This window comes from Bactrocera tryoni, chromosome 3 (genome assembly GCF_016617805.1).
Source record: "Bactrocera tryoni isolate S06 chromosome 3, CSIRO_BtryS06_freeze2, whole genome shotgun sequence".
Taxonomy (NCBI): Eukaryota; Metazoa; Arthropoda; class Insecta; order Diptera; family Tephritidae; genus Bactrocera; species Bactrocera tryoni.
Window position 1 is genome coordinate 59,858,863 of NC_052501.1, and position 144,179 is coordinate 60,003,041.

At 38.0% G+C, this 144,179-nt stretch overlaps 1 protein-coding gene across 18 annotated transcripts; it reads left to right on the forward strand.

The window, feature by feature from the left end:
• The first annotated feature begins 28,738 nt into the window (after positions 1-28,738).
• Positions 28,739-106,835, forward strand: LOC120770889 (ryanodine receptor). 18 transcript variants are annotated; one of them, XM_040098534.1, is made up of 33 exons: positions 28,739-28,828; positions 38,804-39,004; positions 51,633-51,836; positions 61,659-61,736; positions 61,837-62,025; positions 62,089-62,288; positions 62,366-62,540; positions 62,605-62,954; positions 64,400-64,524; positions 73,225-73,789; positions 73,864-74,301; positions 74,423-74,842; positions 76,059-76,662; positions 78,203-78,302; positions 82,528-82,732; positions 82,795-83,557; positions 83,642-84,019; positions 84,107-84,888; positions 87,857-88,054; positions 88,127-88,242; positions 88,296-90,568; positions 90,834-91,313; positions 92,398-92,535; positions 92,698-92,984; positions 93,233-95,330; positions 95,593-95,705; positions 96,520-96,862; positions 96,965-97,003; positions 97,080-97,380; positions 102,767-102,901; positions 102,961-103,380; positions 103,566-103,767; positions 103,841-106,835. In XM_040098534.1, the coding sequence occupies exons 2-33, from the start codon at positions 38,951-38,953 to the stop codon at positions 106,533-106,535; spliced, it is 15,468 nt and encodes a 5,155-aa protein (XP_039954468.1). In that variant the 5' UTR covers positions 28,739-28,828; positions 38,804-38,950; the 3' UTR covers positions 106,536-106,835. The 18 variants fall into 18 exon arrangements, with proteins under 18 accessions (XP_039954468.1, XP_039954472.1, XP_039954474.1 ...); XM_040098538.1 differs by having other exon boundaries at positions 87,902-88,054; XM_040098540.1 differs by lacking the exon at positions 95,593-95,705 and adding an exon at positions 95,999-96,108 and having other exon boundaries at positions 87,902-88,054; positions 92,710-92,984.
• Positions 106,836-144,179: the final 37,344 nt, after the last annotated feature.

Consider the following 144,179-nt stretch of genomic DNA (forward strand, 5'->3'; position numbering starts at 1 on the left):
ATAAAAAGATAAATATCTACCTTTAGATACTTTTTCATATGGTACAGCTTCTTCCATATGATTGAGGTCAAGATATTCGTCCATCACATTATCGTATGCCGATGTAAGCTCACTTTTCTTTATCAGGCTTTTTTCCAGGCTTAGAAATTGCTGGACTGCTGATATTCTAGAGTGGCCTAGAGCTATGGTTTCAGGGAAAGTTGGTTTGAATGGTAATCGCACAACATAACGACCATGTTCGTTTCTTGTTGTTGTGGATTTGTAATAGGCTTCGCATGCCTGGTCTTCTGAAAGCTGGGTAATTTGGGGTAATTCTTCTATTTCCCAGAATTTTTTAAGTTGATTGTTTAAAAACTCGTTTGAGATATTTTCCACTTGTGTGGTGAAAGAATTGATTTTGTCAGGGACTTGGCCACTTACATATAAATCCCGAGATTTGGAAATTTGAATGTTTTATTGGCAATTTGAGCCGATTTTGAGCTTTTGATGATATAAAGGATCTTTGAGATCCTTGATCTATTAGTGCTCTTAGTTTGAATAAATCACCCTTATGTGCTATGGTGATGACCGCAGTGGGTAATAGAATTTTGCTTTCATTTTCTGAATGAAGCGCTTGAATTTTTGCTGCTTTAGAGCAACAAGGTTGTTCTTCCCTTTTTTCGGGATTTGAGATTTCGGGATTATCACTTTTGGTTGTAGTGACTAACCCGTTGGTTTTATGAAATTGATTTTGCTTCATATTTTGAAAGTTCGTAATGTGAAGCAGTGAGTGATGTCTTCGTTGACAGTACACACAATTAAATTTGCTTTCACAGTCTTTTGTCCCGTGAGAATTGGACAGACAGTTGATGCAAAGTTTATGTTGTCTGACAAGATTGTTCCTGTCAGAAACGGAAAGTTTTTTTAAATTTCTCGCAAGATCTTATGTTATGACCTCCTTTACAAATTTCACATACTGGCTGCCATTTATTAGTTTGGTTTAATACGAAAGTGTGACTTTTATTAACGTGTCTATTGTATTGCATATTATTGCTGGCTTGAGGTTTGAACAAGTTTTTACTTGAGTCATTTTGATGACTTTTTAGATTTATATTTTTGTTGTCAATTCGCTCAGCTATCTCGTATTGAGCAGTGAGGAATGCTTAAATTTGCTCCCATGTGGGCATTTTTTTCCTTTCCACAAGAGATTGTTCCCATCGTAGTAACGCAGCATCAGGGAGTGTTTCTGCACAAATAGTTACTATGATGGGGTCCCACGATTCTGTGGAGATATTTTGTGTTTTTAACACAATGTGCAATTAGTCACTGTCGAGTATAAATTTTGAAATTCCTGGCTGGTTTCTTTTTGAATTTTTGGTAGATGTAATAATGTTTTTATTGGGTTTTCTATCATAACCCTTCCATTTTCGTATCTTTCGACTAGTGCTTGCCAAGCCAGCTTAAAATTTTCGTCATTTAAAGCGAATCGCTTGACGATACTGCCTGATTCCCCTTTTGTTTTGTACCTTAGATGGTATAACTTTTGCGCTTGTGAGAGTTTAGGATGGTTTATATAAACGGCAGTGAACATGTCCCGGAAGGACGGCCATTAAAAACTTCAGTATCACAAGCTGGTACTTTTAGATACATGCCTTTATCTAGGTCTTCTTTTTGTGTTGTAACTACTCTGGGAGGGGGAGTAGTGGCTCTACTTGGCCTTACTAAACTTATTTGTTCAGTTATCATTCCCTTTGTCAATTCGTACTGATCGCGGCAGTTATCACACTTGGCTGTCGCCGAAGCTTTTGTGTTTTCTGGAATGTTTCCTTTTTTTTCACTATAACATATATATGTGTTTGTTCACTTTTACCTTGTCATAGTATGTTCACTTAAGGGTTTTGTTTTATTTTCTTTTATGAATTTTGTACTTCCAACACTGCACTTGCGCACTTGCACCAGGAAGTTATTAGAATTTTTGCTTTATTTTTTGCTTAGGTGCCTTTCTGAAAGGCTCGAAGGACCATTTAGTAACGGGTGCCAATGGTATACTTACTTTCTATAGTATACCTATGAGTTGGAAACTGATTTCACTGATTTTCGGACGTTATAAAATATTTATTTCACTGTAGTATCACAATAGAATCTTATTTTATTCTTATTTATTGTATGTATCGAAATTCCAATGTTGGACACTGTTGGCGAACTCGATACTTCACGGTACTTTTCGAGTTGATAAAAAGAAAGAAATTGCGATGATGGTTGCGGTTAAATAAAAATTAAGAAAACTGAATATCACGGACGACTGTCTTGCCTTACGGATGAAACGGATTAGAGAGAATCCCGGTCGGAGCCATCCCTTTTGATGGTTTGGGTGGTGAATATTAGCTGAAATTACGAGTCGTCTCGTTAATAATCGTATGGTTGTTGTGTTGTAGTGTTGTAGTAATGATCGGTATTTGATGCGTGTGTGTGTATTGGGGTATGCTGTGAGCTGTTGTGTGATGAGGTGTTGTGACGTGACGTGATATGTGGTGATGTGATGTGGGATGCTGCAGAACGCTCATAGCTCATGTGAACAGCTTATGCTTTTCGTTCGGCTGGGTTGATTCTGCCCGTCCTTTTTCCGAAAGGTACTAAGGGGCCGAGTACGAAATGTTATTTAGGTTTCGTCCGCGAGTATAAAAAATATTATTATTTTTTTCTTCACGGTCACTGCTCGGGCGCCAATTAACGAGACGGAGGTTTATTTATTTATTAATTTTATTAGGTCGGCACTATGTGCCTATTTTATTATCTTAAAATTATTTATGTTTTTTTTTTAACGGCACTATGTGCCTGTCGAGTCTAGTAACTTACAAAGACAAACTACACTTAACTTTAAAGTTTATAATCTAACCTATGCTTGAGCCGGCCTACGTGCCCAAAGATGCTTGGTCAGCTAAAAGGGTTTGCGCGTGTAGCGCTCACCTGCAGCTATTTGGTTTTGGGGGAGAAGACATGGTTGCGCGTGTTTCGCTCACTTAAGAATTTAGCGTATGCGCTTTTAGCGCAGTTGCACTTTTGGTTGTAATAGAACTCCAAAGTATGCAAACGGTTTGTATGTTTCTAGCATATAATGTGGGAATGGAATTTATGTAGTAGTTCATAAAATATTGTGTTAACTTATACGGTCGCATTATAAATACGTACATACATACACACGCAGAAACGCAAATGGTAAATTTATACCCCGGGTACAACTTGAACAAAATAAAAATTTGATTTTCAATTAAATCGTCAACAATTTAATACTGATCGCAGCATCTGTACGTTTTTAAACGGCGAAAACTTTATTATAATAATATAATTGAAAATTTGTACAATCGTGTATCGTCACATATGTAAATACGCATATTACTTCAAAGTCCACATTGGCATATATTCCGCAATACCCCTTGGTTTTTGATTAACAAAAAGAAGCAGGATTGCGTATACAATATATTCAAAGACCACATTGGCACATATCCCACAATACCCCTTGGTTTTTGGTCAACAAAAACAAGCAGGATTGTGTAAAACATAATAAAGCGTAATACATATGTACATACATGCATATGTACAAAGTGCAGTGATCTCTAAAAGGAGCTCTCATTTGCACATAACAAAATAAAAGATAAGTACATAAATATACACGCACATATAATAATATATACAACAAAAAAATTATTTGTTTTTGCGGTTAATAACAAATAATTAAATAAAATTAAATCGAAATTAAAATTGAATACTAGTAAAGTACATAATTTGAAACAAAAATAAAACAACTCTTATTTACTTTAAAAGAGTTGTCGGTTATACAAAATCGCGATTATACGCGGCTATTAAAAGCGTTTTGGTTTACTAATTTAATTAAAAACGCTTATTTACGTAAAAGAGTTCTCGTCTGAACATACATACATACATATGTGTATACGAAATCTGTGGTGAAATTAAATTCAATAATTTCAGTATAAAAAAAATATCTGTTTTATCGATTTTCTTTGAAACTCTTACTTACAAAAGAGTCTTCCATTCGAAATATTACATCGACACACTTGTACATATACACAATCTGTGTTGAAATTCTTTAATAATTTCAGCATATAATTTATTTATATGGAGGATGGAGTCATGTGTAGAAGTTCACGCAAGTGAGGAAAGTTCTCTGATCGCCATTCACTTGGGAGTGGCCAGAAACGATTCTTTTACACATGGCTCAAGCAGCACACTACTTCCGGTCTTTGACCAAGTATCCTCTAGGTAGCCTAAGAACATCCGTTCGAAGGTGAGCTAATGTGAGAAGGCGAAACATTCCCTACATAGGGTTGTGCGCTGGGCTTGGGACCCGCCACGTAAAAACCAGTACCAATGAAAAAGAAAAAACAGTCTCGGATGAGAGACCCCCCCCCCGATGACGACCATGGCAAACGAAATAAGGACTACGAATTGAGGGCATGCACAATGTCCGGTCCCTTAATTGGGAAGGTGCCGCTGCCCAGCTGGTTGATGTCCTCGTTAGAGTGAAGGCTGACATCACCGCCGTCCAAGAAATGCGATGGACGGGACCAGGACTGATACGAGTAGGTCCTTGTGGAATTTACTACAGTGGCCATATAAAGGAGCGCAAGTTTGGTGTGGGATTCGTGGTGGGAGAGAGACTCCGTCGCCGAGTACTGTCATTCACTCCGGTGAATGAACGTCTAGCCACAATCCGCATCAAAGCGAGGTTCTTCAACATACCGCTAATTTGCGCCCACGCCCCGACGGAAAGGACGATATGACGAGATGCCTTCTATGAGCGCTTGGAGCACACCTATGAGATGTCAAAATCGTGCTTGGCGACTTTAACGCCAAGGTGGGCAAAGAAGGTATCTTTGGCACGACGGTCGATATAATCAGCCTCCACCAGGAAACATCCCCAAATGGGTTGAGGCTGATCAAATTCACCAGGGGCCGAAATATGGTTATCTGTAGTACTAGATTCCAGCATAAGAAGATTCATCAAGCTACCTGGCTGTCTCCGGATCGAAAAACTACCAACCAGATCGATCATGTTGTGATAGACGGAAGACACGTCTCCAGTGTTTTAGATGTGCGTGCGCTCCGAGGTCCTAACATCGACTCGGACCACTATCTTGTTGCGGCTAAGATTCGCACTCGCCTCTTTGCAGCAAAAAACGCACGCCAACAAACACAAGGAAGGTTCGACGTCGAGAAGCTGCAATCACAACAGACTGTCGAACGATTTTCTACTCGGCGTGCACTCCTGCTCTCTGAGAGCACTAGTCAACAACTCGGTATAAGGGAACTGTGGGACGGCATTTCAAATTCCTTACGTACAGCTGCAACCGAAACCATTGGTTTTCGGAAAGTGCAAAAGAACAGCTGGTACGACGAAGAGTGCCGTGTCGCAGCGGAGAGAAAACAGGCTGCCTACCTACGCCACGTTACGATCGACCACTACACGTGCGGGATGGGATAGATACCGAGAGTTGAAGAGGGAAGCGAGACGCAGATGCGACAGAAGAAGAAAGAGGCCGAAATGCGTGAGTACGAAGAGCTTGATAAGCTGGCCGACAGGGGTAATGCTCGAAAATTCTACGAAAAATGCGGCGGCTTACAGAAGGTTTCAAGACCGGAGCATACTCTTGTAGAACCCCAAAGGTGATCTAGTCACTGATGCCCAGAGCATAGTTAAATTATGGAGGAACACTTCTCCAGCCTGCTGAATGGCAGTGAACGCACAACACCAGGAGAAGGAGAACCCGATTCCCCAATCGATGACGATGGAGCAGACGTTCCATTACCCGACCATGAAGAAGTTCGAATAGCAATTGCCCGCCTCAAGAACAACAAAGCGGCAGGGGCCGACGGACTACCGGCCGAGCTATTCAAACACGGCGGCGAAGAACTAATAGGGAGCATGCATCAGCTTCTTTGTAAAATATGGTCGGACGAGCATGCCCAACGATTGGAATTTAAGTGTGCTATGCCCAATCCATAAAAAGGAGACCCCACAATCTGCGCCAACTACCGTGGGATTAGCCTCCTCAACATCGCATATAAGGTTCTATCGAGCGTATTGTGTGAAAGATTAAAGCCCATCGTCAACAAACTGATTGGACCTTATCAGTGTGGCTTCAGACCTGGAAAATCAACAACCGACCAGATATTCACCATGCGCCAAATCTTGGAAAAGACCCGTGAAAGGAGAATCGACACACACCACCTCTTCGTCGATTTCAAAGCTGCTTTCGACAGCACGAAAAAGGAGCTGCCTTTATGCCGCGATGTCTGAATTTGGTATCCCCGCAAAACTAATACGGCTGGGAAGCTGGATCGGGAAGGACCTCTCCGAGCCGTTCGATACCAAACGAGGTTTAAGACAAGGCCCTATCGTGCGACTTCTTCAACCTGCTCCTGGAGAAAATAGTTCGAGCTGCAGAACTAAACAGAGAAGGTACCATCTTCTATAAGAGTGTACAGCTGCTGGCGTATGCCGACGATATTGATATCATCGGCCTCAACACCCGCGCCGTTAGTTCTGCTTTCTCTAGGCTGGACAAGGAAGCAATGCAAATGGGTCTGGTAGAGAACGAGGGCAAAACGAAATATCTCCTGTCATCAAACAAACAGTCGTCGCACTCGCGACTTGGCTCTCACGTCACTGTTGACAGTCATAACTTTGAAGTTGTAGATAATTTCGTCTATTTAGGAACCAGCATTAACACCACTAATAATGTCAGCCTGGAAATCCAACGCAGGATTGCTCTTGCCAACAGGTGCTACTTCGGACTGAGTAGGCAATTGAAAAGTAAAGTCTTCTCTCGACGAACAAAAGCTAAACTCTATAAGTCGCTCATAATTCCCGTCCTGCTATATGGTGCAGAGGCTTGGGCGATGACAGCAACCGATGAGTCGACGTTACGAGTTTTCGAGAGAAAAATTCTGCGAAAGATTTATGGTCCTTTGCGCATAGGCCACGGCGAATATCGCATCCGATGGAACGATGAGCTGTACGAGATATATGACGACATTGACATAGTTCAGCGAATTAAAGACAGCGGCTACGCTGGCTAGGTCATGTTGTCCGGATGGATGAAAACACTCCAGCTCTGAAAGTATTCGACGCAGTACCCGCCGGGGGAAGCAGAGGAAGAGGAAGACCTCCACTCCGTTGGAAAGACCAAGTGGAGAAGGACCTGGCTTCGCTTGGAATATCCAATTGGCGCCACGCAGCGAAAAGAAGAAACGACTGGCGCGCTGTTGTTAACTCGGCTATAATCGCGTAAGCGGTGTCTACGCCAATTAAGAAGAAGAAGAAATATTAGATATGTATATTGTATATATATATGTTTGTTTTCGTCATACATACATACATACTTGAGCTTTGGTTTCCATTTCATCATTTTCTCACTTTTATCAAATATTTCTTTTATACATACTTAAATCCAGGCACATTATATCGGTATAAACTTTAACGCCTAAATATTTTTGAATTGTGGTGTTTATAAAATGTGTGAAATAATATCACTTATCACCGAAGCAAATTTTATAAGGCATCAGTATCAACTTATTAGAAGCTTCGTTCGCAAAAAACTTGATATTAACCTTTTATCCTGCTTTGATAACATTTTAAATGAAAAAACAGATATCCTGAGCAATTAAAGGTCTCAGAATCAGATGTTGAAGTTGAGATAAAGAAATTATTGGACACACTGTGCCACGAATGTAATTAATGAACCCAATGGGTCCTCCATTACCTATTATTAATAGGAAAATGTGGCTTTTTTGTCAGTTTTTCTGGGCAGAGCGAAATTTGAAAATAATATTTTGCAAGACAATAACGTATTTGTAACGACATATGTCCCTCTACAACTAATAATATAATCGCTAAATGATGATGAGCACAAACAAATTTGGAAAAACTCTAGACCTTCGTCCATCCGCTACTGCCGTTTTGTTTGAATTCAAACTTCAAAATATTCCTGGTATTTCTTCCTTCGTCAGTTCCCAAATTTTAATTCACGCTCCCGATGTTATTCAATATGCACCAGTTTCATTGGGAGAGCTCTCAGAAAAATCTGCTGAGTCAAGTAATAAGGACGTTAACATGTATCGACTTCATCAAACACGAAAGAACTAATGGGTCGCTACAAATCAGCACTTGTTAAACCGATTGCTTTTGATCTCAAATTCTTTTATGACCAGTCAAAGAAAATTATCATGCAAAAGTAAATCAATTTTATTAAAATCAATATTTGATTTAGCTGAATGATATTCAAAAAATTCCTTTTTTCACACAGAACAAATGGTTTTTTCGGCAAAATCAATTTATTTTATTCAAAATAGTCTCCTTCTGCTTCAATACAGTATTTGGCACGGTCCAAAAGCATGTCGAACAAGTGTTTTAGCTCGTTGGCCGGTATGGTCATCAGTATGCCGGTGCAAGCCTTTTGAATGGTCTCTGCTTCTGCATAACGCTTTCCTTTCACGGGAAAATGCATTTTTACGAAAAGGAAGAAGTCGTACGGTGCTATATCAGGTGAATACGTGCAACAAACGCCAACATTCATCTTCGCAATATTCGGGCCGAACACGTCGAATACGTCGCACCAAATGCTTCAAAACTCCAAGGTAGAATACCGCATTAACGTTTTGGCTGGGTGGAACAAATTCTTTGTGGACAATACCCTTCGAATCATAAAAACAAATCAGCATTGTCTTCACTTTTGACTTCTCCATGTGCGATTTTTTGGGTTTCGGCTCGTCCGGTGTCTTTCATACAACACTCTCCCATTTCGTTTCGGGATAATATTGGAAACACCACGTTTCGTCACCAGACACAATATCGCAAACGAAGTTTTTGTATTTTTTGACCTCTTTAAAGACACCATTCGAATGTTGGATTCTGAGCAATTTTTGGTCGTCAGTCGATTTGTGCGGAACAAACCGTGCACACACCTCTCGTAAGCCCAAATGTTCGATCAAAATGCGATAAATCGATGTTTTGGAAATCTTCAATTCCATTTCCATGAATTTCAATGATTTCGGTTGATTTTTGATGAATTCACGCACAGTTTCGATGGAATTTCCGGTGATCATGGATTTTGATTGGCCCATATGTTCACGACCATTTTGAAAATCATCACCATAAACTTGTTTCATCAATTGAAACATTTCGGTAAATGTACCAATTTTAAAAGAAAATCAAATGTTGGCGCTTCGTTCGAAACTCATTTTTGCACCGATAACACAACTGACACTTAATACGCAATAACTTCACTTCCAATCCATGAAATGTCATGAAATTCTCACAATCGATAAAGATGGCGGATGGAAATAGTGTATAACGTTTCAAGCAGCTCACGACTTCCGGTCTTTGACCAAGTATCCTCTCGGTAGCCTAAGAACATCCGTTTGAAGGCGAGCTAAAGTGAGAAGGCGAACATCCCCTACATAGGGTTGTGCGCTAGGCTAGGGACCCGCCACATAAAAAAAACACCCCCAATGAAAAGAAGCAACAAGTCTCGGATGAGTGACACCCCCCCCCCCCCCCCCCCCCGGCATGCACTTGGAATGTCCGATCCCTTAATTGGGAAGGTGCCGCTGCCCAGCTGGTTGACGTCCTCGTCAGAGTGAAGGCTGACATCACCGCCGCCAGCGATGAACGGAACAAGGACTGAAGCGAGTAGGTCCTTGTGGAATTTACTACAGTGGCCATATAAAGTAGCGCAAGTTTGGTGTGGGATTCGTGGTGGGAGAGAGACTCCGTCGCCGAGTACTGTCATTCACTCCGGTGAATGAACGTCTAGCCACAATCCGCATCAAAGCGAGGTTCTTCAACATACCGCTAATTTGCGCCCACGCCCCGACGGAAAGGACGATATGACGAGATGCCTTCTATGAGCGCTTGGAGCACACCTATGAGATGTCAAAATCGTGCTTGGCGACTTTAACGCCAAGGTGGGCAAAGAAGGTATCTTTGGCACGACGGTCGATATAATCAGCCTCCACCAGGAAACATCCCCAAATGGGTTGAGGCTGATCAAATTCACCAGGGGCCGAAATATGGTTATCTGTAGTACTAGATTCCAGCATAAGAAGATTCATCAAGCTACCTGGCTGTCTCCGGATCGAAAAACTACCAACCAGATCGATCATGTTGTGATAGATGGAAGACACGTCTCCAGTGTTTTAGATGTGCGTGCGCTCCGAGGTCCTAACATCGACTCGGACCACTATCTTGTTGCAGCTAAGATTCGCACTCGCCTCTGTGCAGCAAAAAACGCACGCCAACAAACACAAGGAAGTTTCGACGTCGAGAAGCTGCAATCACAACAGACAGCCGAACGATTTTCTACTCGGCTTGCACTCCTGCTCTCTGAGAGCACTAGTCAACAACTCGGTATAAGGGAACTGTGGGACGGCATTTCAAATTCCTTACGTACAGCTGCAACCGAAACCATTGGTTTTCGGAAAGAGCAAAAGAACAGCTGGTACGACGAAGAGTGCCGTGTCGCAGCGGAGAAAAAACAGGCTGCCTACCTCGCCACGTTACGATCGACCACTACACGTGCGGGATGGGATAGATACCGAGAGTTGAAGAGAAGCGAGACGCATTTGCAGACAGAAGAAAAGAGAGGCCGAAATGCGTGAGTACGAAGAGCTTGATAAGCTGGCCGACAGGGGTAATGCTCGAAAATTCTACGAAAAAATGCGGCGGCTTACAGAAGGTTTCAAGACCGGAGCATACTCTTGTAGAACCCCAAAGGTGATCTAGTCACTGATGCCCAGAGCATAGTTAAATTATGGAGGAACACTTCTCCAGCCTGCTGAATGGCAGTGAACGCACAACACCAGGAGAAGGAGAACCCGATTCCCCAATCGATGACGATGGAGCAGACGTTCCATTACCCGACCATGAAGAAGTTCGAATAGCAATTGCCCGCCTCAAGAACAACAAAGCGGCAGGGGCCGACGGACTACCGGCCGAGCTATTCAAACACGGCGAAGAACTAATAGGGAGCATGCATCAGCTTCTTTGTAAAATATGGTCGGACGAGCATGCCCAACGATTGGAATTTAAGTGTGCTATGAGCCCAATCCATAAAAAAAGAGACCCCACAATCTGCGCCAACTACCGTGGGATTAGCCTCCTCAACATCGCATATAAGGTTCTATCGAGCGTATTGTGTGAAAGATTAAAGCCCATCGTCAACAAACTGATTGGACCTTATCAGTGTGGCTTCAGACCTGGAAAATCAACAACCGACCAGATATTCACCATGCGCCAAATCTTGGAAAAGACCCGTGAAAGGAGAATCGACACACACCACCTCTTCGTCGATTTCAAAGCTGCTTTCGACAGCACGAAAAGGAGCTGCCTTTATGCCGCGATGTCTGAATTTGGTATCCCCGCAAAACTAATACGGCTGGGAAGCTGGATCGGGAAGGACCTCTCCGAGCCGTTCGATACCAAACGAGGTTTAAGACAAGGCCCTATCGTGCGACTTCTTCAACCTGCTCCTGGAAAAATAGTTCGAGCTGCAGAACTAAACAGAGAAGGTACTATCTTCTATAAGAGTGTACAGCTGCTGGCGTATGCCGACGAAATTGATATCATCGGCCTCAACACCCGCACCGTTAGTTCTGCTTTCTCTAGGCTGGACAAGGAAGCAATGCAAATGGGTCTGGTAGAGAACGAGGGCAAAACGAAATATCTCCTGTCATCAAACAAACAGTCGTCGCACTCGCGACTTGGCTCTCACGTCACTGTTGACAGTCATAACTTTGAAGTTGTAGATAATTTCGTCTATCTTGGAACCACCATTAACACCACTAATAATGTCAGCCTGGAAATCCAACGCAGGATTGCTCTTTTATAGCCAACAGGTGCTACTTCGGACTGAGTAGGCAATTGAAAAGTAAAATCCTCTCTCGACGAACAAAAACCAAACTCTATAAGTCGCTCATAATTCCCGTCCTGCTATATGGTGCAGAGGCTTGGGCGATGACAGCAACCGATGAGTCGACGTTACGAGTTTTCGAGAGAAAAATTCTGCGAAAGATTTATGGTCCTTTGCGCATTGGCCACGGCAAATATCGCATCCGATGGAACGATGAGCTGTACGAGATATATGACGACATTGACATAGTTCAGCGAATTAAAAGACAGCGGCTACGCTGGCTAGGTCATGTTGTCCGGATGGATGAAAACACTCCAGCTCTGAAAGTATTCCACGCAGTACCCGCCGGGGGAAGCAGAGGAAGAGGAAGACCTCCACTCCGTTGGAAGGACCAAGTGGAGAAGGACCTGACTTCGCTTGGAATATCCAATTGGCGCCACGTGGCGAAAAAAAAGAAACGACTGGCGCGCTGTTGTTAGCTCGGCTATAATCGCGTAAGCGGTGTCTACACCAATTAAGAAGAAGAAGAAGAAGTGATTATTAAAATGCCGGTATACGGCCTTAATTGTTTTTTGTTGTATTAACAATCGTACCTAGTATATACAGACAAATGCTACCAAAAATTTTATTCTATTTAATTATGAAAACACTTCAAAGCTAAATCTAAAGAAACACATTTCCTTTTGCTGGGTCAGAAAACTTTTTTCGTTTCAACCGGATTTCTCGTGCAGCAGTTTCGAAGAGTCTGGAATCCTTCTCATTAAAATGCTGTCCAAGCCTCAGTTTGTGAGACTTCGTAATTTTGGATATTTCATTTACCACTAAATGCACGACTAGATCACGGCATAAGTCAGCGGATCTAATGTACCAAGGAGCAATAACTGCAAGTATAATCCTTAGTACCTTACATTGAAAGTGCTAAATGCTGTCAATACACTCCATAGTTTGGCTCCGATTGTATATTAACAACTAGTTTGAATTGCGAGAGTGGATCTCCCACCAATTATGTGGTAAAGTATAGTAAAATAAACACCCGCTTCTATCTGTTGCAAGATTAAGTATACATGCTCTTGTTTAATGCGGAACTGTCAAGTTTTTTAGTAGGAATCAATTATTTGCTTGAAAATTCATGTGCGTTGAACTTACCCGTGTAGAATATAACCGAGTAGAAATGAAGCATAAACATAGTATGAGATTCATTGGTACCTCACATACCGTCACCAACCATATGGTTATAATATACATATTATGTCGGAAGTTCGAAAATATTTATATTATGTATAAGGGGGCTAAGGGATGTATTAACCCGATTCAACTCTTTTTTAACATACAAAATGATACTATCAGAAAAGGATTCTCTCTGAATTTCACACACTGACTGATATTTTATTCGGTACCTAGGAGCTTGAACAGCTTTAATTGGATTTGAACAATTTTTGGCCATGCCACTTATGGCCAACTTATGGATATTATTTGTTCCAATTTGTATCCCGTTATATTTATTACTTCTTGATTTGTACACTGGAAAATGAAAAGATCAAATGAAATTTAAAATTTGGTTTTAAGGAAAGTAGGCGTGGTCCCTTTACTTAGGAATGTGAGAAGAATGTGACATACCAAATTTGCTTGAAATTGAAATTGGTGAGGCGGGTCCTGAGATACGCGATTACACCTAAAAGTGAACAGTGTCACACCACTGCGTTTCGAACTCTGCCTTACAATTATGCCAAGGAACATGTGGATGATGGAGCCATGTGTAGCAGTTCTCACAAGTGAAACAAGTTCTTTGAACGCCATTAACTTGGGAGGGGTCAGAAAAGATACTTTTGCATATAGTTCAAACAGCTCACGACTTTCGGTCTTAGAACAAGTGTCTTCTGGGTATCCCAAAAAACATCAGTTTGAAGACGAGCTAAAGTGAGAAGGCGAAACATTTCTCCTCAGGGTTGTGTGCTGGGTTTGGGATCTGTTAACTAAAAAACATCCCCAATGAAAAGAATAAAACGACCTCGGATAAGAGACTCCCTTTGGTTATGACTACTGCAAACGTACTAAAGATTACGGTTTGAGAGAAATAGAGAAGTGTAAAGGTGTATAGCAAGAAGCAAGAAGTAAGAAGTACATGAAATAAATTGTAAGAAGGCAAATTCTCAATGCAGAATAGTTGTGAAAAAAAAAGTTGCAAGTTGAAACGTGAAGAAGAAAGAAGAACATAAAATAAGATGTAAGAGTTCAGACACTGAATGTAAAAGAAATATGTAGTATGCAATATTGAATGGAATAGAAACATAAAGAATAATGAAAGTGCATTATTAAAGAAGGTTGATATAAGAAGTTGATATTAAAGTAGTCGAAAGGAAGATAAGAGTAAGAAGTGGCAAACTAACTATTCGTCGAAATACAAATAAATTCTTAGATTCAGTCAAACTGAAAGAAAAGAAACAATTGAAGAACATAAACAGTGAGAATAATATCTACGCTATAGATAATGCAGTAAAAAGACAGAAATATAGAAAATAATAAACACTTCATTTATTAAATTCAAACTACGAGTAATATAAGTGATCGCCAGCAGTATTTTAAACTATATACGTATTTATGTATACGCATGCACATATTCTAAGCAACTTTTGATAAACTTTTTTTTTTTACTTTATAAGCATCTGTATTTTTATACCTGTTACAACAAGGTCTAAATATTAGTTGGTAGGATGGACTTAAACACTTTAATGACTTTGACAGTTAATGGACTGAAAGACAAGTTGAGAGAAATTGGTATTTCGACTACTGGACAAAAACGAGAACTTCAGGACAGGCTACTGCAGCACTATGGCTTGTCGCGAAATGTGCCAAGCGATGATGAGTTGAGTCGGTCGGTATACGATGACGTTCAAGAATGCAACATTCTACAGTCTTCCCAGTCCTTTGTGCGGCGACAGCTATTTACTCTTAAAGATTTAGGTGATTGTGTTAGTTCATTTACTGGTGAAGGGTCGGTAGATATTCGGTTTTGGGTAAATGAATTCGAGTTGAATGCAGATATAGTAAAGTGGAACGATTTGCAAAGATTTGTTTATGGCAAGCAGCTTCTACGTGGAGCAGCCAAGCTTTTCGTTAGAAGTCAAAGCAATGTAAGCAATGGGTTAAACTTAAAAAAAGCGTTAATTACTGAATTCGGTGCTAAGCTTTGTTCGTCAGATGTTCATAAGCTGTTGAAAAATAGGCTTAAACACTCGAATGAAACGTTACGTGAATATTTATATAGCCTAATGGAAATAGGCAAACAAATTAATCTAGACGAGGCCAGTGTCATTGATTATTTTTTTGAGGGGATTCTGGATTCACGATTTAATAAGTCTTTATTGTATCAAGCAAAGAATACAAACGATTAAAAAGAGCAGATAAAAGTGTATGAAAGGATACGAAAATCTAATGCAGGGTTAGGTAAAGTCGGCACAAATGAATCTAGGAAAGAGAGTAACTTATCAATGGTAAAGCCAAAAGAGGAATCGGTTAGAAGGTGTTTTAAGTGTGGAGATAAAACGCATATAGCTGCGCAATGTCCACAGAAGCAGTTCAAATGCTTTAAGTGCAACGAATTGGGCCATCGCTCTTTCGAATGCAAGAGTAAAGATAAAAAAACGAATGACCCAAAGAAAGAACCGAGCACGATCAACATGTTGAGGGACGATATTTTTCAACCATTTATAAATAGCGTTCGGGATGACTTACATTTTAAGACGGTCATGGTTAACGATTTTAGATTTGAGGCACTTATTGATTCAGGATGTTCACTAAATTTGATTCGATACGATACGTTATTATTAAGTGGGGCCGGAAATAAGTTTACTAATGACCGAAGGAAGCTTGTGCTAATGTCATTGACAGCTTTGAAACTTTGCCATAGACAGCTTTGAAACTTTGATGCATGTACATAGATGAACTATCGCTAACTGTCACCTTTCATATAGTCAAAGAAAATGATATTCAATTCGCAGGGAAGATAGGAAAGGCTATTCTGAAGGATGTTGATATCGTTTTAACAGCAGAGGAAGTTGTTTTTAAAAATAAAAGTTTATCTTATAAGCCGGAGGTTAACAATAATCAAACGCAACCAGTTGAGGTAGATTCCAAAGTCAAAGCAGTTACACTAGAAAAGTGGATACAAGAGTTCGATGTCATGAGCTTGAACGAATTAGAGGAAATAAAGACAATAGATGTGAAGCATTAAGAGAAGAGTAAGAATGTAGCAAATTTAGTAAACAGATACACAACGACAGGTAAATGTGTATCACCCGTAAAAATGGAAATTGTGTTGTCAGATGAAGTAGATGTTTACCAGCGGCCTAGGCGAATGTCTTTTGAAGATCGTTGCTTTGTTGATAAGCAAATTGAGGAATGGCTAAGAGACGGGATAATACAAATTAGCAACTCCAACTTTGCTTCGCCTATTGTTGTTGCTCCAAAGAAAGATGGAGGAAAGCGCTTATGTTGTGACTACAGGCAACTGAATAAGAAGATAATAAGGGATAATTTTCCAATGGTCGTAATGGACGATATCTTAGATAGACTGCAAGGGGGTCGAGTTTTCACGACATTGGATTTGTCTAATGTAGTTTTCAGATTAGGAGAAGAACAACCTGCAGCTTTTAAGCAACTTAAAGCTCAGTTACAGAAAGCGCCAGTATTACGGCTATTTTCCCAGAACGCGTATACGGAAGTCCATAATGATGCCAGTAAGTATGGGTATGGAGGTATGTTATTGCAGAGGGATCCAACTGACCAACAACTGCATCCGGTGCAATATATGAGCCGGAAAACGAAGCCGGTGGAGGAAAATTACCCAGCGTACGAGCTAGAGGTTTTAGCTTTCATCGAGGCCCTGAAAAAATGGAGGATATACTTATTAGGACTAAAATTTAAGATCATTACTGATTGCAACGCGTTCACAATGACCCTAAGGAGAAACGATATACCCCCAAAAAATGCGAGATGGGCGTTGTTTCTCCAAGATTTCAATTACGAAATCGAGCACCGGGCAGGGACTAGAATGGCACATGTTGACGCGCTGAGTAGGGTGTATTGTTTGATGTTAGAAGACTCATTAAAGTATCAACTTAAGCAGGCACAACTCAAAGACGAATGGACAAAAGCAGTTCGCAGAATTTGAGAAAAAGACGAGTTTGAGGACTTTTATGTTAAATATGACATCCTTTTTAAGAATCCTGAGAAGGAGTTGATAGTAGTACCAGTTCTTATGGAGGATGAAATCATTAGAATGGCGCACAGACAGGGACATTTTTCGATAAGAAAAACCCAGGATATTTTAGAAAAGATGTTTTTTATTCCTCAAGCCAATGCTAAAGTAGGCAAGATAGTACGAAGTTGCATCGAATGTATCGTTAACGAATCCAAGAGTGGGAAAAAAGAGGGATTTCTAAATACGATAAATAAAGAAGGCAAACCTTTAGGAACCTATCACATTGACCACGTTGGACCACTGGAGACGACCGGCAAGTCGGCAAGAATACAGGAACAGAAGCAGTAGTAGAGAGGCTAAAGAAGCAGGCAGCTATATTCGGTAACCCAAAGCGCATCATTTCTGATATGGGGACTACGTTTACCTCGAATTTGTTCAAAGAATACTGCCAGGAGGAGAAAATTCAGCATTTGCTTATAACCACAGGAGTGCCGCGGGGAAATGGGCAAGTAGAAAGGATGCACAAGGTAGTGGTTCCCATGTTATCAAAGTTGTGCACAGAGACACCTACAAATTGGTACAAACACATAGATCGCGTACAACAGTTTATAAACAACACACCTCCGCGAAGTACAAAGCAGTCACCATTCAAGATATTAACTGGACTTGACATGCGTATGGCCAATATACCAGAGCTACAAGAACTCTTAGATGATGAAGCAGTAGGTGAGTTGAACGAAGATCGCGAATTAGTAAGGAAGCAAGCTATGGAAAATATTTCGCAAATTCAGCAGGAGAATCGCAGGTCGTACAATCTGCGGCGTAAAAAGGAAACGGGTTATGAACCGAACGATCTAGTGGCGATTAAAAGAACGCAATCCGGGAGTGGACTAAAATTAAAACCGAAATTCTTGGGTCCATATAGAGTTGTGAAGAAATTCAACCATGGGCGGTATGAGGTCGTAAAAGTAGGAGACCATGAAGGGCCGGGAAAGACATCTACAGTGGCAGAATATATGAAACGATGGACCAACTCATTCGGGGGCGAATGAGATCAGGACGGCCGAATGTAGTGCTGGTTGTAGGGTGACGAACAGCTGACGAAGACAATGTACTCACCTTAAACTTGACGAGAAAACAATGACTTAACGAAACACGAGAAACGACGGCTCGGACATTTTTGAAAGAAAAGACGAACGGGCAGTACGAGTTACACCTCAGCGAAAAGAAGACCTAAAACCTTAAGATTGTAAAAAAGTTACTTTTAAACTATTTTAACTACTTAATTCTAAATAAATCATTTTATCAAACCTAACACTGGTTTTATTACTGGAAAAGGGGCTGACCAGGTGAGAATTCCTACATACATATATGCACATTATACAAATCTAATAGTTGGACACGTATGTATATATGTACATACGTACACATATATTGACGTAAAAGAAAAAGGGATAGAGAGATTCGTGATAGCGTCTATGATCGCTTCACTTGAACATTAAGGTGCGATTTTTTTAATAATTGGCAAAAAGCAAACGTGTATATACTTACGTTATATACATGCATATATTGACATAAATAAAAGGGATCAAACGATTTGCGGTAGCGTTTATATTATCTCTTATACAATAAACATTAAGGTGCGATTTTTTAATAATTTGCAAAGGCAAAAAAAAAATTTTGCAATTTGGTCAGTGTGTTTTCACACAGGTTTCAACTTTTTGTTTGCAGAAACCACTGTGCTCATTACGAATATTATCGGTTAGGCTTTCGTATAATTGGAAATCGATATTTTTTATTTCGTTTTCGTAATTGATTCCTATTATATCTGTTGCCAACCTATAGTATATCGTTCTCTTTTGAAAATTTAATTTTGACAATCAAAAATGAGCAAGCCAAAGCCAACTATCGCCAACCTCTCTCCATTAAGGAGTTGATCGGCTTAAAATCTTTAAAGCGTCAAAGGACGGTGGTGAAAAGTAGCATTTAACGTATAAAGACGGGTCTTCTGGAAAAAACCATGTCGTTAGATCCAATTAAGTTGGAATGTCGTCTCGACATATTAAACTCACACAGTGAAAAGTTGATGAAGTGTCAATCTAAAATTGAAGAGATTGATAAGGACGACATGGCCCGAGGGAAGTTAGAGGACATAATTGTAGAAACAAAATCTATAATTAAAACAATTTTAGCAAAAAGTAGAACGTCTATTGCGGACACATTTTTCGTGACCTCTCACAGCTCAAGGCTCCCAAAAATGAATTTGCCGAAATTCAAGGGAGAATATTCAGAATTTAAAAATTTTATGAGTTTGTTTGAGAGTTTGGTCCACAATGATCCAAATATCCCAGATATTGAAAAATTTAACCATCTGGTTAATTGTCTATCTGGAGAGGCTCTGGGTACGGTAAAATCGTTTCAAATGTCGGATGAAAATTATCCGAAGGCGTTGGCAAGCCTCAAAAAAGTTTACGATAATGAATGTTTGATATTTTTCAATACAATTTCGAAACATTTTGAGTTGGCAACTATCCAAAAACCATCGGCACCCTCATTGCGAGCGATGATCGATGAAGTGTCGGCTGTGTATGATTCATTGCTATCGCTGGGCGATGACAAACAAATTAAAAAGTAGACTCTGCCACCCGATCAAAGTGGAAAGAACAGCTGGATTACGACAAGCTACCATATTTCCTTTGCTGCTGAAGTTCATCTGCAACCAACAACAACTACACATGCCTGATCGGGTAATGTTGGCAACAGCAGTTATTCTGGTGAGGACCAGCTGTGGAGAGTACCTACCTGCAAGAGCCTTACTGGACTCAGGATCACAAGTTAATTTTATGACAGAGGATTTGGCCCAAAAACTGAGGATTCGTCGTCAAAACAGGACCTTAAATATTATAGGAATTGGAAATTCCAGTACGAAGGTCGGAGCCAAATTAAGCGCGTTTATTAAGTCGCGGGTTAATAATTATGAATTTTCGGCGGAATTCTGGATTATGCGATGTATTTCGGCTAATCATCCAGACCATACCATTAATGTTAATGGTTGGAAAAATCTGTACAATATTGAATTGGCGGATCCAGAACTCCACACATCTCAAAAGATTGACATCTTATTGAGTGCAGAAACCTTTTTCGATCTGTTAGCGGTCGGCCAAATTAAAATTGGCCCTAATCAATCAACGCTACAGAAAACTCTTTTGGGATGGATCGTGTCTGGCAAATATGTCAGCAGTCTTAGTCCTCCTCCCGAAGCAACTAGCACATTATGCCAAACTGAAGACGAATTAACGTCTATAGATTCCGTAGTCCAAAAATTCTGGGCTCTGGAAGAACTTCCTTCAGAAATAAATGCCAACAAATTCACACCAGAACAAAAAGAGTGTGAACAATTTTTCGTTAACACAACTGACGTATTGCCTTCAGGACGGCTTCAAGTTACAATGCCCTTTAAGACTGACCGTAAGTTACTCGGTCACTCCTATAAAACCGCAGTTCGGCGGTTTCAGGCCCTGGAGAGGAGAACATTGAAAGATCCAGAACTTCGTAGAATGTATCTGGACTTCATGAATGAATATAAAGCACTGGGTCACATGAGCCCAACAAACAATAAGATCCCGAGGGAGCCACAATACTTCATTCCGCATCAATGCGTTTTAAGGCCCGAGAGTACAACAACCAAATTACGTGTTGTATTTGATGCCTCGAGTCGATCTTCAACTCAAATAGCGTTGAATGAACTTTTGATGGTAGGTCCAACCATTCAAGAAGAGTTATACTCAACTCTTCTTCGTTTTTATAAGTATGCACTAACAGCGGACATTACTAAAATGTACCGTCAAATAATTATGCATGAAGAAGACAGAAATTGTCAGCTTATTGTGTGGAGAGATCATCCTTCTTAGCAAATTCAAATTTTTCGTCTTAACACCGTAACATACGGCACTGCGCCTGCTCCATTTCTCGCAACACGGTGTTTGCAAATGCTCAGTGATGCCAATACAATGAAATATCCACTCGGTTCATTGGCCATTAAAAGACGCTTTTATGTTGACGATTTATTAACAGGATCCGAAAATTTCGAGTCTCTAGATCTTTTGAGAAGTGAGGTAATTAAAATATTAAACTCGGCCGGATTCACCTTAACGAAATGGATTTCGAACCACCCTAAATTTTTCGACAGTAATTGCACTGAAAAGTAATTAAGCTTCAATGACAAAAATTCCACTAAAACGTTGAGAATCCATTGGTTGCCGAAAGAGGATTTGTTTCGAATTGTTTTAGATGACAATTTTAATGATCTGCGAGCCACTAAACGAAACATTTTATCAGTTTCAGCTCGCCTTTTCGATCCTCTTGGATTATTAGCCCCACTAGTTACCAAAGCAAAAATCTTATTGCAAGAGCTTTGGATTCAAAAACTAGATTGGGATGAGTCGATTCCATTGCGCCTCGACACTAGCTGGCAGAATTTCAAAGCCAACCTTATGCAACTTTCAACAATTAGCATTCCTCGTTACGTAAACGTAGAGTCGAGTGCCATCTGCCAAATACATGGCTTCAATAAGAACGTATGGATGCTGCATATATGTATATACGAAGCCAAACTGCTAGTGGTATTACATGTATGCTGCTTACTGTAAAGTCTAGAGTGGCTCCGCTGAAGACCAAATCTCTTCCGCGTCTTGAGCTCTCGGCAGCACATCTTCTTTCAAAATTATGGTCAAAAGTTGCGCCTATGTTGAATCGACATTTCGAAAAAATTACATTTTGGACAGACTCCGAAATTGTTTTGCATTGGATAAAAACACATCCTTCCTCATTGCAAACCTTCGTCGCAAATAGAGTGTCCGAAATCCAAGAGTTGACTGACAAAGTGCATTGGCGGCATGTGCTAACAAAACAAAATCCTGCGGATCAAGTGTCTCGGGGTTGTAACGTGGACGAATTAAATAATTCGATATGGTTTGGCGGTCCACAGTTCCTCCTAGAAGACCCTGCATTATGGCCAATTAACACCCACTTCCAGCTCTCACCAGAAGACGAAGCATTAGAGAAGAAGAAAAATGCATTTACATTAATTTCGACCACTGAGAAAAATTCAATATTGGACCTCATTGAAAAATTCTCTTCTCATAGAAAATTGCTTCGTGTGGTCGCATATTTACTACGATGGATCAGACGACCAAAAGTGCCTACGGAGGGTAGGGATCTGACATCTAACGAATTACACTTGAGTTTTTTGAAAATTGTTCAGGTGATTCAACATTCGGAATTTGCAAATGAAATCCAAAAACTGACTAAGGGCACCACGCTACCGGCAAACTTGCAAAAACTAAATCCGTTCTTGCATGAGTACTCGGATATGTCGCTATCATTCAAATTAATCCGAGTAGGAGGTCGCCTCTTAAATGCACCTCTCCCATACAATGCCAAATTTCCACTATTACTTCATAAAAATTCGCACTTCGTTACGACTTACTTACGGTTCCTGCACTTTCGAAATCACCATGCTGGAGCAAAAGCGCTGGTTGCGCTTCTTCGAGAACGCATATGGCTGATTAATGCAAGAGAAGCATGCAGTAGAACCGTAAGAAACTGCACACACTGCTTTCATTACAAGCCGGAGCTTCAAACCCAAATTATGGGAAACTTGCCATCAGAAAGACTTCGAGCGCTACGACCCTTCCTTATATGTGGCGCAGATTTTTGTGGTCCAATATATTCAACGTTAAAAATACGTGGTCGACCACCCGTGAAAACTTATATTGCAGTTTTTGTGTGCTTTACTTCCAAAGCAGTACACTTAGAATTGGTTTCTGACTTATCAACGAATACATTTATTTTTGCCCTAAAAAGGTTCATTGGTCGCCGAGGGATTCCGCAGAAAATATACAGCGACAATGCAACCAACTTCGTCGGCGCCGACCGCAAGCTGCGCGAGCTGAAAGAGGCATTTCTAGCTCAGTCAACGGAAGTGAAGGGATTCGCCGCATAAGAAGGATTCTTCACCTTTATACCACCCAGGGCACCGCACTTCGGCGGATTATGGGAGGCGCGGTGAAATCCGCTAAACACCTGGTAGTTCGCGCACTCGGCAACGCTCTTCTTACCGCAGAATAGCTGTCAACTAGCCGAAGTAGAAGCCATTCTCAACTCGCGTCCACTAGCACCGTTGAGCCAGGACAACAACGATGTTAAAGTTTATTTTATATAAAGTACTCACCCTAATAATACTGTTTTATATACTCACCATACTATAATGTAACGAAATGAATTCTACTTACCCCTTTTTTATAAAAACATACTTACGCGTCCCGTTAGTTTAAGCCGTTAGGTTAAGATTTAGGCTAAGTCATAAAATTCCTGAAATAAAGAATTCAATTGTGTAAGAAGAACATTCGCGAGCGGTCGTTTATTTAATACTTTTCGGTACAGGCAATTTTTCACGCATTCCCAGTTAAATAAGTTGTCTCAAAAAGGCTTGAGGTTTTTCAAAAGGTATCTATTGTATTTAACCTTAAATTCTTCCAAAGTTTAAATGAAAAACCCACCATCATCATCATGTTTTATTATTTAAATATATTTATTTTTACTTTTTCACTTCTGCACAACATGTCTGTTCTAAGTCTTTTTAAAGAATGAATTTAACTAACTGAACTAGAGAAGAGTAAACCATAAAACTGCTGATCCTCCCACTTGCTCTCTGCTCTCTCAGCTCTTTTTCTAAATTGTCACTGTAGCTTATGCATGTATGCATGAAGCAAACCGATTTCACATTTCTTAGAAAGAGATCGTGGTTTTCTTCAACAGTATCTTTGGCAGAACGGTTGGTAAATTCAGCATACATGATGAAACATCCCCAAATGAGTTGAGGCTGATCGACTTCGACGGTGCCCGAAATATGGTTAGAACTAGATTCCACCACAGGAAATCAAGCTACCTGGCTGTCTCTGGATCAAAAAACCCATGCATCAGCTTCTTTGTATAACATGGTTGGTCGAAAGCATGCCCGACGTTTGGAACTTATGTGTGCTCTGCCCGCATATAAGGTTCTATGAGGCGTACTATGTGAAAGGAAGAATCTCACCGTCAACAAACCGTGGCTTCAGGCCTGGAAAATCAAAATCGTCGATTTCAAAGCTGTTGTTGACAGCAGGAAGAGGAAGTGCCTTTATACTGCTGTGCTGAATTTTGTGTCCCCAAAAAACTAATACAGTTGTGTAAACTCGTCTTCTTGGAATAGAATTAGCGTTAACGACAACGCAGCCTCAAAATCTAACTCTTGCCAACAGGTGCTACTTCGGATTGAGTAGAGAATTGCGAAGTAAAGTCCTCGATCGACGAAAAATTACCAAATTCTAGAAGTTTCTCATCATCTCCGTCCTGCTATATGGTGCAGAGACCTTTCTCTCGAATATTATATAGACGGTGACAACATGTGAAGGGTCAGCGTTACGAATTTTCGAAAGAAAAGCCTGCGGAAGATTTATGGTCCTTTGCGCTGTACGAGATATATGACGACATTGACATAGTTCAGCGAATTAAAAGACAGTGGCTACACTGGCTAGGTCATGTCGTCCGAATAGATGAAAACACTCCAGCTACATACGTACAACCGTTAGGTGAACCAAATTATACTCTGTTGGAACATGTTGCAAGAGTATAAAACTAAAAAGCGCACTTTTAAAGGAGTTCAAACTAAAAAGTGAAAAGTAGTTCTTAATACAAACTTACTTACCTACATCGACAATGTTTCTTTTCAAACATAAAACTATGAAAGTTATTACAAGTTACAAAAATTAGACAATAGACATACTACTGTGATTAAATTGAAAGGTGAATTCTGTCCATTTTATCTCCTTCAAAATAATACCCTCCCGCTGCAATACACTTATGTCAACGAATTTTCCAGTCATCATAGCACTTGGAAAAAACCTCCATCGTTATGAACATCCATAATTCGAACTCTTGAAATGGCAATAGAAGTCAAATTTCATACAATTCTTCTTCCATAACTCAAAGTCTCTGAAACTGGAAGTTTATTTCAGATTATGGTGATTCGAGTTAGGAAAGTTCAACTGTATATACATTGCTTGGGTTCCGATCCTCTGACTGACGGTTTTCACCTTAAGGTATTTCCCTCGCTTTGATTCTTGCAAGTTGCAAGAGTATAAAATGTTAGGTTGCACCCGAACTTAGCCCTTCCTTACTTGTTTTTATTAACATAAACAGCTTCTTGAGAATTATGGAGAATTCAGTTATGTATTATAATTGCAAAACATAATAAATATCTATAAAGTGAAACCTCTACTTGCAGACACCTCCAATAAGCGGTCCCCTCTCTTTACTGGACAAAATATCAGGAACCAAGTTTTACGTTAGGTTTTCAAAACAAATTCCACTTTAACAAACGCACATTCTCATGCCTGGACACTGTTTCACTAGTTTTTATTTTCGTTACCTTTCATAAAGTACAAGAATTACTTAACGAAAGTTTTAAGAAAAAAATAAAAAAACCTCTTACAAGAGGACGCGAAACTCTTATTTGTGGACAACAAAGATCAATAATTGAAGTAAAGGTAGAAACTAAACCGATCAACCGAAATCTATGTAAAAGTAATTCTTACATACACACCATACACACACCAAGTTTATTTTTTTATGACCGCAACTTAACGATGGATGAAGATTTTCTCATAATGAGGTTTAGGCTTTGATACAGTTTTGAATAAAATTGACATTATTACTGACGAAAATTTTACTAAGAATTATTTCGAAAAAAACTATTAAGTGGGGTTGCGGACGATTTCTTTAGATACCTCAATTTAGCATGTGTAATTAAGCCATTCAGTCATTAGTAGATATTCTGCTTTCGTCGATAATTTTTGCAGCTGAGGTCTTATACTCAAGTCAAACGCTGCAAACTCATTATGTTCACTCTACATGATATTCATTAGCGTAGTGTTATTTTGGCTTTCAGATTTTCGACGCTGTCTGCCACTTGCCACTTATGTTCTGGCAACACTATTTACCAGACTGAATTTTTATATAACGATTTAGAGAAAGGAAATTTAAAAATACCTGCAGCAACTGAAATTGTTGCTGGTAAAGGAAGCAAAGTTCCATATTTTATATCGGAAATAACGCATTTCGATTAGACACAAATAATGGATCTTTACTAGCAAGCTAATACAATAGAGTCGACTGTTGATGAGTCATAACATATTGAATCTTTGTGCTAATCTTCCAAACGCACAGTCTACGAACATTCTTGGAGAGCATATCCGGTAATTAAAAATTACTTGCTGTGCAGTCAGTTTCAACGTTCTCAAATGCGTTCGGCACTTTGCTGAGTCACTGCCAGCAATGTAAATTTTCAGTTGGGAAAATTTGAGAGTTCTACATATTCCAGAGTTTAAAATAATCAATGATTTATGTACATTATAAAAACCTTATAGTTTTTATTTTTATTATTGTATGTCTCTTTCATTTTATAATTCATATTATATAAGAATATAATATATGTATAAGTAGGTTGCCTTTTATATTTCGGGATTATAAAACAATTTGTTTTTGTTGATCAAAAATTAATTTATTGTAAATTGTATATTGTTCCCCATAATTGTATACCATACATCCATATTGGCTTTTTCTAGAGTGTTTGTGGCATTTACTGGGGATTTGCTTTGACATAAAATAGCGGTGTCATCTGCGAATGATGAGGGTACTTTGCGCTGCTTTGAGGAACTACAGCCATAATTGGATACTCCTCTGAGATAAATTCCTTAATTTTAACTGTAAATCTCGTGTTTCATATCATACGAATAACTGACGAAAGCTGTTGAGCAAAGTCATTTTAATTTTATGTATGAGTCCATCATAATATACTTTATCAAATGCTTGGGCTACGTCGGAGCATTACTCTTTGATCTCATTGGTGATTCGATGGACTAGTATAATAGTACCATGTTTATCGAGAAAATCGAATTGATAATTATGAATAGTTTCATATTCGTGGAGAAAAGAAGATAATTTGGATAGCAATACTTTTTCAAACTTGGAGAGAACGGGCAACAAACTAATTATGTGAATGTGAGAGGTATTACCAAATATAGAAAAAATTTCAATTTCGGGAAAAATCACACGATGTCATATCTGCTGAATACGGTGGTTGATCGATAGTATGCATTGCATTTTTGCCTTTAACTTCGGTCACAATCGTGACTCGATGCGATGGCACATTAGTTATTGTAAAATTTATGAATTGTTCTTCCACAATTCCGGCCGTTTTCGGCGGATGTTCTCACCCCCATGTCTCAATATGGCCAAATAGAACTCCATATTGACCATCAGTAATGCTCTCCATGAATGTGGGATCGGAATTCGATCAACCATGTCCAAAGAGACCTATTACGCTATTCTTTTTGAAAAAAAATCAGCTTTATCGGGACGAGTCGAGCAAGAACGCATTTCATACCCAAAATATCCACCAACACCATTCGAAAGGACTTGCAAAAGATGTCGAACTCTCCTGCCATCTCTCTAACACTTGCTTGACGATTTTTCTCAGGTCGAAGGTCGTACAGAACGAGGTATGTCTTCAAAGATTTCTCGGCCGTTTTTGAAGGACTTGTACCACTCGTAGACTTGTGTTTTGATAAATTTGTATCTATCACTATAAGCCTTTTCCAACAACAATACAAATACAATAGAAATACAAAATTTTAGACAAATTCTTTGTTCGATATTTTTATCCATTGTAAAAATCCCAACGCACTACTGGGGTGTACCAACTTAAGCAGCTGATGTAAAGAAACTGGTTGACAAATCGCGCTCATATTTAGCAAAGTAATTAAGGGCAGTCCTACCAATTTAGCAAAATAAATTGTTTTGAAAAATCATTTCACAATATACTTAAAAAAAATTGCTTGAAAATATGTTTTCAAATATACCTCAGCAATATCAAAATGCAATTCGCCCGGACCTTTTCTACATTCAATATACCGTATATATAGTAAAGACATACACTGTCTTTAAACCGTTTAGGTTTGTCAAAATTTCTGATACTTAAATCATCCTACTAAAATTAATTCCGATCCTCTGGTTGACGTTTTTACATCAACTCATTTTAGCCTCTTCAGTTGAGTTTTATGGCATGTTTAAGGATGGATTTAATATATTTTTCGTTGAAGCAAAGTGAAATATAGTAATAAAACTAAGTGAGCCTATAAACTTCAATATAAGCCAATAATATACAAAATTTTATTGTAATCCATTCACGATTTCATCTAAAATTAAACATTTCGCAATAATCATGTCTATTCTAAAGCCAAATTTTGCTGGTATTTTCTTGATAGCAAGCAAGACGAGCGGTATTATAAAAGTATTGTCAAAGCAATTGAACTGGCTGGCATTATTGTATAGCTCGCCATTATTTCATATAAGAGAACATTACAAGAGAGTAGGACATTTTCCTATTTTGCTAAATTTATTTACTCTTTTACTGCAGTCGCCTGAGCGTTGTGAATTTCCAATTTTTAAGGTGCTTGAGAGAGTTGTTTTTTTCTTCATTATATGTAGTTTGTGGCGTTTTTCTGATTTCATGAAATTTTTCGTTTCATCGTTGTGCTGCTGCTCCTATTTTCAGTCTGAAGAGAATTATCGACACGACAAGTGGTGAATTATAATCCCGTTCGACTGTGGTGAAGTGTTGGTAGGGCAGAAAATAATTAGTTTTTACAATATATTTTGTAAAAAATTTCGTTAAATCAAAAGTTTAAATATATATAAATAAACGTGTTGTCACAAAATAAACCTAATAAAGTAAAATAAGTTGATATCACAAGAATTTTGATTTGATATTTATTAAAAAGTGTATTGAAATTGTGTTAACCGTATTCAAATTTTAAATTCAGTGAAAAACTTCCCAGGCAGCAACTGCAAAGTATTTTTAGCCTAGACGGAAGTCGGTTTGCTATTGTGAAAGCGTGCTCTTAAAAGTTCGGGCAAGTTCGGCAATCTTTATTGACGCTAATTTTAACTGCACGAATTCTACACATTTGCCTACAAAATAAATACATACAAACCCACCTACAAACATTTGTGCATATGTATGTATTTCAACATACATCTGCATATGTATTCTATTATAAAGATTGATGAGAATAGGCATTCTTGTATATGTATACCAAAAAATCCATTAAAAAATTCGCAAAACAAGAAATTAGTGTTTTGAAGTATAGCTACAGACATATAACCTGTTAAACTAATAATTATTACAAATTAGAAGATTCTGAACCAATAAATTTATTGTAAATTGGGATAACAGTGAAGTGTAAATATTGTTACATATATAAATGTATACATATAATCCATTTAGTAAAAAATACAAAAATAACCATGTGGTATTCTAAAACAGTATATGTATTACTACATCCGTTGTAATGCCGGCAGTTTGTGTATGATGTACTCTTACAAATAAAAAATAAAGACATTATAAATGATGCAGATATGTATTTAACTAGTTACAAAGAGTTGGGATATATGCAATTAAAATTATCCATACTAAAAGATGAAAAGTGTTTTCGTATTATCGAAAATTATTGTGACCACTGCTCAGAGGGGATATAGTGTTATTTTTATATTTACCTAGTATGATTAAGAGGTGTATTCAAAAACTAACGGGAATTTTTGTTTTTTGAAAAAAAAAATTGTTCATTCGTTTACTTTAATGATGTTGCCTTCAAAATAGTCCCTTTTCGATATTATATACTTATGCCAGTGGTTCTTCTAATCGTCGAAACACTTTTTAAACTCGTTTGTTGGGATCCAAACAATCGCCAACTTCATAAAAGCACTTCTAAAATTAGAGGCTGCTACAGACAAAGAAGCTGAAAATTTTATGACACTTTAAGACCATGTATATCAACATAATTAGGCATTTCATATAGTCTCATAAAGTTATAAGTTATAACGAGTCGAAAACATAGCGTTAAGAATTTCGTAAACTGTTTAAAGTAATGTTTATGTAATCCAGCAAAAATTTTTTTAAACAAGTGTAAAAATTTATGATTTTTGCATTGTGACAAGTTGTGAGTACCCCAAATAAAAAAGTTTTACAATTGAACTCCTCGAAGTCACGAAATTTTAATTTTAAAATTCCCATTATATTTTGTACACACCTCTACATGGCATATATCAAAATGGTATTCCACCCTAATAGTTATTTAGGGTAAATTTCAGAAAATATTGACCCTGTTTCGGGTTTTAAATTGGAGTGGACTGATTTTGGGGGACTTAGAGATAATCCAGATTTAGAATGTTTGTGTAAAACTGGGTTTTGGGTGATTTGTATCTAAAGTTCATAAATTTAATAATTTTAGATGTGCGGTTCTATATAAAGTGTTACTGTTCTACTGTGCATTTTTCATATATTAACACTTTATTAAATTGTTTCTACATATTTATTAGGTACATATTATTGCAAATATAGTTTTAATATAATATTTAACCTTTTATTCATTTCTATTAATTCACACAATAAAAAAAGTTCGCATACTAACAAAAAATCGGGCTTACCATATGTACATTTTTGGCAAAAGAACCAAAAGAAATAGAGAAAATAAATTACAGTAGTGACAAAAAAAAGAGGACACCTTAGAAATGTGTGATTATTTGATTTTATTTAAAAATGTTGACTTATATAAAAAAATTTTCATGAAACTTGATGTATATTAGTATTCGAAAGAAAAATAAATAATTTAGTTCAAAATAAATATTTCCATTTTTTATTAGAAGCCGAAACAAAATATTTCCCATATTTAAATTTTTACTATGATACTTATAAAAAATGTTCTCAAAACCAAACTGCGATGCAATAAAACTCGATTTTTTTTAATTAGTAATAACAATAGAGACATAAAAATGTCTTGATTTAATATTTCGTGTCGCCTTTTTGTTTTTTATCACGGTTTTTAGTCGTTCGGGCATGGAATCAACTAACGACTGTAAAATTTGTGCCGGTATACCGTTATATCAATTGGCGGTATACCGTTATATCAGATGTCTTCAATTATTCGGTCAAGTTCTAACAAAGTCCTTGGTCTCTTGCCAAAGATTTTTTATGGGGTTTATATCAGGACTGTTCCCAGGCCAGTCGAGTGATAAAATACCCAATTCTGCTAAATACTTTTCTATCTGAAAAAATTAAAATGTGTATTAACCATGAATTTGTAAAAATGAAATGTTAATAAGGTTATGTAACATAAAAAAATGTGACTTACTGATTTGGCTTGATGCCATGGCGCAGAATCATCCTGAAAAATTATGTTGTCCATATAGGAAAAGTGCTCTTGAATTGAAGGGACCAGGTTTTCCTGTAAGATCTGTTGGTATTTAATGGCGTTAATATTTCCATCAATCAAAGCCAAATATCCAGCAACATGATAGGAAAAACGCCCCCATATCATCCGACTCCCCCCTGTCTGACAGTACGTTTCCCACACTCATTACTGAAACGTTCACCAACTCTTCTGCGAACGTACGACATTCAGTCTGAGCCGAAGATGTTAATTTTAGACTCATCTCAAAATATGACTTTTCTCCAATCTTCCTTGGTCCAGGTTTTATGCAGTTTCACCCATTCGAGGCGTTTTTGTCGCATTTTTACTCTCAATAGTGGTTTTTTGGCAGGTCGACAGGCAGTTTGTCCGGCTCCTTGGAGGCGCCGTCGTACTGTTCGCGGACTGATTTCGGTTCCATTTAATTCCTGAACTTCGTTTCTGATGTCTTTAATTGTTTTAAATCTTTTCTGAATGTTAATCTGCTTAATATGGTGGTCATCCTTGGTAGTAGTCTTCTTCGGGCGTCTGGAACCCGTTTTGCGTTTTAAAGACTTAGTCTTCGCATATTTCTGAAGGAAAGCACCGACAGTTGTTTTGCTAAAGTTTATTTTACCACTAATTTTACGTACACTCAAGTTTTGCACTCGCAAAGCCAAAATTGTGGTATTATGAACCTTAGTCAGTTTTAGACTTTTTCCACAATTCATTTTATTTACAGCCATCTCTATACTCAGAAATATAAATAAAAGCGTCTTGAATAATAAAGTTTGATTTGTTAACACTATATCGATTTAAAGTCACTACAACTAAGGGTTCCGCTTTTTTTGTCCGCTACAGTATAATCCCATTTGCAAGAAACATAAATTTTGTTACAAGTTTTTCCATATAACTGGTTTTTATTGAGGTTGCTATTTCCTAGCAGTTATTTGTAACGATTTAAGCGATCGAGATAGATATAACGTTTCATACATACATCCGAACGATAAGAACAAACAGTCTGTCTGTGAATGCCGTAATAGTGCTTAATGTCACACGATCTGACTTCTGCTTTATTCGGGCATGACATATAATGAACGTATGTATGTAGATCTAATTCTGCCTTCGGCGATTAACTTAGAATATGTAAGAGTGATAAGGTTCAATCAGTTTGTTGACGGCAGGTTTAATCTTTCACACAATATTGCTCGATAGGACCTTATATGCGATATTGAGGAGGCTTTTCCCACTCGTTGGGCATGCTTTCGTCCGACCATATTCTACAAAGAAGCTGATACATGCTCCTTATCTGTTCATCGCCGACGTGTTTGAATAACTACGCCGGTAATCAACCGCCCCCGCCGTTTTGTTTTTCTTTGGGCGGGTAATTGCCATTCGAATTTCTTCATGGTCCATGGTCTTCCACAACTTCAATATGCTCAGGGTATTAGTCACTTGATCATCTCTTGGGGTTCGACAAATGTAAGTTGCGAGCTTGAAACCTTCTGTCAGTCGCCGCATTTTTTCATATAATTTTCGAGCATTACCTCTATCTGACAGTTTGTCAAGCTCTACGTACTCACGCATTTCGATCTCTCTTTTTGTGTGTCTACAAAATTCCTCTCTCTCAAGTCTCAGTTGTACGTACGGAGCTGAAAGCCGTTCCAAAGGTATCTTTTATTGAGTTGAACATGAGTGCTCTTAGAGAGCAGAAGGGAAAATCGATCGGCTGTCTGTTGTGATTGCAGCTTTTTGACGTTTAATCTTCCTTTTGTTTGTTGACGTGCGTGTTTTGCTGCACAGCCAGATAGTTTCATGAATTTTCTTATGCTGGAATCTAGTGCTACAGATAACCATATTTCGAGCCCTGGCGAAGTTGATCAGCCTCAACCCATGTGGGGATGCTTCATTCTGCAGTCTTAGGCCGGTATTCCGTATAGTAATAGTAGTATACTGTATAGTAATATACTGTATCTGCCAGAATAGCAAAATGCGACTCCTGACTAACAGAGTCACTAAATTACGATTGTGACAATTAGAGACATGAGACAATCGTGACAAGCAGAATACCGGCATTAATTTACCGACCGGTGTGACAAAGATACTTTCTTTGCTCACCTTGGCGTAAAAGTTGCGAAGCATGATTTTGACTTGGTAGTGGGGGCACCACTCATAGGTGCGCTCCAAACGCTCATAGAAGACATCTTTGGTAACATCTTCTATCGGGGCGTGGGCGCTAATCAGCAATATGTTGAAGAACTTCGCTTTGATGCGGATTGTGGCTAGACGTTCATCCAGGGGAGTGAATGCCAGTATTTAGCGACGAAATCTTTCTCCCTCGGACCTACTCATCTCAGTCCTTGCCCTGCATTTCTTGGCCGGTAGTGATGTCATCATTTACTCTAACGAGGGCATCAACTAGCTGGGAAATGGCATCTTCCCAAATAAGGGGCCGGAAATTCTAGGGTCATGCTCTTAAATCGTAATCCTGAATACGTCTGCAGTGGTCGTAATCAAAAGGGGGTTACTCATCCGAGGGTGTATTCTTCTTTTCATTTCTATAGTTTTTTACGTGGCGGGTCCCAAACCAAGTGCGCCACCCACTCCTAAGTGAATGTCAATCAGAGAACTTTCCTCACTTGCGTAGCGTCCTGACGGTGAGCATTACCAAAAGCTCCGTCGGGATCGGGAGGCACCTCTCTGAGCCGTCCGATACCAAACGAGGTTTCAGACAAGGCAACTCCCTATCGTGCGATTATTCGAACTGCAGAGCTTAATCGATCAGGAACAATCTTCTATAAGAGTGTACAGCTGCTAAATTGCGCCGCTGATATTGATATCGTTGCGCCGTTAGTTCTGCTTACTCCAGTCTGAATAAAGAAGCGTATACTTTGTTTACATTCCTATCATCAAACAAACATTCGTCGCTCTCGCGATTTGGCTCCCAGGTCACTGTTCACAGTCTTAACTTATTAAAACCAACAACAGACTGAGTAAGCAATTGAGAAAAAAGTCCACTCTCGATGAACAAAAACAAAACTCTATAAGTCACCTATTATTCCCATCCTGCTATATGAGGCATGGACGATGACAAAATCTGATGAGTCGACGTTACACCGAAACGTGAAGAAAGACCTGGCTTCGCTAGGAATTTTCAATTGGTGCTACATTGCGAAAGGAAGAAACGACTGGCGCGCTGATATTAACTTGGCTATAACCGCGAGTAAAGAAGGTAAAGAAGGAGACGAAATTGTGAAACTATAATTCTAGGAATTAATTTTGAAGTGTTCATATGATGTGATTATTAAAATTTAGATTTGCTTTGCTAATTTGTGCAAATTTTCAGTTTTTTACTTTTTCGCTTTTTTCGAGAGGAAATAATCTATCTTAGCGATTTCTTCTTCTTATAGCTAGTAGTGGCTAATAGTGCCGGGTTTTCCAATAGGGATGATATGATTTCTAAGTGTTATGGTATTTAATATGTCATGGTCTGAAATTATTTTTTCGTTGTATTCAGTAATATCTACAATTTCATCATGGAAAGATATACGCACCAACAAGGTTTAGTTTAGATTAGATAAGTAAATGAGGATTGTACCGCGACCTAGGGTCTATTGTGCCCTCTCCTAACTCGCAACGTCTCAACGAGCTCCAATACAATGCTAGGTGCTATTGAGGCGATGCTATCCCTATTTGGAAACATGGATCCAAGGGCCTTAATCCTGCGCCTACAGACTGCTGTGCAGTCCATCAGCAGGTATTGTGGCGTTTTAAACTCCAATTCGCAGAACCGGCAATTTGCACAAGAAGCTAGGCCCATGTTAAATAAGTGCACCTTGAGCTTGCAATGGCCAGTGTAAAAGGCGACAAGTAGTCTGGGTTTTTTCGTTGGGAAATTGATTACATATTTAAAGCTTTTGAGGTTGTAACCATCTTAGCATGGCGCATGCCTGCGAGTTGTTGCCAATGCCTCTCCCTACACACTGTTTCATCATTATGGAGCAGCACCTTTATGATGTGGGGACCAACCGCTATGAAGGGTACATGTTGTTGGATGCTGCAGAGCGGGCAAGCTCATCAGCCAGTTCATTCCCGATTATACCTTTGTGACCTGGCACCCAAATAAGGTGCACTTGGTTACGTTCTGATAGACTATTCAGTCGTTCTATACACTCTTGCACTAATAGCGTTTTTATCTCGTATGCAGAGATCGCTTTGAATTTGGTAATGCTATCCGTAGGGAGAAGAGCCAGTAGTGTGACGCCATTTAGCTCGTTTATACGTTGGAAAGAGATTACCTTACCTTTGCCCAACCCTTCTGCTGTAATTTCGAGCAGAGTGTGTTTGGCGACTTGACCGATTACTAGGTGTAGCGAATTGAGCAAGACTTCAAGTGCCGCGTCGGACATGCAGTCACGGGGGTGCCTTTGCAGCTTATTATTTGAAGTCCTACCATTGTCTGCGAGGCTTTCGGAGCCAAAGCCACTGCTCCATAAGTGATAATTGGTCGCACTATCATGGTGTACAACCATCTGATAATCCTTGGGTTGATGTTTAGTCCAACGCTTCAGAACCAACCCTTGGCCAGGCCTAGTCCCCTTCGTAAGATATCGCAAAAAGTATCCCCAAATTTTCCCCTGCGGATTCCATTGTTAGTTAGCAACACCAGTAGTTCCTCCACTACGAGACTCCACAGCAGGAGGGATAGCACTCCTCCCAACGGATATAATCTTGTACTTCTGAGACGAATACTGGTTTCTCCTAATCAGATATTCTGGTGCGCAGTACGGCTTCTATCCATCTGCGCACCGGTGCCCTTGCCACGCTCTTGTGAGATGTGTCAAATACACCTTCAATGTCTCGAAAGGCGCATAAAATTACCTCCCCAGTTTCCAGCGAACTCTGTATCTCGGAGGATAGCTGGTACAGAGCAGTGTTGGTCGATCTGCCTGCTCTGTAAGCATGCTGATTCGCATGCAGGGGTGACGTTATCAGGATTTAGCCAGTAAGTAGCCCTTCCTTCTCACTTTCGGTATAAAGATCACTTTTGCTATCCTCCATGGTTTAGGGATATACACCAGCGCCAGGCTATCTCTTATCAGCTAAACAAGGTAAGGTAGTTGACCCTGTTTTCCTTGTTGCAGAAGTGCTTGAAAGATGCCGTCCGCCCCCGGGGACTTGAATTTAGATAACGAGGTCGTAGCCCATCTGACTGAGTCCGCAGTAAACAGTTTCCGTGCGACTATCCAATCTAGGCGAGACGGCTTATGTTCGATGACAGGTAGAAACTGGTCCTCCTCTATTGTCTCTGGGAAATGCGCACGTAAGAGTGCCGTGGCTCTCTCCTCTGCGCTGTTCGTATAAGTACCGTCACATTTTTTAATCGTTAAAGCTGAGAGCCCGAATCTCAAGATCCTGTAATCTGGCAGCGAAGGTTCTGACAACATCTTCAACTGTGAGACCTTCCCCGACATGAGTTAGTCACTCAGGGTGATGTCTAGCACTTCCTCCTGTTACTAGTCGAATGCACATTCTCAATACTTATTATTACTAACAATAAATTCAAGGAGAGACTCACCTCGTGCATTAAAGTCCGTACTACCCCCATTCAGTGTGGTGCAATCTCGCATTATACCCCAGGACCAAGGCAGTATGTTCTTCCTGCAGTAATCTACCAGGCCCTGCACAGCCTTTAGAAGCGTAGTATGCGTGTCTCCTGGAAAATAGGCCGCTGCCATGACGAAGTCCGCACCTTCGTTGTCCCTGACCTGCACAGCGGCCAGGCCCAGTGTTAGGAATTCTGAAATACAAAAGTAATCAATATTTCTCCTAACTACTATACATGCTAGGGGTCTCCCACTGCAGGGATCCCAGATTACGTTATTGCAGTCCAAGTTGAGGCCCCTGACCTCTCCTCTGTGGACCCATGGCTCCTGTATTGCAGGTTCACCTGGACAACCTCTATACCTGCGAGCACTATAGGGTCGGTTCAATGAGGAACTGGTTCTCATCTACACCGTCCCTTGCATTGCCATTCAGGTCCTGAATTCCCTCTAGAAGCTAATTTTAAAATGACAACGACTTTTTTTTAAATCTTCTACTCCGAGGAGGCTCACTTTGTCCCTGTCGATTCTGGTGCGAAGAAAATCCACAAATAATTCATAAACACCCATTACATTCACTAAAATTGAGAGTTTGATATCGTTTTTGGTCTGGAATCATCGATCCCTACTTCTTTCGAAATTAAGCTGGTGACACCGTTAGTGTCAATGGAGAGCGGCATAGATCGATGATAACAAACTTTTTATGGCCGCAATTGGAAGAAGTAGACCTTGACAAGGACTGATTCTAATAAGAAATTAGTTCTATTGATTGTATGTCACATTACATAATTTCCTTAACAATATGTATTTCCTTAACAACTAGTGTGTGCTTGTTTTAATCATATCACTCTTCTTGGAAAGCCTTGGAGCTAAATCGCGATAAGAACAAACGACTGTGTAAGCGTTGTCTACTCCATAAAACTGAAATAATATGATATATTATAAATGAAGCTACTGTTATGTACCTAATTTGCTTGAAATTGGTCTAAATTTGGAGGCGCCATGCCAATGTAGAATTTATTACCGATTTAGATTTTGATTTTTGTAAGAGTTTTCACACTTTTAATAGTTTTCTATGAAACGTAGTATGGGAGTAAGAGTAGTTATTATCCTATTTTATAAAAAGGGGGGTATCTTATTTTACAAATTCTATTTTCATTATTCATTATTATTTTTCGTTAATTTATATAGCTTTAGAATTTTATGAGATATATGCATTAAATCTTAATTTGATGATATTTGTTTTTTGCATTTAAGGTGAAGATATTTATATATTTTCGATATTTCAAACAACCACTAGGTGAAGAAAAGTACTCTTAGTTATTTTCAACGGTTTATGTACACAAGAAACAATGCGAAATAAAGCCATATACATATAGAAAAGAAAACAATCATAGTTGTAATATTGTCAAATTATCGTCATTAAGTATAGATACCACGGAAATCCGATATTAGTGTATAAATTCATCGTCCCATAAAATTAATATCTAGAAACTATATATATCATATCATATAGTAACTATGTATATACTCTAAATTTATATGAACAAGTCTTTTCACAAATTGAGCGATAACAGGAATATGTCCACCATAAAATTTTTGTTCATCTACGTAATATCATCAAAATAAGAACTAAAACGATCATTACATGGTTTTTATATTTTTTATTGTATGAGGGGACAAATTGCAAAAGTTTTTTATGTGCAACACGTTTATACAATTTTCAGATAAAAGGGTTTCTAATAAAGCATTTATTATTCTTTACAGCTTTCAATTTTGAAATAGCGCCTCTACGCTTAACTTCAAGCATTCTGAGATTTTCTCAAAAAAACATTAGAGGCTAACATAAATAACATCATTATCGAAAGGTGCACTGCATTTCATGGTGAATAGTAATTTTGACCGAGCACCACAATGGCTGAAGCCGAAGGAGGTTCCGAGCAGGATGATGTTTCATTTCTGCGAACGGTAAGAATACGAAAAATTAAAAACAATGAGGAAATATTCCTAAAAACTTTACGTATAAAAACATAGTATGTTAAACATAATCCAGCATAAAATTTTAATTTTATGTTTTATTAATATTATTATTTTCGAATTTAATTTAATTCAGTGCTTACCGATGCTCATATTCTTGATTAACCTATCTCTAGCTAATACTGTTTTATCACACTGGTGCACGGGACATATTATATAGTTAATCCAGTTACTAAATTTTTTATATTATTAATAGGAACTATTTTGTGTGATGGTTTTTGTTATTGAACACAGTTCGTTATTATAACACATGTATTAGCTTAAAATATTTTTACATATATAATATGTATTTTCATTTCTATAAGAAACAACAATGAATGAAACGCTGACAGTAACCTAGACTGTTAACTTTTCACGTACAGCATTTTTTCAGTTGTTTCGCCCGCTCCCATATGCCACAAATGATGCTAATTTCTTCTAGTAAACTTAAAACTAAAACTTAAAGTCTTTTCTTTCTAAAAAACATATATAAGCACTGAAAACATATCTTTAATGCTAACTTGATCTTTACCTTTAAGGGCTATACTATTTTGCTTGTAACAAAACGGCGATTCTTTGTAACGAATTTGTAAATAAGTTTAGATGAACTCCCAGCGTGCATTTCCTTTCTTACTTTCGCTTCGGTGTTCTTAGTTTTTGCTACTCATATTATAATCCAGTTGAGAGCATACATATATCAGGTTTTTCTTTTTTTTACAAATCAAAAAATAGAACTCAAAAGACAAAAAAAAAACATTAAAGCTTACACCGTTTATTCGATAAAAACACTTACTAATAAGTTCCTGCAGTGCGATCGCGGGCAAGCATAAAGAACAACATAAAACATGATGACGATGAAGATCATGGTTAAGTCGGTTGATAAGTACAGTAAAAGCTCCTTATTCGCGCTTCCTTTATTCGCGTTTTCACTATTCGCGGATTAAAAAAATGGGACCCAATTTCTATATTCGCGACTAAACATTTTCGCGGATCTATTAAGTACATACATAATAATAAAATTATTCCAATAGGTATCCAACCCAATATTCTTGTCAAATGGACTAATAAAAAAGTAAAATAGATCTTATTACAAGTTAGCCTAAAGTAATGTTGTTAAATGATATCGCCGAGGACTTTGATAGAAGCCGCCTTCGCCGCGATCGGTTGAATGAAAGCAACCTTATACCTAATAAATAAAGTACACTTGTGCTCACATAATTAAGCCACTGCATAGCAAAACTACGTTTCAGAAAATAAATTCACCGAATTATCTGTTCATTTGTATAACGGTACGCAAAAAAGTTCCGTTATATGTTGGGAAGTTGCTAAGATCATATTCAGAGAAATAAGTATCGTGGTTGGCGAAAAAATTAAAATAAATTTTTAAATGTTGTTGTTCCGTTTATAGTAAAAGCCGCTTTGCGTGTTTTATTGTTTTGTCTTTCACATTAGTTACAAAAATTGTGATCGAGTAACACGTCTCTACTGCACTCTTCCTAGTTCATAATGTCAACTAAAAAAAATGAAAAACGAGTTTCAACACAGAAAAAAACTTTTTTTTTTTTTTTTTTAAATTGAAAAAGGTAATTTAATTACAATTACAATTTATATATGTATATAGCACTAGCGGTTAAGCCATCAGACCCAGAAAAAAACTGTGTTACCGCTTAAAGTGAAAATAGAAATGCTTGATCGCTTACGCCTTGTAGAGTCATTTGCATCCATATCCAGTGTTCCCAACTTAGGGGTTTTCCCCCCAGATTTAGGGGGTAAATAAGTGAGATGGGATTTTTTTAGGGGTTTAAAATTTTTAGGGGTATTTTCAGGGATTTTTTGACTCTTCAATTAAAAACATGTGACGCAATTAAACTTACTTTTTCAAAGTAATCATGCTGAACCTTTCAAATTGTTTGAGGATTTGTTTTTGTTATAAAAAAATTTGCTTAAACGACTTGTTGTTCCTTCCCAATTGGAAAAATTGGTGGACTCTGAACTGGTAGAATATAATTTCCAGGAACATCTGATGCATACAGCTTCAATGTATTTTGGTTTTGACTTTCATACCATATCTCAAGAACTTGAGGAAAAGGATCTGTTGGATGTCAGGGAACGATGCAAGACCTTTTTATGTTCTCTGGCCAAGCAGAATCAGAAAAGGCTTCCGGATAATTTATCATTGTTGAAAACTGTTGCTGATTTGCACCCAAGAGTTGCTATATCTGAAGTCAAACCCGATATAAAACCAATATTAAATTACATTCAGCGAACTCATATAAGTATGTACATATATGGTAAAAAAATGACATCGAGTCTGAGTGGCACCAATTAAGCAATAAAATATGGACAAATACCTCTTCTTCAGCTGGTTTTTATTTTGAAGTGTATAATCACTGTGACGCAGCTGGCTGTAAACGTTTTGAAAATATCTCAAAATTCGGATTAGCATTTGCCACTGTTCCAATTTCAAACGCTAGTGTAGAACGTGCATTCTCCGTCTATATGTAATGTCATAAAAAATAAGTTGCGGAGTAGACTATCCATTAAAATGTTGCAAAGCATCTTGATGGTCCGATTTACATTAAATCGAAATGGTGGATCGTGTACAATATTTAATCCATCCAATAAAATGTTAATATGTACTATTTCAAAAAATGTGAATCTTCAGATGAAGAAGAAATACATATTTCATATATTAAATAATTTACAATAAAAAGACTTTTGAAACATATTACAACATATTATTTCTACATCATTATGTATTTATATTTACAGTAGACGCTCTATAAAGTTACGTTTTTAAAAGTTTCCTTCCCCTCAAATTAGTGTAGTAGGAAATGCATATTATCATTGGCTATTGGTTACAAATCTCTTAACCAAACCTCTAAAAGTCCGTTTTTAAAAGTTACGCTACTCCCGAAAGCGTAACTTTATAGAGCGTCTACTGTAAATATTTTTTAGGGGGACAACTTAATAATTAAGGCGATTTTAGGGGTTTTTGACTCAAATTTAGGGATAAATATTTTTGAGAGTTGGTAACACTGTCCATATCACGCTCATTTACTGTCAACGAATCAACTGTACGATCGATAAAAAAATCCGAAGATAAAATAACGTCGTCTGTAGCTTCAACTTCAATGTCAGCTAAAATTGTTCATGATCCAGCAATAGAAAAAATGGAAGTGGCGTTGTCATTATGAATCGAAGACCGCAACCAAAAAAGGGTGCCCCTGAGTGGTTCAATGGTCCGGGAGAAGGCAATGCGTCTTTACGCTCATTTTAAAGAACCTTATGGTAGTTTTAGTGGTGAATGTACAGATGGAGGATTTCAAGCATCAAAAGGTTGGTTCGATAAATTTAAGGTGAGACAATCATTGCATAACATCAAAATCGTTGGAGAAGCAGCACCTGCAGACACTGCTGCAGCCGGACGATATCCAGAAGAATTTGCAAACCTAGTAGCTGATGGAGGATACAAACCTGAGCAAGTATTTAATGCAGACGAAACTGCCCTATTTTGGAAGAGAATGCCAAACAAAACATTAATTTCTAAAAGCGAAAAGTCTGCTCCTGGATTTAAGGCAGAAAAGGATAGAGTTACACTGCTCCTATGTTCTAATGCATCTGGAGAATGTGTCATTAAGCCACTGATGCTTTACAGATAGTTTAATCCTCGGGCTTTAAAAAATCAAAACAAAGACAACCTGCCAGTGTTTTGGCGTGCTAATAAAAAAGCGTGGGTTAAAAGCGCTATTTTTTGTGACTGGTTCCGGAATTGTTTTGTTTCTGAAGTTGAAACTTATTTAAAAAACAGAATTTAGACTCTAAAGCGCTCCTAGTTTTGGACAATGCACCAGGTCATCCTCGCGAACTTTAAACTATGCATCCAAATATAAAAGTGACATTTTTACCTCCCAACACGACGGCTTTGCTTCAACCTAGTGCTCTATTACATTAGACGAACTTTCAAAATCATATTGGATAATATGGAATATAATCCTGATATGAATGTTATGGAATGCTGGAAGAAATTTGACATAGCAAAATGCATCGTAAACATAAAAGAATCCATGGAAGAACTGAAGCCACACACATTGAAGTCATGCTGGAAAAAACTCTGGCCTGCTCTGACTGCAGAAAACGACGAAGAATCTGTGCAAGCTCAAATTTTGACGGCAAACATAGCCGAAATCGCGAATGGAATAGGACGAGAATAGATAGAATCAAGTGACATTCAGAAATTGCTTGAATCGCAAGATGAAGATTTGACTGAAACCGACTTGGAGGAAATGTTAAATTCACAACCTATTGCAGAAGTGGCTTCAACAAGCACTGGAAACGTGACATTCAATTTGTAAAATCTTAGTGAAGGTTTAAGAATGGCAAATGAGCTCTGCGATTTCCTTATGAATATTGATCCGTCCATGGAACGAAGTCTAATTTTTAAGAGACAAATTGCTAATGCGACTGCTGTGTATCAGTCTGAATTGAAGGAGCTTTTGAAAACTGCTAAGCAAGAAAAAATTACAAAATTATTCAAACCATTGCCTAAGCCTTAAGATAATTAATTAAAATGATCAAAAACTTCAATTAAATAATTTTTTTATATACCTATTTGTTTTTTTTGTCACCTAGGAACATATCCCCTATAATCCCATATAAATTACCATCCCGTATTCACGGTTTCTGTATTCGCGGCATATTTATGGAACATATACCCCTCGAATAAAGAACTTTTACTGTATAGAGAACTAATGAAAATGATGAGAAACTATAATACATATTAAGTTTCATATTTTTTTACCAATCCAAGACAGAGCTTTTCGTGTTGTAATCAAAAATCTTCATCGTACTTTGCCACTGAAAACAATTAAAGCCGATTTTGGACATGATGTTCGAGGTGTCAATAACATAAAAAGTCGCATTACTAAGGAACTACTTGTATTAAACAATTTTTCATTGATCTTAAGCCAGATAATAGTAATGCGCATATTTACAATTTAAAATATATTGGGAACGCTGCTGTTAATATAAAACCAGGGGAAAAGGTAAGCGATATCATCCAACGTTTCCGTAAAGAGTTCGGCCGCAGAAAATCATAACTGTCAAGATGATGCATTGTCCAGAATAGAAAAATTTCTAGAAAAAGGAGTTAAACAAATAAGTAATTTACATAATAATGTTTCTTGTAAATAAACTATGTTTGTACTTAGATATTCGTATAACCACATGGAATGCTAATGGGCTTTCCAATCACAATAATGAAATAAATGTGTTCCCTAAATCGAAAAACATGGGTATAATGTTAATTTCTGAGTCGCATTTTACCAAAAAATCATATAGATATACATGGTCTGTCGCAAAAGAAACAGGACTGTTAAAAAAAAAACAAAAAATTAATATTTTTCAAAAGTTATATTTTTCTATTCAAAGAAGTTTCCTTGTGCTTCCATACAGCGTTTAGCCAGGTCAATTAGAATTTAAAATGAGTGTTTAAGATCATTTTTCGGAATGCTCTTGAGAATATCGGTCGTCGCCTTTTAGATAGCTGAAATGTATTATCGTGTAGCAGGCGCCAGGACTCTGCCGCACGGTATTGTGGTCGAGCACGACGAATGCGTGACAAAAGACGCTTCATAACACCAAGGTAAAACACAGCATTAATCGTTTGGCCAGGTGGGACGAACTCTCGGTGTACAATACCCTCGGAATCGTAAAAATCAGCATTGCCTTTGTTTTTGACTTCTGAAGACGACCGACTTCTGATCGTCACAGAGGTCCTCACGACCTTCTTGGAATCTCTTAAACCACTCATGCACATTACTACGGGATAGGCACTGATCACCATAATCTTTTTTCATCATTTGAAATGTTTCAGTTAACGTTTTCCCAAGTTTAAAACAAAATTTTATATTTGCTCTTTGTTCAAAATGCATTTTACGACCGATGACCAAAAGCTGCTGTCACTTTTTGATCGATAACATCGATTTTAGTTATCCAATTGTCTTAAAATTGAATCTTGAATTGTCTGAAAAATTGAATCGAAATGTCAACAAGAGATCAAACTTTTTATTTCATATATCCACCTATAGGTGGCGCCAGCAGAAACAGTTATATTTAAAAAGTTCTGTTTCTTTTGCCACAGACCTTGTGTACATATGTACATAAAAAGAATATGAATTTATAAATGCTAACCACCTGTCTGTCAGTAACTGGCAGAAAACGCTTAAATTCAGAAAACTAGATAACGTAAATTAGGAAATATACAAGCCCCCGCTATTCAAATTAAATGTATGCATATCGATGTATTGTAAAATTGATATTTGTGCAAACATTGTTATTGATGGTACAGTTATTTCTAATTCCCTTATTATTTCTTTGACTATGCACGCTTTCTTACTTAGGCTTTGTGGTGCTTTTCCATGTGTGTACATATATACTGTATTTCTTTTCTGCTTTCAATCTGTAGTCCCGTTATGATTTCAAAGTAAATAAAGTCACGCATTCAATAGAAAATTTATATTTGTGCAATATTGATCATTTTGGGTAGGATCTCTCCGTAAGAAATGATTTAGATAGTAACATTTTGATTTTTTAATTCAATTAAATTTAAATTTGTTGCAGTTTGCTGGCAATACTTTTATTTTTTTATGATTTTTCGCGAAAATGCCTATTTCCGCCGAATTAAGTCCTAAGGAGAAGACTCAGATTGAGACAATGTCTGAGAGTGGTGCAAAAGTTGGTGAAATAGCGAAACAACTCCATCGTCACTGAAACACAATTACTAATTATTTAAAAAACCTGCAAAAATGCGCCCAAAATAATCGGAAGGGTGCGATTCCAAAAGTCAGTGCGCGACTAAGCATCATATCTGAGCCTTAGCTGCGACTAAAACTTTGAGTTGCGGGTAGATAAAGGCACAATTGAAATTGCCAATAACTAGGCAAAGGGTACAACAGATTTGCCGATAGGCGTTGTATTTGAAATATGATGCCAAAGTTCGGGTTCCAAAACTTCTACTCCGGCATAAGAAGGTCCGTCTTGCATTTTTCGAAAAATATAAGTTTTAGGAAAATGAGTTTAAAAAAGTGATCTTCAGTGATGAGAATGTGGATGGTCCAGATGGAAATCAGAAATATTGGCGTGAACCAAGGCATCCCCGGCAGACTTGCTATAGGCGTAACCATGGTGGTGGATCTTTCATGGTATGGGCAGCTTCTAGCTCAGTAGGAAAGTCTCCGATTTGCTTTGTATCTGCCCGGATTGTATTATTGTAATTGTATTATGTAAACTTATATGTATCATTTGCGGAAGTGTTTCATGGCGAAGACTGGATATTTCAACAAAATAAGTCATTTCTCGAGTCGAAAAGTATCCCGTTATTGGATTGGCCAGCTCTAAGTCCGGACCTGAATCCAATTGAGGATCTTTGCGGCATTATTTCCTCAAAAGAAGAGAGATTAAGAAAATAAAAAAAGTTGCCTGCATTTGATAAATTTGATGGACTTACTGTTTGACAACTACCTCACAATTGTATCAGACCGCCCACTTATATCTACAACTAGAGGACCCGTCTACGCTTCACTGTGGCTGATATATAGATAATACTACTACTAAATACCATATATATGATTTCTATTAGTTGGATTATAACTATTAGTTAATGAGATACAGCATTTTTGTGAAGCAACTTATGTTAGTTTACAACAAAGTGGATCACAAAGCATTTCGTTTGTTAATAAAGCACTGCGTTTTGGGGGGAAATACGGAATTTGGCCTCAGGGAGACTGGCGAAATGAGCACCGAGGACAATGGTGCTCTAAAGAGGCCAAAGCTCTGTGCAAAGTGGAAGCCTCGCAAGTTCATAATCCAACAAAAGCAACGAATAACTGATTCCGAGAAGTGTTTGAGTGCTTTTTAATCGTAATAAAACCGAATTTTTGCGTCGGTGTGTGACAATAGAAACATAGTTCCAGCATTTCCCACTGGAGTCCAATCGACAGTCATTTTATCGGACTGCACATGATGAGCCGGTCCTCATACTCAACGACTGATTGCTGAGCCAGTATTAATATACATATTTCACTGCATATTTGGTTGCAGTTCTTTTCTACTATTCCAAATAATTAGCAATTGTATTATTTTCGAGGAAGAATCTTTTTAAAATTGTACGCATATGTACATATATTCAAATAATTCCTACATATGTACATCAATTTTGAACAAATGCTTATTATTTGAAATATAATTTTTGTATTTATGAGTTGTATTAAATTTTGACATAAAGAGATAAAAGGTATCCTATGCCCTTACTCTGGTTCTAAGCTAACTCCCTACCAATTTTCAGCCAAATCGGTTCAGCCGTTCTTGAGTTATAAATGGTGTAACTAACAACAACTTTTTTTATATACATATGTGGCGGCCGACAGCACTCATTTGCCATCCCTGTCAAACAACGAGTCTCGCTCACCAGCCATTAAGCAAAATGACAGTTCAACAAGTCGGCCATTACGAAATCGAAGAAAGCAAACACTACAACCACGCAAAGATGACTCATTCCTTTTTACCTCAACCTTCTAAGCAACCAGACGTGCAACCAGACGTGCAGCGCTCCACCGTATTTTGTTCGTATTTTCTGGGAAACAGCTGTTAAAAATAAACAACTCGTTTCGTCAGTTTCTCGTTATCTCATTAATTGTTCGCCTTTGTGTTGTTTTTGGTCGGAATATTATTATACATAGTTCATCGTGTAAGTTGCTAGTGTGGAACATTTAAAAAAGTAACACTGAAGAAGTGACGTTTACTCTAATACCGCGCAGCTGCTGTTGTCTTGTTTTCATTCGTTTCTCTTTCCGGATGTTCTGTTATCACATTTGTGTAAGTGTTTCTGTTGATTATCGTCTTCGCATTTCGCATGAAATGAAACATGAGTGTTGATGAGGAGTTCAGTGCCGTATACCCACAATATTTCCATGAAAAGGATGATGAAAACAATGAAGAGAGCGATTATGATGAAGACGAAGTATGTATCTCTCAGGCAGAAGATGATACCGAACAAACTTTTGTTAAGATTGACCTGTCTGTTGTTGAAGTAAAGGAGGAGGAGCTGGTAACAAAATTTCTGTCAAAAGATTGTTGTAATAATAGATGTCATACACTGATACCACGGGAAATGATCGAGAGTACGCGGAACAATTGTTTAGAGATGTCGAAAAATGAACTTGATTTAGTGATACTAAGTCACATCGAAGGTGGAATTATGAGTAACGAAAAGCTAGAAAGTGTATACGCAAAGCTTGCTGGGCGGAAGAAATATGGACAGAGACAGGATACAGAAGTTATGAGGCATCGAAGAAACGGAAGGCAAAAACTAGTGAAGATGTTCTCAAACCAGACGAGGAACCAGGTCCATCTTCCTCAGGATCAACACGTAAAAAGATCTCAAGGAAAACGACAACAAAGAAAAATACATAAACTACTCAGCATTATTATTTTTGGCCCATAATACGTTTTTCTAGTGTATAATCATGTCTTTATAGCTTATAATTCAATGTATTTTGTTCATTACAAAAAAATTATATTATTTTGTATTTTTACTCTTCTTTCTCTACATTTTTAGGGAACTTTCAAACAAGTTATGACTTTTTGGATTCTATCACGTGAAAAAGCATCTCATCTTCCATCCGAATCAACTAAAAAGTGAAAATTGATTTTTTGACACCTAAGCCCCCTTTCCGTAGACTAGGTCACATATATAGATTTAAGTTTTTTTTTATTGTTTTTATTATTGTTATTGTTTTTTTTTTGTTTGAAGAAATGAAATATTCAAATGATTCTTACAAACATGAATTTTGAACAAATGCTTATTATTTGAAATATAATTTTTATATTTTTGAGTTGTATTAAACTTTGTCATAAAGAGATAAAAGGTATCCTATGTCCATACCCTAGTTCTAAGCTACCTCCCCACCAATTTTCAGCCTAATCGATTCAGCCGTTCTTGAGTTATAAATGGTGTAACTAACAACATCTTTCTTTTATACTATATATGTATATAGATTCTATTCTTCAACTCGCCACTACCCAAGTCAATGGAAATATGCTAAGATAATTATTAGTTAGCTTACTGGCGACATTCCCTAAAGTTTTAGAGAACGTTTCCTGTTTAGATGATCGAAATATATTACCCGAATGTCAGTTTAGGTTTAGAAGGGGACACGGAACACCTGGGCAGGGCCATCGAATTGTTAAAATTATCACGAGTGCTTTCAAATGCAAGCACTACTGTGCAGGGGTTTTTTAGATGTTAAACAAGCATTCGATAAAGTATGTCATCCAGGTTTACTTAATAGAAAAATGACTTCCAGCGCCTTACTATCTACTGATGAAGTCATTTTTAAGTAACCGTGAATATTATATCCAAGAAAAATTAGCATTTTCTGAGTTGTATTCATTGACATAGAAGATTAGAACCGAAAATGTCCTTCCGTAGAGCCATTTTACTACAATATCTGAAAGTGAAACTATCAAATACCTAAGATTTTATTTGGACAGAAGACTCACTTGGAAGACGCAAATATAGAGAAAATGAGGCAAACTTAAAACTAACAAGTAAGGAAGGGCTAAGTTCGGCTGTCACCGAACATTTTATACTCTCCCATGATAAAGTGATAATCGAGATTTCAGTATCCGTCATTTACATATTTTTCAAATACCGTATTTGTGTAAAGTTTTATTCCGCTATCATCATTGGTTCCTAATGTATATATTATACAGAGAAGGTATCAGATGGAATTCAAAATAACGTTATATGGGAAGAAGGCGTGGTTGTGAACCGATTTAACCCATATTTCGTACATGTCATCAGGGTGTTAAGAAAATATTATGTACCGAATTTCATTGCTATCGGTCTATTAGTTCCTGAGATATGGTTTTGGTCCATAAGTGGGCGACGCCACGCCCATTTTCAATTTCAAAAAAAAGCCTGGGTGCAGCTTCCTTCTGCCATTTCTTCCGTAAAATTTAGTGTTTCTGACGTTTTTTGTTAGTCGGTTAACGCACTTTTAGTGATTTCTAACATAACCTTTGTATGGGAGGTGGGCGTGGTTATTATCCGATTTCTTTTATTTTTGAACTGCATATGGAAATGCCTGAAGGAAACGACTCTAAAGAGTTTGGTTGACGGATTTCATACTCCTTAAATGTACAGCCTACACTGAAATCCTCCAAAATTATCAATCTATGACTTCAAGCATCATTGTAAGAGTTCTTTGGTATGTAAGCAACTTCGAAATCCTTGAAAACTTTTCCTCCTCGACGAACAAAGACCAATTATTAAGAAGAAGAAGTTATATACTAGGATAAGGTTACGTTCAATTATATTGTTGTCAACTCGAATCATTGTATCGGCATATAATGAATAAACACAATAATAATAATTCACACAGCCGAGATAACCTGATAAAAATGATGCGTTTTTCCTGTTTGAAAAACGTATGGAAAATGTTAAGGAAAAATTTCAAAAATATTTTCTTGTCTAAATACATTTATCTGTGTATGTATTGGTGAAAATTAAGAGATTGTTATTTTAGATTTGCACAATGAATCCAATGTTAAAAGCCAATACTCGCATTGCCTTAACTATTGGAGTAATTGGAGTACAAAGTTTACAGCACAGCAAAGTCCTGCAATATTTACTCCAATAACTCCAAAGGTCGTAGAGTTGACATAATATGATATAATAATATAACTTATTTAATAATATAACTTATTTATACATGAGTATGACAGCGTGATGAATGTTAATAAGTCGGTTAAACCCCACCTTCGCACGTGGCTGTTCATTGAACAGTTACCTCCGCAACGCCCCAATATCAAATAATGCCTATTTGATTCTAGCGAAGACTCAGTTTTCGTTGTTGCTTACATTAAACAGATGTTTCCCCAAAATTTTATAAGAAATAAGTTTGACAACTGATGATACAACTGGGGTTACGTTTTAACTTAATAATCAACGGGAAATTACTGCTGTCGGTATTGTGATTTGATTTCAAACACGGTCTGAGTTGGATTATATTGTGACACATCGATTAGCAGAAATTTTCGCAAACAGCGAGGAGAAGGACTGCGTAGAATATCCCTACACGAAAATGAACAAGAGTAGCAAATACAACGATCGCCTCACTTCATCATGACTAAATGAGAACACCAATTTCTTCCTTGTTAATATTCGGAGGGAGAACGGCAAGAATTTAGTAATAGCCAATAATAAAGAAAAACCATTCTACAGAATTCTTCATTGTCATCGGAAAATCCTTCCGTGCAAGATGTTGAGTAGAAATTCAATTCATTCAATTCCGTTTATGAGAACTTATTGTGACATGTGTAAAACATCTACTCAATGTACCCCTAAGCGAAGTATGTAGCATCACGCTATCAATAAAATTTAGTGCAAATATTACATTTGAGCGTTAATTTTACCTGATAAGTCTTTATTTTATTTAAGTATTCATTTTATAATTATTTATTATTTTTCTCTTATAATTTATTAATAATTGTATATTAAAACACGTATCATTTTCAGGAAGATATGGTTTGTCTCTCATGTACCGCAACTGGTGAACGCGTCTGTTTAGCAGCTGAAGGATTTGGTAATCGCCATTGTTTTTTGGAAAATATAGCGGACAAAAATATTCCGCCAGACCTATCCCAATGCGTTTTCGTAATTGAGCAGGCACTATCAGTTCGAGCATTGCAAGAATTAGTAACTGCGTCTGGATCAGAAACTGTGAGTTTTGAAAACTTATTACATTATAACGCGTCTACCAATAAGGATGACATATTTTGATAAATTTGATTTATTTTGTCAGTATGTTCAGTATGGTTTGCCATTTCATCATGCCACGTTTTTCAATTTGATATAATGCTTGAAAATTGTTCAAGATTATCGCGCAAAGTACGATCTTCTAAGATGAGGCCAATTTTTGGCTTCGTCAAAAACAAAAATGTCTCTATTGAGGTTATAACACGATGTTCTTTCCGGAATTTCATGAAATTGACGCGGACGATTTCTATTTCCAACAAGGCGATGCGCCGCCTCATGTTTCACATCTAAACATAGACACATTGCGTACAATGCTTGACACCTCGCTAATGTCGAGAAATGACCCAGTCGAATGTCCGGCAAGATCATGCAATTTTACAAATATATTCATATGTAATAATCGCAAGCGCATAATATTAATATCATAAGTAAGGTCGTGTTTAGTTCAGGTGTAATCTCACATTTTATACTCTCGCAATTCACAAAAAGGGAAATATTTTCAGGTGCTGCAAAACTTTATATTAAAAACAACTAAGGAAGGGCTAAGTTCGGAGCCAACCGAAAGGGAAATTCCTTAGGAGGTAAATAGTCCACTAGAGGATCGGAATCCAAGCAATTTTATATATGCATATACTATATATAACTCATACACTGGCCGACATGAAAATGTTCGAAAATGCTGATATTAGTTATATGGGAGCTAGGTCCAATTTTAGCCCAATTTTATTTATTCTAGGCACAAAGATACACTGTTATGCAAAAACAAGTTCTTTAATATTCATTGAGATAACTAAAATATTGGCCGATACATGCAGTAAAATTCTTGAAAAAAAGTTACTATCGACAGGAAAGGATTCTCTCTGAATTTCAATTGTATATCCCATATATTGACTCATACTTTCGGTGAAAAATCAACTATAGATACTGGGGTCTACATATTCGGTACCTAGGGGCTTGAGGATGGAGCCATGTAGAAGTTCACACATGCGAGGAAAGTAATCTGAACGCCGTTCACTTGGGAGTGGCGAGCAACGATCCTTTCACAGAGGGTTCAAGCAGCTCACGACTTCCGGTCTTAAACCAAGTATCCTCTGGGTAGCCCAAAAAACATCCGTGTGAAGGCAAGCAAAAGTGAGAAGGGTTGTGCACTGGGTTTGAGACCCGCTACGTAAAAAACACTACCAATAAAAAGAAGAAAACAGCCACGAATGAGAGACCCCCTTTCTGACTACGACCAGTGAAGACGTATTAAGGATTACGATTTAAGAGCATGACCTTAGAATATCCGGTCCCTTAAGTGGGGAGGTTCTACTGCCCAGCTAGTTGATGCCCTCATTAGAATAAATGATGACATCACCGCCGTCCAAGATATACGTCCATATAAAGGAGCGCAAATTCGGTGTTGGAGCGAGATTCCGTCGCTGAGTACCCCGGTGGATGAACGTCTAGTCACAATCCGCATCAAAGCGAAGTTATTTAACATATCGAGCATACTCTTGTCAGAACCGCCAGAGGTGATCTAGAGGCTGATGCTCAAAGCATACAAAAATTATAGAGGAACACTTCTCCAGCAAGCTGAATGGCAGTGAAGGCATAACATCAGGAGATGGTGAACCCGATTCTCTAATCATGTCTTCATGGTCTTCGAATGGTAATTACCCGTCTAAAGAACAATAAAGCGGTGGGGGCGGTGGATTACCGGCCGATTTATTCGAACATTGCGGCGAAGAGCTTATAAGGTGCATACATCAGTTTCTTTGTGGAATATGGTTGGACGAAAGCATGCTCGAAGTTTCGAATTTAAGTGTGCTCTGCTCACAATCTGCACCAACTATCGTTGGGTGAACCTTTTCAACATCGCATATAAGATTATATAGAGCGTATTGTGGGAAAGATTGGAGTCCATCGTCAACAGACTGATTGAACCACCTGGAAAATCAACAACTGACTAGCTATTCACTATGCTCAAATCTTGGAAAAAATCGTGAAAAGAGAATCGACACACACCAGCTCTTCGTCGATCTTAAAGCTGCTTTTGACAGTACGAAAAAGAGCTGCTTTTATATCTGAATTTGGTATCTCCGCAAAACTAATACGGTTGTGTAAACCGAGGTTGCGCCGTTCGATACCAAACGTAGTTTTATACAAGGTTACTCCCCATCGTGGCACTTCTTTAATTTAGTGCTGAAGAAAATAATTCCAGCTGCAGAGTTTAATCGAACAGATACAATCTTTTATAAAAGTGTACTGATATCATTGGCCTCAACATTCGCGCCATTATTTCTGACTGGATAGGGAAGTGAAGCAAATGGGTCTGGCAATGAACGAGGGCAAGACGAAATATCTCCTGCCATCGAACAAACAGTCGTAGTGACTTGGCTCTAAGGTCACTGTTGACATTCATAACTTCGAAGTCATAGATAATTTCGTCTATCTGGGAACCAGTATTAACACCAACAACAATGTCAACCTCGAAATCCAACGCCTCCTTCCTCTCTCCCTCCCTTGGTACGGTTTTACCCCACAATATGAATTACTTCTTAATTTGTGTACTGGAAAGTGAAAGAACCAAATGGAATCTAAAATTGTGCTATTTGGGAAGTAAGAAAAAAAATTTCGCACTTAATGTCAATAAAATATGGCATATATTGACCGACATAATCGCTGGAAAACAAAATGAATGGAAATCCCTAAATCCCCTATATATGAGCTAGGATTGCATTAACTTTTGACAAAACTTAAATATATTAGACACCGACATAACCGAAAATCCGATGCAATAAAAAAAGTTGTTTATAGTATACGTGATATAAACTAATGTATATCCAGTATATATGTTCAGTAAATTTTCTTAAGGTATCTTACATGTTAACCGTTATATACGATACAGATCCAAAGGGAAGTTTGATATTGGGTAAATAGGGGGCTACGGGTAGTATTACCCGATTTTATCCAATTTTGACATTATGACATAGCAATATCAAAATCATTATGTCATATCATTAGATTAATAAGATAACTCACAGATTGATCAAACTAGAATTTACCATTTTTACCCACTTTAGGTACCAGAACACAAATTTGCAAGGAAAAAACGATCTCTAAAAAATAGAATTTAAAATTTTGTTATATGGAAAGTAGACGTGGTTGTATTACGATTTCGTCCATCCCTTCCATCCTAATTGTGAAATGCTTCTGACGTATTTATTTTTTTAGTCAGTTATCGCACTTTAAACTGATTTCAATAAACCTATATAAAGGGTGTGGTTATAATGAGATTACATACATTTTAATACAGTCAAAGTTTTGTTCTGAGGAAATTAAGTTAAAATGATTTGTGAGATATTTACCTCAAACTTATTTTGGGGCAGAGCCAGGCCTATTTAGTACCAACCTCCATTGGATGGAAGGAACACATGTATGATGTATCTGTATGTATGTAGGAAGTTTCATCAAGAAATCTCAAGTTGTCGCTAGAACGGACAGACAGTCACTCGAATTTCAACTCGGCTTGTCATTCTGATCTTTTATTTATACAATATTCCACATTAATTTCGATTATTTTTTGGTGATGCAAACATCCGTTAGGTGAACAAAACTATTATAACGTTAAAGATTCGTGATACCCGGAGCTAGAAAACTAAAAACTCAAAACAGAAGTTATCATTGTACTAAAACATAATTCATAAACTAATTGAGACTGATGTTTCAGGGGCACGGTATTATTCAAAACTACGTAAGCGAAGCAGTTCTTTATAAATTAATCTAACGAATTTCAATGCTAATGTTTTCGAACTTGTGGTGATGTGAAGAAATTAAAATCACTTGAGGGAACATTCCTGCAGATGCTATTTAAAACCATATCAAGAATACTACATATAACTATGTGACAACACCCAACTTCCGTAAAATAAAAAAAATGTTACTATTACCGTTACGTACGTTACTTTCTTTCATTTTCACATAAAATAACATTACTTTAAAATGGCTGCTTCAACGCAGTTTGTTAGCTTTAATAGAAAATAAAATATATGTATGATCCAAGCAATATAAAATTTAACTTTTGTTTTAAGATCAATAAGTCATTTACTTTAAAATAAAATATTAAACATAAATATTTAATTATTTTACCTTTTTCTTCCTTTTTATGTTCGGTATGCATGTGCACTTTCCTCAATAACTTCATCTGGTGATAAAATAATGCTAATAAAAATTTCTTCCCAATACAACTACTTCAATGGTGCAGGTCATGGTAAAATTTTATATAAATTGGAAATATTCTAAAATTTAACCAAGTATTTAGCATTTTAAGTGGATTTTTTAAACAAAAATTTTATTGGTTGAAAGTATTCAAATCATAGGTTATTTTAAATTAAAAGTCAGCATTCTGAGAAATATAGTACTTAGTATATGTGACAGCATGAATTGCGTTTATATTAACCTTAATCAGAAGATTACCAATATTTATTTACAGTGTCAAATGTCCATGTACTTATATGTACATGTATATATCCAAATTTCCCGCATGTTTCAGAAATAATGTTGCAAATAGTCTTCGAAGTAAATCGAAAACATGAGTGGCACTCTATCGTACTATTTTCCATGTCGGCAGCTCATATCGACAGAAATCAACGTTTTTTTCCGTTCAAATGAGTTTCTTACTCTCTTTCATTAAAATATTATTTAAATAATTCAAAATCACAACCAAATGTTGTAAATTATAGAAATATATATGCAAGTATATTCAATGCATAGGTCTAAAAAAATGTTTGCTTGGAGTCGATAGTGTTATGTCATAGTTTGGTTAAATAACTATTATAGCTTACAATATGTCATACGAAGTGGTTAAAATTTTAAAATGCAGCACTCGCAGTTTCTATTGTTACTGATGACGCTCTTCGTCCTAAAGATGTTTTCAGAAATTTCTGTGGGGTATTAATAAACTTTGAGCACAAACTGTATACTTGTACAATGGATTCAAATCTTGATTTCCAGATGGCCAGCCTTCTGCATTTATGAAACCAGTAATATTGTTCTCCATCGAAGGGATTATTGGTTAACTGCTTTACGACTCTTTTTAAAACATCCCGCTTGTTAAGTTTTACCCCAGTTTTAACCTCATTTTCACAAAAGTCTTGATATTGATTTCCAGAACGACCACTTCTCTTTCTGTCATCAATGATTAATAGTGCGGAACCCAAGCAATTTCAAAATTTAAAGTTTTTTGCTCATAAGTATCCATTGCACTTTTTCTGCGAATTGTCCTCGCTATAAAAATTGTAAACTTTGTAACAAAATATATGACAAGACAACTGTAATTAGTGAGGCGATGATCTAGAAATTAAATAAAAAAACTTAATTACTTAAAAACACCATCGAATCAAGAATGATTTGCCAAAATTACGAAGAGTTAGTTTAAAAAGTGAAGACAGTTTTTGATGAAGTATTACGATTATTCTAAAATGAAAGGATCTAACCTTTAAAAAAAATTTTAATTAAATTAGTATATGCATGTAGCAGTAAAAAAGAAAGAATCAAGAATTTATCACGGTACTTAATGTATTATAATGCATACCTTTTAGCGGTATTAAATTATTGTAGGTCTGTGTTGTATTATATCATAATTTTGGTTTGGTTTCAGATATAAAGTCAATTTTCATTTAAGGAGGCAAATAAGTGCATGTACGTATTTATATGAGTATGCTAGGAGATCAAGGACAACATTATATTAATGATTTGTTCCATCTACTTAGACTAATAAAGAGACTACTTTAAGAATAAAAGTTATTTATTTTTTTATTGGACTAATAGCTGACAACGCAGCCGTTGTCCTGCGTGAAATTATGTGTTTTGAAATGAAAACAAAGTTGAATTTAACATTTCATTTCTTTTTTTCAATGTTACGCAGCTTGATAAACAACATTTTTTGGTTTTTGTTCCGGTGTACAAAAAATATGGTTTTCCAACTAGTAACCACGCCACGTATATCTGGCCGTGTGAAAAACATAGCATTTCCAAATTTATGCCACACACAATGCAACTATCCTTGTGTCCTGTAGATTGTCACGTTCTAACTGAAATGGTAAATCGTTAGAACTCAAAGGAATTCGTAGAATCAAGCATTCTGCCACATTGTATTCGATAGCTGCGTCACAATCAATGGGTTTCATTACACAGTTTCGGCGCATGAAAATTGCGAAACATAATGACGACAGATCCAAGTTTGAGACGCAAATGATGCGGAGGCATACCAAGCCTCTCCAAAGAATTTAGAAATTTCACTCGATAATTCACGGTTAATAAACGGCAGATGGAATTGATATCAAACCACCGGAAGTATCAACCGGAATTGACCCATTTCCAATTCTTAGCGAATAGGATATAAAATGTCTTCGGCAATGTCATTTTTGTTGGTATCCCATAATTGACGCGGGTTTGAAGGTTGATATATCAAAATGATCATCGCGAAAAGTGTGCGACCTTCATTTGCATTCGAAGTAGCTATTGCATCGTATATCGTTTGATTCCAGCAATTATCATGTTCCAGCAATTGTAATTGCTGGCTTGCTTCTCCAAAACTTGCACACTCCGTACCATTCACAGTACGCAATGACTCAAATGAAGTTGAACCGTGTCAATTAATCAATAGCCATCGAAGGTAGAAGCAATCGTTGTTTTTTCGGGTGGATTGTGTTAATTCGTCCTAATGCATTAGTTGAGAACATACCTGGATGTCCATCTACTGGTTGGCCTTGCTTTCTGTGTAACTATTTGTTCGACGATGCATTCCATGTATAATATCAGTACAGTTCCGAATAGAGCAATGTTCCTGCAAACGGATCACTGACGAAAGTTGAGAAAAAACTCGTCAATGTTAATTTTGTTGCTGGCGGTGTTTCCACTGGCTGTACTGTATTCTCTGGGTTGAAATACAGTCTTTGGACATTCTCCAAATTAACTGCGAGACGCACAACATCCGAAAAACGTTCATAAATTGCAAAAGTAAATATCCTACAAAGCGCTTTATTACAGTTCACGTATCGACCGTATCGTTCAAGACCAATACCGCCATGTTGCTTCCTTTGGTGACGTACTTACAAACGTATTTTATCGATTTCACAAAACTGCAATACTCAATATTGATATGAGTTTTGAATGTGAACTCTTCTAAATTGAATGCTGAATGTTCTGCCAATATCGTCTGGTGGGCGACGCCGATGGAGTGGATATCCATCATTTCCAGTTTGTGTTTCCGAAAGAAAAGCGCGTGGATAGTGTTTCGCGCATTTATTGTCAGACATACAAACCGAAATGGTAAATTAACCATATTGGTTTTCATCACTTCGTATAATACTGGACCTTTCTCTGCATCAGGAATTTCCGCAGAAATGATTTCATCAATTTGATCTGGTGGAACCACCATCCAAAGAAGAATATGTGCGCGCGGCACACCTCACTTTTGCCACTTAACAGAGTACATCTAGCAAATACGTTGCTTCACGATAAAGTCCGTCAAACATCGCAACTGTTGTTTGAAAAGTCGTGCTGTGACATCGTGACGATCGCTTGCTGATTGACTGCGATCCATAATTCCTCACGTATGTATGTCATCGCATACTGGGAGTACTCGGTCATGTGCCTTGGGCTGCCAATGTACAAGTATGATGATGCCAAAAAGAACGCCGACCGATAGTAGAGCGACCTCTTTGTGACATCGTAACAAATTTCAGTCTGTATGTGATCACTTTGTGTGAAACATACATACAGTTTTCACTGAATAATTTTCAATATTTTTTTTTTTTTTTGAATAGCTGGGATAAAGAAAGCAAACGACAAATTTGAACGATTCAAATAATTAAAAACCAAAACAAAAACAATTGAAAAAAAAAATTTATGAAAAAAAGTTACTTTTTGGAATTTTCCAATTTTCCTACTTTTCCTCACGATAAGCATACGGTTTTTTGGCAATATTACGATTCTTTTGGCGCCGCAATTTGATGGTACGGATGGATGGAGGAGGTCCTCAGGATTAAAAAATTTATACACATATACCCTCCTAAGACTCATAGTTTTCGAGATATTTCTATTTAAAGTTCAAAAATTTGTAAAAGTAATGCTCGTTACTTGGCTATGTTTAACCCACTTTTCACACATTTTTCAATTAATATATGTATATTTAATTACACTGTACACATTCAAATATATCCAAAATTTACCCTAATTGTGTATTTTTTAAGAAAATAAATATACTTATAAACTATTTCGCAAGTTCAAACTTTCAAGAGTTTACATATGTTTACATTTATAACAAATAGCAGTGTTGCCATACTTTGTCTCCTGATAAAATAATCAAAAATTTATTTAACATTTTAACGATTTACGAACTTAAATTGTATTTAGCCTTGACGATGCCGAAGGCCCCAGTGCAGAAAGTAGTTCGACACAAAGGAACTATGAACACCCCAGTGTTGGACCGATGACCGTCAGTACAGAAAGTAGTTCGACACAAGAGAACTATGAACACCCCAGTGTTGGACCGACTTTATTTATCAAATAACATAAGATACAAAACCCATTTGTACTGCTTTCTCTATATATGTTAAACAGAAAATTTTTTAATAATTTTTTCAAAACACAATATGCGGCAACTCTGTTGTTTGTCATGTCATGTAAATAAAAATGAAATGAGAGTGAATTGCATACAAAATTGTGGAACTTTAAATACAAATATCTCGTAAACTATAAGTCTCAGAAGGGTATATGTGTATGCATTTTTTAATCCAGAGATCATCCTCTTTCAGATTATACCCTCAAATCGCGGCGCCAAAAGAGTCCTAATCGTGCAGGTTTTTTTTTATTTCTAAACCTTCCCCGATCCAGCTTGAAAGTTTTTTCCACTTTCAAATAGAAATAACGATAAATTATAATTCTTTTATGTCGTCCACCATCTTTTTTCATTGCTTTGACCTCCATTCCTGTGCCTACTATGGAGTTACTCAAATATTGTTACGCCAACGTTTTATTTTTAAAATTACGCAATTTGAGATCTCTGTTTTACTGATAACACATAATTGTCATATACCATATACAACAAAGTATACTATACAAAGTTTTCGACGGCATAGAGCTGGACAGAAATTGTGTGTTTAATTCAAAGGGCTTCAATAGTGAAATGTTTCTCTCTGACTCTCTAAGTAAGAAGTAAACTCCTAATAAGAAACCGTATACTTGAAATAAATTAAGCTGTATTAATATCTGATTATTTCCCAATGCCACATAAGTAACAAGTAATCGTAGCATGTTGTTAATCCAATTTTTGACAGTGAGGCAGTGTCTTCAAACTTTTACTTACATATGTATTTTAATTTAATAGTTGTAATTTAGTTTGGCATTTAACAGTAATTCTATTTAGCAAAACAATCTAAAAATATAAAACATTTATGAAAAAATAGTTGCATGAAATGTAAATAGTCGGTGTTAATTGGTGAAACTCATACTTTTTATCTCCACGTCATTCGTCATATGTTATGTCATAGCCTTGTAGATGCATCCATCTTATAAAAGTGAAAAGTGCGTCCGATTATTTTTGATTATATAAGTATCCTTATTCTATTTTCTTCAATTCAATTATTACGAAATTTATATATATACATACATAAATATGTGTTTAAGAAATTAATCATATGTATCATTTGCATACAATTTTAGCATTGTGTACTATTGCTTGATTCGTAATTTATAGCCTTTTTATACATGAATGCACGCACTTGCCTTGCTTACTTCCAGGGAAAAGGAACTGGTTCTGGTCACAGGACATTGCTTTATGGTAATGCTATACTTTTGCGGCATCACAATAGTGATATGGTAAGAATACTGCACGTAATGGTATATCAGCATTGTTAAATTTTAAAAAGTAGCAATAAAACAGTTAGTTTTAAATATTAATTTCTTTAATTTTCGGTAGTACCTAGCATGCCTTTCCACTTCTTCCTCAAACGATAAGCTGTCTTTTGACGTTGGATTGCAAGAACATAGCCAAGGTGAGGCTTGCTGGTGGACAGTACATCCTGCAAGTAAACAAAGGTCTGAAGGCGAGAAAGTACGAGTGGGTGATGATCTAATTTTAGTTTCTGTAGCCACCGAACGATATTTGGTATATACCTAACTTCAAACAAACCCTTTACTATTTAATACTATTATATTTTCTAATCAATAGCACACCACTAAAGAAAACGAACAGTCAATTGTTAACGCCAGTTTTCATGTAACACACTGGTCGGTTCAACCTTATGGTACTGGTATATCACGAGTTAAATATGTTGGATATGTTTTTGGCGGTGATGTTTTACGATTTTTTCATGGCGGTGATGAATGTTTAACTATACCAAGTACATGGGGTCGTGAAGCAGGCCAAAAGTAATTTCTAAATGTTATATTTTGTTAACTCTTTTATAAATATGCGTACTGTTTTCCAACAATACTTTTTACCTCAGCATTGTTGTGTATGAGGGTGGCTCAGTAATGTCGCAAGCTCGTTCGTTATGGCGTCTCGAATTGGCACGCACTAAATGGACCGGTGGCTTTATTAACTGGTACCATCCAATGCGCATACGTCATATTACCACTGGACGATATCTTGGTGTGAACGAAAATAACGAATTAGTTTTGGTAGCTAGCTAAGCCTTACGCTATGCTTTCGTTGATATATAAATTGTATTTTTTTATTGAATAGGTGAAAAAAGAGGAAGCATCTATTGCATCAACGACTTTCTGCTTAAGACAGGAAAAAGACGACGAGAAAAAAGTACTGGAGGACAAAGATCTAGAAGTTATCGGTGTACCTATCATTAAGTATGGTGATACCACTGTTATTGTGCAACACTGTGAGTCCAGCCTATGGCTCAGCTACAAAAGCTATGAAACTAAGAAAAAGGGTGTCGGCAAAGTGGAAGAAAAACAAGCAATTCTCCATGAAGAGGGAAAAATGGATGATTGTTTAGATTTTTCACGATCTCAAGAAGAGGAATCCAAAACTGCGCGGGTTATTCGAAAATGCAGTAGTCTTTTTACACAATTCATCAAGTAACTATAGTAGTGCATTTTATAATCATTAAGTGTTTAATTGTGGAAAACAAAATTAATATCGTGGTATTAACTTTACAGTTTAACTCAAAACTGATTCTACTTAATTTTTATCATGTTTTGATTTGATTTTTATACTTTCGCATGTTGTTCAACAAATAATAATAGCATTGCTCACCTAACCGCAGTAAAATTAATCGAAATAGATACAGTGTTATATACATATGTGTATTAATACGTCTGTCCGTGGAAACGATAATTTTAATAATTATGTAAATTTTAAAACTAATTTCGCAAGTTATGTCTCTAATTTTCTTCAAATTCCAGCATTTGTTTGCAATATTACCTACTTATCAATAGCTGCCTTCGATTCGCCATTTCCCTGCTCACTTCTGCTCTATTGTCAAAAAAATTACTTATAAAATCAGCAACAAGTTTACGAGTTGAATTAGTAATATTTGTATGTGTAAAACATAAGACATAAATTAATTAAAGTAATTTATAGAAAACAGAAATAACGTTTTTTAACGCTATACAAAATTTTCCTTACTAAGAATTTTAAAACTACTGTGCATGCAACAGAAAATAAGTTTAGTTTGTAACATACAAGGCTTGTCCAGAAAGTAATAGGACTGATTTTCTTCCGCCGCGACTGTACTTCGAAGCGTACGCGCAACGACTGGATTCGGTAGAGCGCGATCCTAGCTAGCGAACCAGCGGCTGGTTAGTCCTCTCCGAGCACCTAGAGAGGCAGGACAAACATTTTCGCGCAACGTGTTTCAGTGAGTTGTGCAAAGGCATCGTTCACCATGAATTTGTTCCTCCTTGGCATACCGTCAACGCCATGTTTTACGTGGAAGTCCTCAAGAGACTCAAAAGAAGGGTTGATCGGGTCCGACAAGACATCGCAGCCGATTGGAAGTTGCACCACGACAACGCCCCTGCTCATACCGCCTTTCTTGTTAACCGCTACCTAAACAAGGCTGCATCACAACGCTCCCGCAGCCGCCTACAGCCCAGATGTGGCCCCCGGACTTTTTTGTTTCCTTTCCTGAAAAGGCCGATGAAAGGGGATCCAAGCAGCATGCACCTCGGCTCTCAATGCTATTCCGGAGAATACCTTCCGTTGCGCTTTCAATGCTTGGCGCTGGCAGCGCTGCATCCAAGCAGAAAGAGCCTATTTTAAAAGTTTTTAAAGAATAGTATTGATTGATTCAATACATTTTTTTAAATCGACTAAGTCTTATTACTTTCGGGACAAACCCCATTGATTTGAGCTTCTCATATAGTTTGCTCAATTCCCTTTGCGAATCGAAGCCGTCTAATACTGCATAAGTTGGAACAACTTTCTTGCATTCATTAAGTGCATATCATTCGGAGTTTAAAAGTAGATCCGGCTAAAATATATGTCAAAAATTTAAATATTAACTTTTTAATAATTATAGTGCTTTGGAAACACTACAATCTAATCGACGACATTCAATATTCTTTCAAAAAGTAAACTTAAACGAAATGGTCATGTGCCTTGAGGATTTAATCAATTACTTTTCGCAGCCTGAAGATGACATGGGTAAGTAATATCAATGAAATCATTATTTTTATGCAACAGAAAATAAATACATATGTACGTATATATGTATGTATCACGCATTTATTGCCACCTCATATATTAATGACAGATACAATGCCCCACAAAAGTATTCAGAAAATTAATTTCAAGATAGAAATTGCCTGCAATTCTTACAAAAGTTTTATGCCCGGTTTCACAGTCCATGCTCAAGTTGTACCCAAATAAAATCTGAGCTAAGCATTGTTGCAGACCGAGTAGTCGTTTGCGTTTCACAGTCAATGCTTAATTTCTATAAAATTTTATTATGATATATGGCTACGTTATGTGCAACATATGTTTTACAAATGTCATCCAAAAAATATGTTTGAAATATTTAAATTATAACGGGCAATACATAACTTTCCAGTTATATCGAAAATGGAAGAAAACAACAAAAGAACCCCGAATTTCAGCGCTAGCCAGTTGGAGCAGCAATTGGAACTGGTGAAAATCCTTATCCGATTCCATATTTTTTCACACAAAATAATTTCTTATTTCTTATTATTCTTCTTTTGACAAATAAATGAAAATTCAAAACAAAAATCAGCTGTTACTTAAGCACTGCTTAAGTCTCCCATTTTCAGTACTTAAGGATAACTTAAGTAGGGACTGTGAAACCGGGCATTATTATTACTAAAATAAGTTATTTAATTACTGTATTGTAGTTTTTTTAAACCCAAAAAAATAAGTTTTTATACGTGCCATTTCAACAATTTATTTAACTAATATACACTCAATAAATAAGCATAAAAAATTAATTTTGTATTCGTCTTGAATGTAGTATTTATTTATAAAAAAAAAAAAAACTTACCGATTAATTAATTTCAACATTTCAAAAAATTCGCGAAATCAGTGATTTTTCGGTGGGTTACACTGAGACGATCCCTTAACGTAACGGAGACAAAATAATCGGATTCTACAAAATTTGTTAACATAAATTGCTAATAGCTAAGAATGCCGATGCGATGTCAAGTTCATACTTAAAGTAGTTCAAATTCATATTTTTGTTAAAAATAAGTTTAGTTTCTGATTTTTAGTCAGAGTTAAAAATTTATTTGATAGTTTGAATAAACTTCCAAAATAAAATTTTGCAAAGCAAAAATCTTTTTACAAACACAAAGGTTTGTCCACCACATTGGTTTGACTTAATTTAATAGCTCTCTGATAACAAATGTTATATGTATCAACCTCTATGTATCATTACTAAGAATTGGTTACACTTCGAGACGTCTATGTAACTACGCTGATGTTATACACCTCATTTTTCCCCATTATAATTAAATGAAATTATGGAAAAAAACTCACTTATTTCATCCACACTCCCCACAATTTTATTTTCTTTATTCATTTTCGTGTTGTCGGAAAAAAACGCAGTCGACTAAAGCAATTTGGATAATAAAAATGTAAGCAGCTTTGGAAATCAAAAAAGTCACTTTTTTTAATGCACAACATTTGTCCAATCCGCAAATTGCCCTCAAACTGGGAAGATCTGAAATGGTTGTTCGAAATGTCTTTATGTGACCAACCGAGTGCAAATTTTAAGAGAAACCGGAGACATAAAATAGCAAAAAACGAGCAAGCGTCCAAGTTTATCGAAGATACATAAAGAGCAGATATCGGCAGTTGCATAAAAGTATATGCACTGACATTAAATCTTGATTCTTGATGGTTTGAGCTTCTCTTGACAGAATACTTTCAAAAGGCTAATTATGAAACCACTCATATTCTATTTAAAACCACTTTTAATAATGAAATAAAGTACATTTTAATAAATAATTAAAATAATAACATAAATTTAAGAACCTACTGGATTGATTTTAAGCAAACGTAGGTGAATGTAACCTTACATCCCTACATTGCAGTGGGAAATCAGACAAAAATCACAGCTGCAAGGCAATTTTAAATGCCATTTTATGCTTTCATCACCAACCTATATGTTGTTATAAAACTTTTCGAGAATAATTCCTTGGAGTAGTGCCGGACGAAATCTATTCAAGCCTCAAGATTCCAAATGTTTGGACAGCAGTTTCTATTTCGAAACTTTTAACCAAAGTATCGTTCAGACTGTCAGATATGTAAATTATTCAAATGTATTGTTCAATTTTAAAATTATTTTATTTGCCGTCATCTCGGCTTAGTTGTCAAGCATAAAGTGCCACTTAAAATTATTCCTAACTTAGCTCAAGCCACCAACCCGCATCGCGTTGTGGCTCCTCTGCTGACGTTTTGCTGACCTTGCGCCTCGTGCATGGTGTTTGTTTACTTTGATGTCTGGCCAATGTTCTCACGCAAAATGTGCTGACTTAGCGACATGTGCAGAGTGGTAGGCTCTTATTACGACGGGAATTAGGGTGTGTCGTTTCCTCGCGATAACTCCTCCCCTTCTAAATGGGGAACGTCCTCGGTCCTCAAAGAAGCGGTTTTAATTGCAGCTTCAACGGATTTGGCTATGATAATCTCTCTCTTGGTCCTCCTTATCCTGAGAAGGACGTAAACAGTGAATGCCATGATTAATAAGACACCAAAGGCTGAGAAACCTGTAACGTGGCCATAATGGATTGATCTCTGCAGGTGATTGATCCTTTGAACATTCTCTAGATTCACATGGTGAAGGTAAGAAGCGCTTAATATTTCTGTGTGCTGCGTCAAGTTGATTGTAGAAGCCCATGGAGTTTCAGGTTTTAGAGGCAATGTAGAATTCTCGTTATAAAAAGTCGTACCATTAATCTTTACGTTGTTTTTGAAGACCACGAGGTATGTTCCGTTGACCGTAATAGGGACCTCATTATTTTCCTTGATGACAGCCAATTGGTCATTGATGACAACAAGGCCGTCACTTATCGGTGAAATTGGTGTGAGGTTGTTAAATGTTGTACTGCAATGAGCGGTGTTGCGAGTCAGTAGTTGCAGAGCGCATGATGTAGTCGGAGATGGTAAGCAAAACGTTGGTGTTGTGTCGCTGCAGTTCTTTACGGCCACGGTATGGTTATAACACTTGGCTAAGATGGATTCTTCAAGGTGCAGGATTTGGTGGCCATGAGCTACCGGTAAAATAGTAATTTTCTTACATCTAAACATAGGAATCGGATATCTTATTAAAAAGTAAATTATGTTATTATACTGTAATATCTTAATTCTAGCCACTGCCATAACATCGGCCACGGTAAGGTCAGTGAAGTGCTCGTCTCCTGTTATGAAATTTATTTCGTTACTGTCTAAGAGAATGGGACTTAAGACCCCAATTTTGGCGAAAGTGACAGCTGTTATAATGTTATTTAATTCTGTAATAATTGCTCTGTTTCTAGCCAGAAGTATGTCATAAAGGTGACCGGTGTTTATTTAAAAACATATATGAAACTTTTTTGTTAATTGTTTATCATTAGAAACACCTAGGTTCTAGATTAAGTTTAACGAAGGTTGTCTTTATGGACCCTTCTCCCTTTTATTAAAACTGTTGTACCCAAGTCTTTTTCCACCTCTTCCTCAGTATAAAGAGGCGTAAGCTTATTGCCTAGTCTCCTGTTATTTTTAACAAGTACTTTTTCTCCAACAGGGAACTCCCTATCCTGCCTGTTCTTATTATGAGTTGTTAGTTCTCTTTCCTGTGCGTTTCTTAAGCGGCATGGTATTTGGTTGTCATCTCTAATTGAACGAAATACGGTAAGGGGCTTTATCCCCGTTACTGTGTGAATGGACCTGTTATACTCAATCGTAGCTAAAGGGACAATTTCCTCAACATCATCAAGATTTTTGTCAAGTTTAAGGCATCGTGCTATTTCCATTAGTGTGCTATGGAATCGCTCCACCTGACCATTTGATGTACTATGTAGTGGTGGAGCATTCGCAATGTCGATATTGAAGTGATTCTTTAATGTAGCTTTGATGCTGTGTGAATTCAGCGACTTCTCATTGTCGCAATAAACTATTCGAGTACCGAAAAACATGTTGAGTAACTGAAGGAGCTGTGGTTTGACATCTACTATCGTTCTTGATTTCAACGACTGTACTATCGCAAATTTTGAAAACTTGTTGATGCACGTCAAGAAGAACTTGGACCCGGTAGAAAATATGTCAATGTGAAGAATTTCTCCACAATATGTTGGTATGGGCGTTTGAGCGATAAGCTGTTTCTTTGGGTGCCGATCATACTTCGCCCGCGAGCAAGTTCGACAATTTCCCACAAATTGTTTAACTTTTTTCTCCATTTTTGGAAAGAAATAATCCTCTAGAATTTGTTTTGTGTTCTCCTGCGCTGCTCGATGCGCTCTGTTATGTTCAGCAGCGATAATTTCCTGCTGCTCATTTGGATTCGTAATGTCGTTAACGAATTTCTCCGTATGTCTGAATTTAACTGTTGGAAACATTTCGACCAGTTCGTGCTGAAACTGTGCAAGTGCATGCAGATCGCAGTGTATTGCGTTTACTGCTGTTGTGTTTACGGCCTCCTGTAAAAGTTCTAATAAATCCTTTTTTTCTCGGTAAGAAATGATATGCCTTGTCTTTTTCCAAAAATTATAAAAGTTTTTCTTTGAGATTCTGTACCTACCTCCACAATAATCTGGTTGCGGAAGCAATTTACCGGTTTTTCCGATCTTTCAATTGTATGGGTTGATGATTCCTCGCTATGAATTGTCTCGATGCTCGTGTTATCTAAAGCATTTATATGTTGCCTAGATAGAGCGTCTGCCACCACATTTTCCTTTCCTGGTTTGTAGATTAGCTTTGCGTTGCATTCGTCTATGAAGGCTTTCCATCTTTTAATTTTCGAATTAGGATTCCTATCCGAAACCGCAAAGGTCAGCGGCTGGTGGTCAGTATAAACATTAAGTTTTGTTACGCCGTACAGGTAGTTTCTAAGAGCTTTCAATGCCCATACAATAGCTAACAATTCCCTTTCATTGGTAGCGTAATGCTCCTCGCTCCCGGACAGAGTGCGAGAAATCATGGTAATCGGTTTGCCCTCCTGAGAGAGGACGGCGCCTATAGCATGAGCCGACGCGTCAGTAGTTAGATCGAATGGTTTGTTAAAATCTGGGTACGTCAGGGTTACATCCTCTGACGCTAAAATTTCTTTAATTGTTTCGAAGGTCTTTTTCTGTTCATCCGTCAAATCAATTCTGATTTTTTTTGATTGGGACGCAGTAACTCGACCGTATTCGCCTCTCATGATGCTCGACAATGGTTTTGATATTCTAGCGAAATCCCTTATAAAACATCTATAATAACCCGCTAGACCTAGGAATGATCTGAGTCCCCTTAGAGTGGTGGGCTCAGGGAAACTTCGTATTGTGTCGACTTTGTCTGGACACGTTTTTATTCCTCCTTGTGAAACTAAGAACCCCAGGTATTCGACCTCAGTCCTAAAAAATTTGGAATTTTCAACCGATACTCTCATGTTAGCCCTAAATAATTCATTTAAAATTGATTCTATATCTTTCAGATGCAGCTGTTTGTTTTCCGAAAAAATAATAGCATCGTCTACATAGACAAAACAGCTTTTCCCAATATGCTCTCTTAATACGTCGTCTATGGCGCGTTGAAAGATGCTCGGCGCGTTTTTTAATCCAAAAGGTAACCGGCAAAATTCATACTTGCCATTCTTGACAGAGAAAGCTGTTTTTTCCCTATCACGCTCCAATAGTTTAATCTGATGGAAACCAGATTTTAAGTCCAAAGTGGTGAAGTATTTACTACCACCCAAATTGGAAAGAATTCCTGTTATGTCGGGAATTGGGTATTTATCACCGATAGTTTTTTCATTGAGCTTCCGAAAGTCAATAACTAATCTCTGCTTCGCCTGTCCGTTTTCGTCTACCCCCTTTTTCTTTACCACCCATATAGGGTTGTTAAACGGTGATCTGGATGGCCGGATAACTCCATTTGCTAACAAGTCCTTAATTTCTTTGTCCACGAAATCCGCTACACTCAGTGGGTACGGGTATAATCTTGAGTAAACTGGTGTTTCGTCCTCCGTTCGAATTGTTGCTATCACCTTTGTATTGTACGGTAATGCCTCATTGGGGTCAGCAAAAACCCCATTCATCCTTTTGATCATCCTAAAAAAATCTTCCCTAACTTCTGTTGGTACTAGATTTGTTTGAAGCCTAAGATGGCTTACGTCATGACTGGAAATGAAGAAGATTTCCTCCTCACCAAAATCATGATTTATTGTGTTCGATTTAAGGTCAATGTTCGCATGGACCCTGTTTAGTATGTCGAGCCCAATCACGCCATCAAATGATATTAAGTCCGGTAAGATGAAAAATTCTGCCACTACACCAAATATTTTTATGTAGCATTTTTCCATGATAGAAGTAACCCCGTGAATAGATTTTACAGAGAATGTGTCCCTGAAATGTTGTGTCCTTAAAGCCGGTGTTGGTTTCATATAACTCCTCGATAAGGAGTTTCACTTCTTTCCCACCTAGGGACTTTGAAATCCAGGGTAGGAGGGACCTTCCCCTAAAAAATTAAGTTGATCTAAACTTACGTCATCCGCCGCTTGTTCGGCTTCTGCACCGTACAATGATTCACTCTGTGGCTCAACTTCCTCCTCCAGATGATTAACACGTTGGATCTTTGGTCCTGTGTAACGTCCAGAATTTGCTGGACGTTTTTGTTGATACCCCTGTTGCATTCTATTACTGTTTCCTTGATAGGCACCTCGGTCTCTGTCAAACGATTGGTGTTTAAATTTCGATGAGGATGGATCAACGTCCATTTGTTCCGCTCTGACTAGTCTGTCGCTGTCACGTCCGTTATTTACCCTTTGATTTTCCGTAAAATGAGGTGCATGTCCGGGTTTGTACTGCCTATTACTATAGTAGTGTGGGCTCTTATGAGCTGAGGGTGGATCATAAGTGTTTGTCCTATGGTTGTTCTGGCTTGAAATTATATTATTATTTTTTTTAATGTGGTTGCCCTCGACGTTCCTGGCAGCAAAATTGGCCGCGAACGCATACCGCTCATGGTTTGAGTCTACCTCCTGTGCTAAAGCAAGAGCAGACGGAAGGTCAGACGGCCGTGAAGCGAAAAGAATGTCGCATAAGGGCTTCCTTAAGCCGGAAATGAAAACTCTTAGGGCATCTGTCCTATATTTCTCGTTTATAATTTCTGCCACGCTACTCTCGTAAGACATTATAGTCTTATTAGCTAGTAACGTTAGCTTCTTTTCTACCTCATCGTAGAATTCCAGACAGGACCTAGAACCCTGTCTTAAGGTACATAATTCCTGCTCTATAAGATATACGGGACGTTTGTCCGCGTACGTAAAGTCTAAACGTGCTATAATGGCATTAAAATTAAGCACAGTACTAAACGATGAGAGGACCGCATCGGCAGCCCCTCTTATTTTGTTCCTCAAAATGGTAACTGCTTGGTAGTGTCGTTCACTGCCATCGTACCTTTTGAACAGTTCATAAGCGTTATGCGCCGCCTCGCGCCATGACACATACATATGTGCCTATGTGACCATGAAATTCGGGAAGTGATTTGATCGCATCAAGCGTTATGTCACATGTCACTAGTGGATTTACAGATACCTTTAAATATTTTTCTACCTTTGGCCTGCTGCCCGTCACTTGGTTTTGGATTGCTAATAACTTCCTATCGAACTCCAACCTTTGTGCTGCCAAAGCACTTCTAACTTCCGCCTTAATTAACTCGCTTATTTGTTCTGTGTTCATATTTGCTTTCTGACTTCCTAACTTTAAATTTCTAAAAAGGTCTTCCAGACCTTCACTCATTAATTTTTGTTCTGTCACTTTCCTTTATTTTATTCACAATTATTGTTATATTTATTCCAGGAAACGAGCATCTCACTTACCCTTCCATTGGATTTGAATAGATTAAAATTAGGTTCAGGTTCTTCCGGTTAGTTGATCGGGCCAAAGGTTGTCTCTTCTTAAAGTCCACGTTGAGTCCAAGTAGTTGATTGTTGTTGATTTTAAGTGAGCCAGCTATCGTAGTCACACGAGTCGAGTTAAGAACTTTATATTTTTCTATTAAACTTTTCACTCGCGTGCCCCACGTTGGGCGCCAATTATTCAAATGTATTGTTCAATTTTAAAATTATTTTATTTGCCGTCATCTCGGCTTAGTTGTCAAGCATAAAGTGCCACTTAAAATTATTCCTAACTTAGCTCAAGCCACCAACCCGCATCGCGTTGTGGCTCCTCTGCTGACGTTTTGCTGACCTTGCGCCTCGTGCATGGTGTTTGTTTACTTTGATGTCTGGCCAATGTTCTCACGCAAAATGTGCTGACTTAGCGACATGTGCAGAGTGGTAGGCTCTTATTACGACGGGAATTAGGGTGTGTCGTTTCCTCGCGATAACTTGTATATTATTGAATTTGGAATCTTGTAAGTTGCGAGGGTATAAAATGTTCGGTTACATCTGAGTGTTAGCCCATCGTTAATCCATCCATTTCAAAGTTCGTGAAAGCATTTTCCCGTCTGTAATCCTTGCGAGTTGCAGGAATATAAAATGATCGTGTACACCCGAACTTAGCCATTCCTAACTTTTTTAATATAAAGTTTTCAACACCAGTGACCCCTTAGCCCTTCTCCGCTTGTTTCTTATTTAAGTTAAAATTATATCATTTAAATTTCAAAACTCTATAAAAATACATATGTATGTATATTTATTATTTAAAATTTCAGAACACGAAGAGAAGCAAAATCGGTTTCGAGCACTTCGAAATCGGCAGGATCTCTTTCAGGAAGAAGGCGTTCTAAATCTAATATTAGAAGCTATTGATAAAATTAATGTAATCACTTCACAAGGATTTTTGGCCAGTTTTTTGGCGGGTGATGAGACTGGTCAAAGTTGGGACCTAATATCGACATATCTTTATCAACTATTGGCAGCAATAATTAAAGGAAATCATACTAATTGTGCGCAATTTGCCAACAGTAACCGCCTAAATTGGCTATTTTCACGATTAGGTTCACAAGCATCTAGTGAAGGATCCGGCATGTTGGATGTGTTGCACTGTGTTCTTATTGACTCTCCAGAAGCACTGAACATGATGCGCGATGAACATATTAAAGTAATAATTTCCTTACTTGAAAAACATGGGCGAGATCCCAAAGTTCTTGACGTACTATGTTCACTGTGCGTAGGCAATGGAGTGGCGGTTAGATCATCCCAAAATAATATATGCGATTTTCTGTTGCCTGGAAAAAATTTATTATTGCAAACGCAGCTTGTGGATCACGTAGCCAGGTGATTTTTCTTAAATTTTTATTCGTATTCAGACTAACTAATATCTGAAAAAATCCATTTTCCACTTTTTCTAGCATACGTCCGAATATATTTGTTGGTCAAGTAGATGGATCTGCGATGTACCAAAAGTGGTACTTCGAAGTCACTATGGATCATATTGAACAAACTACTCACATGATGCCGCATTTGAGAATTGGATGGGCTAATACCTCTGGCTATGTTCCTTACCCAGGTGGTGGTAAAAAGTGGGGAGGAAACGGTGTAGGTGATGATCTTTATTCCTTCGGTTTTGACGGCGCCCATTTATGGACGGGTGGTCGTCGAACTTTGGTTGTTAACGACTTACCCCAGGAACCATATATTCGAAAAGGAGATGTTATTGGCGTTACTATAGATCTTTCAATACCTATTATTACATTTTCTTTTAACGGTAGCAAGGTTCGCGGTTGCTTCAAGGATTTTAATTTGGATGGGATGTTCTTCCCTGTAATGAGTTGTTCTTCAAAGTTGAGGTTAGTCCTAACAAAAGTCACATAGTATACTCATGTTAATACCCATATTTTCCATTCAATAACAAGTAATACGTATATATGTATGTACATATAAACTGTTCTATTTTATACTGAATTTTAGTTGCCGCTTTCTTTTTGGTGGAGACCACGGCCGTTTAAAATTTACCCCACCTCTGGGATTCTCCCCATTAGTTCAGTGTTTGATGCCACATCAAAATCTAAGCTTGGATCCTTGTTTTTACTTTGGAAACTTAAATAAAAATGTTTTAGCCGGACCGTGGCTAATCGAAGATGACACTGCATTTGTACCTAACCCTGTTGACACTTCTGGTGTCGCACTTCCTTCCTCTGTGGATCACATAAAGGAAAAACTAGCAGAAAACATCCATGAAATGTGGGCACTGAACAAAATAGAAGCAGGCTGGTCTTGGGGAGAGCACAGAGATGACTACCAACGAATACATCCATGTCTTACTCATTTTGAAAAACTACCTTTACCAGAGCGTCGGTACGATAGTCAATTGGCGGTGCAAACACTTAAGTAAGAAGTCTATATATATATATATATAAATAACTTAGTAAATATTAAATTAAACTTAACTAACGAATGTTGAATTGTGAAAAAAAATTAAAAATTATAATCCAATGGGAGACTGACCGCTAGTTAGACTTAGCAGCACCGAAAGTGGTAAAATAAAAGATATTTTATTGTAAATATCGTCTCATCCCCCATAGTGGTGAAACAAAGAAACAAGTTCCAGATGTTTTTCAATCCATCCGTCTATCTGGCATCCGATTAATGAGTAAAAATTTGAATATCTGCTGACCCAATACTGTATACTGTCAGATAACGTCTCTTAAAATACATTATATCTTGATAAAAGCGTTCTGTTTGTTCTTCCTCATAAGCTCTCAAATGCACTCTAAATTTATTTAAATGAGAATGCAACATGCAACCTACTACTTCAAATATGAATCCGGCTTTTATTTTTGCCACTGAAAGCTTTGGAAAAATATTCTTAAAATATTTGATAGATGATTTCCTGGTTCCCTCCAAATTATCGGCATTGGTACAGCCAAATTTTTGTCTTGATTTTTAACAGGTAGATTAAGAGAGAGAAAATAATAATCTTGAAATTTTTACTTAAATCATACTTTAAAACTCGTTAATCCTCTGTAATGTGCAAACAAATACTATGGCAACTTCCAGTGAAAATCAAAAATGATCAAATCGCTATAACTGCTTCAAAAGCAAATGTTTTCAGTTTGTAATTGTCAGATCATATATAATCAGAATATATTAGGTAAGACCCATGCTCAAAACAAACAATATTTTTTGTTGATCTGCGGTATCTTTTTACCAAAAGTAGTAGTTAGTCTTTCTAATTAATGTGTTGTGGTGGTAAAAATGGACAAAACCGGTTTTGTATCCCCTGAACTTTGTAATACCTTATATCTTCGTAAAATTAAGGTAAAATGTAGTAATAAACTACTAACAATTTTGTCGAACAAAATTATGTCTTCCCCCTTTAGTATTGTATATTTCAACATATTCGGTAGCTTCCAAACTTAATCCTTTCAAACTTTTTGAATATTGAAACATGTGTTCATAAAGTTATTTGAAAAGTATTCAAGCAACAACGAAAACGACTAAGACCCATTTGTAAATAGGATGTTTGTTGAAAACTGAATAGTATATTAAGTAATGTATATTATGCTTCCCTAGAACTTTTGTTTAGTAATTTCTTCTTTCATAGGACCATAATAGCTCTTGGATATTATATTACTATGGATAAGCCGCCTGCCCGTATTCGTCCCATCCGATTACCAAATGAAATTTTTATGCAGGCTAATGGCTACAAACCTGCTCCCTTAGATCTCAGTGCAGTCACACTTTCTCCAAAATTGGAGGAATTAGTAGACCAGTTGGCTGAAAATACACATAATTTATGGGCTCGCGAGAGAATCCAACAAGGTTGGACTTATGGACTCAATGAAGACTCCGAAAATCACCGCAGCCCACACTTGGTGCCTTACTCAAAAGTAGATGAAGCCATTAAAAAAGCAAATCGTGATACCGCTTCTGAAACAGTACGTACTCTCTTGGTTTATGGATATATGTTAGATCCACCAACAGGTGAAGGCAATGAGGGATTATTAGCTGAGGCGCAACGATTAAAATTTGCTGCTTTTCGCACTTATCGCGTCGAACGGAATTATGCCGTCACATCTGGAAAATGGTACTTCGAGTTTGAGGTTCTTACAGCAGGTCCAATGCGTGTAGGATGGGCTAGAGCAGACTGTCATCCAGGGACCATGTTGGGCAGCGACGACTCCAGTTGGGCTTTTGACGGACATAACGTGAGTTTTAGTGGAAATAGAAATCTCATTCCTGGACCAACCAAAATTATAGACACATATGTATATTTATGAATATTAAGAAGCATATACATCAGGGACATATACAAAATCTTATGTTTTATTAATTAAAAATTAATTGAAATTTGTGAACATTTGTATACAGTAGGATCCCGATTATGAGGATCAAATAAAACCAGGGGTATTCCGTATAATCGAAAATCCGGATAATCGATTTCAAAGCAAATCAAACAATATTTAAATTATAATAAAGTTTTATTATATAATAAGCTTTACAAGTGTAGTTTAGATAATATGTACGATATATAAAAACCGAGCAATAACGACAAACAATGTATTACATAATGCCTATGTAATTTAAAATTTTGGTTGGAAATAACTTGTTATTGGTCTTTGATGTAAAGAATCACATCGTTTCATTGCGGCCAAGTCCCTGATGCGTTTCAATTGTAACAACTGTATGGGATCCGATACATCCTGTCTTTCAAACCACTTAAACGCAATATAAAGAGCTTCAAAAGTACTTGATATACATCCCCAGTTTCAGTCTCTTCTTCATCTTCTCTCTCGTTATTGTTCAAATCCTCAATGATTTCTTCATCAGTTAATATTTGGAATCCAGGGTCTTCATTATCGCAGTTCAGCCATTCCTTAATATTTTCTTCATCGCACCCTTCACTAATGCTAAGAATTTTCATTGTCTCTGTCATTTCTTTAAAATCGTCATGCGCCGTCAAAACATTTTTAAATTGACAATTAGAACCGAGACGAAGGAGTGCGGATAATCGGATATTCGGATAATCGATGTTCGGATAATCGGGATTCTACTGTATATGCATTATTAATTATTTAATATACATGTTTTATGAAATATAAAACTTGGGACGATATGTTCTTATATTCAACAAAATTTAATAATAGTTTAAACGACTTGACTTACTCAAAATTTACTGACTATTTTCAATTCGTGTAAGGTAAATATGCTCGTAAAACTACCTTTGCAGAATTTTTAATTTAATATTATCTTGGCTTTGATTTACTTTGACACTAACTAACCTATTGAATTAGTTGGTCATATTTTGGAAACCTCAATTCAATACAATTTTAAATGTAAATCGCTTTTAAAAGAGTCGTACCACCGCCACTGATCTCAAGTTTTTTTGTGTTGAAGGCATATTTTTTTGGCAATAAATAAGTAGTTCTTAAAGATTATTTGAATTTGTTTATATATGAAGTGCTTTTTCGCCGACGAGTGGCCTTCCCTAATGTAAAGTAATATAAAATAAATTGTAAAGAGAGGAAGTATAACAGTTTTGGAAACTTTCACCGGTATCTGTGTATTTGTATAATATTTAGTAGTACTAAAAAAATGTGTTAAAAAATCTGACAAGGTATGTGAAATACATATATTTATTACTTTTATATTCATTATGCTATTATTAACTATATATATGCACATGTATCATAAACATATATATGTGTGTATACATGTTTATGTATGTACGCATGTAAAAACTTATAGGTGACAAAGATGCACGGCGGATCAGTGGAACACTTTGGTGTTCGGTATGAGGAAGGCGACGTTATTGGTTGTTTTATCGATGCCTTGGAGAGGACCATCAGTAAGGATTTTAAACAAGTTGCCAATAAATTCAGAATAAGCGTTTTTCATTCCGCTGTTTTGTTCATTAATTACAACTACCATACAATATATTCAAATGAGCGGTATACAATATTTAGAGCGAATACTTTCCTCGTATAAAGCTTCAATTCAATGGTGTCAGAAATCAGTTGAACGAATGTCCAAATATTTCATTAGTTTATTAATATTCTTATTTACCTAATACGCTTTTATTCTACTAATTTATATAAGTATTTCTATTAACTTTAACTTAATTAGGAAGAAAAAATTGCTGGTGGCACCTGTGAATCTTTTGGTAAACAATGCGGGCATGGCGATATTGTCGGCGTGTTCTTAGATCTCGCCGACCACACAATCAGTAAGAAACTACATTTTTTGTGTCCATGACCTTGCTTTTTGATATCTACTAAACATCATTATACCCAATTGATCAGATGAATAAATCCTAATATTCATACCTTTGCCTACACAAAAGCTGTTTTATGAAGTAATAACTTGTTTCTGGAAAATGCATTCCACTCCTTACTACTTAGCAATAAGCAGAACCATTTGACACTGCTTTATCAGTGTACAAATGTTATATCATAGAATCGCAAGTAACATAATCAAATACTAGGTAAGGGCATTATTATATAAATAAAGAAAAGAAGGTTATACTAAAAAAAATACATATTGGAAAGTACAACTGATGAGTCTTCTGAGTAAAAGTTAACAAAGTTTTATGCGATTGTTAATATGCTAGAAAGTAGTAATGCTTTTAGCACAACGATATTTGTCCCATAAAGTATATATAAAATGTATGAAACCCACAAATTAATGAATATTTTGCAATGCACATGTTATAAAACTATTGTGTTTTCAAAAAGGGCCTTTTTTATAGTGCATATTTAGTGTTTCAAGCTTTTCATAATTTAAGTACGGTTACATATATAGTACATACCCAGTGGCGAATCCAGAGACTATTCTTGGGGGGGGGAATTGAATTTATCCTTCGATTTGGGTTTCAAACTTATTATTGCGAGAGAAATACAGTACAAATTATGAAACAAAAATTATCAATTCCAATTTTTAGGTAAACAAAGTGGTTATAATCGAAAAGTCAACCATATGCATGCATTACATAGTGGCTCATTTTATTAAAAATTCAAACAGAAAAATCCTTTTACATTGCGTGTTTCATAACGCAAAACGATGACTGCCAAGTTTTGCGAATCTTTCGATGACTTCTTCGGCGGTGATTTCGATGTCATGATGCGTATGAAGCAACGCTAATCCAACTAGTCTTTCTTGAAGCATGGTCGTCCTAAGTCATGTTTTGATGCGGCGAAGATAAGAGAAAGAACGTTCAGAGCTCGAGTTTGTTACGGGAAGTGTACAGAATAGTCGGAGATAGGTGTGTATTGTTGGGAATATGTCGACATCACATTTTCTTAATGTTTCCAGTGCAGAAGTTGGAATTTCGCTGCCTTCAATTTTTTGTTGCTGCTGCCAGTGACATTGCCAGTAGCTTAATTCACCTTTGAATTTCAATTTTTGTACGTGTTTTTCATTATCCAGAAGACTCCCGAATCTTTCTATCAAGCATCCGATTAGACCATCGATTTCGTTTTCTTTTAAAAGACTTGCTTTTTCTGGGAGCAACACACTCAATTGGTAACCATCCAAAACTTCTTGTGTAAAACTAGCTTCCAAATCTTCTTTGATGGTATCCAGCAGAGTTATATAGACAGAGACCCTGTAGCAATCTTCGCAAGTTCTCAAGTCGTAATTTTCGCGTTTCGTTTATCGACCACATGTTCTCGGTTTCGCTTCGTCAATATCGAGTTTTCCCGCCATTTGCTTGGCTTCTGAATAAATCAATCGGAATATTTCATCAACTTTTTCCCTCTTTTTTTTCAACGTGGCAAGCAACATCCCAATCATTTTTAATGCCTTCGCCAAATCATTGTTTCCTTTTGAAGAACTACGCTGAGCGAATGGGTGAGCGATAGAATGTCGCTGAGACAGAGAAGCCCGACGATAAATTCGAACTTGCAAATGAGAATTGTTGCTTTGCCTGCTGTTTCTCTGTTCTTCCACTCACTGATTTTTGACAGAGCTTCGATGATCAACGGCAACTTCGCAACAAATTGAAGGACAGCATGGTGTCTCTCTACCCATCTTGTTTCACACAACTGGACAATTTTTTCACCAAGTATCTTTGCTAATACAGTCACACGTTTTGGAAATGAGTTCTTTAAGAATTTGTCGTCTTCTCGTATGGCACTGGCAACGTTTTCGATTAATCGTACTTTCACTGACTTTGAAATACTGTTGTTGAGTTTGTGCGAGAAACACGGAGTCATGACAGCATTTTTTGCTTCATTCCGAATTTCGTTGACTTCTCCGATATCTGACAGCATGACCACAATTCATCAGTCCCTATCGAAGTGCATTCCTCCATTCGGAGATTCATTTTCTTCATTGTCTGTCAAACCGGTTTAACAGCTTAGCGAAGGTATATCATATTTGAGATCTACATTTCAAAGTCGCCCGTGGCGTAGTGGTTAAGCTGGCAGGTCACTTCCCCAGCCTAGGGTTCGAACCCGGCCGAATATTTTTTTTTTTACAAAATGTAAATAAAAATCGGGAACATTTCCCGACAGAGCCGGGAAAATTTCCGTGCCTGATTTCCAGGCGTTTCCGGACCAGCTGTTATCGTTGGGAATCGCCGGGTTCCGAAGACGAGGGCAAGTTAAAACTCGGGTTCTATACGCAAAATTGGTTACTACTAATGTTGAATAAACAAACCTAACCTCAATTTTTATGTACACACTCGTTTGAATGTCAGTGAAATTTCACCACGCACAAAAATGAACAGTAAAATCGAAACAACATCGATACTTACCCTAATAATTCCGGTACGAGTTCTATCGGAATGTAATATTGTTACCAATTACGAGGAAACTCATCATAAATTTGTGGAAGTTACTTATAACTTCAAAATTATGATAATACTTCGCCTCCCGTCTTTACTTAATATACTAGTAAACCACCTTTATCTTTGGCTATCCTGGTATTAAAATGAAAAGGATCATATTAAAGAGGGGGTCATATCAATGGTCCAAATATATGTTCCTTATATGGCGACACAACGCAAAGAATTAAACACATTGTTGAATAAATACAACATAAGGACTGCCTTACCAAAGAAACTTAAAGAATTGACTTTCAATTCATAATCTTTAGTTATTCACTCGTCATAAAAGTAATTGAAAGTATAGACGTGCTCGTATTATATTCTACCCCAAAGAGAAAATCGAAAAACCTTTAAAATGTGAGATTTCTTTTTGTGGTAGAATTATCGCTTACATCTTCGATTTAAACTCAATCAATTATAGAAATTAAAAACACAAAGACTAAAATAGAAAGTAAAAACCAGTTAGAAAACAATTATATTAAAGTTCTACTCTAGAGGAATAAAAATTGAACAATGTGTAATGCAGCGCACTTTATATTTATGTCAAATTTTAAAAATTTGATTTTAATATTTCATGAATTGAAGCTAAACATTTACAGTTACACTAAACTATCACAAAAACCTGTATTTAGATACTTATGTATAAGTATTTGACTACTAAACATACTAATTTAAGTTTTACCGCATGCTGCTTATAGGTAATTAGATGAACGAAAAAAATCGCTGCTTTTTGAAATGAAATATTCGTATTAATAATAAGATATTTATATACACCAACTGAACTATGCACCAACGAAACAATTTTTCACTGTTTACAAATTTGTTGTATGAATTTAAAGAGTACTTTAAGTGGAGGAAATTGAAACTCTCTATCAACTACATAATTTTTTGTCAAAAAATTGGCGCATTCACCTCTTATTTTCTCCACTAAAGAACACTTACAATAAAAGGCTATCTCTGAGCCCTATATGTTGGGGAATGTGTTTTAGGTGAGTTGAATTAAGGATGCTCGTGCTCGACTGGTGCTAAACATGTACAACAAACCGCTCATGCATTTGACCAACTAACTTTCGTAAATATATTAATAGCACAATTGTTTTATTTTGCTCTTTTAATATTAATTATTGTGGATCGCAATATTATTTTGCATTTGTATGCAGTAAAAATGTTTTGCGTTTTAATCTTTGCAATTATTAATATCAATAATTTTAATAGGATTAATAATGCGCATAATTGTCGTACACAGGTTTTTCACTTAACGGAGAACTTCTTATGGACGCTTTAGGTGGTGAAACAACTTTTGCAGAGGTGTCTGCAGAAGGAGTAGGATTTGTACCTGCTTGCACCCTGGGTGTGGGACAAAAAGCACGTTTAATATATGGGCAAGATGTGGACTCGCTGAAGTTTTTTACTACATGTGGCCTACAGGAGGGCTATGAGCCGTTTTGCGTGTATGTTTGAAGTTTATTTTAATTATTTTTCCAGTTTGCACTTCATGTTCAAATTAATTTAGTAATATGCGTCGCCCAGTAACTCATTGGTACACCAAAGATCAACCAATTTTCGAAAACACTGAAGAAATGCCTGACTGTCGAATAGATGTTACACGTATCCCAGGAGGGGCAGACACCCCACCACATTTGAAAATATCTCATAATACGTTTGAAACAATGGAAAAGGCAAATTGGGAATTTTTACGACTTTCTCTGCCTGTTACTTGCATGAGTCAATTTATAACTGAGTTAGAAAAGACTCGTCGATGGGAAGAAATTAAAATACGGCAGTATCAATTACAACGCGAAGCTCAAGATTTAGCTATTCAACAACAACAACAAGCTGCTGCTAACGTAGATCATATGTTGAAAGGTGGCTTCACCATGAGCGATATTAAAGGTCTTCATCAAAATTTTGATGACGCGGTGGAATCAGAAGAACAATTGGCACGCAGTCCCGCAAGACCACCTCGTCGAAGTTCCTTGACACGTAATATAACTTTCGAGTCAGACGTGGCGACCGACATGCGAGGATCTACTGCGTTTGATATGGTAAACGGTATTAATGGATTGAATGGAATTGATGAAGGAATTGATGATAAGAAAAAACGTGGTCGAAGCCCTTTTAAATTTTTCTCCAAGAAATCGCGGGACCAAAGTAGAGATAAAACAGGTAGCACATTCCAAGAAACATCACTCGAACGTAGAAATACTGTTGCACATGGTCGCAATGTTGTAAATGCTCAATTATCCACAAAAACACCAACTCTTCGCTTGAATAATGTATGTAATTTCAGCTTTTAAATAAAACGGATATTTTAACTAACATAATGTCTTCAAAACATACGTATATTGACACATTTACAGGCCGATATACCGATTTCTCCAATTCAACAAGGCCCTAAGCAGCTGACCTCTACTACTTTGGGGCAACCAACTATAGAATCATCTGGCAACGAATTATTTGACACTGAGTGTTTGAAGTTAATAAATGAATACTTTTACGGTGTTCGGATATTTCCTGGACAAGATCCAACACATGTCTATGTCGGTTGGGTTACAACACAATATCATCTTCACAGTAAGGAGTTTAACAAATCAAAAGTACGATGTGGTTCCGTTGTTATTGAAGACGAATATGAAGTTATTATAGATCGTATTGATAGACAGAGTTGCTACGTTGTAAGAGCTGATGAACTTTTTAATGAAGTAACGCAAGATTCTTCCGGAAAAGGCGCCTCTCAGGTAAGAATGCGATATAATTTTTGTACTATACCACATAATATGTGAATATTAACAATGCAAAAATATAATGAAACACTACAACTGTAGGGAATGTTTATTGGATGTTTTGTGGACACCTCGACGGGTATTATTCGTTTCACTTGTGAGGGGAAAGAGACTGCTCACCGCTGGATGATGGAACCAGACACAAAGCTTTTTCCAGCAATATTTGTGGAAGCAACGAGTAAAGAAATTTTACAGATTGAATTGGGGCGTACATCTACAACTTTACCTCTTTCTGCTGCTGTTCTCCCTACAAGCGATAAGCATATTAATCCTCAGTCTCCTCCTCGCCTTAAGGTACAGTGTCTCCGGCCTCATCAATGGGCACGTGTTCCAAACACTGCTCTGCAAGTGCACGCTCTCAAACTTTCCGATATAAGAGGTTGGTCTATGTTATGCGAAGATCCAGTATCAATGCTTGCCCTTCACATACCCGAAGAAGATCGCTGCATTGACATTTTGGAGTTAATAGAAATGGACAAATTATTATCATTTCATGCTCATACCCTTACATTATATGCTGCACTTTGTTACCAGTCAAACTATCGCGCTGCTCATGCTCTTTGTCAGCACGTTGACCAAAAACAGCTTCTGTACGCAATAAGGTCGGAATACATGAGCGGACCTCTTCGACAAGGATTTTATGACCTGTTAATTGCACTTCACTTGGAGTCACATGCCACTACAATGGAAGTATGTAAGAATGAATACATAATTCCACTTGGCACTGAGCTAAAAGAATTATACAGCGATGATGAAATGTGCCACTCGTTGCGCTCACTTATAACAGAGTCGGTGCGCCCCCAAATGCGAATGACGGATATTACGTAAGTATTAACTTTTAACTTATGATTCATCAGTAATCTTATGTAGAATATAAAACAAACAAAATTTTAAACTGCCCCTCTATTTGACATAATTCGACACGTTATCGGAAAATCTGTGAACATACAAAGACAATACAACCATAAGACATTGGAGTTATTAAAGAAATAAGCTATTGGTATTTATACAACAATTTGTCAATTGGCATTTCTATAAAACACTAAACGGCGCAAAGAAAATTTTATTAAGTTAATCTAAAATCCTTATCATAATTCATATCAAGTCTGGAAGGAACTTAATGCTTTTGAAAACTCAAAGTAAACAACTCTTAACGGCACAAACAAAGTTTTATTAAGTTTTGGTATTCCCAAGTTTAAAATAAATTAAACATCATTGTACCCCACCAAGCACCTTACAAATGAAAATAACTCGAGTGACCAGCTAATTAAAACACATAACTAAAGTCCTTATCGTAACTCATATCAAGTCTGAAGGAATTTAATGCCTCTGAAAACTTAAGCAAGTTTGTTAAAGTGAACAACTTAGTGGGCTCTGTATGGTCCGAATATATATCGATAATATATTTAGGCATTATTTGATTGAAGTATGAAACAATATTATATATATATACATATATGTATATAATAATTGTTAATCGAAAACTTTCTTTTCCTTAAAATGTGCATCAAAGACTCCCAAACTATTTATTTGTGTATAGAATGCGTACAGAAAATAACGTTTTCGATTCCCAAAGTTTAAAGAGCGTTTATTGAAAATAATGTTTTAATTATAGAAAATCATTGTTTTGTTATATGTAGCTTACGTCAATTCAACATTTGCTCCAATCTCCCATTGTCTATGATAGTCTGACATCTTTGATGACAACTTGCAACTAATTTTTCCGCGCATTTCACAGAAAGCGACCTCCAGGTAACGGGTTATAACTAAAAATCTGCACTCATTTTAATAGTCTGCTATTTTGTTATTTTTATTTTTCAAATGCAAATATTACGCAATTAGCGAACTGATTGCGTCATATTTCTGACGTGAAATTCGTAACAGCTTACAAATTCAGTTAGTGCTTAAAATGTCTTCTAAGCAGCAACACCTCCGCGACCGCGTTGTACATCTTTGTTAAAAACATGAAACCGCTGGAAAAAAGCTTACGTGCGTGCATTTTTTGCTGGAAGGAGTATCCAGATCAAGTACTCTAAAAATAGAAAAGGAACTGGGTTTTGGAAGAAAGCCGACTATTATGACGCCCTAAAACATTCGGAAGCTGAAGACAGCGTTCAGCAATAAGGATTGCATTAGTCAAAACGAAGCCGAACGAAAATTCGAATGTTCACAGCCATATATCTTCAAAACAATAAATAGACGTAACATTAAAGCCAGAAAAAAGCAGCGTTGTCCAGGGTACACCGAAGAGCAGATAAGTCAAGTAAAATCACAATGTTGGTGGATGTGCAAGAAATTGAGTGGAAAATCATCCATTTTGGATGACGAGAGCTACTTTTCACTCAGCGGGCAGCAAATGGCGGGCAACGATGTTTATTACACATACGATATTTCTATAACGCCTGCCGGGATAAAATACAAATTAAAAAAAAAATTGAGTCCAAAGTTATGCTCTACATAATAGTTTCTCCAAAGGGTATTTCTGAGCCATTCTTTAAACCAAATGGACTGATAATAAATCATAAGACGTACATCAATTAATGTTTGGACAAAATTTTGGTTTTTCTCATACATAAACACCATAAAAACGATGAAATCGTATTTTGGCCGGACAAAGCCACTTGTTATTATGCAAATGCGACATTGGAGCCATTGGACAACAAAAACACGTACTTTGTGCGTAAAGAGAAGAACCCGACAAACTTAACTCAATGCCGACCGATTGGGGATTTTTTTTGGAGAAGTCAAAGCTTTAGTATATACAAATGGTTAGAAGGCTCAAAATTTGAAGCAGCTGACACGTCGCATCCGGCAGTGCCTTAAGGAAGTTGATACTAATGGTGTACAACGTGTTTGCTCAAGTATCCTAAGTTAGTAAACTAAGAAGGGTTTCTGACAATGGTCCGTATTTCGAAGTTCATTATTTTTGTATTTTTTAAAATAATATAATTATACTACATGGAAAAGCTAAGCTTTCTGTTAATAGTATCTTTTGAGTTACGCTGAAATAAAATTAGTGCTGATTTTTAATTATAACCCATTATGTTGGATTAGCCGAGCGAAATCTTTTCTTGACGTTAAATGTGTTTCTGATATTTTGGCGTTCGTTAATGCCAAAATATTTTCTATTGGATTAGCATCTGATGACTGTGATGGCCAATCTAATGTAACAATATGGTTTTCCTGTTTCCATTGAGTTAAGAGTTTGCTTCTATGTTCCTGATCATTGGTTTTTTGCAGTATGCAATCATGGTTATTTTTGCCGTAACTAATAGCTTTACTTAAATTCGGTAAAAAGTATAACAATATTATATATTATTCTAACAGCGCTCATGTTTTCTGTGAAGCACCTCAAACCCCCAAATCCATGAACAGAGAAGCATACATAAACATGCGCCGTTTGTGGATGCTTAACATTCCTTTGAATAAATGTTCATACTTTGATCGAGCAAAGGAAACAAGTTATTTATTTAACGTATTAATTTACATAATGCAAAAATTGGGTTTTTATATAACTACCTGATACTTTAACATTATAATCATATATGCATAGTATATTTGAAGTCTTATTACAAAATCCCAAGATTGTTCTATATTGTTCTTTCCCTTCTTCCATGGGCATTCGCATCACGCACTTTTGCACTTGCATACAATAAAATACATATGTATATACTTATGTATATATTATATATACATTTATTTATGTATGTCAATACGAGCATCGTTCCTGTTTTTATATGTTATATATGCAATATACAATCACATCCACATTCGCACAAATTGGTTATGAAGACCCCCAGTATATAGCCATACATCTAGTTTACCAAGTGTTTCCAGTGAACCAATACCCAACATCGATCAACTGTACTCTCCGAAATTTCCACTTGAAGTAGTAAGAGAGTTTGTAATGGAGGCATTGAAAGAAGCAGTTGAAGTCAATCAAGTTCACAACCGTGATCCAATTGGTTGGACTAATGAGAATCTATTCTTGTAAGTAGGGAGCAATTTACATCAATATATGTATGTCATTATTTTGATAAACCGATTGATTATTTTTTTAAGACCACTTCTTAAGCTTACTGATCGATTATTATTAGTTGGCGTTCTTACGGATGTGGATGTACAAAAGCTACTCATTATGATTGATCCTGAAACTTGGGATATCACATTTGAAAAAGGTTTGAGAAACTTGTAACTGTTTTTATATTTATTTAACACCCCTATTTGACAGACGGCAAAGATGAACATCGGAAAGGCCTGTTGACGATGAAAATGGCCGAAGGAGCTAAGCTTCAAATGTGTTACCTCCTTCACCACCTTTACGACATACAACTGCGGCATAGGGTTGAAAGTATCATATCATTTTCTCATGATTTTGTTGGTGATTTGCAAGGCGATCAGCTCCGGCGATACATTGAAATAAAGCAGTCGGATCTTCCAAGTGCTGTGGCTGCAAAAAAAACTAAAGAGTTTCGTTGTCCCCCTAGAGAGCAGATGAATCAAATACTGTGCTTTAAAAATCTTGAGTCTGATGATCAAGAAAATTGTACATGTGGTTTAGATTTAAGAAGTCGATTGTATGATTTTCATGATAGCCTTATGAAAAAGGTATCTCTTAATGCTCTGCAAGAACCCGATGAAGTGGATTGTAATGCAATTGAAGAAGTGAAAACGGGACCAATTACAAAAATTTATAATTTTATAAATGCTGTTAAAGAACTAGAGGAAGGGCCTAAAGAAATTGAGGAACCGGAGAAGAAAACTCCAGAAGAAGTTTTTCGAAAAGTATTAATAAAAACTATTGTCAGTTGGGCTGAAGAATCGCAAATAGAAAACCCGAAGCTTGTACGTGAGATGTTCAGCTTATTAGTTCGCCAATATGATACTGTGGGTGAATTGGTTCGAGCTCTGGGTAAAACCTACGTTATTAATAACAGAGCTAGAGAGGACGTAGCTGAAATGTGGGTTGGTTTAAGTCAAATTCGCGCTTTACTTCCGGTACAAATGAGTCAAGAAGAGGAGGAGCTTATGAGAAAACGTCTTTGGAAATTGGTAAATAATGCTACATTCTTCCAACACCCTGATCTTATACGAATACTAAGAATTCACGAGAACGTAATGGCAGTTATGATGAATACATTAGGAAGACGAGCGCAAGCACAAAGTGATGCTCCCCCCCAGACGGAAGGGGTAGAAGGCGCACCCCCAAAAGAAAAAGACACATCTCATGAAATGGTGGTTGGATGTTGTCGCTTCCTTTGTTACTTTTGTCGTACAGGTCGTCAAAATCAGAAAGCCATGTTTGACCATTTTGACTTCTTATTAGACAACGCAAATATCCTACTGGCAAGACCCAGTTTACGTGGTTCAACCCCATTAGATGTAGCATATTCTAGCTTGATGGAAAATACAGAACTGGCTCTAGCACTAAGAGAACATTATTTAGAAAAAATTGCCGTTTATTTGTCGCGATGCGGACTGCAAAGCAATTCAGAATTAGTTGAAAAAGGCTATCCAGACTTGGGATGGGATCCAGTAGAAGGTGAACGTTACTTAGACTTCCTAAGATATTGTGTATGGGTAAACGGGGAAAGCGTCGAAGAGAACGCAAACCTTGTCATTCGTCTTCTTATCCGCCGTCCAGAATGTTTAGGACCGGCTCTAAGAGGAGAAGGGGAAGGCTTATTCCGCGCAATAGTGGAAGCTAACCGCATGTCAGAGCGTATTTCTGATAGATGCAACATGCAAAATGAGGCCGAAGGAACAATTGCTGGTTTAAATTTCACACATCCATTGCCTGAGGGAGATGAAGATGAAGACTATATAGATACTGGTGCAGCGATTCTTAATTTTTATTGTACGCTTGTTGATCTTCTTGGAAGATGTGCTCCAGATGCCTCCGTGATTGAACAAGGAAAAAATGAATCGCTTAGAGCTAGAGCTATTTTGAGATCATTGGTCCCACTGGAAGATCTTCAAGGGGTTCTCAGTTTAAAATTCACATTGACACAAACACCACCAGGAGAAGAGAGACCAAAATCAGATATGCCGTCCGGACTTCTACCAAACAATAAACAAAGCATTGTTCTATTTTTAGAACGAGTATATGGTATAGAAACACAAGATTTATTCTACCGATTATTGGAAGATGCATTTTTACCTGATTTACGAACAGCCACTATTCTTGATAAGAGTGATGGGTCGGAAAGTGACATGGCCCTTTCGATGAATCGTTACATTGGTAATTCTATACTACCATTACTTATAAAACATTCGAAATTTTACAATGAGGCCGAAAATTATGCTAGCCTTTTGGACGCAACGTTGCACACTGTATATCGACTATCAAAAAATCGCATGCTAACAAAGGGCCAGAGAGAAGCTGTATCGGATTTCTTGGTGGCACTTACATCCCAGATGCAACCTGCCATGTTACTGAAACTATTGCGCAAGTTGACTGTGGATGTATCCAAATTATCTGAATATACTACCGTGGCCTTAAGAGTACGTTGTCCTTTAATAGATATTATATGTTACCAATTTTTGCAAAAAGCTAGGCACAGTTCTAGACTTAAATAGCAACTACTGAATTTAGTATAGTATATGAATTTTTTACACACGATTTAAGCTATACTACATATATAGTATATATTCAATTAATTTAAATTTTATAAGAATTCACTGAAATAAGTATAAGTGCCCAACTAGTTGCAAAAGGCAAAAACCCTTGAAAACAGCAACTTTAATTTACTCCAAATAATACTTTTAGCTACTCACTCTTCACTTCGATCGTTGTGCAAAATATTACGGTTCATCTCAAGGTCAAGGGTCATATGGGGCATCGTCTGATGAAGAAAAACGATTGACGATGCTTCTGTTTTCTAATATTTTCGATTCCCTGAGCAATATGGATTATGACCCGGAGTTATTTGGAAAAGCATTACCTTGTTTAATTGCTATTGGATGTGCATTGCCGCCTGATTACAGTTTATCGAAAAATACTGATGAAGACTATTATGGTCGACAATCGGGAGCTCCGGATCAGCCACAATATGATCCCCAACCTATTGATACAGAACAAGTACAATTAAACAATGATCTCGAAGCACTGGTGCAGAAATTTAGTGAACATTACCATGATGCCTGGGCAAGTCGACGTTTAGAAAGTGGATGGTCCTATGGCGAGATACGTTCCGATAATGATCGAAAACATCCTCGCCTGAAGCCTTACAACATGTTAAGTGATTACGTATGTACATTTTTATACTACTAACTAATACACATACATTTCGTAAATCAAAGTTAGACTTTATTATTTTTTTACGTCATTTTAATTTCTATCTTCAGAAACTTAAAAAATGTTTGTCATTTCGAGAAACACCAAACCATGGAAAAAACATTCACAAAAATAAATTTATTGAATAAAATTATACATATGTTCTAAGTTTGTACTTAATAAAATAACTTTCGTATTTAAGTTTTCATATGTATATTATTAAAACTTATATTTTTATATTTTTTCAAAGTCAGTTAACAGTTATTAATTTTGTATTTAAATCTTCATAAATTATGAATTATCAATTGACCTATTTTTATTAAACCCTGAATAGGAACAGAACTTAATATAAAGTTTGCTACGAATTTTGTACAACTCGGAAGGAAACATCGGATACCCTATAAAATGTATATAAATGATCAGCATGATGAACCGAGTCTATTTAGCCATGTCCGTCAATCTGTATACACGCGCACTAGTCTCTTAATTTTTGAGATATTAATCTGAAATTTTGCACACGTCATTTTCCTCCACGACGCTGCACATTTGATGGAACCGCCAATGCCAAACCACTATATCATATAGTAGCCACTTTTTTTACGAGATATCTACTCGAAATTTGGCATCAATTGTTAACTAATGCAACAGCTAATAGCTGTTATACAAACTAACTGATCAAGTTCAAGCCCTTGTATGAAAAACTTTTTAATTGACAAGGTATCTTCGCGTAATTCGACATAGATTATAAAAGTTTACAGTCATTTTGCAACTGTCTCGTAATCAGGACACCTCAAATACCCCACAGACCTTTAGCCATTAGTCGCAAATTTTCCTTCAGATTTGCTGAGTACTTTTATTATACAAGGTATCTCCATATACATATATTGTTCAGATCAGACCACTGTTGTTCATTGCTGCCATTCAAACTCGTCGATCAAAATCAATTCAAAGAGTTTTTGCTATTTAAAAAGCACCTATGATGGGCAATATAGCTTCGGTGTAGCCGAAGTTAACGTTTTTTCTTATTTTTTTTTTATTTATACTTCTATATTAAAAGGAACGTGAACGTTATCGAGATCCAGTGAGAGAATGTCTGAAAGCCCTTGTTTCTATTGGTTGGCGTATTGAACAGTCAGATATTGATGTTCCTCTCAATCATCGTGGATCAACTCGTCGTCAATCCAAACCACAAATCGTATGTATATTTCCTTTTACATAGCTTTAAACTGTCCTTCTTACTTACTTATCACTTAACAATGACAAACTCTTTCATACAAATTTCTTACAATTGGTACGAAACTCCACCCAAATTCAACAACTCCTCGTTTTTCCATTATGGCTATCTTCTTAAAAGCAGAACGATTTTCAGAGTGAAAGCAGTCCGTTCAACTATAACCCACATCCAGTAGATATGACAAATCTAACGCTAAGTAGAGAAATGCAAAATATGGCAGAACGTTTGGCTGAGAATTCTCATGACATATGGGCAAAGAAAAAGAAAGAAGAGCTTAACTCTTGCGGTGGTGTTATACATCCTCAACTTGTTCCTTATGACTTATTAACAGATAAAGAAAAACGGAAAGATCGTGAACGATCACAAGAATTTTTGAAGTATATGCAATATCAAGGCTACAAATTACACAAGTGAGTAATTAATAATATGTTGACAATGCTATTATAACTATTCGATAGGAATTCTAAATATATATATACTAAATTATATATTTATAATTTATTACTTAATTACTTAATTGATTTCAACGATGAAATTAGCATATACATATGAATGTGTTAACATATATTCGATTAACATTTTAATAATGAATGACTAAAAAGCTAATTTGATTCCAAAGAACAAATATTGTCTTTTTTATCTAAACATTTGAATGTAGGCCATCTAAAGGAGGAGTTACAGAAGGAGAAGGAGGAGCCACACAAGCAGCAGTGGAACTTCGATTTTCATATTCTCTATTAGAAAAATTAATTCAATATTTGGATCGAGCTACTATTAATATGAAGCTACTTAAGCCATCGACCACATTTAGCCGACGCTCATCATTCAAAACGGCTTCGCGTGACATAAAATTTTTCTCAAAAGTTGTACTTCCATTAATGGAAAAATATTTTTCTACACACCGTAACTATTTTGTTGCAATGGCAACGGCAACAAACATCACAGGCGCAGCTTCTCTGAAGGAAAAAGAAATGGTAGCATCTATATTTTGTAAATTAGCATCACTTCTTCGTAATCGCCTTAGCGCCTTTGGACCAGATGTGCGAATCACAGTACGGTGTCTTCAAGTATTAGTGAAGGGCATAGATGCTAAAACACTAGTTAAAAATTGTCCAGAGTTTATAAGAACATCAATGCTAACATTTTTTAATCAAACTGCTGATGATCTGGGTAATACGATTCTTAATTTACAAGAGGGCAAGTATAGTCATCTTCGAGGCACACATTTAAAAACATCTACTTCATTGAGCTATGTAAATCAAGTAGTACTACCAGCATTAACTGCTATGTTCGACCATTTAGCTGCTTGCGATTATGGCAGTGATCTTCTATTAGACGAAATACAAGTAGCTTCGTACAAAATATTAGCGGCATTGTATCACCTAGGAACTGATGGAACGCTCACACATGATCGAAAATATTTGAGAACCGAAATAGAGCGGCATCGGCCTGCACTAGGCTCGTGCTTGGGCGCCTTCAGTTCTTGTTTCCCAGTCGCTTTCTTAGAACCACATCTTAATAAGCACAATCAATATTCACTACTTAATCGCATTGCAGACCACTCATTAGAAGCTCAAGATATTATGGTTCGTATGGAAAACTGCATGCCAAATTTAGAAACAATTCTGGGAGAAGTCGATATCTTTGTTGAATCAGAAAAAACATATAATGATGCACCGCATATAATAGACGTTATTTTACCTTTACTTTGCTCCTATCTTCCGTTTTGGTGGGCACAGGGTCCGGATAATGTTAGCCCCACCAGTGGCAATCACGTGACTATGGTAACAGCAGATCATATGAACTCACTTCTTCGTAACGTTTTAAAAATGATTAAAAAGAATATTGGGAATGATAATGCTCCTTGGATGACGAGAATCGCTGCATACACACAACAAATAATTATTAACACTTCTGAAGAGTTGCTAAAGGATCCGTTTTTGCCACTCGCCGAGCGTGTGAAAAAACGGACAGAAAATATGTTTCATAAAGAAGAGAGTATGCGTGGTTTTATTAAATCGGCCACTGATGACACTTCTCAAGTGGAAACTCAGTTACAAGAAGACTGGCAACTTCTTGTTCGGGACATTTATTCGTTTTATCCACTTTTGATTAAATATGTTGATTTGCAACGTAATCACTGGCTTAAAGACAATATCCCCGAAGCGGAAGATTTATATAATCATGTAGCTGAAATATTTAACATATGGTCAAAGAGTCAATACTTTCTTAAGGAAGAGCAAAACTTCATTTCGACCAATGAAATTGACAATATGGCGCTTATTATGCCTACGGCTACCAGACGATCAGCAATTACTGAAGGGGCACCCGTAACAGGTGGTAAAGTTAAGAAGAAGAAAAAGAACAGAGATAAAAAGAGAGACAAAGATAAAGAAGTACAAGCTAGTCTAATGGTAGCTTGTCTGAAGCGTTTGCTTCCAGTTGGCTTAAATTTGTTTGCTGGGAGAGAACAGGAGCTTGTACAGCATTGCAAAGATCGCTACTTGAAAAAAATGCAAGAATATGATGTTATAGAATTTGCTCGAAATCAGTTGACACTTCCTGACAAATTAGATCCTTCAGATGAAATGTCATGGCAACACTATTTGTATTCAAAGTTGGGAAAAAGAGAGGAACTCGCAGATGAACAGGCATTGGAAAAACCTTCAAATCAAAATGATAAAAGCAAGGACAAGACGCAAGAAACTGTTGACCGTATAGTAGCCATGGCTAAAGTTCTGTTCGGTTTACATATGGTAAGGAAAATATGTTTCCAATTTTACTAGTTAGTAAACAAAACGGTATAAAATATTACTGAATTTTAAACCAGCAAAAATATTTATTTCTCTTTAAACATTTTTACACTTTTTTAATATCATTATTATAATTTATTTTTTATTACTTTTTCACACTTTCGCGAAACGACATCAACTACACATGTAAAATTTATTTGCTCTGATATGGCATTACTCAAATTTATTGAAACACCGATGGTGGTGAAACTCGTCATATATACAGATTGACCATCCCCAACAACAAAGCAAGAACGTCTACAGGAGTGTTGTATCCATACAAAGGAAACGTGCCGTTATTGCATGTTTCCGTCAGACATCTCTACATTCTCTACCCAGGTTTTTAACAAATGAGAACAATTTCCGCTTGCTCAATACACTAACAGTCACATTGAACGTAGATGAAAAATGTAGAGTTGTTGACTTAATGTCTTTAAATGCCAAAAACTACTTACATTACTATCAGTTTATTTGTATAGTTAAGTCAAAAATCCATGTCTTCCATATTCAATCAATTTTTTTGTTTTTACTAATATTTTCCGTACTAACCTCAAAAGTGTGTATGTATGGCGTATTCTTTGCAAAGCTTTAACTAGCTGATACCGTGTATTGTATCCTTAATTCCTTCCTAGGCATCACGTCCTAAGCCAAGAAGCAAACGTTGGAATTCGAAAATTACATTGGCCCGGCGCCAGGCAGTCATATCCAGCTTACGCGCTAAACATCTTTATCGCATGAGCAGGTACACTTTCTCCTCTTGTTAATATTCCCCAATATAATCGAAAAATTATTGAAAAAAATTACTTTTACAGAAAGTATTAAGTTTTCATACATATGTACATATGTACCAAATTTTCATGCAAATATTTCTGCACACACATGCATTTGAAACTCACTGAAAATAAATTTAGTACTAACCTAACTAACTAAACGCATGGTCTTTTTTTCTCAAGGTAAACTAGAGAATCGCCATACGTTTTTTCACCTAAATTGAAACAAACGGTGCGTATTTGATTACATTTTTATGAAGTGAATTAATTATATCACTTCGACAGTTAGCAGAAAACAAAACGTGTGGCTATTCTTCAGTTTATAAAATATACGTTCTAGTAAAAATAAATTACTCAAACTTTTAAATCTACACTCATATTAGACATCGAGCCTGCAACATTTTTGCCAGATCGTACTATGAGCAATGGCTTCAAGAAGAAAACGTAGGTCAAGAGATAATGATTGAAGACTTGACGCAAACGTTTGAAGAATCGGAGAAATCCAAGAAGGAAGAAGAAGAGTCTGAAGGTAAGCCAGATCCACTTACGCAGCTAGTTACTACTTTCTGTCGTGGAGCGATGACCGAACGAAGCGGAGCTTTGCAAGAAGATTTACTCTATATGTCATACGCACAAATCGCTGCAAAGTCCTGTGGAGAAGAAGAAGAAGAGGGTGGCGATGAAGAGGGTGGAGGAGAGGGCAATGAGGAAGGAGCAAGCATACATGTAAGTCAGCATATTACTACATTTGTTCATTATTATTAACTTCATATGTGCACATATTACTGACTAAGAAACATTTTAACTTTGACATGCTTCTAACTAAAGTGCACAATACATAAACTAGCGGTAATAAGCCATACTTATGTAAGAACTTTTGAGATACATTTAGTATATCTCCAGCATTTAATTAAGAGTATAATACAAATTGATTAAATTGCAGGAACAAGAAATGGAAAAACAGAAACTTCTCTTCCATCAAGCGCGGCTCTCAAATCGTGGCGTTGCGGAAATGGTGCTGCTTCATATATCCGCTTCAAAAGGTGTGCCCTCTGAAATGGTTATGACAACATTAAATTTGGGTATAGCAATACTCCGTGGTGGTAATATAGACATTCAGATGGGAATGTTGAATCATCTGAAGGAGAAAAAAGATGTGGGTTTCTTTACATCAATTGCAGGTCTTATGAATTCATGTAGTGTATTAGATTTGGATGCATTTGAACGCAATACAAAGGCAGAAGGTATGTACATTAAAACTATGTATATTTTTATATATTATTATATTGCTCAAATTAGTTATATAATAAAAAGTCATTAGAGTATTCCATATTTTGCATTATAATAACAAAATAACTTTTTGGCTCAACTATTAATTTTGCAATGATTCTAAAAAACTCTGTTTATGATAACTGAGAACTATAGTCCTCACGTATTTCTTTGATATTACTTTAATATCTTCCAAAAAGCAAACAACGTGTTAAATTTAATTAATATATACAAGAAGCTATAGTCTCAATCTTCAGAGAATTGGAAATTTACATAGCAGAGTGTATAGGTTATGTGTATACAAAAATTTCCTTAGTAAACTCTTTTACATAAAATTTAACTTTAAAATCACTAAAACTTAATTCAAATAATTGAGTTAAATTTCACTTTAATAGTTAAAGCAAAAAAAAAGTACGGAATTGCAAGCAATTTGTCTACATGCGTCTAAAACATTTTAACATTGAAATAATTTATCAATCGATTGAAACCATTTTCGCTGTCTCTTAATTCGATGAACTATGTCAATGCCGTCGTATATCTCGTACAGCTCTTCGTTCCACCAAATGCGATATTCGTCTTTATTTCTCAATTGCGTACTCAGTTCGAAGTAGCACCTGTTGACAAGAGTTATTCTGCGTTGAGTTTCGAAGCTGATATTGCTTTTGATGTTAATACTGGTTCCAAGACAGACGAAATTATCTACGACCTCGAAGTTATGCCTGTCAAGAGTGATGTGGGAGCCAAGTCGCGAGTCCGACAACTGTTTTTTTGATAGGAAATATTTTATCTAGCCCTCGTTCACCGCCAGACCCATTTGCTTCGCTCCCTTATTCAGTATGGAGAAGCAGAACTAACGGCGCGGTTGTTGAGGCCAATGATATCAATATCATCGGTGTACGCCAGTAGCTATGCACTCTTATAAACGATTGTGCCTTCTCAATTGAGCTCTGCAGCTCGAATTACTTTCTCTAGCAGTAAATTGAAGAGTCGCCTTGTCTGAAACCTCATGTGGTATTGGAGAGGTCCTTCCCGAACGTGATGGAGACTATGGTATAGCTGTACGCCAATTTGCATAGCCTTATTAGTTTTGCGGGATTTACTTGATCTTCCTCAGCTTTGCGTTTACGTTCAACTGAATTATTAAACTGGTTACAGTTACTTGAAATATGCCCACTTTCCCGCAATTGAAGCATTTAACCACACCATTATTTTTCTTACTTTCTAATACAACCATCAACGACTCATAAGCCCTTGAGTCACAATTTGGAATAGTTTGTAATATTTCCGCTGCTGATCCTTTAAACGCAATGCAGCTACTTTATTTTCACTGTTCCAGTTATTTCCAGATGCCACTTTCTTTCGAATTGAAGCTTAAAACAGAACTGTCCATCAAGGGATGGATGTTTTACCTTGGCAGAGTCTGCTAACATAATTGACCGAATTAATTATAGCTCCCGGAGACGACCTTTCAATTAATCTAATTGATTTTGAATTTTATCCCGCTTTTCCGAAATCTGTGAGGACACCTCTGTAATTTGTGAGATCACTTGCGATATCCGTGCATTCTGTTCGTTCAAATTTGAGGACACTTGTGCTGATATATGTGCACCTTGCGCTCTGAATTGTACAACGTAATACACTGACTACCTCGTTTGTAACTGCAAGGACATTTGGAATTGTTGTACCAACATTTGTGATGACATCTGTGACATTTGCGTTGATATTGCAGCAACAAACATGTTCAAGTCTCTAACCTTTGATAAATCTTGAGCGTTTTTTTAATAATATATTCCTCTAATATAATTGAAACACATATTCCCCGACATCAATGTTTTCTGGAAGTCCATGGCTTCTAGTAACCGTGACTGCAATTCGGATTTTACTCCAGTTGTCGCCAAACTGCGTTGGTACACCTCATTTATAAGCTTCAAATTGACAAACTTTGCTATTTTCGAATAATTATAATTATTTCTCGCTAAATAAAACGCCCAATATAATAACTTTACATTTATCTCTATTTCTTATACAAAAAACTAAAGCCATTTACACAATCCGGCAGCACTCATACAGTAGATTGTTACCAAAACATCGCCACTCGAACAATCTGGTAACTACGAATCGCTGCCTAGTTAATTCTTGCAATTTATCGTCGATTCGATTTTGCTCTAGCATTCGAGTTCGCCACAATGTCTACACTTGTGGCCACGCAAAACTTACCATTAAAAATTTTCAAATATTTAACACATTATAACAGTACATTTTGCGGTATAGAATATTTTTTTTAGAAATAAGTTAATGACATGTTTTTTATAAAAAATTAAAAACAAACTTTCAGCTATAAACAAAATCTTTACTTAAAAAAAATTAAATCGGTTTTTGTATAAGCACAGAAAAGCTAGTACGTGTTTTGCCCATTAAACGTATTAAATTAAAAACTATAATTAAAATTAGATAATATAATTTAATTTACCTATGTTTATTAAAACAAGTAAGGAAGGGCTAAGTTCGGGTGTTACCGAACATTTTATACTCTCGCATGATAAAGTGATAATCGAGATTTCATTATCAGTCATTTACATATTTTTCAAATACCGTATTTGTGTAAAGTTTTATTCCGCTATCATTATTGGTTCGTAATGTATATATTATACAGAGAAGGCATCAGATGGAATTCAAAATAGCGTTATATTGGAAGAAGGCGTGGTTGTGAACCGATTTCACCCATATTTTGTACATGTCATCAATGTGTTAAGAAAATATTATATACCGAGTTTCATTGAAATCGGTAGAGTAGTTCCTGAGATATGGTTTTTGGTCCATAAGTGGGCGAGGCCACGCCCATTTTCAATTTTTAAATCAATCAATTTTTTAAACCTGGGTGCAGCTTCCTTCTGCTATTTCTTCCGTAAAATTTAGTGTTTCTGACGTTTTTTGTTAGTCGGTTAACGCACTTTTAGTGATTTTCAACATAACCTTTGTATGGGAGGTGGGCGTGGTTATTATCCGATTTATTCCATTTTTGAACTGTATATGGAAATGCCTGAAGAAAACGACTGTGTAGAGTTTGGTTGACATAACTATAATAGTTTCCGAGATATGTACAAAAAACTTAGTAGGGGGCAGGGCCACGCCCACTTTTCCAAAAAAATTACGTCCAAATATGCCCCTTCTTAATGCGATCCTTTGTGCCAAATTTCATTTTAATATCTTTATTTATGACTTAGTTATGACACTTTATAGGTTTTCGGTTTCCGCCATTTTGTGGGCGTGGCAGTGGGCCGATTTTGCCCATCTTCGAACTTATCCTTCTTATGGAGCCAAGGAATACGTGTACCAAGTTTCATCATGATATCTCAATTTTTACTCAAGTTACAGCTTGCACGGACGGACGGACGGACAGACGGACGGACGGACAGACAGACATCCGGATTTCAACTCTACTCGTCACCCTGATCACTTTGGTATATATAACCCTATATCTGACTCTTTTAGTTTTAGGACTTACAAACAACCGTTATGTGAACAAAACTATAATACTCTCCTTAGCAACTTTGTTGCGAGAGTATAAAAATAAAAAAATTTGAAGAACATGCCGAACAAACGAAAAAGTCCGAAAAAAAATTTAAGAAAGTGTAGTGGAAAGCTTTGCGTGGTCACAAGTGTATTTAAATCAGCTATGCCCAACGTCAACTACAATTTGCGTTTGTATTCGGCACGCCACTTCGCGCCAGAGATAAATATATGCCCAACACATCTCTCATTGGAAGTGAAAAAGCAATTGCTAAACGTCAAAACGTCCTGAACTCCATCAACTGTTCAAGAGGTTTTGACGTTTAGAAATTGGAAACGAAAGATGGAAATCTTACCAAAAAAATATGTAAACGGAGGGATATGCTGTCTCGTTGAAAACCATTAATAACAAATGTAAAACAATAACAATGATAAAAAAAGTGAAATTTAAATGTACTTGTTCAAACATTTTGTAATGTGATGCTTCTTGTTATTAATTTTCAATGGAAAATTATTAAAAACATTTATTAATTGAGAGCTAACGATCTTAAATGCCTTTATTAAAGTTGAAAGTTCAAAATAATAACAAAAGTAGAAGTAGTACTAGTTTATGCAAATTACTTTACTTCGAATATATCTTATTGTTTAAATTTTTTGGATATTAATTGTTAACTAAAATATTACATTACAATTGCATAAAAAAATTTGTCATAAATTATAAGGAAAATACATCTAATTCTGTTTTAACACGATTTACGATTTTGATTTAACACGGTTTGAAAATAATTATTTTTAAGTTTTTTAAACACTTTTATTCCAGTTAGCACTATTTACAATTTTTTTAGCTTACATTTTATTTGTCAGATTTAACTTTTGCGATATATATTCATATCACTAATTTAGAGGAATACAAGCAATGTTTATTGGTCAGAGCAATTGTAAAAATCCAAAATTTAAGAGTGCATTGAATGCTCTTTTTGCACAGTTTTTTTCTGGAACCAATCTAACGTGTAAAAACAGAATTAAGTGCAAAATTGTTGTCTTATAAAGAACCTCTTTCCTACATACACCTTTCCAATTCCTTCGTGTCTTAATTTACTTACACGGATGTGCAAACATACATAAGTATACTTTATTATTGGCTTATAAATATGTACAAGATTTTAATAGATTGGTCTCATATTTTACATAATTTTTTTTATCAATCTCTTTATTTCTGCTAAGTTTACTTCCTATTATCGGCGCTAGCTCGGTTCAGTCGCCGCTTCTGCCTGAGATATTATATTTATTAATCTTCATTTATTATGTGAATAAAAAATTCGAAATTATAAATTATAATATTCAGATAAAATTAGATATTGAGCACGGTTACAAAATATATCATATTAGTAATTTTTGCTCATAAGATGCTACACTTTTCAATTACTTTACTTGTTGTTAGAATTTTCTCCACCATGACCATAGGAGTGCAATTTACAAGTGGTTAGTAATTTTCTTGTTCTCCTTATCTTTCATCGGAAATCTTAAAATTATTATGCATTATGAGTGGGAAACTACTTACTTATTTTAACTTTTCGTCATATCGTTATATATTGTAGTACACTTCCTTTTTCATTTGGTGTTATAATATTTAATTTTATATCAATTGTATTTGTGCATATACATACGTATTATGTATACGCTTTATTGTTCGGGTATAATTTGAACACAACACGCGCATCTGTTGTATATTTATCCAATTACACCTTCGTCCTGGCCCTGGTTTATGATTTGGCGTACAAACAAAATAATTACCTCGCATGTCCCTACGTCCCCAACCTAAATACACAATCAAACATTTTTGCTACAAAGAGTACATTCCAAGTGCGGGTGCAGGTCTTGGTGTAGGTTCGGAAGGAGCTGCTGGCGAGAAAAACATGCATGATGCTGAGTTTACTTGTGCATTGTTTCGATTCATTCAATTGACTTGCGAAGGGCACAACCTAGGTAAGTATATCCGGAGAAAAAGAAGTTATTTGTAATTTAAAAATTAAATATTTTGGCAGATTGGCAAAACTATTTGCGTACGCAGGCAGGCAACACAACTACAGTCAACGTGGTGATATGTACTGTTGATTACTTACTACGTCTACAAGAATCCATAATGGACTTTTATTGGCACTACTCTAGTAAGGAGATCATAGATCCGGCAGGAAAGGCTAACTTCTTCAAAGCAATTGGTGTGGCAAGTCAAGTATTTAACACATTGACTGAGGTCATTCAAGGTCCATGTACATTAAATCAACAAGCTTTAGCGCATTCTCGTTTATGGGACGCTGTTGGGGGTTTCCTCTTTCTTTTCTCGCATATGCAAGAAAAGTTGTCAAAGCATTCTAGCCAAGTGGACTTATTGAAAGAGCTACTTAATTTGCAAAAAGACATGATTACTATGATGCTTTCTATGCTCGAAGGAAACGTTGTTAATGGTATGCTCATTTAAAGTTTAATAACGTCCACGGAGGAATCATTTTCCTCCTTTTTTACCTCTTATACCTTATGTTCATATATTCAATTGAATGCATGTTCTTAAAAAATATATACACTAAAAACTGTGGATTATAATTTACATTAAATGAAAATAGTAAAGAATAAAATATTCGATTCATTACAGGTACAATCGGAAAACAAATGGTGGACACACTGGTCGAGTCGGCTGGCAACGTAGAATTAATTCTAAAATACTTCGATATGTTTTTAAAATTGAAAGATTTGATTGAATCTCCAAGCTTTACGGAAATTGATATTAAAAATGAGGGCTGGGTGACTCCAAAAGACTTTAGGGATAAAATGGAGCAATCTAAAAATTACACACCGTTAGTGAAATTTAAATTGTTAAATGGAATTACATTTTTATTCTAATCTATTTTGTTTTACAATTGTAAACAGAGATGAAATGGACTTTCTTTTGGCATGCTGTGAACGTAACCACGAAGGCAAAATTGACTATGGCGATTTCGTTGATCGTTTTCATGAGCCATCAAAAGAGATCGGTTTTAATTTAGCCGTATTGTTAACGAATCTGAGCGAACATATGCCGAATGAGCCTCGTTTAGCCCGATTCTTAGAGACAGCTGGATCGGTGTTGAATTATTTTGAACCCTTCCTTGGCCGTATTGAGATTTTGGGCAGCTCCAAGCGTATCGAGCGCGTATATTTTGAAATAAAAGACTCAAATATTGAACAATGGGAAAAGCCACAAATTAAAGAGTCCAAGAGGGCATTCTTCTATTCAATTGTCACCGAAGGTGGAGACAAGGAAAAATTAGAAGCTTTCGTTAATTTCTGTGAAGATGCTATTTTTGAAATGACACACGCCTCGGGCTTAATGGCAACTGACGATGGTGGTGGTAATGTTAAACGGGATACTGCTTACAGTTCCTATATGAGCGAAGAAGAGGAAGAACGTGCCGCACGGGATCCTATACGACGGACCATGCAAGCTATCAAAGACGGTCTTAAGTTCATAGTGCATATCCTAAGTCCATCAAATATAAAACATCAAATTGGGGTAATGCAAACCAAGTCGGTGCCAGAACTTATTATTGGATTCTTCAAAATGATATTTTATATGTTTTATTATACTGGCTACGGAAATTTCTGTGTAGTGCGTTACCTTTTCGGAATACTAATGAATCTAATGCGTGGCCCAGCACCGGAAGAAATCGAAGCTCCACCAATGGAGGAGGAAACATTTGGTAAGATGTTGCCAGCATTACCTATTGAAGAACCTCCGGGACCAGTGCAGGCTTTTGGACTTGAATTAAACAAAGAAGAAAATGGTCAGTTCAAAGTAACAGTTCGTGAATCACCCGGTGGTAGTGGTAACTCTTCATTAGAAGAAACGGGTGAATCAAGTCCAGAAGAGGGAGGAACAGCTGCTGATCAAGCGGTAGAGAATGAATCGTATCAACTTCAAGAACCAATATCAATCGTTGATTTACTAGGAGGAGAAGCTGCTAAAAAAGCAGCACAAGAACGGCAAGAGGCACAAAAGGCCCAAGAAGCGGCTATGGCTTCAATTGAAGCCGAAGCTAAGAAAAAGTCATCAGCAACTGCTCAAGAAACACCAGCGGTTAATCAAATTGACTTTGCTCAGTACGCACATCGTGCCGTTAGTTTCCTCGCACGTAATTTTTATAACCTTAAATATGTTGCATTGGTTTTAGCTTTTAGTATAAATTTTATGTTACTCTTCTATAAAGTAACATCTTTTGGTGATGATGAAGAGGCTTCAGGTGATGATGAACTTATTCTTGGTTCTGGATCTGGCGGTAGTCTAACAGCATCCGGATTTGCTGGAGGTTCAGGAGATGGTTCTGGCGATGGTGCAGGCGACGAAGAAGACTTACCAGAACTAGTACATGTTGACGAAGATTTCTTCTATATGGCTCACGTCATACGCATAGCTGCTTTTTTACATAGTTTAGTCTCTCTAGCAATGCTGATTGCTTACTACCATTTAAAAGTACCTTTAGCCATTTTCAAGAGGGAGAAAGAGATAGCTCGTCGATTAGAATTTGATGGTCTCTTCATTGCAGACCAACCGGAAGATGACGATTTTAAATCACACTGGGACAAATTAGTGATTTCTGCTAAGTCATTCCCCGTTAACTATTGGGACAAGTTTGTGAAAAAGAAGGTGAGACAGAAGTACAGCGAAACATATGACTTTGATTCAATCTCTAATCTACTTGGAATGGAGAAAAGCGCTTTCATGGCGCAGGAGAGTGAGGAAGGTGGATTGGTGAAGTACGTAATGAATATAGATTGGCGTTATCAAGTATGGAAAGCAGGGGTTACATTTACCGATAACGCTTTCCTTTACTCGCTGTGGTATTTCTCATTCTCAGTGATGGGCAACTTCAATAACTTTTTCTTCGCAGCCCATTTACTCGATGTAGCCGTAGGATTTAAAACACTTCGCACCATTTTACAATCGGTCACTCATAACGGAAAACAACTTGTTCTCACTGTAATGCTACTAACAATTGTAGTATACATTTATACAGTAATTGCGTTCAATTTTTTCCGCAAATTTTACATACAAGAAGAAGATGAAGAGGTAGATAAAAAATGTCATGACATGTTGACTTGTTTCGTATTCCACTTATATAAAGGAGTGCGGGCAGGAGGAGGAATCGGTGATGAAATTGGAGATCCCGACGGAGATGACTACGAAGTTTATCGTATTATTTTTGACATCACATTCTTCTTTTTCGTTATTATTATACTTCTAGCCATTATTCAAGGTTTGATTATAGATGCTTTTGGTGAGTTACGTGACCAACTTGAATCGGTTAAAGAAAATATGGAATCAAATTGTTTTATATGTGGCATGGGAAAAGATTTCTTTGACATAGTTCCTCACGGTTTTGATACTCACGTGCAAAAGGAGCATAATCTTGCAAATTACATGTTCTTCTTAATGCATCTAATCAATAAGCCGGATACAGAATACACTGGTCAGGAGACTTATGTATGGAATATGTATCAACAGAGGAGTTGGGACTTCTTCCCAGTAGGTGATTGCTTCCGTAAACAATATGAAGACGAGCTATCAGGAGGTGGTGGAAGTAGTTAAACAAAACATTTATTCACATGTTACATCGTTGAGAATATTTTAGAAAGCACTGATCTTTCAATTATAAATAAAATATTACGATTTATTCTTTGTAAATAATTACTCTTTATTGAATGATAATATTATATTGGAATTATATTTACAAAGTATATCTAAAGTTGAAAAAAATAATAATTTTTAATATCGAGCGTAATATTTCATTGGTTTCCAATCAGATTTAGGGAAATGAAAAGATCTGTATAACTACACGAATTTGATATCAAATAAAATATGCACTGAGCTTAAAAAAATTAGATCAAATCTGTAACAGCTTTTTAATTCCTATTCGTAACACCACGACATTTTGATGTTTTGCCAATATAGACAGGCCTTCCCAAATGTATTGATGTTTTGGGAGCAATCCTTTCTTTCGTTGTAAATTATAAAATTGTAGAAAAACACCAAATCCAGAATGTTAGAATTTTCACTTTCACAAAAATTATATCTTCTAGAGTTTTATCAGTGATTTCGTGTGCTACTGATCAATATCCCATATACAAGTTTTATGATACACATTTCCACTCAACCATAAAATCTGAAGTAGCTGGACGATTTAACCGAAGATTACGCTGTTATTCCTCTTTTATTTGTGAAATAAACGTAATTTATTAACCTATAGTCAAAAAAATTTAGTGAAATAAATCGAAGGGTGCCACGGGAAAATATGTTTTTAATTGAATATATTTGTCTATTGACAAGATAATTGCCAATTAAGTGAATGATTAAAAGGGAGATTTTTTCACCAAAAACTGAAAAATTAAGTTTATTTCATGAATCAACAGAAGTGTTTACGTTACGAGTATTACTTACAATTTAGTACACAGGATTTGTCCGGAAAGTAATAGGATTGATTTTCTTCCGCCACGACTGTACTTCGGAGCACCTGGAGAGTCAGGACAAACATTTTCGCGCGACGTGTTTCTGTGAGTAGTGCAAGCCAAAAATGCAGCATTCGTTAGAGCAAAGGTACCCGATTGAGTTCTGTGTAAAACTCGGTAAATCTGCGACAGACGTTTTATATGATCAAGCAGGCTTACCCAGATGTTCCTTCAGCAAGAACTGCGACAAATACCGACAATGTGACTCGTCTGCGCAAATTGGTTCAATACATTATTTTTAAATCGACTCAGCCCTATTACTTTCCGGACAAACCCTGTACTGTTTGAGAGCTTTTCTATGCTTCTTCTTCACATGCTATAAGTACGTCACATGATGGCGGTTATGGTACAATATGTTTTTGTAACAATTGTCATAGCCTAACCCGAAAGGTAACGATAAAACCTTGTCGTAATCCTATATTCTATCATTCTTGGTTTACCAGCGTCTCGCAAATGTGTGACTAATTCTACCCCTGAAGAAGTTCCTTAATTTGAGAGGCGACTATACATATGTCGCAACATTGCGACTCTGCTGTTGAATGGAGTCTGACCCGAAAAGTAACGGTAAAACCTTGTCGTAATCCTGTATTCTATCATTCTTGTTTGCCAGCGCCTCGCAAATGTGGGACTTATTTTACCCCAGGATAAGGTCCTCAATTTCGGAGACGACTATGTGTCGCAACTCTACTGTTGAATGAAGTCTGATCATAATAGCGCTGACAGTATCCATTTGCTTAAAGCCGTGTTCGGCATGACACTTTGCTCGAGATGTCATTGGAGTTTTCCTCCCTTCTCTGAGATGGAAGGCAATACTGGGGACCGGATTTAGCTTCAACTCTGTATGATTTCTAAAATCCGTGGTAATAGGAAGAAACGGAAACTTTTTAAGTATCAGAGATGCAACCACTGAGCTATTTTTAGTAATCCTTTGTTTCTGTGCCTTTTCACTTAGAATGCTCATGCTGCGAAATTTCCATTTTTTCTGAGTTTAGTTACTTCTTATGTATAACTCTAAAAGCCTTCCTAACATTTTTAAGAGAAATGAGGAAAGACTAATTGGTTTGAAATCTTTAGAGTTAGTATGTGAGCTTTTGTCCGCCTTTGGTATATATATAACCTTTACTTTCCTCCACAACGAGCAATTATATTTGAATTACATAGCCTCTTTAAGCATGGTTGTTAATTAGATTTTTATGTAGCTCTGGGATTGCTGTAACTGATCCGGGAATATACCGTTCAGTCCCGCGAGTTGAAGGGCTTGCAACTGCCTACCGTTCAATGTACATTAATCTCAGACACTATGTCTATAGGAATGGACTCTGTCTCTACTTCGCTACCTAGTACATACTCCATCGAGTGGTTTCACAGAGCTGCCTTGGAAGTCAGAATTCATTAGCTGGCATAAAGGCTTTTCACTTTGTACCGTCCAGCTGTAGTTTGGCTTCTGAAAGTATCCAATGTTATGCAACGATTGTGCCCTTATTTTCTTAAGTCGAGACGCTTTCGTTGTATTCCCAATACCATTGCTAAAATATTTACACTTTTCTCTTTTGCTTTCCTTATTTATATTCAATCTGACCTTAGGAGGTTAAAATAGTTTTTCCACCACTCTTTTCTTTAGTATAGATTCTTCTTCTTCTTCTTAATTTGGCGTAGACACCGCTTACGCGATTATAGCCGAGTTAACAACAGCGCGCCAGTCGTTTCTTCTTTTCGCTACGTGGCGCCGATTGGATATTCTAAGCGAAGCCAGGTCCTTCTCCACTTGGTCCTTCCAACGGAGTGGAGGTCTTCCTCTTCCTCTGCTCCCCCGGCGGGTACTGCGTCGAATACTTTCAGAGCTGGAGTATTTTCGTCCATCCGAACAACATGACCTAGCCAGCGTAGCCGCTGTCTTTTAATTCGCTGAACTATGGCGATGTCGTCGTATATCTCTACAGCTCATCGTTCCATCGAATGCGGTATTCGCCGTGGCTAACGCGCAAAGGACCATAAATCTTTCGCAGAACTTTTCTCTCGAAAACTCGCAACGTCGACTCATCCGTTGTTGCCATCGTCCAAAACTCTGCACGAAATAGCAGGACGGGAATTATGAGTGACTTATAGAGTTTTGTTTTTGTTTGTCGAGAGAGGACTTTGCTTCTCAATTGCCTACTCAGTCCGAAGTAACAGAGTTATCCTGCATTGGATTTCTAGGCTGACATAGTTGGTGGTGTTTACGCTGGTTCCAAGATAGACGAAATTATCTACAACTTCAAAGTTATGACTGTCAACAGTGACGTGAGTTCCAAGTCGCGAGCGCGACGACTGTTTGTTTGATGATAGGAGATATTTCGTTTTGCCCTCGTTCACTGCCAGACCCATTTGTTTTGCTTCCTTGTCCAGTCTGGAGAAAGCAGAACTAACGGCGCGGGTGTTAAGGCCGATCAAATCAATATCATCGGCATACGCCAGCAGCTGTACACTCTTATAGAAGATGATACCATCTAAGAGGTGGTTTATGTCGATTCTCTTTTCACGGGTCTTTTCCAAGATTTTGCGCATGGTGAATATCTGGTTGTTGATTTTCTAGGTCTGAAGCCACACTGATAAGGTCCAATCAGTTTGTTGACGGTGGGCTTTAATCTTTCACACAATACGCTCGATAGAACCTTATATGCGATGTTGAGGAGGCTTATCCCACGGTAGTTGGCGCAGATTATGGGGTCTCCTTTTTCATGGATTGGGCATAGCACACTTAAATTCCAATCGTCGGGCATACTTTCGTCCGACCATATTTTACAAAAAAGCTGATGCATGCTCCCTATCAGTTTTTCGCCGCCGTGTTTAAATAGCTCGACCGGCAATCCGTCGGCCCCTGCCGTTTTGTTGTTCTTAAGGCGGGCAATTGCTATTCGAACTTCTTCCTGGTCGGGTAATGGAACGTCTGCTGGGGAATCGGGTTCTGCTTCTCCTGGTGTTGTGCGTTCACCGCCATTCAGCAGGCTGGAGAAGTGTTCCCTCCAAAATTTAACTATGCTCTGGGCATCGGTCACTAGATCACCTTTGGGGGTTCTACAAGAGTATGCTCCGGTCTTGAAACCTTCTGTAAGCCGCCGCATTTTTTCGTAGAATTTTCGAGCATTACCCTTGTCGGCCAGATTATCAAGCTCTTCGTACCCACGCATTTCGTCCTCTTTCTTCTTCTGTCTGCAAATTCGTCTCGCTTCCCTTTTCAACTCTCGGTATCGATCCCATCTCGCACGTGTAGTGGTCGATCGTAACGTTGCGAGGTAGGCAGCCTGGTTTCTCTCCGCTGCGACACGGCACTCCTCGTCGTACCAGCTGTTCTTTTGCACTTTCCGAAAACCAATGGTTTCGGTTGCAGCTGTGCGTAAGGAGTTCGAAATGCCGTCCCACAGTTCCCTTATACCGAGTTGTTGACGAGTGCTCTCAGAGAGCAGGAGTGCAAGCCGAGTTGAAAATCGTTCGGCTGTCTGTTGAGATTGCAGCTTCTCGACGTCGAAACTTCCTTTTGTTTGGTGGCGTGCGTTTTTTGCTGCACAGAGGCGGGTGCGAATCTTAGCTGCAACAAGATAGTGGTCCGAGTCGATGTTAGGACCTCGGAGCGCACGCACATCTAAAACACTGGAAACGTGTCTTCCGTCTATCACAACATGATCGATCTGGTGGCAGTTTTTCGATCCGGAGACAGCCAGGTAGCTTGATGAATCTTCTTATGCTGGAATCTAGTACTACAGATAACCATATTTTGGGCCCCGGCGAAGTCGATCAGCCTCAACCCATTTGGGGTGTTTCGTCGTGGAGGCTGAATTTACCGACCGTGGTGCCAAAGATACCTTCTTTGTCCACCGTGGCGTTAAAGTCGCCAAGCACGATTTTGACATCGTGGCGGGGGGCAGCCTTCCCTCATAAGTGCGCTCCAAGCACTCATAAAGGCATCTTTGGTCAGTCGCCCTTCCTCTTCCGTCGGGGCTTGGCCGCAAATCAACGATATGTTGAAGAACCTCGCTTTGATGCGGATTGTGGCTAGACATTCATTCAAAGCAGTGAATGATAGTATTCGGCGACGGAGTTTCTCTCCCACCACGAATCCTACACCAAACTTGCGCTCCTTTATATGGCCACTGTAGTAAATGTCACAAGGACCTACTCGTCTCTGTCTTCGTCCCGTCCATTGCATTTCTTGGGCGGCGGTGATGTCAGCCTTTATTTTTACGAGGACATCAACCAGCTGGGCAGCGGCACCTTCCCAATTAAGGGACCGGACATTCCAGGTGCATGACCTCAATTCGTAGTCCTTATTTCGTTTGCCATGATCGTCATCAAAAGGGGGGTCTCTCATCCGAGACTGATTGCTAATTTTCATTGGTAAGATTTTTTACGTGTCGGGTCCCAAACCTGCTCACCTTCAAACGGATGTTCTTAGGCTACCCAGAGGATACCTGGTCAAAGACAGGAAGTAGTAAGCTGCTTGAGTCATATGTAAAAGAATCGTTTCTGGCCACTCCCAAGTGAATGGCGATCAGAGAACTTTCCTCACTTGCGTGAACTTCTACATATGACTCCATCCTCCAGATAGTATAGATTGGCTAAATTAAATTGCTTCCTGCAATATTTCTGTTAGTTCTTAAGTACGGGATACCACTATGGGGGCCTACTTCTTCCCTCACTTTCCTCTATTTATTAATTCTGTCCAATACCGTGCTGCTCCATACCTTGTGGTGCGTATGGGAATCCGTAACCTCCGTTCGAGGATGGTCCAGATGGGGATTTTTGCCGACCGTGGTATGAAATTCCTCTCCTTTGCGTTTGGAAGATCAGTTTCTCGGCCTCTAAGACAGATCAAGGACATTTTCGTATATAACTCGTATTTTAGAGTAGGTAAGACTTCGTGTCTGCTACTATCTGCCCTATGTGAGACCGACGGAAATCTCCGAGAGTGTGCGCGGGTATATGTGTTACGAAAATTGGCGCAGGTATAGGAAGGTTAACGCAGCGAATAATACAGCCATCTTTATCAAAGGATGAATGCTTTACTTCGGTGTTGACTTAACTTTATATAAAACTAAGGAAGACTAAGAATGTAATGTTTTGAGAATTGAAAACGCAACTGCTACACTCAAATTAAAATTAGGCGTAACGAATATTTTATAATTTCGCCGTTTGTAGATCTCAAAGCTATGCAATTTTTTCGGATGTTGATTAAATTTTATGTATCAGATAAGTAATGGGAATGCTAAGTTTGGGTGCAACTTTGAAACTTTTAATGAAAATTTGTTGCGAAAATTTAATGTATATACCTTTAATTCAGGAGTTTAGGCTTAAACTGATTACACTCATATTCAATTTGTGGTTAAAAAACCATTTAAAGCCAGGTTCCTCCAAACAATTTAAAAAAAAAATCGAAATTTTTTTTCATAAATTGCTACTGTATACTCGTAGAAATAGTATAGAATTAGTCCCGAAGGTCAGCAAGACGGAGAAGCAGGTATAAAAGAGTAAGGAGCGCTGCGGGAAATCCGGCCGGTCGAATGCCTTCGGTGTGCCTTTCGTTTAAACTGATTTTCTCCGAACCACGTTTTTTCACATGGATGACACTGTCATTTCAAAACTATTTCACTTATCGATATGAACCAAACGGCATGTTACTCTTTAGATATCTGGCTATGGCCTCAAGCAGAACCAGAAATATTCATTATTATTTAAAAAAGTTATAAACAATTAAAAGTTTCATTCTGCTTGAGGCCATAGCTAATTCGATACAGAATATGAAACCATATTGACTTAAACAGACAGATTTAAACACAACTGGAACTTAATTAAATTATCTTGCATATTAATAGGCTTATGCAGTATAAAGTCAGCAGTGTGTAATTGTTCACACAAACGAGGAATGTCTGAGCGCCATTCACCTGGGAGTGATTAGAAAAGATTATTTTACTTATGGCTCAAGCAGCACACGACTTCCAGCCTTAGACCTCTCTGTGCTATCCTCTGTGCTATGAACTTAAAAATGTACAACACTGGATTTCAGTGTTAATAGTCGACCCTGTCAGTTTGTAAAACTTTGTAAAACGCAACTTCCTTCTTCTGGATTGCACTACCATCGAGTACAGACGTGCATTTATATTCGGTATTGTACAATACTCTATTTTAATACATATATAATTTTAATGAATTATAATTAAATAAATACAAACACAACACTCTGGGTAGCCAAATAACATCCGTTTGAAGGCGAGCTTAAGTGAGAAAGCGAAACATTCCATCGCCAGAGTTGTGCGCTGGGTTTGGGACCCGCTACCTAAAAAACACTACTAATGAAAAGAGGAAAACAGCCCCGCATGAGAGACCACCCTTTTGATGATGCAAATGTGTAAAAATCCCGATTTTGACATCATGACGGGAGCAGCCCTCATATGTGCGTAATATCGTAGTTCTCTTCCATCGGGACATGGGCCCAAATAAGCGATATGTTGAATAACTTCGCTTTGATGCGGATTGTTCCTTGGGGGCGTCTTTTACGTGGCGCTCGCCTTCAAAGGATGTTCTTCTGACTACCCACAGGATACTTAGTCTAAAGCCGGTCGCAAGTGAATGGCAATCAGAGAACTTTCCTCACTTACATGAACTTCTACACATGACTCCATCCTCCTTTACATGACATTTACTAAAGTGGTCATATAAAGGAGCGAAAATTCGATGCCGGATGCCTGATGGGAGAGAAACTCCGTCGCTGAGTCGTGGCATTCACCGCGGTGGATAAATGTCTAGGCACAATCCGCATCAAAACGAAGATCATCAACTAATCGCTGATTTGCACCCACGCCCCGACGGAAGAGAAGGACGTGACCAAAGGTATTTTCTATTCGCTTGGAGCGCACTTATGAGCGCTACCTCCGCCACGATGTCAAAATCTTGTTTGACCTCTTTAACAGATCGGAAGAGCACACGTCAGATCGATCATATTGTGATAGACGGAAGACACGTCTTCAGTGTTCTAGACGTGCGTACGCTCGGAGACCCTAACATTAACTCAGACCACTATCTTTTTGCAGCCAAGGTACGCACCCGCCTCTGTGCAGCAAAAAACGTACGTCAAAAAACACAAGGGAGGTTCGACATCAAGAGTTGCAATCACAGTAAGCAGCCGAACGATTTAATACTCGACTGCACTCCTGCTCTCTGAGAGCACTCAACAGCAACGCGGTATAAGAAAACGGTGAGACGGCAATTCCAGCTCCTTACATATAGCTGCAAATGAAACCATTGATTTTCGGTAAAGGTAAAAGAACAGCTGGTACGATGAGGAGTGCCGTGTCGCAGTGGAGGAAACACTACTTCCACGGTTACAATCGGTCGCAACACGTGCGCGATGGGATAGATTCCGTGAGTTGAAAGGAAGCGAGACACATTCGCAGACAAAAAGAAAGAGATCGAAATGTGTGAGTACGAAAAGCTTGACAAACTGGCCGACAGGGTAGTGCTCGGAAATTCTACGAAAGGATGAGACGACTAACGAAAGTTTTCAATAATGAAGTCTACCCTTGTAGCACCCCCAAAGATGATCTAGTGACTGATGCCCAGAGCATACTAAAATTATGGGGGGAACACTTCTTCAGCCTGCTGACAGGATAAAACCAGGAAATGATGAACCCGATTTTCCAATCGATGGCGATGGAGCGGACGTTCCATTGCCCAAACATGAAGAAGTTCGGATAGCAATTACCCATTTGAAGAATAACCAAGTGGCGGGGGCAGATACGTCGGTGAAGAACTGATAAGGAGTATGTATGTCTGCTATGTCTGAAATTGTTATCCCCGCAAAACTAATATGGCTGTGTAATCTGACGTTGAGCAAAACCAAAAGCTCTATCAGGATCGGTAAGGATCTCTCCAAGCCGTTCGATACCAAACGTGGCTTCAGACAAGGCGACTCCGCATCGTAGGACTTCTCCAATTTACTGCTGGAGAAAATAAATCGTTCTGCAGAGTTAAATCAAGCTGGCACAATCTTCTATAAGAGTGTATAGCTGCTGCCGATATATTTCATATCATTGGCTTAAACATCCGCTCCATTATTCTTGCTTTCTCCAGACTGGGTAAGGAAGTGAAGCAGATGGGTCTGGTAGTGAACGAGAGTAACACGAAATATGCCCTGTCATCAAACAAACGTCGCACCTGCGACTTGGCCACTGTTGATAGTTATAACTTCGAAGTCGTAGATAGTTTCGTCTATCTTGAAACTAGTATTAACACCAACAACAATGCCAGCTTCGAAATCCAACGCAGAATAACTCTTGCCAACAGGTGCTTCTTCAGACTGAATAGACAATTGAGAATTAAAGTCCATTCTCGACGAATAAAGTCGTCCTTCTATATGCAGAGGCATGGACGATGACAACATCTGATGAGTCGACATTACAAGTCCTGGAGAGAAGGTGGTCTTAAATTAATAGATTTCAAACAACATATTTTTCCTGACTAATTACAATATTAAAGAAACGACAAAAAATATATTAATTTAAAATGAAGTGAGGACTTTAGAATAGTTCAGCGAATTAAAAGACAGCGGCTACTCTGGCTAGGTCATGTTGTCCGAATGAACGAAAACACTCCCGCTCTGAAAGTATTCGACGCAGTACCCGCCGGGTAGCAGAGGAAGAGGAAGACCTCCACTCCGTCGGAAGGACCAGGTGGAGAAGGATCTGTTCGCTTAGAATATCCAATTGGCGCCACGTAGCGAAAAGAAGAAACGACTGGCACGCTGTTGTTAACTCGGCTATAATAGCGTAAGCGGTGTCTATGCCAGTAAAGAAGAAGATGAAGAGGACTTTAGACAATTAACTTATAGCACAGTCGATATAGATTGTATTCGTATTTTTTTATATAAATAGGGTTCACTTTACAACCTAAGTATATACGTATTGAAATGATTCACGTGTACACATTACATCGTTAATTTGGCGTTCATGCGAGCAATTTGTATCATATTGCTACAGAGTATAATAGTTTTTTTCACACGTTGCATGTATATAGAAATAACCAGAATGATGAGACGAGTTGAAATCCTAGTGACTGTTTGTCTGTCCGTCCATCCCTCCGTTCAAGTTGTAACTTGGGTAAACGAGCAGTGCCTTTGAAGTATGCCACCTTATGATCAAAAATTGTCCAAATCAAACCAAAACAGTTAAAGCTCTGGGTACCGAATATGTGTACCCGACAGCCCATAGTTGCGAAAACTTGACCTAACCAAAGGATTTTCGAACACTCGACTGTCTTTACTCCATATGATTGGTGGTTGTATGTGAGGAACCCTGATAAAACCTTGGGAGCTTTTTATTAGTCTGTAAACTTTTAATTGCATGCAGTATTGGCAAAACATATAAAATTAAGTCAGTGCTATGAGCTATATATGTACCTAATATAATATCTTCACATTTTCGTCAAAATCAGCTGAATTACTGGTCTATGAATTACCCAAATTCTCATACTACGTATAATTATTTTCGTTACTCTAGCAATCTTTATGCCAAATATGGCGGTCAATGTATGAGTAATACATAGTATAAATAAAAAAAAAAAAATATGTATATATAAAATTGCTTGGATTCCGATTCTCTGGTTGACGTTTTACTTCTTAAGGTATTTCCTTGGTTTTTGTCCTGGCACATCAAGTGCTAATGAGCCCGATAGGGCTGCACTCCTACCTACCTAAGTTGCAAGAGTATGAAATGTTCTGTTACACCCGAATTTAGCCTTTCCTTACTTGTTTAATTATGTTTTAAATGAAAATTTTTAAAAAATACATATTTTACCAACAATTTCTTCAATCGTGTACATTAGAGCGGGTTGGTTGAGTGAGCAATAAAAATGGAAAAATCTCATAAACGGGAACTGTTCTGCGAACCATTCTAAACAACAATGTGAAAATAAGGCCTATTTTTTAATTATTTCTTGTGTTTGATATATTCATGCTTATGTGTATACGTCATTATATGTATATGAATGTACATATATAACAAACTATCATAATATATTAAAAAAAGTAAATATATTACAATAGTGATAAGTGTACATAAATCGTATATTTTATAATTCAAAACTTATATTCACATGTATCATGACCATATGTGTTTATGTTCGCTTTCGCGAATTCAAATCATATTATCACTTATCAATAATATCATGTGCACGCTGCTCATATATACATACATAAATATGCTCGCATGACATTGGCACACAAATAATGCATATACAAACTTACATACAGATATGCGTACACATGTAGATATGTCACCAGCAAAAATTACAAACATTGTTCTACAAAAACAACAATTGTCTCAAATAGCATCAGCTGAGCCACAAATTTGTAGAAAAACACACAATAACAACATTTTCATTCATGATCGCAAACGTATTTTCAACGGCAAACTCGCTTCATTCATAAAAGCAATCACCATTACATCTCCCAGAGCTTGCCTTTGCCTACAATCTTCTTTTCGCGACGGGGGCAAAAGCTAAATATCACAAATTAAGCAACTTTCTGATGTTTCTTCACAGAAAGAAGTGAGAAAAGTGGCAACATAGCTGTTGTCGATTTATAATATTTATCAATTCTAAAATATTTTTCCGTGGCTGGCAAAAATCTGCGTCGATATGTATGCACTCTCATACACATACATAGATTTTTTTTTGGAACGAAGTTCCTTACGGCAGGCTTGGAGAAGATAGGAATTTTGCTGCGGGACCTAACTGAAAAAAAGTGATAGTAAAACCGTAAGAAAAAACCCGTAAGAAATAACCCGTAAGAAAAAGACTGTAAGAACGCTAGTTATCGCTAGCCAACCTTTAGGAATTGCAAAATAATTAGGCATGAAAATCTGTAACATAATTGTGTATGCATATTAGTTTTAAGTGAAGTGCGGAACACATAGAGCGCGACAGACTGCAAACTACATCTGTCAAATATTAAAATACAGACGTTCTTATGGACACTGTTATTTCGAAAGCTGCACGACTACACGACTGCAGGCCGACAGTTGTCGTTCCCGCTAACTTAAATATTTCCTATATTTGCCAACGGCAGTAGGACGACAGTAGAGTTGACAGTAGAATGGAAGATAGAAAGAGGAGGTAGAGTGGTGATGCCACTAATATTTAAAATGTAAAATTATTCACAGCTCTAACAAACTTGACGTTATTTTACAAATAAAAGCATAAAATAGCTCTATTATATCATTGGTAATAACAATTGATAATTTAAAACAAAAAAATATTTACCTATTTTCAGTGGCGTAGCTAGGGGGGGCGAAGGGGGCCGTCGCCCCGGGCGCAATGTCTTGGGGGCGGCAAAACGATCTTCGGCTTCGATCTTCTTTTTTAATATTCATAAAAATACTTCAACACATTTTTTTACAAAATTTATTATAAAAGATAAAGAGTTGTACACTCACAATGTAATAATCTGAATAACAATGAAAAATATTAATTGTTACTCGAATACTCTTCAGTCTTTGAATTTGTCTTATATCTTTTGGTTTACATATATGTATCTTTCTTAAAAATAGTCATAGAACTTAAAGATGCACTTTTCTAGTTTTGTCTAGCGACGTGTCACTCTCACAGTTACCCTATGCTTTGAATGTAACAAATACTTTTATTTCTCCAAATTTTCAAAAATGGTATTTAAAAACTCCAATTCGGGCGAAAATTCCTGCAAATTGTGTCAAAAGTGTACAAGATATAGGGCAAAAATGGGGTTTTTTTATAGCTTTTAATAATATGTCTTGTAAATTTACTATCAATTTCCTCAAAACCCGTATTGTGAGAATTTTGGAACTTCAGAATTTGCGTGGCTTCTAGATCCTAATTTTTATATACTTAATATCGAAGAAATTTTGTAAAAATTCACTTTTGTTCGAACCACCTCATGAAACTTGTAGGTAAGTAGATAAAGGGGGGCGGCAGAACATCCTTGGCCCCGGGCGCCCGCAGTGGTAGCTATGCCACTGCCTATTTTTACTTATTTTTTGCATAAAAAATTTCACTTTGAACAAAATATTAAAATTTCATTGAAGTGAAAGGTATTAGTATGGCCACAACGATATTGTGGACAGCTGTGTTGTCTTGTGTACATGCCGGCCATGCTGTCGCAGTCATTGTGTTCACCACTTGAGAATTGTGCTTGCACTAAGTACGTTTATGGGGAGTTGAATTGTTGCATATTTTTTGGAGAAGGCTTTGAGGAAATAACCCGTAAGAAAAAGACTGTACGAAATAACCCGTAAGAAAAAGACTGTAAGATCGCTAGTTATAGCCTACCTTTAGGTTTTGCAAAATAATTAGGCATGAAAATCTGTAACATTATTGTGTATGCAAATTAGTTTTGAGTGAAGTGCGGAACACATAAAGCGCGACAGACTGCAAACTACATCTGTCAAATATTAAAATACAGACGTTCTTATGGACACTGTTATTTTGACAGCTGCACGACTACACGACTGCAGGCCGACAGTTGTCGTTCCCGCTAACTTGAATATTTCCTATATTTGCCGACGGCAGTAGGACGACAGTAGAGTTTTCTTAATACTTATCTGTACTTAAATAAAAACTAATCAGCGAAATTTGAGAGAAAAATCAGGACAACCTACATAAAATTAAGCACAATTTTTTTTGCAAATTGTATCGATTCTACATTATCCGAAGTTCCTACCTGGTGTCCCACGACAGCACATTTCTGTTTATAGTAGGGGGAAGCATCGAAAGCCGGAGTGCGGAACTTTAATCTGCTAAATCTAACCTACTCCACGCTCAAGACTCACCCACGGAACCACCGGCTAAGTATTACTTCGTGGGAGGGACAAGACAGTTAAGTCTCCTCTATTACGCGGACTGACGGACACCTAGTCTGTTGAAAAGATCTCAGTTTGGTCATTATGAATACTGACGCTTCGCTGACAGCTTTCCATTTATCAGTCGACTGACACATGAGTGTCGTTAAATTAACTACCGTAAAACTACCACCGAGTGAGGTTTTTAGCTTTTCCCTTGTACGAGGTGTGTTCAAAAGTTATCGCGAATTTTGTGTTTTTTCAAAAATTATTTGTTTATTCATGAATAACTAGTTTGTCCCCTTCAAAGTAATTCCCATGAGATATTATACACTTGTGCGAACGGTTTTTCCAATCTTCGAAGCACTTCAAAAAATCATTTTTTTATCTTCTTCAGCTCCTCCTTCGATGCCGTCTTTATCTCGTCAAGAGAAGCGTAACGTCGTCATGGGCCTCTTCAGTTTAGGGAACAAGAAAAAGTCACAGGGGGCCAGATCTGGGGAATACGGTGGCTGCGGCATCATTAGTGTGTCGTTTTTGGCCAAAAAGTCACGCACAAGCAACGATGTGTGAGCAGGGGCGTTATCGTGGTTCAAAAGCCAATTTTTGTTCTTCCACAAATCCAGGCGTTTCTGGCGGATAGCTTCGCGCAAATTGCGCATAACTTGCAGGTGATATTCCTTATTGGCCGTTCTTCCCTGTGGCAAGAACTCATGATGCACCACACCCCTGCAATCGAAGAAAACTGTCAGCAAACTGTCGCGATACTTTTTGAACACACTTCGTATTCGAAAATCGAGGGCAGTAAAATAATCCATGTTCAGAGTCTTCTATATGCTCTGCACACGTCGGACAGTTCGGACTAATGTCGTTGTGGAATCTAAAAGGTAGCTTCTGAAGCATCCATGTCCACTAAGTATTTGGGTCAGATAAAAGTCTAAGTCCCCCTGTCGTCTGTCTATCCACGAGTGGATATCCGATATAGTGAGTCCTGTGCCTTTTCGATGAGGAATTCCACCGCTTCTGCCACTTTTTAGTGCTCTTGTTGCTCTCCTCTGTCCTTGCCGATACTATTTTAGGCTTTGATATCTGATATAAACGCTCGAGTTCGTCTCCCTGGATGTCAATGGGCAGCATGCTGGCTAATAGTTCAGCAGCGTCGGTTGATATAGTCCGGAAAGCACTTATTACTCGAATTGCAAAAAGCCTATGCACTGCAATTATTTGTTTAGCATACGCTTTTATATCCATTGCCTGTATCCATACTCATTGCTTTCGCTATTAAGAATCGCCAGCTAGAACGCACACAGCCTCTATTGGTCATCATTCTCGATAGGGTATTATACATTTTGTTTGCCTTCGCGAAAGAATACTCCAGATGTTCTTTAAATTTTAATTTAGAATCCAATATTACTCCCAGATACTTCAGTTGTGGCTGCGAGGTTATCTCGCACTCTCCCCGGCAGTTTCAGATTCACAGAAGAGAACCATTGGCGTAGACCATATAAGCACTCATTACATTTATTTCTCAAGTCGGCTAAATGTTTGGCCACTGCTACCACCATGAGATCATCTGCATAAGCTACTAGTTTCACGTCTATTGGTTGCTGTCTTCTTAGCACCCCGTCGTACATAAGGTTCCATAATAGTGGCCTAACACTAAGCCTTGGGGTACACCACTCGAGATAGAGTAGCTCTTGGTGCCTTCGTCCGTATCAAAAATCAGCCTTCTGTTTTTCAAATAACTAGTTATTATGTTTATGGGGTATTCAGGGGCCCGTATTTCACCCAGGGCTTTGATTATGTCTGCCCATCTTGCCGAGTTGAACGCATTCTTGACATCCAGGGTAATCTGCGCGCAGTACCTTTTTGTGCCGACTTTCCGACGACTTCTCGTAGTGCGTCAATAGTGGATCTCTTTTTTTTAAAGCCGTATTGTCTCTCTGATAATCCACCGGCTTTCTGGATTGCTATCTCCAAGCGGTTATTATATTTTCGTACACTTTACCCATTGTGTCGAGAATACACAGAGACCGGTACGATGAAGGTTCTTCAGGTGGTTTGAGAGCAGAACCAAACGCTGTACTTTCCAAGAGTCGGGGAATACCTCTTCCTTTGTACAAGCGTTGTACATTTTAGCGAATACTCGAGGTTTTGAGCTTATGGCTTCCTTCAGAGCTTTGTTTGGTATGCCATCCAATCCAGGCGCTTTAGTATTTTTGATTTTTTTTGGTATTGCCAATATTTCGTCTTCCGTGACTAACGGGGGTGACTCTGCAGCTTCGTTTCGTCGCTTGGCATATGAAATCCGGTCATGTTTCGGGAATAATGTTTCGACGACCTTTCCCATAAAAGAGGCATCTTTAGGTTGCTGCTGCTTGTTTTTAAATCTCGACATACAGATTTTGTAAGCAGTACCCCAATGGTCAATGTTTGCTTCCTCACACAGCTTCTCAAAACATGATTTTTTCCTTCGAGTAATTGCCGACTTAAGGAGCTTCTTGTGGCTTTTAAACTCTTCCCTATGGCGATTTTCATTCATTTCGCTCCGGTTACGTTGTAGACGCCGTCTAGCTGAGTGACAAAGCTTTCTCTGCTTGGAAATTTCCTCATTCCACCAATATACAAGCCGCCGCTTGTTGGGATGTGACGTTCTACGCATTGTTGCATCGCATGCTGCGATCAGTTCTTTTCGCACTGCCGATACCAAGTGGGCGGCGCCGTCACCTGATGCCTTTGATGCACTCCAGACTAGCTCAAACAGGTCTGGGTCGAACTCTTGTTGTTTCCAGTTTCGCTTTCGGGAGGGGTTTCTGCTAAGAAGTTTCTGCTCTCGGGAGTACGAGATGTCAGACACCGCCCACTTAATGTGCCTGCCCAGTGAGTCGTTTGCAAACATAATGTCAATTACGGATCCTTTATTACCTTTTTGGTAAGTGTTTCGAGTTCCGGTGTTCATTATTGTTAAGTGCGTTTGACTCAGATATTCATGAATTAGCCGCCCGCGGTGGTTTGTACATCTGCTGCCCCATTCACTTGACCAAGCATTAAAATCACCCGCTATTATAATAGGTGTTTTGCTTCTGGTTGATAAAGACAGCCTTAAGAGGAAATCTTCAAATTCTGTGATTGCCGCGCTGGCCTTAGCATCTTGAGCGCGCATGGATACAAGTGCTATTTGTGTGCCACTACGCGTTTTTCGCAGACTTTTGACATTTGTTGTCTCTAGATTTTGGATTCCACACTCCCTTTTCAGTGCTGAGCAGATTTCTTCGGGAGTTGTTATTTCGTCCAGGTGTTTGCATACAATCGTAACGTTGTGGGATTTAGGCTGTACATAGCCATTTCTCCTATCGCTCCTTCCAAGGCGCTTTGGAAAGATTCGGCTTTCGTGTCTGCTCCATTTTTCAGTTCTAAAAGCAGGTCTCCTTTGAGTGTTTTCCGAACGTAGATTACGTTCCTCAAGCCCGCTGTCACTTTTTATTTTTCGCAGAATATCTGCATACGACGCACCTTCTTTCTTCGTGATAATGATGGCATCCGGTTTTGTTTTAATTTTCTTTTCCATCGGTTCCTCTTTTTTACGACATCTACCCATCTTTCATTTGCGTTTTGAATCGTGGTATCCTTTTGCTCTCCAATTCTTTATTTTTGTGCTAAATATGCTGACTGTTTCTCCATTTTGCAATTCCTCAGGCTTACTCTTTTTGCTTACTTCATCGGCAGTATCACACTTCTTATTTGGTCCAGCAGCGGTGGGTTCCTCATTTTTACCATTAGGCGGTCTTCTCAATATTTTAGAAATCCTTCAGAAAGGATTATCCGGTGTTCGCCTAATACTATTTTCGGAGGCCATACCTCAGCGAGAAAATAGTTTGGTAACACCCCTCGATGTGTACGTTCAGTACCTAGCTTTACTGTCTAACTTAAAACTAAAAAATAGTTGGCAATGCCAAAACCAAAAGAAAAAGGGAACAGCTAATGCTTGTGTTTGGGATGGTTGGCAATGCACCAACCAAAAGAAAAAACGAAAACACGAGTAGGGGAACAGCTGATAGATCACAAAATAAAGAAAACAAAACGGCAGAATAATGAAAATACAAATTAAGTGCACGCTCTTGTAAGAGGAAATAATTGTATTTATTTTTTACAAATTGGCGCGGAAAAACACAAAAGGTAAGTGCAAATGGTTCTATATTATTAAAAAATCAAAGTCTATTTGTCTTTTTCTTTAGGCCTGATGTCCACTTAGGTGGTTCAATTTCTCTGGATGTCCCACACAAAAAAGAAACTAACTTTTCCCCAATAAACAACAGAATTTACTATGGAATTTGAAGAACACAAAAAAAACACGTCTACTTCACTCTGTGTACTTCAACATACATACACATTTACGCAAGTTTGTTGGTAAAGCTGTTAGAGCGGCAACCCTGCCAGCCAAGAGCGGTTAAAACACTAGTGAAAGTAGGTAGTAAAGTAGTGAAGAAAGTGGTTAGATTGCCATAGGCCGCGTGAAGATTCACACGTACGTATACATGTGATCATACATGATGCGCTGATTCAGCAGTGTCATATAAAAACGTATATCTGTCCTGCTCTAATATCCCCAATCGACAGCTGATGCAGGGTTGCTTTTTCTCTTTCCTAATTTAAAATATATTTAAAATTCTAAACATTTTAAATTTAAATTTTTTCATTTTTCTTTATTAATAAACATTTTTTACAGAATTGCAAATATGTACATATGTTCAATAAACAAATTATTAATATCTGAAAATAAAGATTAATTATATAAAATGATAAAATGCCTGAAAGAAAAGATTAATTAAATAAAAATAGTGATAAAATCTGAAAAAAAGTTTAATTAAATAAAAATAATAGTAGCATCTGAAAGAAAAGAATAATATTATCTGATTATCTAAAATATAAAACAAACATTTGTTTTCACATATTATATTGGACTATGAAGGCCGCCTTAATCGCATAAAATACATACTTATGTACATATGTAATTATTTTTGCGTATTATATTGGACTGCGCAATCCATTTTCAAACAACACACACTTATTTTGACATACTTACTTAACAATTTATATTTGCTGCTTCTGATAATATTGTTGCTGCTGCTATTTACAATTTAGTTCTGATTTCCAATGCTATAAAAACAAATGAAGTAATTATTTGCAAATTATTTAAAAAATCACATAAAAATCATTCACTTACCTTCTTGTACGAGCCTCCTTTACGATGGTACGATCACGAATGACATGCGTCTTTCAATCGTTTTTTTATTACCATTTTTGGGATTTTCTTATGGCACTATTGGCAATTATGTTTTCTCCTTCGCACTCATTGAAATAAATCAATAAATGAAAGGATCTTTTTTTCATCGCATTTAGGTAAACAAAAAATAACCCGAAAATGTGCATTGGTGTTAGTGCATAGAGAAAAAATATGTAGTTGTATTGAAATATTTGAGAAAAATGGTTAGCCATGGCTGGCAGGGAAGGGGAGCGGTGACAATCGGCGCTCGTTCGCTTATTAATGAGAAAAATTATGCTAAATTCAATGTTTAGAAATGTACGCTTACAGATACGTACATACTACATATATTTACAATGCGCAAACGTCTCTGCATATAATTTATATATGTATGTACATATAATTTATATCAAAGCACACAAGACCCGTTGGTCTTGGTTTCTCAGTGGAGCCAGACTTTTCAACTGAGCTCTAAGCTACCGGGGGGGCGGTAGGTCGCGGATAGCCGGACGGCCTGTAGTAGCAGGTTAGTTGCGAAATAAGTTAAGACGAATAAGCAACCCCCGACGAGGAGCGGCAAGAGTGAAGGTTGCGGTAAAAAAAAACCAGCTAAGCTGATGAAACCCCTTCGACAGAGGCGAGCCGATACCTCCTCTCAAAAATAGGTGTCCTCCCCCACCATGCATGGGCATGGTGGGTAATACAAAAATCCAGGCGCGACGGACTCACAATGAGCGGCTTCCTGGTCAGCGTCTGTTCACCATGTCAGGTGCAGCAGTTAAAGTTTTTTGACCGATGTACATCGCGGCGAATTGAGAGTCCCTTTAAATCTTTTCAGCGACTCTTCTGCTGCCGAGATGGATAAGGTGATGTGAGCCTGCTATGCCGAGGTGGTAGCCGCGGTGTCCATCAATAACCAGCCCCTTTGGACTCTGGTCAAGGAGTGTGCATTGGGCGCAAGATTAGTAGTCTGCCAGGAACTGACTCCCAAAGGACACCAGTAATGGAAATATATCCATTTAAGTGGTCTTCGTGACGGTTGAGAAACCAAACAACACGCCGCAAGCGAAGGCGGTAAAACCTTGCGGCTACCACATGAATGAACTTGGTGAAGAAATTAAGAAGTTGATAGATATGATGCGTCCACTGCAGCGAACAATCAACAATAATCTTAGGGACCTCGTTGGCAATATAAAGAAGATGTACGAAAAAGCTTTAGAGGAGTATCAAAAGAGCAAGCAAAAGTACTCCAAAAATGAATAAAACCACCCATGGAGAGGAACCAAAGAAGGTTAAAAATAACGAGGAAATAGGAGATAAGTCAACCTCAATCAACAAAGGACAGATACCGGGAAAACAAGATGGCTGGATGAAAATCAGAAGGAAAAAGAAGGCTGCATATAAGCACCGACCTAGGCCTGATGCGATAGTGATTGCGCGAACCGGCAACATGACATACAGCGATATTTTAAGAGCTGTTAAAAAATAAGATGCCCTGCAGAAACTGATGGAAAGTGTAAACCGGATTAGAAAGATGGCCAAAGGTAAAATTTTAATGGAACTTAAGAGCGCGCAAATGGAAAACACTGCTAACTACACCAGCGAAATAGGCAAAGTGCTTGGAGATGAACCCAAAACTAAAGCCCTAACGAGTGAAACCACTGTGGAAATGCGGGATCTGGATGGAATAACCGGAGAGGAAGACCTTGCCAATGCTATTCGCCTGCAAAAACTCAGAACATAGGAGTCAGTGCTGCCTCAAATATGGGGAAAAAGGTCACTTTGCAAAGACATGCAACAACAGCCGTCTTGCAGTGCATGTAAAAAACAAGGAATGGAGAACTCTGACCACCAGATAGGTAGCAAGAAATGTCCTCTCTACCAAGAAGCATGCAAAAAAGCCAAAATATGACGGTTCTACAGCTCAACCTCAACCACTGCGAAGCAGCACAATACCTGCTTACGCATACAGCAACCTCCGACCTAACGGGCAAAACGGCCATTTGTGCCTGTGGAGAAAATGTGTTTCAAGAAAAGCCACTAACAGGACAAGCCTATTACACGCGGGCAAAGCTCCGCGAAATAAACGGCCATTTGTGCCTGTGGAGAAAATGTGTTTCAAGAAAAGCCACTAACAGGACAAGCCTATTACACGCTGGCAAAGCTCCGCGAAATAAATTTCTATAGCTGTTACATTCCGCCAAGCATCGCACAAGGTGAATATGAAATAATCATTGATAACCTTGTACGAGAAGTGTCGAACACCACAATGAACGCAGTGGCAGGTGACTTCAATGCATGGACAGTGGAGTGGGGTAGCGCATACAAGACGAGACGATTTTGTAAAAATAAATAAAATTTTTACCATTTTTCGGAAAACTATGGTTCATATAATACAAAATAATCACGCATATGTGACTCAGAGAATGCTTTTTTACATTCTCTGTGTGACTTTGTATATTTTTCTTCAAAGCATTTCCCTTTATTTATTCCCGCATGAATTCAGTCGTTTTATATATATTTCTGCAATTGAACGTGCTCATTTCTGCTAAATAGCAGCGAGAATGGTGAATTCCTTACTACAATTCTATTAGCTCAGTTAGCCACCCAATCGAACCATCATACAGAATTCAATTTGCACCTTCTCTATACTTAAGTTCTCTGGTTCATCTGCATTAAATATATCCTCCGTTTTTTAGTTATATCGGGTGATTTTTTAAGAGCTTGATAACTTTTTTTTAAAAAACGCATAAAATTTGCAAAATCTCATCGGTTCTTTATTTGAAACGTTAGATTGGTTCATGACATTTACTTTTTGAAGATAATTTCATTTAAATGCTGACCGCGGCTGCGTCTTAGGTGGTCCATTCGGAAAGTCCAATTTTGGGCAACTTTTTCGAGCATTTCGGCCGGAATAGCCCGAATTTCTTTCGGAAATGTTGTCTTCCAAAGCTGGAATAGTTGCTGGCTTATTTCTGTAGACTTTAGACTTGACGTAGCCCCACAAAAAATAGTCTAAAGGCGTTAAATCGCATGATCTTGGTGGTCAACTGCCCATGCATCCCGAAAAATGCACTGTTTGGTGTGGTTTGTACGCTGGTGGAATCATTGGACCGTATTTTTTCAAAGATGCTGTTGGACGCAACGTTACGGTGAATGGCGATCGCTATCGTTCGATGCTAACAAACTTTTTGTTGCCAAAAATGGAAGAACTGAACTGGTTGACATGTGGTTTCAACAAGATGGCGCCACATGCCACACAGCTCGCGATTCTATGTGTCATTTTGAGGGAAAACTTCGGAGAACAATTCATCAGGTTGGCCATTAGTAGAGTAATGAAAGGATAGTTGGGATTTCTATGAAATGCGTTCGTTTTCGTCGTCATTTCGATATGTTCGAGGACTTCCGCATATTTGTCATACGTTGATTTCATGTATTATTCTAAACGTGTCTGCCCGCAATCCGGCCGATTCTTTTTCTATAGTCACTATATTGGGAATCGTTTAGTCTATGATTTGTACCTCCGCGAGGCATAGTGGTAAGAGAAACCTGAAAAAAAATTCGGTTTTCATCAGTTACGTATTCTGCTTTTATGTATAATTTGTCCTTTTCCGGTAAGGACTGTACTATTTCTATCCTCCTTAACTATTTCCTTACAGTATGGTTTGCTTAACTTAGCTCCTAATCTTCTATTTTTCTTAACGTAAATTACCTGTCCTGGCAAATATGTTTTTGTTGTGTGTCTTTTTTTGTTGTGATAATCGATATCCTTTCTCTGCTTTCCGCTAATTTTTTTAAGTTATCTTGTCTTGTTTTTTCAATATCCCCGGGAGTATGTGTCACATTCCTACCAAAAAATATATCTACTGGCCTTTTCCTCGTCACCGAGTGGTATACTCTGAAACTGCTCTTTCTAATAGCTCTTCTAAATTTCTGTGGCCTCCATTATTCTTGATACATCGCATTATTTCGGTTAGGGTGAAGTGAAACCTCTCCACTTGGCCGTTCGCTTGACTTTTGTATAGGAGAGTAGTGCAAACATCTATTCCTAGTTCGTCTTGTATCATAAATTTAATTGAGGTGGAATTAAACGCTGGTTCGTTATCCATTACCATTAGCTTTGGTACACCGAAAAAGAATATTACGTCTCTTAACCCTTTGCCGGGCAAGACCGTCTGCAGACGGTTTTTACATTATCTGAATTTAAGTTCAAACAGCATAGGTGTCGTGTGATATTGGTCTCTAGTTCTTTGGTTTTTAACTGAATACACACAAATATTAAGCAGAAAATGATTTCAACGCTATAGTTTAAAAGTTTGGTGAATTTAAGTGAACACCGAAAGTGAAAAGTGGCATCTTAATTATCGTGAAAACTTATCCCATTACAAAAATTAAAAAAAGTGGTTTCTGGTTCGAGTTGGGAATTTTTCAGGTAAGTAGTCATATTGCTCATTTCTAAAATTTAATTAACATATAATCTCGAAATATAAATTTCCGAAGATTTTATGAATATAGTGAAAACCGTCTCTGGACGGTCTTGCCCGGGTAAGGGAAAAAATACATTACCGTAGCTGAATCGGTCAGTGTATAACCAATGTGGGGTGTTCACCTTTTAATTGCTTTTTAAATTGAAAAATGTTACTTATATTTAATTCTAATTTTTTTCAGAAAATGGAAGAGTTCAGACATCAGAAAAAAAGAAAATATTGTGCGAAAAAGCCACATGAATTCACAGAGAAAGATAAAAGAAAGCTTAAATTATCTGCAATGACAGATGAAGAAATCGAGCAATTGATTAACTCAACTCCTTTGTCTGATGCAGAATCTGAGTACGAAGGCGATGGCAACAGTATAACTGAGCCAGAGTATGTTGTTGATCAGATATCACCTGAGGAAGACCAAATCATAGACGACGTTTTATGTGAAATGAACAACAGGCAACGAAGTTGGGTTGTCGTTGAATTTTAGCACACTTAGTGGTGTCTCATCAGAAGCAGTAGAACCGATTCCGTATACATCCATAACTAGTACTGAACAACTACCAAAAAAGCGAATAAGACACGGAGGAGGCCACATTCGCCGCTACCGACAACCGTATCGACTGGCCCACAAGTAATACCATCATCAGGCGGATTTACAGGCTCAAGCTCGGATGCCATTGACAAGAGTTCGATTGAGTTCTCAAATATGTTATGGCGACAAAGATCTATGAAAATGCATGTGAATGAAATTGCGTTCCGTGGAGATTCTGGTTTACCTTATGCCGTCAGAAAGCTTAAGAACCCGATTGAGTTTTTAAATTATTTTTTGACTGATGAACTCATAGCCGTAATTATTGAAGAAACCAACCGAGCAGAGCGGTCAATAATCATTAATACCCAGTTCATAACTAATTCTTTACAGATTCGAAAATATCTCGGCGTTTTGATGTTTGTGTCTATTTTTCGCTATCCAAATATAGAAGCGCACTGGAGTGAATTTTGAGTTAGACATGTACCAAATGCTTTGCCTTGGAAGAAATTTGTTGCAATTAAAAAGCATTTGTCTTTTTCTGATAAGAGTAAGCGCATCAAAAGAGGTGAGCCAGGGTACGATCCATTATTTCGAATAAAAAAATTATTGATTTTTTGAATGAACGCTTCGATTGCGTTCCTAAACAACAGTTTATGTATTGATGAACAGATTAGTAAAACAAAGGCCATGCACCATTTACGGCAATATATGCCAAACAAGCCCAATAAATGGGGTATAAAGCTTTTCGTGCTACAGCAATGGATATGCATACCAGTTTGAGGTATATAATGGTGCTGGTGATAACACTATTTTACCAGGCACACCAGACCTTGGACCCGCCAGCAATGTCGTCATTTGGCTATCGCAAACAATTCCTTATCATATTCTGTACTTTGACAATTTTTACTCATCACTGGCCCTAATAATTTATTACGAGCTCGTGGTATATTTGCTTTAGGTACCATTCGAGCCAGCAGAATATCAAACTGTAAGCTACCATCCGATTCAGATACTGAGCGGAGAAAACTGGATAGAGGTTTCGCAGTTGAGTTTTCTGCTACTGCGTATGGAGTTGACTTGACTACGGTTCTCTGGAAAGACACCAAAAATCTTCAGCTATGCTCTACTTATGTAGGTGTCGAACCATTTGCAAAAGCGAATGCTGCTATCCAGCCATCGAAAATTCATAGATATAATAGAAAAAAGAGAGAATACATTGAAAAAGATTGCCCACAAATCATTCGTGAGTACAACTCTCACATAGGTGGGGTAGATCTCATGGATTCATATATGGGCAGTGATAATTCGGGTGGTGGAGCACGGTGCTCGCTCGTTCCGTTGATGTGGTTGGCCGTGGGGAAACGGTCGGCGCAAATTTATTCCACAAAAGTTAAATAAAAACCAAAAAGTTTCATATAATACATGTATTTAAATATAATATAATTGGACAAACACTTACCACGTCTGTATAGCTGTACGGTCGCAAAAGGAGAGAGCACTCGCAACTTTTTGTTAATGTTTAGTTGTGCGCGAATTGAAACTTCGAAAAAGAAGAAAAGAAATGATTGCTCTGCCGATACAGGCGTGGCAAAAGAAATTTGGCGGGGGCGGCGTCAACATTCTCCCCGCCTTGCAGTATTACTGCAAATGCAGTTTACAATAAATTACTTAAAGCTAACTTAACTAACTGGCTCCTGCACTTCCTCTTCCACGTCTTCTCTGCAGATGGGGTGGCCGACGAGACGAATCGAGTCTGGTTCGGTCCGGGAAATGCCGCTGAGATGAATCGAGTCTCAGTCGGTCATTGCCATGCCGCCAATTTGCATAGAAGTCACCACCTCCCGAGGTCGGCGAGACGACTCGAGTCTAACTCGATCCTGGGTAGTCGTATATTATACGAAACCGGATATTATAGATCCCACTGTCGTATTTTGGGCGATGAGTTATCCCACTGCCGCTGGTTGTAACCCTCGCAACATGAGCCGGGAGTAGACGTCCGCTCCCAAAATTACCGCGACTGGCGTTGACTTTTGGAACTCGGGCTAATCATAGAACGCACTGTTATTAACCTTGTAGTAGTTCGCACTCTTATTACGGCGGTTGGTGACAGCGCACTTCTTTGCTGCCAAGGTAGAGTTGCTTGCCTATCCTTGATGATACGGCGTGCATATGCTTGACGTCAAGCGTCTCGTCCACGCCTTCGCCTCGGATGGGGTGGCCGGCGGAACGAAAGGAGTTCCGCTCGGTCCGGGCAATGTCGCTGAGACGAATCGAGTCTCAGTCGATCGTTGCCATGCCGCCAATCCGAAAGGAAGTTACCAGCACGACGAAGTCGGCGAGACGACTCGAGTCTGGCTCGATCTTGGGCGTGTGGTATGCGGGAGAGGCGTCGTTGGTCAGAGCTTTGCGTGGCTGATGGCGTCGGTTAACATGGTTGAGAGGGCTCCGAATCCGTCGTGGCGATTGACATCTTCGTCTGTTTGCGCTGCTCTTTCTGCTGATGCAGCTTATCGGCACCCTCGTCATATTTCTTTGCAGCTAAGACATGCTGTGCATTATTTGCGCATGCTGTGACAATTGTGTCTTGTCTTTGGCGGTGGGCGTACTTTGGCTCGTTATCGACGCTGTGGATTGTGCATGTGTTTGTGATTGATGAGCACCTGTATAAGTTCGCCCTTGTCATCGAGTCGTATCTCTTCGGGCACACGTTTGATCTCCTCGTAAAGTGAGAGCAAGAAAAGTTTATCGGGATCACGATTCTTCCGTTTTTTTGCTTTTGCGGATTCTCGTTGCGTTGCGGCTGCAGCATTTTGCTGGTTGCGTAACAGATGCGAGTGCAGACCGCCGTAGAATGCCTGCAGGTGTGGCATCGAATTATGTTGTTGTGACGCATTAGTGCCAGATACGTGGTCACCGTTGAGCGATTGCCTCCCAACGCCGGGTGCTCGAAATGCGCCACCATGCATATCGGTGGGATTCGATGAGCCAGGCGCATCATTTGTTTCGTCATCATTGCTGGCCTGCTGTTGTTGTAAAATATAAAATTAGTATTATTTTTAGTACAAAAATGGTTTTGTGTTTGTTGTTGAGTTATTGCTAAATTTCGTCCGTTGCCTTTGCCAGTTATCTTCGTTTCTTCGGAGGGAACGGAACCTGTTAAAACCCAACCGAACACTGTACGTTACTGTACTGTTACGGGGCGAGCCAATTGTAATCGAGCATACCGATTGAACTGATACGGTATCAGATGTAAGCGTTTTTGCAGACTATTGCTTACGAAGGTGGCTTCAGATCCCGAATCAATCAGGGCTCTGACAGTGAAGGTGCTCTCGTTGTGACATATGGTCACCATGGCTGTACCTAAGAGCATGCTTCGACTGGTAGGCACATTTGAAACATTGGCCTTAACAGAGGCCACATGAGATTTAGTAGAAATCTCAGTAGTGTCTGTGCTGTTGGATATCTGAGCTATATCCTCACTCTGATCCCGGTGAATCATAGAGTGATATCTCTGTTTACATTTGGAACAATTAAACAGACTTTTACAATTCTTGACTTCATGTGAGTCCGATAAACAGTTTAGGCAAGCGTGGAGTTTTCTGACAGCATATGTAGGTAGGTAGGTAGGAGTGCAGCCCTATCGGGCTCAATTAGCACTTGGTGTGCCATTTTGATACACTGTTCGTAGATCCTCCTGTATCTGCTACCACGTTTCACTTCTTCTTCCAAACCATTTTGATGTTTCGATGAAACTACTTATGTCCGATATGCTTTTGGTGGAAATCCATTCAAGGTTTGGTGCTTGGTGGATTCCGAGTGTTTTGTGTCGGATCTGTGCTAGAGCTGGGCATTCGCAGAGAAAGTGGAAGATTGTTTCCTTGTTCCCTGCTACTCCGCAGCCACGGCAGATATCGTTGTAGGGGCAATCCCATTTTGGACGCACGTTCCCCAAATGGCCAGTGCCCTGTTGTGGTAGCTGTTATTCTGTAAATACTTTTTCTTGACCTATTTAATAAATCATTTGTTCTTTTCCTGTCATATGTTGGCCATAATTGTTTAGTTATGACGCATTTTGTAATGTTTTTCCACCTGTTGTTTGCAATTTGTTGAAATTGTCTATTGATCTCTCTCTTTTATCGATCCTAGCGGGCTTGGTATTAGCTCCGCCTCGGATTCATTGAGGAAAGCTCCTGCCTCTGCCAACTCGTCTGCTTTTTTTCGTTACCGAAAATGTTCCTGTGGCCGGGAACCCAGATCAAGTTTAGTTGGAGCTTGTCTTTTATTGAGCTTAGTGCTCTCTTACAGTTGTGAACTATACTGAAATTTGTCATGGGTGAAGGAAGACAAGGCCAGGAGGGCCGCCTGGCTATCCGTAAATATAGTTGCTTTATGTATATTCCCGTGGTTTTCTAATAGAACTTCGCAGGCTTTTTCTATGCCTAGTACTTCTGCTTGGAAGATGCTAGCCGAGTTCGGTAGACGTATAGAGAGAGATATGCCTAGATCAGCGGAGAATACCCCCGTGCCTACTCCGCACTCCATTTTGGACCCGTCGGTATAGACTGAGATGGTATCTTCCACTACTATTGAACCTCTTCTCCATTCTCGTCTAGATGGTATCCTCACCTGGAAGTGTCTATTGAAATCCAGCTTTGGGAGAATGTAGTCTGATTTGTTAGTGGTGAGCTTGTTTAGAATTACACTGTGTCCGTAGTTCTGCTGATTCCAACCTCCCAATTCTTTTATTCTTATCGCCGCAATAGCTGCTGTTTTGTGAATAAAAATGTCCATTGGTAGTTGATGCAGTCGGACATGACCTGATTGCACCTGTAACACCCGCACATGCTGCTCTTTGTGTTCCAATTATTTTTCTAATGTTGTATTGTTTGTTTAGCGCTGGCAGCCACACCAGAGCTCCATATGTAAGTATAGGTCTTATAACAGCCGTATACATCCACATGATTATACTTGGTTTAAGGCCCCAATTCCTGTTGACGATTTTCTTACAAGTATAGTAGGCCATGTAAGCTTTGTTTATTCTTTTTTCTTTATTTATTTTCCAGGACAGTTTGATGTCAATCTCCACCCCCAAGTATTTAGCTGTGGGGGATAGAGTGAGTGTTGTACCGTTTAGTACCGGAAGTTGGAACAGAGGTATTTTGGTTCTGCTTGTGAATAGCATCAGTTCTGTTTTGTTCGGGTTAACTTCTATACCATTGTTTTTAGCCCATAGGTTTAACCTACGAAGTGCTCTTTCCATAATCTCGCTGACTGTTGAAGGAAACATACCTCAAACCAACAACACTATATCGTCTGCATACGCTACTGCTTTCACTCCTCCACCGTTTAGTTTGAGTAGTATTTCGTTCAGCGGTGCAACCCATAGAAGCGGAGAGAGGACCCCCCCTTGAGGCGTCCCTCTACTCACATAGCTTGCTTGTGTTGCAACGCCGTTTGAAGCTATAATCTTCCTATTCTCAAGCATCGATAGTATCCATCTGCACACAGTGTCGTCTATGCCACCATGTGCCAGAGAATTAATTATCGCATTTACTTCTATGTTGTTGAAGGCGCCCTCTATGTCTAGAAATGCAGCCATGGTGTATTGTTTGTGGTGTAGTGATTTTTCGATTACACTTATCACCTCGTGAAGGGCGGTTTCGGTTGATCGGCCCTTCAAGTACGCATGTTGGGACTTCGATAACTTCTCCGCCATTATTGCTCTTACGTGTGGATCTATTAGCCTTTCTAGTACCTTCAGCATTAAGGAGGTAAGGCTTATAGGTCTAAAATCCTTGGCATTCTCGTGTGTTCTTCTGCCTGGTTTTGGAAGGAACACAACTTTACTCCTTTTCCAACTTCTTGGGATGAAAGATAGTTGAATGCTAGTCTTGTATATATTTTCAAGCCTTAGAATCATTGGTTCTACCAGTTTTTGCAGCATTATGGGCATAATCCCGTCAGGACCTGCCGCTTTAAATGGTGCAAAACTATTTATGGCATATTTGATTTTTCGTTTGTCTACTATTTGGCTTCGATAGTCAGCTGCGTTCAGCGGTGGTTCTGGTTGAACCCTCGTTGAAGGTGTTTGCTGACTCCCGGGGAAGTGCGTTGCGATTAGTACCTCCAGAGACTCTTTTCCGAGGAGGTCCAATCACTTCCCTCAGCCCTAATGTAGGCAGTATTACTATGATCTTTGGATAGCATTTTACTCAGCCTAGCGGCTTCTCTGCAACTTTCTATCGATGTGCAGAAAGATTGCCATGAGTCCTTTTTAGCTTTCCTGACTGCTTTTTTGTATTCTTTCATAATGTCTTTATATGGCTGCCAGATTTTGGTTCTAAAAACTCTCATTGAAAGTTTTCCTTAGTTGTGTTCTCAAACTCTTAAGTTCACTGTTCCACCAAGGAAGAGACTTTCTCTTTTTCAAAACTGTTAGCGGAGTAGATTTATTAAAAGTTGTGGTTAAGATTTTTTCCAACTTCTCTACTTCTGAATCTAATTCCTCGGGATTTCTGATACTCTTGTTGCCTCCCTTTTCAAGGCATTTTGTTGCTATACTGGTAAATTTTCCCCATGCCGTTCTTCTAGGGTTCCAGTATGTGAGAGGCGCACTATACTTCTCGCGGATGCTGAAGAGTATCCAAGAGTGATCCGACATGGAAGGCTCATCGGATACCCTCCAGTTATCCACAACGGGACTGTCTGTGTCTGTTGATAGCGTGAGGTCAAGCACTTCCTCCCACCCCGGAAACCTATCCGAGCTTGGGAAAATAAATGTTGGCTTACCGCCCTTGTTGCAAATACTTAGATTACTATTCAAAACATACTGCAAGAGTGACTCACCTCTGGTGTTTATATTTGAGCTACCCCATACGGTGTGCCTTGAGTTTGCATCACATCCTATTAGGACATCATCCTTCCTGTTCTCCTCTACTAGTCTGGCGAGCGGGCCGGTGGTAAGTCTTCGTCATGGGCCAAGTAGGCTGAGACCAAGAAGAAGAGTTTTTCCTTCTGTTCCACCTTTACCACTGTGATATCTGCTGTGCTGTAATTAGGACAAAGAAATGCATTTATACTTTTATTGATAAGAATGCATGCCCTAGGTTTACCTCTGTTCCTGTACTAGGCTGATGTCGATGCCCCTCTCGTTCACGAGGGTTGTCAGATTCGCTGTAGCACTCTTCGAGTGCTGCAGGTTTATCTGTACGCATCTTATGTTATTGGGCATCTCGGGTTTCTTCGATGCCCACATTCCTTAGTAACTGGCTGGCGTCGTCGACCTCTTCCGTGTCGTCTTCGTCAGCCGCTTTGTCGCCTTGGAAGATTTTTAGTCTGGCCTTGCGGATTCCGAAGCTGATTTTGTAGTCAGTCTTCTTCAGAGCCTCAATGGACTCATCACAAATGGCCACTAGTATTGGCTTGCTTGCTTTATTAGGTTTTTCCTCCTTGATTAGCTGCCACTCATCTATACCTGGTATAGATTTGTTCTGCAGCTTAATGCACCTCAGGAGTTTTTCGCCTGGCTCCTCTAGAGGGGGTAACCAAATGCGAGCACGAGGTCTCTTTGGAATGTCCCTGGCGGGTATAAGCCTCAATTGGAGGCTTACGAAGGCGTTGCTAATTATAGCAACACTACTCGTCAGGAAATCTAGCGAGGCCTGGTCCGCGCATTTGATGACCCTGTAGCCCCTGAGGGTCTCAGAGGAGTCAAACTCCGGGTGGGGACCCGCAGGATTGTCGAGTACATAGCTTAGCACCATACTCGACAATCTGACGTCGATCTCCACCCATCTCTCCTGTATTGTGCCCGGAGAGGAGGAATTTCCATCTATAATGGCCACCTGCAGGCTATCCCTGGCTACATCGCAGAAATACCTTGCCGTTGTTGTGCTGCTGTGTTCTCCTTCACTCCGCCTCGGTTTTTTGGGCTGAGTTCCGGGTACCTCTGTGATGGAGCGATTTCTCTTTTGAGAAGTGCTCTCTAGTTTGTTCTCTACTCCAGGTTGTGATTGCTTCCTTTTCAGGTAGCCTTCATATTCCTCTACGATGGATTTGAGGCGCTTTGTTTCAGCCTCATCAACTGGGGTACCGGCTGCCTGGTCTTTGGCTATCTTCCCTAGTATGAAGACCGCCCTCTAGTATCGGTTTTTCCTCAGCTGATTTTGGGATTTCTTGCGCTTCTTTTTGTTCTCACTTTTTAGCCGCCAGTGCACTTTGGTTGGTGCTCATGGCAGCCTTGGAGGTGGACGCTTTCGTCCCTTACCTCTGTGGTTTTCACTGCTGTATCTACCGGTATACTTTGTTTGGTATGTTCGGTAGTACTCTTACTCGTCTCCTGGCTGGAGGCAAGTAGTTCGTCCTCATCGGATTCCGTTATAGGATTCCGATAGCTCATGTCCTAAGTCGTTGCTGTTGTCGTCAATTTGGTTGTTGTAGTTGGTGTTGTTGTTGTTATTGGTTTTGTATTGTTTGCGTTCATGTGTGGTCCCACGAGTAGTCCGGAAAGCGTAGTCACTCGTCCGCAGAGCCGGAATGCGGAGAGAAGGCTTTTATACCTCCGACCTCGCCCGACCATTCAGCCCTCGGCACGGGTACCTTGACACCTTGGCTTAGGATGGTGTTGGTTCGTGTCCTCATACTTCCACCAATAGGAGATGAGTGTAAAACCTAGGGTTTATTCATCCATATCACTATTGTGGGAATTATGAAGTGTCCCTCTTAGTTCGTAAGATTAGAGTGCGTTTCCTTTGGGATGCACACTTTTACTTTTCCTTAAGCCCCTTCACACGACAAGGCGACCAACTTCAAAGGAGAATGAATCTTTGACAAGTTTTCAAAATGTGCGATTGAGATGAGCACAGTTTACATTTGATATTATTTGTCTTGGCGTGATGGGAATTGATGGATTTGGATCCAATCTTTGACTGCAAGGTTGGTATCCGACCTTCACCATCAGCCGACTTAATCTTAGGTTGAGTACCCAAATCGCCTTTGAGGTTTGATACTCATCTCAAGCGTTTTAACCCGTTTGGTTAAGCTGAAATTTGTCTAAGTCAACCCATTTTGGGATCTCTGAATCCGAATCCAGAGATTGTTCCCAAAGCGACAGTGTACATATAGTCCAAGCAGTCGGATAGAACACAAATACGTAAATATGGCATCCCAGCTATCTACATGGATGCCATGTATTTGTAAAGTTGAAATGCAGCTATTTATCTCCCGCTGTAAATTTCTGAGTTCGGGCTCAGATTCTGAATGTGCGGAAGCTTGAATAATAAATTTAATTGTGTGTTTACAAGCACTCGCTTGTTTTCATACCTACACAACAAATTATTCCAAGCCAATGCGAATTCGTCATTCGTCAGTGGCGCTTTCGAAACAATAGCTTTTGCTTCACCTCGTGTTTTTGATTTAAATGGAATAACTTTTTTCTACTGAGATAGCCTTTAATTATTCCCATAAATGGCGGCAAATAAATCCCTAAAAGAGGGCCATTGTAAAACATCGCCATGAAATATTTCGGTATCACATGGCGGTAAGTTGATGGTATACCTCACGGGTTCTACCGTACGCGTGGTAACAGCTTGAATATTTAAGCTTGATGTTGTCAATTGAGCTTGTGTGAGAAGGATCCACCTTTGGCAAACACAACTTGTATTCTGACTTTACCTCTGCCCACAGAGATTTCAGTTCAGCTTGCTGTACTTCAAGAGAGTAGGCACTTTGGTTGGTTGCTGTTGGAGTAAAAGACTCCTCAAACTCCAGTAGAGCGTCTGCAGCAATGATAAATGCTCTGATGGCTTCCATTTTGTTCGAAAATTGAACCGGAACTGCAAAAATGTTGTACAAAATCGGATCTAAAACTTGAAATTAAAATTTAAAAATATTTGCAAATATGTTGCAAAAGTTCAAAAGTTATAGAACCAATCACGGACAAACTACAAATTAGTAGTGGGTTGTTTCTTAGTGAAGCGTGAATATTCGAAGGCACAAAAAATATTAATAAATTTAAAACTATTTTCGCAAAGTACTTTTCGAATTTAATTAGAATGTGCTTGCTGGGTAATCGGCCCAATGCACTTGTACTTGCACTTGCAAATTTAGTGAAGTATTTCTTCAAAGTATTTTTCCAAAATTTAATTTGAATGTGCTTGCTGGGTAATCGGCCCAATGCACTTGCACGCCTAGTCTTTGACTATGTACACAAACAAAATTGATTTATGCTTAGTTGCTTTATTTGAATCCAAATACAAATACATATAAATAAAATTCACAAGCACTTCACTTTCACTTTTGTTCACGGGGTTATTTTCGAATTCCCCACTACACTATTCTCCTGTGCTGCTCTCCCTTGCTTAGCCTTAGCTGCTTGGCTTTCTTGTTGTCGCTCACTTCACTTTTTCTAATTTCTCACTTCACTTCTAATTTTGTAATTTTTTTTGTTTGTTTGCACTCGCGAAACTGCAGCTGCGCTATTGCTGCTTGCCTTTATTGCTATTCGAGCAATATAAGGAAAGGCAGAGTTGAGCGACTAGACTCAAATTAACCACAAGGAAAAAAAACAAAAAAACCGAGAGAGATTGTTGACGCTCCAGACGCGGTTTGTGCGTCCAAGAAATTTATAATTTTATTCGGATAACAGTGTGTGTGGTTTTTGTTTTTTTTTACAAAGTGAAATATTCAGTGCATTTGCCAGGTGTATTTGTTGCTGTACTTAAATGAAGTACAATACTACCTGCAATCTTGTGCGTTGATTTTGTGGGTAGAATGCCAAAAATAAGTTTTGGTCTCCACTTCACACAGCACAATGGGTTTTGTACATAAATGATGCACAAAATAACCAATCTATTGCCTTTTAGCTTGCAGAGCACAAATCCAAAATATGTTTGGCTGTAACTTGCGTGTTGCTAAATTGGGCAAACTATGCACTTTCACTTTAAATAAAAATCAACTTGTTACCTGTTATCCGACTCGAAAGACCAATTATAATTCGGGTGGTGGAGCACGGTGCTCGCTCGTTCCGTTGATGTGGTTGGCCGTGGGGAAACGGTCGGCGCAAATTTATTCCACAAAAGTTGAATAAAAACCAAAAAGTTTCATATAATACATGTATTTAAATATAATATAATTGGACAAACACTTACCACGTCTGTATAGCTGTACGGTCGCAAAAGGAGAGAGCGCGCGCAACTTTTTTTAAATAGTGTTTAGTTGCGCGCGAATTGAAACTTCGAAAAAGAAGAAAATAAATGATTGCTCTGCCGATGCAGACGTGGCAAAAGAAAGTGGGCGGGGTCGGCGTCAACAGGCAGAAACGACTTGCATATAAAAACATTTACTTCTATGTTGTTGAAGGCGCCCTCTATGTCTAGAAATGCAGCCATGGTGTATTGTTTGTGGTGTAGTGATTTTTCGATTACACTTATCACCTCATGAAGGGCGGTTTCGGTTGATCGGCCCTTCATGTACGCATGTTGGGACTTCGATAACTTCTCCGCCATTATTGCTCTTACGTGTAGATCTATTAGCCTTTCTAGTACCTTCAACATACAGGAGGTAAGGCTTATAGGTCTAAAATCCTTGGCAGTCTCATGTGTTCTTCTGCCTGGTTTTGGAAGGAACACAACTTTACTCCTTTTCCAACTTCTTGGGATGTAAGATAGTTGAATGCTAGTCTTGTATATATTTTCAAGCCTTAGAACCATTGGTTCTACTAGTTTTTGCAGGACCTGCCGCTTTAAATGGTGCAAAACTGTTTATGGCATATTTGGATTTTACTTTTGTCTACTATTTGGTTTCGATAGTCAGCTGCATTCAGCGGTGGTTCTGGTTGAACCTCGTTGAAGGTTTTTGCTGGCTCCCGGGGAAGTGCGTGTTGTGATTAGTACCTCCAGGGACTCTTTTGCCGAGGAGGTCCAATCACTTCCCTCAGCCCTAATGTGTAGGCAGTGTTAATATGATCTTTGGATAGCATTTTACTCAGTCTAGCGGTTTCTCTGCAACTTTCTATCGATGTGCAGAAAGATCGCCATGAGTTTTTTTTAGTTTTCCTGACTGCTTTTTTGTATTCTTTCATAATATCTTTATATGGCTGCCAGATAGTTGTGTTCTCAAATTCTTGAGCTCACTGTTCCACCAAAGAAGAGACTTTCTGTTTTTCAAAACTGTTAGCGGTGTAGATTTATTGAAAGTTGTGGTTAAGATTTTTTCCAACTTCTCTACTTCTGAATCTAGTTCCTGAGGATTTCTGATACTCTTATTGCCCCCCTTTTCGAGGCATTTTGTTGCTATACTGGTAAATTTTCCCCAAGCCATTCCTCTACGGTTCTGGTATGTGAGAGGCGCACTGTACTTCTCGCGGATGCTGAAGAGTATCCAAGAGTGATCCGACATGGAAGGCTCATCGGATACCCTCCAGTTATCCACAACGAGACTGTCTGTGTCTGTTGATAGCACGAGGTCAAGCACCGGAACCACCCCGGAAACCTATCAAAGCTTAGGAAAATAAATGTTGGCTTATCGCCCTTGTTGCAAATACTTAGATTACTATTCAAAATATACTGCAAGAGTGACTCACCTCTGGTGTTTATATTGGAGCTACCCCATACGCTGTGCCTTATGTTTGCATCACACCCTATTAGGACATCATCCCTCCCGTTCTCCTCTACTAGTCTGGCGAGCGGGGCCGGTGGTAAGTCTTCGTCATGGGCCAAGAGGCCGAGACCAAGAAGAAGGGCTTTTCCTTCTGGTTCCACCTTTACCACTGTGATATCTGCCGCTGTAATTAGGACAAAGAAATGCATTTATACTTTTATTGATAAGAATGCAATAAGGCGGTTTACCTCTGTTCCGTGTATCCGGTATCATCATTGAATTCGGTATCATCATTGAACTAGGGCTCCTGTACTAGGCTGATGTCGATGCCCCTCTCGTTCACACGAGGGTTGTCAGATTCGCTGTAGCACTCTTCGAGTGCTGCAGGTTAATCTGTACGCATCTTGAGGTGTTATTGGGCATCTCGGGTTTCTTCGATGCCCACATTCCCTAGCAACTGGCTGGCGTCGTCGACCTCTTCCGTGTCGTCTTCGTCAGCCGCTTTGTCGCCTTGGAAGATTTTTAGTCTGGCCTTGCGGATTCCGAAGCTGATTTTGTAGTCAGTCTTCTTCAGAGCCTCAATAGACTCATCACAAATGGCCACTAGTATTGGCTTGCTTGCTTTATTCTGTTTTTCCTCCTTGATTAGCTGCCACTGCATCTATACCTGGTATAGATTTGTTCTGCAGCTTAATGCACCTCAGGAGTTTTTCGCCTGGCTCCTCTAGGGGAGGGGGTAACCAAATGCGAGCACGAGGTCTCTTTGGAATGTCCCTGGCGGGTATAAGCCTCAATTGGAGGCTCACGAAGGCGTTGCTAATTATAGCAACACTACCCGTCAGGAAATCTAGCGAGGCCTGGTCCGCGCATTTGATGACCCTGTAGCCCCTGAGGGTCTCAGAGGAGTCAAACTCCGGGTGGGGACTCCGCAGGATTGTCGAGTACATAGCAGTTTAGCACCATACTCGACAATCTGACGTCGATCTCCACCCATCTCTCCTGTATTGTGCCCGGAGAG

What these genes read in the sequence shown, in the direction of transcription:
- LOC120770889 (XM_040098534.1), top strand. Translation starts at nt 38,951, where the DNA reads ATGGCTGAAGCCGAAGGAGGTTCCGAGCAGGATGATGTTTCATTTCTG. An exon ending in GGGCTTTTGACGGACATAAC is followed by an intron (nt 76,663 to 78,202) that starts GTGAGTTTTAGT and finishes AAAAACTTATAG; the next exon opens with GTGACAAAGATGCACGGCGG. An exon ending in GGATATCACATTTGAAAAAG is followed by an intron (nt 88,243 to 88,295) that starts GTTTGAGAAACT and finishes CCTATTTGACAG; the next exon opens with ACGGCAAAGATGAACATCGG.